Source organism: Hypomesus transpacificus, chromosome 2 (genome assembly GCF_021917145.1).
Source record: "Hypomesus transpacificus isolate Combined female chromosome 2, fHypTra1, whole genome shotgun sequence".
In the NCBI taxonomy this organism is placed as follows: domain Eukaryota; kingdom Metazoa; phylum Chordata; class Actinopteri; order Osmeriformes; family Osmeridae; genus Hypomesus; species Hypomesus transpacificus.
This window is the reverse complement of record NC_061061.1, coordinates 8,660,590-8,793,674: the sequence shown is the minus strand read 5'-3', so window position 1 is coordinate 8,793,674 and position 133,085 is coordinate 8,660,590. Positions and strand designations below refer to the sequence as shown.

General features: G+C 46.9%; 2 protein-coding genes and 1 long non-coding RNA gene across 10 annotated transcripts; 1 reads left to right on the top strand and 2 right to left on the bottom strand.

Moving 5' to 3' along the window:
* Positions 1-18,156: 18,156 nt before the first annotated feature.
* On the top strand, positions 18,157-93,400 carry ulk4 (unc-51 like kinase 4). Of its 5 annotated transcripts, none has more exons than XM_047028416.1 (37): positions 18,157-18,235; positions 18,645-18,787; positions 18,884-18,983; positions 19,180-19,319; positions 19,496-19,655; positions 19,852-19,953; positions 20,069-20,152; positions 20,292-20,367; positions 20,520-20,603; positions 21,023-21,180; positions 21,449-21,518; positions 22,161-22,233; positions 22,610-22,714; positions 22,821-22,881; positions 23,130-23,359; positions 24,603-24,649; positions 25,284-25,362; positions 29,049-29,156; positions 30,843-30,926; positions 36,927-37,088; positions 37,281-37,463; positions 39,180-39,307; positions 45,173-45,306; positions 45,742-45,863; positions 48,418-48,474; positions 48,616-48,667; positions 48,823-48,917; positions 50,404-50,455; positions 50,894-51,071; positions 51,842-51,934; positions 57,569-57,617; positions 63,959-64,064; positions 68,653-68,819; positions 70,790-70,888; positions 76,690-76,875; positions 91,279-91,367; positions 92,487-93,400. In XM_047028416.1, the coding sequence occupies exons 2-37, from the start codon at positions 18,650-18,652 to the stop codon at positions 92,548-92,550; spliced, it is 3,915 nt and encodes a 1,304-aa protein (XP_046884372.1). In that variant the 5' UTR covers positions 18,157-18,235; positions 18,645-18,649; the 3' UTR covers positions 92,551-93,400. The 5 variants fall into 5 exon arrangements, with proteins under 5 accessions (XP_046884372.1, XP_046884398.1, XP_046884409.1 ...); XM_047028434.1 differs by having other exon boundaries at positions 18,232-18,275; XM_047028425.1 differs by lacking the exon at positions 18,157-18,235 and adding an exon at positions 18,295-18,428.
* LOC124473182 lies at positions 40,609-45,657 on the bottom strand. The gene is made up of 3 exons (XR_006956696.1): positions 45,447-45,657; positions 45,246-45,302; positions 40,609-40,914 (listed from the first exon to the last, which is right to left on the bottom strand). It is a non-coding gene; the product is annotated as an uncharacterized LOC124473182 (long non-coding RNA).
* On the bottom strand, positions 92,901-101,553 carry ctnnb1 (catenin (cadherin-associated protein), beta 1). Of its 4 annotated transcripts, none has more exons than XM_047028465.1 (16): positions 101,400-101,552; positions 99,499-99,549; positions 98,809-99,033; positions 98,321-98,574; positions 97,825-98,063; positions 97,337-97,538; positions 96,939-97,083; positions 96,727-96,830; positions 95,760-96,098; positions 95,418-95,576; positions 95,169-95,294; positions 94,901-95,051; positions 94,677-94,798; positions 94,458-94,518; positions 93,869-94,101; positions 92,901-93,695 (listed from the first exon to the last, which is right to left on the bottom strand). In XM_047028465.1, exons 2-15 carry the CDS (start codon positions 99,509-99,511, stop codon positions 93,893-93,895), a joined length of 2,349 nt encoding a protein of 782 aa, XP_046884421.1. In that variant the 5' UTR covers positions 99,512-99,549; positions 101,400-101,552; the 3' UTR covers positions 92,901-93,695; positions 93,869-93,892. The 4 variants fall into 4 exon arrangements, with proteins under 4 accessions (XP_046884421.1, XP_046884438.1, XP_046884430.1 ...); XM_047028482.1 differs by having other exon boundaries at positions 95,169-95,288; positions 101,400-101,551; XM_047028474.1 differs by lacking the exon at positions 101,400-101,552 and adding an exon at positions 99,708-100,317.
* Between the last annotated feature and the right edge of the window lie 31,532 nt (positions 101,554-133,085).

The following is a 133,085-nucleotide window of genomic DNA, read 5'->3' as shown; positions in this document are numbered from 1 at the left end:
TGAGAGACAGCTGTGTGTCGCTATGGCAAGCAAAGCCAGTCTCTTCCCCTGCCCCCTTTAATACCTCTATGCTCCCCCCCTCTCCCCCAACACCCCCTACCCCACTGTCCTTCCTGTCCCCTCTACTCCACCTCACCCCCCCCCCACTCCTAAAACACATACACACAACCAACACCCCCAGACCAGGGATCAGATTCCCCCCCCTCCCCTCCTCCTGAAGCACAGAAGGGAATCAGGCTACCCAGGCCACAGATCAGTACCAGAGGGGCAGCTTTACCGCCTTTGATGTGAAACGGGGACCTTTGTCTGACAGACGCACTGGCTAGAAAACAGGTTTTGTTTAAGTATCTGTTAGTGAATGCAACGTCCACACAGTGGAATGAAGGACATCAGTGCAAAGAATAGCTCAATAACCGGGACCAAAGTTGAAAAAGCCTTCTTAAAAGCACTTACCACTTAATACACACAAACATTCACGGTAGAAGTTTACAAGGACTGGCCTACAGAAAGACGACACACATAAACACACAGCTAACAGGCCTTCAGATCAAACACAGGCTACTTTACCGCAGGTTCAAACAAGCCCATAGCTCACTGTGATCGACCTGCTACTGTACCATACTAGACAGTCCTGGACAGACAGCCTGGCAAGGACAGGCTCTACATCGCTTCTTAACCTGCTCAGCCATGTGTTTTAAAGGGACATTTCACCAGATGAGCTAGAACAGAATCAGTAATTAATTTGCAGAACAAAAGCTATTGGCATAAGGCTGTATGTATCTGCTAAGCTTATGTATATCCGTTGACCTCAAACCTTCTGTTGTTGTTATTTTCTTCAGTAAAAAGTACACAACGCTAGCATGTTTACTCTAAGGCAATTCTGTCGCTATCCATCCCAACAATCGTGTCACTCGCCATATCCCATTTACTTTTATTGTGAAATATCAATAAACCAGACACAAGGCACAGAGCCAAACATCGGATGTTCAAACTACGGAACCGAAATGAAAACTTGACACAAACTTTCAGGCTCTGTCAAAACCTAGTGAAAACCTCCCAGGCTTTGGAAACAAGGACAGTGCCAAATAGAGAAGAAAACATTTGAAAGAAAATAGTCCTGGCCTAGTCTCCGGCTCAAAGTCCCGGTGTCCTGTACTCACTCATGGTGCTGCAGCCCCTCGTCTCCTCGCTTACATTCTCCACTTCGCCAGGAAAGGGCAGGGCCAAGAGGAGCCAGAGGGAGGGAGGGAATGGGAGGGAAAGTGAGCAGAAAGAGGAGAGAGAAAAAGAATCAAGCGAGATTCGAGGAGCAGGAAGAGGGAGAAATAGTACAGAAGAGTAAGTGGGGAGGGAGGGAGAGAGAGAGAGAGAGAGAGAGAGAGAGAGAGAGAGAGAGAGAGAGAGAGAGCGAGAGAGAGAGAGAGCGAAAGCGAGAGAGCAAGAGAGAGAGAGAGAGAGAGAGAGAGGGGAACTGGAATGAAAGCAACACTGTCCACTCTGGACAGTCATGGTTAGCATGCCAGTGACGGTAGTCACAGTTGGGGCCTCCTCCCCCTTCTCCCCTCTGCCCTCCCCCTCCCTAATCTCTCCTACCCCCCCCCCCCCTTCCTAACCCTCTCCACCAGAACCCCCCCCCCCCCCCCCCCCCCCTCACATACACACACACATACTGTAGCCAGTGCTAGCCTTGGCTGTAGCCCCTCCCTCCCTGTCCTTCTATCCTGCCGCCAGAGTCTAAACATAGCCTGGCGGCCACAGAGAGAACATTTCTGCTGAACCAACCAAGCCTAGTCTAGTCTAACCTCACCTAACCTAGACATCACCCTCCTGACCTCCATACACAGCCAGGCAGGAGGGCTCAGGGACTGAATCACTTACCGTGGAACGCAGCAGACCCTGTACCTGCAGAAGTGCATCTGTGACAAGTACTGTACTACTGTACAATACTGTACTTTGAACTAGAGGAGAGGATTGACTGAGGGGAGGTTCCACAACACAACCAGGATGTTAGCTGTAGATGGTACACACAGCTTCCCCCTACTGCTCCAGGCTGTCACCTGTAAAGATGATTCCAGACTTGTGTGTGAGGATATTTTCCAACATGTCTTTGTAGCATTCTGCTAACTCTGTCCACCACTGACACTTAAAGCTGCCACAAAAGGAAAAATGTCAGAGACGCGCTGACGTGAAACAGGAGGAACAACCATTCTAAACCATCCACTACCCATTCCTCATACACGCACCGAGAGGCCTGTTCCATATCATCAGAGCAACAGCGTAGCTATGTCTATGAAGCAACTCTAAACTATCTATTTCATGTCTATCCCAGTATAGCAAAGTTACGATTCGTGTGAAACAGCCTGTGTGAATCACGCCTAAGGAGATGCCGGATGGTGTGTTGGCCACCGGCCACGAAAGATATGCAAACATGGCTATTCCACACGTCAACAGTGATGGGGCAGGCAGCCGCGTAATCTGATTCAGGGTGCGTTCCGCCTCGACTCATCGGCCGATGGTAGGATGTAGAAACAGAGCGACAGCTGTTGAGATGAAATGCGAGGCAGATTGTTTGCCCTTCCGCAAGGCTACCAAAAGGTTCCGTAGATTGATAGGACAAGCCTGATAGTAGAGAAAGATAGGCCAAATGACTGTGCGAGCCCTCAGCGTCTGCTCTACAATCACTTGTGCATATCTGGGAAAATGTACAGTTGAGCCACAAATGCACTTGGCCTAGAAGAGGGCATTCAGATTTATACTAGCCAATCACAAGGTACGGTGAGCTGTTGGTCTTCAGCAGGAGTTCCAGGCCTGGCACATGTCCACAGTCATACAGGCACTCTCCTAGACAGCCGCTCACTTGGCCCCACCCACAGCACCATGGCAACAGGGTCCTACAAACTGGGGGCTGGTATGTTGGTGTGATAGTCTGGTCTAAAGAAGAAACCTTAAAAGACAGGTATCTAGTGGTGCTTGTTACAGGACACACGGCAGCCAAAAGCAGTAGGACACTTCACAAACACTTGTATAAAAAACGTGAGAGTAAAGAATTTAAAGTAAACTACAGAAGGTTTCACACTGATATGACATCAGATATTTGTATGTTTCTTAACCTAACTAAGAAGGAAGATAGTCTTGCAGCTAGCCAGTGCTGTGAGTCACTCAGTCCTACAGTGGAGGCTTTAGCTTACTGGACTAAGGTGGAAACAAGATTCCTTATTTCTGTGTTGATCCACCAACAGACTGTTTCCATGGAAATATGGGATTGCGTATATGTGGGATTGCCTATGTGTGTGGTTAGTAAAACTGCCCATCCTGAGTAGACAGAATCATGTGGTCTGAGTGTCGTGCACACAAACACTATCTGGATCTCTCTCTGACATGTCTGGGTTTGTTCAACATTTGAAACGAATGGCTGACACAGACGCACGCACAAACATGCCATGGTAAACACAAACAAAAACATGCAAAAAGAGTATCTACACTCAGAACCTTGTTCGAACAAACAACCGTTAAAAGTCTTACCCAGGAGAGTCTAGAGAAGACAGAATCACATCCAGACACCTCTTATCCAGTCAGATTGTCAACAAGAAACCCCTCACAAGAACTTTGAGTTCATTGAACATGCCAAAAGTTAATATTTAGTCCTAGTAGGGGAGGTCTGCGTACACCAGATCACCCATCTAACAGCCTTGTATCACTTTAGCAAAGAAAACATGCAAAACCTGAGTGACTTTAATATGCTCCATGAATCTCAGTCTCAATATAATGGTGTGATCTTGCACACGGAACATGGATTTAAAAAAAACATGTCTTTAGTAGGTTGTTATTTTAGCTTACCTTCTAGCTTTATTTACACTGTGTACTTGCCCTTGTTTTTTTCCTAACTGATGTATATTCTGTGTGAATACATTGAGAGCACAGTGTAAACCGGATCCCTTGTATGTGTACGGCCAATAAAGCTTATTCTGATATCCATTCTCGGTGTGTTAAAAAAGATTTCCCCTCTGGAATGTAGTGGAGTACCTTAAAGCATCTAAACACAACAGGGAATCCAAATACAATCTTGTTTACTCAATATCAATTGTCCTTCCCTGCTGACCAATGAGCATGTCTTCATTGAATGACTAAGTTCTGTGACTAAACGTAATTTGTCATTTATACTTACCCTCAAATTAAAATGTACAAAGCAAAACCCCCATAAAATGGAGTGACATCATAACTGTGACAGGCCTATACTTCTCCTTGGGGAAATAAGAGTTCCAGCCAGTGTAGAGTTACATCACAAGCAGCCTTATGTTCTCGTTACCAAACATCCTCAAACTACCTCAACACTTTACATCACCACCAGGAACCATGGAGAATTACAGTCTCCTATGGCAACCGGCAAAGCATGAGCATGGCCCATTGGCAACCCCATTCAGTTCTTTGTGTCCATTCATGCTCTGGGTTTGGCCAATCAGAGGAGACCTCCAAAGGCTGAGGATGAGGCATACTCCGGCCCCAGAGTGACACTGTGGGTGAATCTTCCTCTGTGAGGGGGTTGGGGGGGGTGGAAGGCTCCCGATTATGTAAATTGGGATGCGAAGGGGGAAGAAAATCTACCTGTAGCATACTGAGAGACCTAGAAAATCCTATCCCCAAGATAATCAAGTGAATGACCTCCCCCATGCAGAAACGGTCAGTCTATGGTTGTTCTCTGACAGGTAGCGGTCGCCAGCAGGGGGCAGCACTGACCCGCAGCTACCCAGAGCAGCGTGTTCACACTGGCCGCACACATGGCAGGTCTTCCATGCCCTTCAGCTCACTCCTACACAACACACTACACTTAAACTAGACTCTTGATCCTTCCCATCGACTACCTAAACAGAGTGATTACAATCAACACCCCGGCACCCTGAATCTGGCCAAAATGAGGATGTTCAGAAGAGCCTCTCCCCTCAGTCGGAGGTTTGAGGAAGTGTCCACATCGACGCTGCCCCGTGGCCTCCTGGGAGTTCTCATGACAGGATGTGACATCAGCAGGTTACCCAGAGGCCAGTTTCTCACCACATCCACGCTGATGCCGTTACTCCCCTGCAGCTTGTGGCCTCGTTGCAGCCTAGACTCCAGATTCCTGCCTTGAACAACACACTCCCCCTCTGTTGCCACCTGCTGCTTTTTCAGCTAGCCTCCAACCGGCCTTTCAGAGCTGGGACACAGTGAACCAGCGGAGCACAGGCCATTAGGAGCAAACTGACAGGTACAGATCAAATGGGACTGTAGAAATGCCCTGGGCTAGGCTGGGCTGGGCAGCTTTCAGACAGACAGCTGTGTGTGGCTTGTTCATAACTCGACAAAGAGACAGCTGGGTAGCAAACTGTCCCTGCTGATCTGTGCTGTCACATGTTCACTGCCCAGACAGGCACAGGCATACAGTACACACGCAGTCATTCATTTGAACAGATTGACAGAATTGTGAGTTTTTCCCCACGAGCTCCGTCTCCTTGCTTGAAGCTTACAGTACCTAGTGAAGTTTCCTCGCAAGGATTACTAGACAGTAGATCCGACTGCTACAGTGTATCGGGCTGACTAATGCACTGCTGAGAGTACCGGAGTGACCGAGAAACTTCCGATGCCGACAGATCAATCTGTCTGTCTGTCTCAGGGGTGAGAAATAAAACATGAATGAGTGAAAGGAAGGCAGAGAGAGAAAAATGGTCAAATGGAATGTGTGTGTGTGTGTGTAAAGGCGAGGAAAACAGGGACGGTGAGAGAAGAAGACAGAGGGGTGCCACTGCCTAATGCTGAGTCGATATCTGCAAATCATTTCAGGAATCTCTGTGCGTCTGTCTGTGGCTTGATTATCTCGAGGATAGTGTACAAATTAGAAACATTGTTCAGTGTCTTGCTCAGAACCCAAGGACGTGCAGTGGCGCATGTGATGTTGTTTGGATGGATCAGTTTTAATCAGTATCATAAGGAGGAAGGTACACAAACAACTCACACTCCATCCATTTGTTTAGTAGCCTACGGTGTGGCACTATACTGGGATTGACAAATTGGCAATATGTTTTGTATTTTAGGGTGTACTGTCACTTAGAAGCTAACTTTTATACTGCTATAACAGTGCAGATACGGCCGGATGAGCAATGCCGATTGAGGCACAATAGTTTGAATCAGCTTATTTGAAAGGTTTTTCTTTATGGATGAACTGCTGGATAGCTAACTAACAGAAATATTATATGAAGTGGATACTTTATAGAGAACCCTGAATTTTGTTGTTGAAATTATGTCTTTACTGATAATCCATGTTGATGCACAGTTATATTTCTGCAGTTATATCTCTAACCAAACTGTAAAAAAGGTTTTACCTGTGCACACAAACTGCGATTCAGTTAACATCTAATCTACTACAGTACCCAGCATCTTAATCGCCAGCTGCACCACAGACTAGTTCTTAATAAATAACTAAACATTTGATTGTTGCCACATTGTTGTCTCTGAAAGACTTTGTTGTTTAGGCGATTGCATTGCTTAGGTGTTTGCGGTGTTGCAACGTACCTGTGATGGTCCCGGCATCTCGATAGAGAAAGGCGTCCAGGGTGATGTCCTGGGTGCTGGTTTGGCTCACATACTGCTCCTCATGGGAGGGTCCACAGGAGGCTCTGGGAAGACGAGCTTGGTGGTTGGAGCGTTTTCCGAGGGGCGGGGTGGAGGCAGAGGATGAGGTGTGGTGTTGTAGAACTGGGGCGTCCAGCTTGGCTGATGTTCATAGGGGGGCGCCAGGTGCCATGGGCGGGGCAGAAGGTGTCTCTGAGGGCAGCCCACCAAACACAAACCCCTGGACCACACAGCAACACACTGCAGCAGATTATATCAAACTCCACCAGACCAGATCCTGTGCAGAGAACCTAAAGACAAATCAGAAAACACAATTAGAACCAGGCTAAAGCCCTAACTGTTTATCACGATATGATGATGCAATTTTAATCAGTGACCTAATTAGGATCTGATTCATAAGCTCAGCACAAAAATAATTTTACTGGCATGACAAGTTGATACTTGAGGGCCATACAGACAGACAATATAAAGCGACATGCAAATATATAAATTCATATACATGTACATGAGTGGTGCATTCTAGGTAGGGGACATTACATGAGTACTGCTAAATCTATGAGACATTCATCTACAGATAAATGTGTGACGTGGAACCGTAGATATAAATTGTTGCTGCTACTTTGCAACATATAAACAGCCCCTCAGCACAACATCTTTAAAAATCTTCTTTCTTCTCTTCCTCACCCTTTCGCTCACTTCCTTTCCATGTCTACTATTTGGGGTCAGCTCTTTTCCTCCAGCACTCTGGGGAAAGCGCTAAATTGGGTCAGACATTTTCCATTGACTCTTACTATCGCAAAGACTCTCTTAAAGACATTCAACTAAAGGCTTCTTCTGAAGATGGGTCTCTACTTGAGTTCTGAACCAGGTGACCAGAGCTAGTAACTGGTACATGTGACCAGCTGCCAGCTGGTAGACTTAACAAAGATGTTAAAGTGCTTACGAGGTCACCCTTTAGGTGAAGTGTGTGTATTCCAGTACATGCAAACATACACACACACACATTCATACAGTATGTACTATATGCACAAATGAATGTGTGCAATCACACACAAACGCAAACACACAAAAATAACAAAACTAGACAGCAGGCAGTTGAGAGAGCCCCTAAGGGCTGTAGCCTTTGTAACGTGACCTCTAGAAAGCTTGTAATCTAAGGCTCCAACATTAGACATGTGACCGTTGCGCACAACATGTCGTCGCATCCCGAAACCAGGTGATTCCACATAAAAGCTTCAAAACATATGGACTTAGAAAAATGCACATAATTTAAATACATTGGTTATATAACTAAAACATAGTGTTCTACCCAAGCCAGGAACATGCCCGACAGATTTGATATCATCTTTCTAAATCATCATAATGACATGTATTCAATTTGAATGGCACATTTTTCAGGCTATAGAAGGAACATTCAATGCAATATTACATAATCTCTGTATTATTATTGCGTGTGTGTGTGTATATACAGTATATATATATATATATATATAAATAAAATTGTGTGTGCGTGTCCAGGCTATGATCACTGTGTCCTAAACTAACACCTAGGACTGTTCTATGATAAAACCCTCCGCTCTCTCCCCCCCCCCTCTAACCCACTGCCAGGGTGCAACTAGAGAAGCCCAAGGACTGCAGACCTCCAACCGACCAATAACAGCCAGATAGGAGAGTGAGAATGACTGAGAGAGACATACATAAAGTTACAAGGCTACAAAACAGCATCCAGATCCACAACACTGTGATGGTTATAGATGCAAGGTTCCCATTTGAATCAACTGGTCTATTCCGCCTTCCCAGGAAGCTGCTAGGAATGATCTGTTGGGCGGTTTGAGAGCATACAGCCACTAGTGCCGGCCTGTGCCCACCGTGCCCCTGCCCTGCGCTAGGTGGCACGGCCTCTCCACGTGGAGGAAGCCGAGCGCATGCTGATTACATCACCAACATGGCCTGTGGACACTGGGTTGGTAGCTACAGCTGCTGACACACACACACACACACACACACGTGAGGTTACTTGAGCTTGTCTCCCCCCAGCAATGCCCACAACAGCCGACTGCTCTCTAAAAGATGTGTCAACATCTGAACAAGGTGTTGGAAGTGGAGGATTTACTGAAGCAAGACGAGGCCGCTCTCTGGGGTTGTGTGTGTGTTCTCCTTTCCCTTGTCCTGTCAAAACCCCATTGTCACATTAGGTCAGTTACCCTTTATGACAGAGAGTAGAACATTAGTGGACTAGTGGGGGTTAAATACAAAAAAACATGCACACACACACACACAATCACAGGCACACTCACAGGCACATAGAGGACTGTGTAAAGCTGTCAACTATATGAACAGAGTCCAAGTGAAAAGCCCACGTTTTCATCGAGTGCGTAAGCGATTCTGAAACATTGGTGCCATCCTGTACCAATCCCTCTAAACTTTGGGTGTATACACAAGGCATAATTCTACCTTCACAGCAACCGTTTTGATGCAAGTCTTCTTATAAAGCTTTTAACAGGTTAAGAAATGCCAGTTTGGGATATTTCAGTGTCGCAAATAGGAAGTTACAAAACAATGCAGTTTACTCTAATTCTTCTTAGTAACAAAACATGGCTGTCGTACCCAAATCCGACTCACATCACATTGCTTAACCACAGTAGCACAGGTGAGAGAGCACCACTCTTATAATAAGGCGCTACCGTCTATAGCATCAACTAACGCGCTATGAATGGGACTCAACATCAAGAATTGTCAAAGCCTTGTGTCCTCAGTCTCCGTCGGACCATGAGGCTACCCTATTGATCTAGTGGCAGATGGGAGAGACAAACTCACGCACACCCACCCACCAGCTAGTCACTAAAGTGCTCCAAATGACCAGCCTGGGAAAGTTCCATTGGATTCCTTTAGCCAGAACAACCGGGCAGAGGTAAAAGCATCATGAAGCTGCAAGGCCGAACCGTATTGACATGTGCTCAAGGCAACAGTCTACTAACAGGTCCGGACACACTGGTTGTACCGTGTGTGGTTCCTACTGAAAGTGTGCCGGTGTGTGTGTGTCTGTTTGATGACTTCACTGTTTCACTGGTGAAGCCAATGCAGAAGAACTGGAAACAAGGCCAAAGACAGTCATCAGTACAGAAGCGGTAAATATAGACAGAGAGGGACCATAGACTGTCACTTGGGTACACAAGCACACACACCTCAGACACACACATACACATCTAAGAAGAACACAAAGAGACACCGAGCAGAAAGGAAGAGGGGATTTTCATCTACTCCACAGCGGTTTGCCATGTCATCCTGATGAAAGACCCCCAGAGCGCTCGACAGAGTCGTGACTCAGTCTCCTGTCTCTTGGTATCTAAATATACAACGCTTAAAATAGACACCCAGCTGGATAGGCCATACACATGCTTCTGTGTGTGTCTTGTATTCCATCACATTATAGTACTGGTATACCTTGTAGGTGAGTCACAGCGTACAACAGACCCTCTGGCTCACCAAAGGTCGGCCCACTAACAGAGGCTGGTGTATTGGCTGAGGCAGCTCATTAGAACTACAGTGAATGTCTATTGACAGGAGGGTAAGCAGTGAGCAAGGGTTAATGTTTGGGGTCATGAAGGCCATCAAAGCAGCGAAAAGGGCCTACAGGACCAAGGTGGAGTCCAGCTACCATGGCTCTGACCCCAGGCGCATGTGGAGTGGACTTAAAGCCATTACAGAATACAAAGGGAGAGGCTACAATGAGACCCAGTCTTCTGTCCTACTGCCAGACGAGCTGAACTCCTTCTACGCTCGCTTTGAGAGGGACAGTGAACCCCCTGCAGTGGAGCTACCTGAAGGCCAAGCCAGTGGTGTGCCTACACTAACTGTAGCTGAGGTGAGGCTATGCTTTAAGAAGATCAACCCTCGCAAGGCACCTGGCCCAGACGGCATATCAGGTAGGGCCCTTAGGGGCTGCGCTGACCAGCTGGCAGGGGTCTTCAGTGACATCTTCAACCTCTCCCTTAACCTGTCTGTACTCCCCACCTGCTTCAAGAGGACCACCATCATCCCTGTGCCCAAGAACACCAAGGTCACATGTCTGAATGACTATCGCCCAATAGCACTGACCTCTATCATCATGAAGTGCTTCGAGCGGCTAGTCAAATCATTCATCTGCTCCTCGCTGCCCCCCACACTGGACCCTATGCAGTTTGCATACCGGTCCAATAGGTCTACAGACGATGCCATCGCTCTGACCATGCACACCGCTCTCTCCCACCTGGACAAGGGGAATACATATGTGAGGATGCTGTTCATTGACTACAGCTCTGCATTCAACACCATCATCCCCTCCAGACTGGTCTCCAAGCTTGTGGACCTGGGACTAAGCACCTCCCTCTGCAAGTGGATCTTCCACTTCCTGACGGGGAGGCCACAGGTGGTGAGAATCGGTGACCGCACTTCATCTGTACTGATCACCAACACAGGCACCCCCCAGGGCTGTGTGCTCAGCCCTCTCCTGTTCTCCTTGTTCACCCACGACTGTGCGGCTACGCACAGTTCCAACCTCCTCGTTAAGTTTGCTGACGACACAACCATCGTGGGCCTCATCTCTGACAGTGACGAGTCAGCCTACAGAGAGGAGGTTGACACCCTGACATCATGGTGTCAGGACAACAACCTCTCTCTTAACATCAGCAAGACCAAGGAGATGATTGTGGACTTTAGGAGGCGGCAGGAGGAGGAGCATGCACCCCTATTCATCAATGGATCGGAAGTGGAGAAGGTCAGCTGCTTCAAGTTCCTCGGGGTGAACATCAGCAATGACCTCACCTGGTCTGTTCACACGGACAAGGTGGTCAAAACGGCCCGTAAGCGCCTCTTCTTCCTGAGGAGACTGAAGAAGTTTGGTATGGACTCAGTCATCCTTACTAACTTTTACAGATGCACTATAGAAAGCATTCTGACTGGTTGTATCACAGTGTGGTATGGGAGCTGCACAGACCGGGACCGCAAGGCCCTACGAAGTGTGGTCCGTTCTGCTGAGTTCATCATCGGCAGGAAGCTCCCAGCCCTACAGGACACCTACCACACACGTTGCCTTAGGAAAGCCAGCAGGATTCTAAGAGACTGTTCCCACCCATCCTTCAGTCTCTTTACCCCGTTGCCTTCTGGCAGGCGTTACCGCAGCATCCGGTCGCGCACACGCAGACTGGACAACAGTTTCTACCCTAGGGTCATCAGGCTTCTCAATGGACACTGATATGGACATTTTTACTGCACACTAGTCACTTATACACTGTCACTTTCAGCTACTGGTTGCTCTTTCAGTAACATTGCACTACTGTACCTCGCCACCAGGCTCCTGTTTGGTCATTGACAAAGTCACTGATCTGTAAATTTGCACTACTGCACTGTACTCCATTTAGGTTAGATAATTTTTTTTTTTTTCGGGTTGTAACAGGTTTTTTTTTTTTTTTTTTTTTTTTTGTGTATTAGGGTTAGTATAGCGTACTATTTATTGTTATCTGTAATTTAGGAAGTTTTAGTGTTAGGGTTAGTATAGTCGTTTATTTATTGCTATCTGTATATTTAGGAAGTTCACTTATCTAAGCTCAGCATAGATGTAAATTTGTTCTGTGTACTTATATGTTATGTTATGCCAAGTGCTTGCGTTGTCTTGTCTTAAGAATTTCAGTGCCCAGTCTAACCTTGTGTTGCTCTGTGCACCTGACAAATAAAAGACTTGAACTTGAACTTGGGTCATATTCTGCATTTGGCTCTCCTGACAGAATAATGACAACAACCAGGTCAAACACATTCAATGAAGTTATCAACTGAGAGGGACTGTGTCCTCTGCATTAACCTAGTTCTCTGTCTGACCTTATATTTGGCCACACATTTGAATGAATTGTGGATGGATGGATGTGCTTGCGTGGAGTGCATTTGAGCTTGGCATAGATACATGAGACGTTACTAAAAAGACGTGTCTGGCCATTGACCAACTGTTGAAGATGGGTAGCACATAAACAGAGGACCTCCTCCAGTAGAGTTTGGTGGGAACAACTGAAAGCTCATCAAATAAACAGCTACAGCTGCAGCTAGCTGAAATGGAGGCTGGGGTCGACCTGACCCATGATCCGACCCATATAAGGGCATGGAAAACCAAAAGTCATACCCGTGATTCTGCTGACATTTATAACGTAAGTACATTGTGTTCACACTTGGATTACCTCATAAACAAATGAACAGATTAGGATCCACTGGTTCCAGCTAGTCCCCAAACAGAGCCTTACCTGGGTGAAGCAGGCTATTGTAGCTAGACATGTAACGGTCCTAACAAGATAAGATTATGTTTATGGCTATCGTCAGCCATGCCAGAATCTGTTTGCAGTGATTGTGGTGTCTGATATTTGAAGCAGAAGACCTTTGGTGTGGACTATGCACCAGGCAGCCAACAGTTCAGTCCTTGCTTCTGGAAAGTGTCATGGCGACTGTGTGTGTTTTATCTAAACAAGGGTCGCGATTTACAGACTGTTCCAATACAGACAGGCGTTTGGACTGTGAGAGCTAATTTTATCACTGGCAGTGGGTAGAAAGATAACAGGCTCATACAACACAGATAGGGGTCAATGATTTGAGAACAAATAATTAAATCAACAACCATTTTGGATATAATTCCTGTTCTTAATGTTTAGTCACATCAATGTTCATAGTAGGTCTAACCTATGAAATACTATCTTCTGCTATGCCTCGTACTGTAGAGGTTGCTTTAACTGTCGAATACATTGTCATCTAAACCTTAGCTTTCGACTTTTCTGGCTTCTTTGTTTGAACTCACTGATATCCACTCAGTCCCCAAGGCCAACAAGGCCCACTGTCTTGCACATGTTTATCCAATTGATATACTTCCTCCTATTGACCTCCACATGCTCACTCGAGCACACACACACACACACACTCCTGGCCTATTACACCACAGAGACTTAGATTGTCAATGTCAATAATCAATACCCTGGCTATTCCACTAGCAAAGTACTATAAGGACAGGAAGCACAGTAGAGTGAATGAATTACCCCAAAGTCGCCTTTCTGTAGCTAGTTTCTAACCGGAACACATGTATTTTGCAAAGCGAGTTACAAACAACTGAAGTTCCTCTTAAGGAATTGTTCCACACTGTGCTCTCTCCCAGCTCTCAGGTAGAGGTCCTTCACCTCCCTCAGGAAGTCTCCCCACTCCCATTATCTCATAGAGCCAGTCTCCAACTGCATTTCTCTCTCTCACTCTCACGCTCTCTCTCAGACTCTTAACAAAACGAGTTGGAAAAGCTCTTAACTGACCTGGCCAAACAGAAGACCCTCGAGCCAGGTCTTATGGGGTGTTCTCCTTAGCTACTATTATTTAGTATTTATACCCTCTCAGCAAGTACCACTGCTTACAGTACAACACGCCCAGGCACAAAGAGAGATTTTCTGAGGAAGCGCGAGAGTCGGCTTCAAGGCAGAATTCTATTAAATGTCTTAACTACTTTAGATGCATGCTCTTACTTCACCATGTGCCTACATTTCCCAACTGCCATGGGGAACAGAAGAGAGGCTTTGACTGACACCACCCATGTGGTTTTCAATGGCAGTTCAGTAACGTTGGGGGCTGCCGTCTCTGCTGTGGTGATTGGATAGGAGGCCAAGAGGGGAAGGCTGACAGACAAAAGCTTTGCTTTACAAAGGAGAGGGCCAAAGCCCCGAAGAGAGACCAGCAGTAGATCCAAGCTATTGTCAGGCAGGCAGGCAGGCAAGAAAGCAGGAACTCAGACAGGCAGGAGAAAGAGTGCCAGGATGAGGCAGCATGGCAGGCAGACAGGCATGCAGGCATGCAGGTTGGTGGGCGGGCAGACAGACAGAAGTAGGCAGGCAATTAAGGAGTAGGAAAAACAGAGATGCCGGCTGGCAAACAGAGAGAGAAACAAGCTGATTATTCTTTTAAGTTGGTGGATGAAGATGTGTGCACGTCAAACTGTCCTGAAGGTTTAACACAAGAAACCTTACCATAACAGTGCTCTTCAAACTGGTCAGCAACATCAGCAAAACGTTACTGGTTGCTGACCAGTTTGGGCTCCCCATCTAGCACTTCATTTTAGAACTTCACTCCTCCAACTTAGGCAAATTCACATTCCTTACGATGTTATCTCCTTTTGGAAGCAAACATTTTACACAGATCTTAAATTATGACAAAAACTTACTTCTCAAAATGTTGCACATCTTCTAGATTAGAATTTTTTTTTAATAGAAAGCGGATGTTAAAAATCACACTACACTTATTTCTTGTCAGGCACAAAATGTTGCCATGTTAACACATAACCTCTGTCTAGTCTAACCTTAATGCACTTTCACATACCTATTAGAGAGTGGGGGATTGGGCCTCACTCACATTAATCCATTAACCCAGTCTGGACCACAGTAGGCCAGACCCAACTAATCTATCAGATTTGCATTTGCAGGATTGGATTGCACTTGCAGACACAACATCATGTAGTACTGAATTATAGAGACACTCACTCCCACTCATGAGGGAAAACAGAATGAAAAGGGGGAGTGGGCTGGGAGGGGGGCTTGAGAGGAAAAAAAACAGGTTGAAGGATAAGAAAGAGAGAGAGAGAAGAGAGAGATACATTATGAGTATGGGATCTGGAATCTGTCAAGACACAGGCGTCATCACACGTAACGTGCGGTTGAACAGCGGAAGAATTCATGCAGAAGAAAGAATGGATGGATGAGACAGAAAAGATGAGCATTATTGTCCCAGACATAAGCAAACTATGACCAAGATGTCCCTGAAACGCTTAAACCAGGGATGTCACATTCACCGTAATTCACAGTTTAGATCAACAGAGATCTTCAGGAACACAGTGTGAGCCCTTTGAGAAGCTGTGTGATATTACATAATAACCTTCCTTCCTTCCCTTCCGTTGGTAATGCAAAATCACGGTGCCTGGGTCTTTGGATCTGCAATCTGTTTAGAACCCAGGGATTATGAATCCTGCATGCAAGACCCCATCTGAACCTGCCTGGCGTGGCCGTCTCCTGGGTCTGCACACGCTCTGCTGCTTTCACTTTCACACACGAGGCCGATTCACACACACAACACGTTTCACATGTTCCCACTGTAACAGAGGTGGTTCAATGGGCCTAACCTGGGGTGAGTAACTTCATGCTTGACACCGGAAGCCGTGTTCTGGCTCTTTGGGGTTGGAGTAAAGCCCAGGGCTTTGGCTCCATGGGCTAATCCAGGGTGGAGTTTGCAACAGGGTTGCAACATCATTACCACAGATCAGTGCCAAGGAGTTTGGGTGTCCAGTGTGACAAAACCCATGTAAATCCTGATTGATATAGATAGAGAATGCCCACACTGTTCTGGTAAACCTAGCACACAACCCTATCATCACATACACACCACAGTGATCCAACACAAAGGAGGCAAATAAACACAACAGTCTGGCTTCAAAGCAAACATTAATATCACAGATACTAATATCACAACTTTATGCCTTTGACTGATCACCATGTGCCTGACTGAGGGCAGGTCAGGCCACACGGGCAGTATGACTCGTTATCACTGCCAGTTCCAGCTATAACGGTCCGGGTCTGGTGCTGGCCAAACATAGCCAGTCATGTGGACCTGACACCTTGTCTTGAGAAAGGAAAGGGGAATAGTGGGAGTACAGCCAATGCAATATGCTCTATTCTAAATCTCTAATACGCCGTCTGACGGCTGCTGCTTTCGGAGAAGTAAAGATTAATTTATTTCATCGGTATAAAAAATAAATTAAACAAATTAGGCATGCGATATTTTTTACAAGACCATCCATTACCATGGAATCCCAGCAAGGACCCCTTTCAAAATGAATATAACACACATTAAAACGCGTCTGTATCAATTATTGTAAACGTGTTTTGGCTAACACCATAGTAAAGAGAAGCAGATTTAATGTAATCTGATCTGCGTAATCGGCCTGGTTTCGAGATCCCCTATTAAACACTGCCCAGAACCCGGCATCGATTTAACTTTAAATTAAATGTAACTTAAATTAAAAGTGTATAGGGCCTGATGTATTTTACTTGCCATGTTGTTTAGAATTAAAATATAACTTCACATCACGAATACACCACCTGTGCGAACCTCCTCTCAAAAGATAATGAGAGATCAAGGTTTAAATGTTGAAATGTAACTGTGTTTGCTACAGAAGAGAGTACTCACCACTCCTAAGCAAAAGTGGATACCTATCGTTCAGTAGGTGTAAAATTTGACGAAGCTTTTTTCCGTATTTAAAACGAATCAGATCCATCCATGCCGAATGCCTAGCCCGGTAAAGTCCATGCGCTTTTGTTAACCATTCAAGTGTTTGATGTTTTGGAAAAAAATACACAAAAATAAAAATCGGCTTCGCAACGTCACTTGTAAGATCCCACGTTTGAAATAAAGCGGCCAAAACTTCTTAAACGACGTACAATAACGATTTAAGAAACTAACTCAGATGGCAGCGAGTTTTCGCTTTTTTTGGCTTTTAGCAGTGGTCAGTCAATCGCAGTCTACTTTGTGGCAGGCTTAAGAATATTGCACTCAAAAATAATGTAGTAAAGCCTCCTACTATATATTAAATTGAATCTCAGAGGATTAATACCTTTAGACTAGCCGGAATTATCCTCGGAGCAAAGAAAGCCGGGTGTGAATCCTAACAAGACTACTAAACGTTCGAATGCATTGGCAAATGACATCGCTCTACCCACAGCTGCCGGAGGGTGCTCGTGGGAAAGGGGTGCTAGGGTAATTTTCCACTATTCTGACAAGTGGTTGTCTCACGTTTAGTTGTCAAAATGGGCGTAAATATGTAATAATTACGGTCATTTGGGGCATTTAAAATACTCGATTTACTGTCTACTGTTTTAAGTTACAAACTTACACTCTGCTACACTGCATGCATTTTGCATTTGGCATCTCATCTCTGGCATGTCATGGCAGCTATTTTAGACGATGTGTAATACGCCTTTTTCGAGATCAGCGTCGAACACACACACAATTATATATTGTTACGGTCAGAGAAGAAAAGCCCATTTGACAACTCTAAATGAACATCTGCCCTCTATCTTGCCTGAAGCACTTTGCGTATGTCTCACACTACTGCCTATACAACCCTTCTTCCTCAGATTCGGTTGGCTGGCTGGCCATTAGAGTCAATCTAAGTTTATAAAAAAGAATTATAGATGTTCCGAGGTTATTTATTTAAAATCGTAAATGTTATATCAAGATTGGTGTCCACTGACAATATTTTAAGGCATGATTGATTAAATACGTTGACAAATCTGCAGGTACGCGTGTGTCTTGTATCCTAGCAACTGAAGAATAACCCATTAAGAGGTATTTTAAATGAAAAACTTGTTTAAAAAAAGTTTGGACTTTATAAACACGTGCCCAATTCAGACACATAAGTGTAAATATATTTCAGAATTGTAAACATAGTAATATTATTTATCGTGAAAATGTCGGAAATTTGAATACATTACGTCACGAGGTGTACTTGCTTCCCCTAAACATGGAATGGAACAACCCAAAATTGTTTCCGGTAACAGTTAGAGCGCGTTTATTGTTAAGAAGTTTGTGAATTTTCGAGGTACAGTTGAGCTAACCTGACGTTTATTGAAGCAATTTCAGTATGCCATAATTATACTGTTTGAATAACATTAGCGCTACATCACGTCTATTAATTGTTGCATGCTGCCAAACTGTTAGCTATATTGTTTCTTAGTTTTTCAAAAACGTATTTCATTCATTGCTTCCATTCGGGCACTACTAGACTGTGCCCAGTAAGTAGACAATGTTGTGCTAGCTAGTTGTGCTAACAAACCCAGCTACGTCGTAAGGCTTGCTTTCTAACAAGTTAAGCAGTTTTTCCATGTATTTTTTTTTACATCACTTTAAGAATAAGCTTTAATGCTAGAATAATCCAGTTACAGCACATTGTGTAAGTATGTTGTTGACAAAAATACCAGATATACCTTCATTCTTCCATTGCACTACAGATCAGATGGAGAATTTCGTGTTGTATGAGGAGATAGGAACAGGCAGCAAGTCAGTGGTGTATAAAGGACGGAGGAAAGGCAGCATCAAATTCGTAGCCATCATCTGCAGTGACAAGTCGAAAAGGCCTGAAATCACCAACCATGTAAGAATCAACAGCATGTTTTACAAAGTTGTCACGTTGGACTCAACTCAACTTAGCAATCAACTTTCAACTGAGCTCATCCTGGCTATTTCTTAGGTACGACTGACCCACGATATCAAACATGAGAATGTGGTGACCTTCTATGAGTGGTATGAAACCAGCAACCATCTGTGGCTGGTGGTGGAGTTGTGTACAGGTGAGATACAGAGGGGTCATCATGATTATGATACCTAAAATCAAACATCTTTAGGTCATGGTGCGCCCATAAACCACATATTGTTCCATGGGTATTGACAGTGTTTAGGCATGTGGAGTCTTAGACCAGGGTCTTTAACGATTCAGAAATACTTGATGAGAATGTTGCATTTGCTCCTGATTGCTTTGTGCTGTAGGGGGCTCTTTGGAGTCAGTCATCAGCCAGGATGAGTGTCTGTCAGAGGAGGTGGTCCGGGAGTTTGCCATTGACCTGGTCAAAGGCCTCAGACACCTCCATGATGCTGGCATTGTCTTCTCTGACCTCACCCCCTCCAAGGTGCACTATAGAGATTGTCCAGATCATTTCAGAGGCTCTTGGTACAGTACAGTCTATGATCTGTCTGCTCACCGTCATGTACTCATTCATGTATCACATACAGTCTTATCAAATCGACTAAAAACAGTATTCAGATAAAAATGTACTTTGGTTAAAAATCCAGTGATTCTCTCCAGATCTTGTTGGATGGACCAGGGACGTTGAAGCTGTCTAACCTCGTCCTGTCGAAAGCAGAAGGAGAGAACCTGGAGGAGTTCTTTGCCCTGGTTTCCTCTCAGGAGGCGGGAGGAGAAGGCCAGGAGAACACCAGCAGGAACATCAAGAATAGAACACAAGGCAAGGTCATCACTTCACTCTCCAGGTGTCTTTCAGCTGACACTTGTATCAGGCACTTGTACTTGTAGAATGTACATTAGGCTGAGCTCATTTACGCTCCATAATGCTGTGAGACTGGAAAGCAATGCTTATGTTAGAATTGACTGAGGACAGTAGGTATAAGGTATCGTCTCAGCTAAGAGCTGTGTCTCTGCAGGTTCTCCTCTGTTCAGTGCTCCAGAGGTAGTGAAGGGAGGAGAAACTACTGTCAGTAGTGACCTGTGGGCTTTGGGCTGTATCCTTTACAACATGTATTCAGGTACCAAACCACACACACACACACACACACACAACACAACCAGATCTGTTTATCTTCTCTGTGTTTGATATGTTCATATTCTTAGATATGTTTGACTATAATGTGTGCATCTCAGGAAAGCCGCCGTTCTACTCCGAGTCTTTCCCTGAGCTGATTGAGAAGATTCTACATGATGATACTCCATCTCCAAGACAACCGGGTAGAGTGATAATCCATATATATATATATATATATATATATATATATATATATTTCTATAGTATATATATATATATTTATATAGTATATTATTATAATATTCTTCATCACATGGCCAAAATGTGTTTTGTTCTCCAAAGGGTCTGCCTCAAGCACGCCTAGTAAGGAGTTCCAAAGCCTTCTCAAAGGTCTGCTCCAGAAAGATCCACAGAAGAGGTGAGCCTTTCACAATCAAGCTACCTGAGTCAATGAACAGAAACCATTTCATGAACATTAGACATCAAATCTTCCCTTTGCCTACAAAGTTTGGATTGGAAAAGCTCTAACTGCTCTGCGTTGTTTTTTCACTGGGATTGTGCTCCAACCAGAATGAGCTGGCCTCAGGTTGTGGCTCACCCCTTCTGGACAGGAGCTCTCACTGAGGAGGAGAGAGAGGCCTCCATCTGCTCCAGGTGGAGTTGGTGTTCAACAGTATCAGATTTGCATTGTGACAATCCTAATCAATTTCCTTTTGTCCACCACCAGACATGTATAATAATACTGTGAACCAGTGAGGCTTCCTAACAGGAGGCTAACTCCTTCCACCTCCTGCCGACATGCACCATTTCCACCTATTGTAGTTCCCAGAACAAGAACACAATGTTTTGCTGGGTCTTTTGTACTTGAAATATGCAAGGGGGGGCACTCACAGATACTGGACTGCGTATTAGGGTCACAGGGACCATTTCCATGCACTGAGTCGTACATGCTGATTAATTCAAAGCCATGAAAATCGTCAGGTCCCTGTCTTGGGACTTATCCACATGTGCTGATGTTCTGGGTAACTGAAGCCTGATCTGGTAACGGATCCTTGACCCATGTGTTTTGTCAGCATGGAGAGAGAGGAGGATGGGCTGCACCCCCCCAGCCAGCCGGCAGAAGCCAGACCAGCCTCAGGGACCCTCCCGAGACAGGGTTGGCCAGGGACCACAGTGGCAGCTGGTGTTGACGAACCAGTTGTCATGCACCCCAATAAGTCCTTTCGATTAGGTAATGCTTTCAGTGAGGGCTGGGGGCTGGATGGGGGCAGGGTGGGTCCGTGGAGACACGTTGTGTTGCACGTAACCCATAATACATACTACGGCTGTGCTGTACATTGGGTGCGTGTGCGTGTGTGTAATATGAGATGATTGTCAGTTGAACATGAGGCCAACGTGGTTCGGGTGGCCTCCTTCAGAAGGGAGCATATGCCTCGTCATCAGACACCACGCATTTCAGGTATCGGCATCATGGTGGTTTGTTGTTCTCTCCCGTCCAGACAATGTACCAGAGCTCAGACCTAAGAGTGCGCTGGATGGAGACGCCAGAGAATCCATCTTCCTGCTCAGGTGCTTTTTCTGTCCCATTTCTTTTTGTGCCCAGTTGCTAAAGCATCAGTCAAGCAGAATATCTTATATTAACATATTTTTGATATTCTATTGAATTCGAAAATGGAGCTGACCCCCCCAAAAACTATGTAAGGATCAATATCGGGAGATAACATACACATATTCATGTATTCTTATATTTTCATGAATCCATTCTACAGATACAAATGTGAAAGAGAAGTAAACATTCTTATCTTCAAGAGCCCACACTTACTACTATCTAATACTAAGGGCTACACCATTGTAGATATGATCAAACAGCATCAATCATTTCCACATTTCTGTTTAGAAGTATGGCCATAATATGACAGGTACTTGACTATATGGTAGGCAGTTATCTCTAAATCCATGTTGCCTTAGCTTTCAGTTTGAGTGCAACTTGAAAACGAAAGTGATCTGTAGTGACAAGACGATGAACTTTTAAACCATGCAATAAAAAATTAATGAATACAATCTGTAAACTGGTTAAACCATTAAAATAGAGGCCCTTATACTTTAGCTAGAAATCTATTCAAAATTCAGGTCAGGTCAAAATTCAGGTCAAAAAGTCTTTATGGTAATTGTCATGGTAAATCAGTATATCTATTTGTTGATATCCAACAGTTCCCGTCCAACTCCAAGAATGAGTTGTACTGCCAGAGACACAACTAGCAACGCACGAAGTTGCTTAACTCAGGTGAGTGCAACATAGATTAGATAAGAGATAAGATCTGTGTTTGATCTCTGAGGTCTCTAAGATGTATGTTTTACCGTGATATCTTAACAGTCAGAAATACACAGACTGACCCGATGTCAAGTTGTTACGGGAAATGTTACGCTCAGGCACGTCTGTTTTAGGATCATGTTCCGCCCTCTGTTGTTTTGATGGTGAAGTACAACCACCATTTATTTATCCAAAACCTTAATTGGGCATTCCGATACTTTGTGTCGCACACATCTCCCCTACAAGTTTCTGAGTCACCCAGTATCTGAAGTAAGTTCATATGAAAGTATAAAAGGACTATAACCACTTGTTCTACATCATTAAACCAGCCCTGTCCCTAACCCCCCAGGATAGCCTACTGCTTAGTGGCATGGGTGACATCACTTCCTGTATCAAGGAGCTGGTCCACACTGAGGCTGACCTTACCGTGACCCCTATTATGGACAACCCCAAGGTGTGTGTGTGTGAATAAGGCCTAAAAACACATATTTGGATGTGTTTGCGTGTACGCACTCTTTTCTGACACAGCGTGTAAAACACTGGAGAACTATTTTCCACAGATTCTGAAAAGTGCCCCAGTGCGATACGACCCCAAGACTCTGTGTGTCCCAGCACACTCAGGTAAGGCCTTCTAAATCGGCTCAGTGGTTGCAATCCTAATTTGTCCCTGTCCACTGGAGGCCTCCGATGGAACATCTGTTGCCATTCATAAAGGAGCCGATGTGAGATACACACACACACACACACACATCTTCCTCCCACAAGCAGGGGTCCGCCGCCTGCGGACACATCATTACATTTTCTCTTTCCTCCCTTATCCTCTCTCATCTCCCCTTATCTGTTCTCTTTTCTCCCTTGCCCCTCTGCAGTGGAGAAGCTGGTGTCCATGAGTCCCGACGACTGGTCAGCTTTCCTGCAGCAGCTGTGTGCCTGTCTGGAACCCTCCCAGCAGGCCCACCTCAAGCCCTGCCCGGCCCCTCCGCCTGTGCCGCCTCCAGCCCTGCCGGCCTCCACCCGCTCCAGACTCAACCTGCTGTGCTACCTCTGCTCCGTGGCTGCACACCGGGCCATCGCCACCCGCCTCATCAACTCCAAACTGGTGAGGGATTCAAGTGGAAGACTTTCAGCCTTCGATTCTCAAGGTTGAACACACACACACACTCTCACACACACACAGTGGGCACCACTGGTCAGACTAATCAGAGTGTGTTGAAATACTACTGTGTCCGATTGAATTCTTAGACGCCTTTGTCATTCTCTTGGCCGAAAGCCTTACTGTACAAAGGGATGGTGCAGGAAGTAGGAAGCACAATGACTGTCCTATTTCCTGTGGAAGTGAACAGACTGTCACTTCCTGTGCTTTAATCAGCAAGCCTTCACCGGTCATGTAACACAATACAATACAACAGCCACTCCCCACGTCTGCACAAACTATGTGGAGGTTGTTGTCAGGACCAAGTTGCCCCACAGCTGATGGATGGTTATATTTTTCAAACACGTTGTTTACTTCAAATACAAGTATAAATAATGTATTTCATCTGTATTATTGACCTAGGTCTGATGCTATTATTAAATACATTTATATGTTGGTAGATTTGTTTTGTTGGGAGATTCAACACTCTTATTACATTATTGACTCTAGAAAGTCAAGCTTTAGAGAGAAGTAGAAAACTGACTTAAACAGCTTTCAAAAATAAGATTAAGACTGGAAAATGTAAATATGTCTTCTGATCATTATAAATCAGTTCGATTTTAAAACAAGTCCCACAAAATATTCATATCCAACCACTAGATGGACCCCTAGATACATTTGAACAGATGTGAACAGAAATGCTAATACTTTTACGAATATGATTTCAACTTAGAGAAATAGACCTTACACTAAATAAATTGTTGTATTAACTAATTTACTGTAGAATGCTCTTTCTGCATAGCAGTTAAGGTCTTTTTAGACAGAATGTGATTGTGCAGAGTGTGCCCCACGCTCGCCGGCAGGTTCAGCTCACAACTGCCTAGGAGTTCACAACTGCCTAGGAGTTCACATCTGACTAGGAGTTCACAACTGTCTAGGAGTTCAGCTCACGACTGACTAGGAGTTCAGCTCACGACTGACTAGTGGCTTTCAGGGCGCGATGGTGCCGTTGTCGCGTTATGTCTGAAAGGGCCTTTACACTTGCTACCAAACTGTCAAACTATGCTGTGTGGTCTGTTTGGCTGCTCCACCTTAGTGAGCCAGTGGGGCTGTGGGACAGCTGGACTAGATGCCACAGCCGCACCACGGTGGTGTCCAGTGACCAGTGTTGACCAGGGTGTCCTTGTCCTTCTCTTCCCCTGTGCCCCAGTTCCCAGTGCTGACCCAACAGCTGAGACTGGCTCCTAACTGGGATGTGTGAGTATGCACTAACCTCTACCCGGCACCAGGACGCTATATAGGATAAGGTCCAAAAAGCTGAGATTGTCTTCTAACCAAGAAATATCCATTTCAATAGTTATTGAAAAAGGTAGAACCAAAAATATAATATGTTTTTTCAATGATCACAAGCCCCTCAACCGTGAAGGCAATTACAGGATTGATCTTAACACAGCATCGTTTCAATTTCATACACTTACGCAATTGACAAATTCTAACATGTAGGAACTGTTGAGACGACGCGAGTCGAAAGAAAATCCCCTCTCTCCGTGTCACCGTTGACAGTGCGCTGGACGGGGCTCACCCGGTGGCCGTCTGACTGCAAAGGCCTTGCGATTCCCTGTCGACATGCTGCATGGGGCAATCGGCCTGGCATTCTCACTCTTAGGATCCTCCCAAGGCTCATGTGTGGAAGGAATGTGTAGCATGCACTTCACTTCACCAGCCTACTGTGGCCCTGTGCTGTGAAATGCCGACGTCTGAGAGGACATGCCTCCGATCACGTAGTCACTCGGACAGACGACAGGATGTTGGAGGGGTTGAGCTTTATAACACGTTGGCAGCGTGGGCCATTGCATGATGTCATTATTGTGTGTGGGTGCGTGTGTTTCAGGAGAACCAAGGTGATGAGGGTTCTGGGTCTCCTGGCCCTACACTGCACCGACCTTTCAGAGGAGACCCCGGTCACTGAGGTTGGTTCATATCGCATAACCCAACACACACACACACACCGTTTTCCAGTCTACCAGGCTGCGATACCAGGAAGCTCCACCAGGTATCAGTAGAAGTCAGTGGTCGTGTCGCAGCCGGCTCCAATCACCATCCCCCCCCCCCCCCCCCGAACAGCCTCACCGAGCCCATCAAAGATACACACCAACACGCGCGCGCGCGCACATACAAAGACATCACGCTTAATCATTTCAAACCCAGGTTTCTATTTGATGTGAAATCTGGCTCCTCTCGCCCTTGATCCACGGCTTTGTGGTGGTTTTGTCGCGGCGTTCTTTTCACGGCTTCCGTTCTGGCGGAAAGCTAAACACCTCGCCAGCGATGGAGGGGGAAGAGGCTGGAAAGCGCCACAAAATGGCCGACAAAGGCTGAGTAGAGGTGTCTGGCATTGTGGTGGAGAGCGCGGCTTTCGATGTGTGTGCGCGAAACGTAGCGGCGAGTGTGTGTGTATGGCGCCGGTGGAGGGTACGTCGGTCGCGTTGTAGAACGCGTGGGTGTGTGCGCACGCGGTGCGAGCGGGTTTATGGCGCCGTGACTTCCCCCTCAGTCGGCGCTGGGTCCTCCCCTTGCCCCCCCGGGCAGAGCCAGCTTAGCTAGCTTGTGTTGGTGTGTGTGTGTGTGTTTCTATGTTCTGGGTGTTTTGGATGTTTTTCCGTGTGTTTCTGCGGTCTCCACAGGGGGGCTGTGTTTGAGGGTCGGCTGCAGTCATGGCGATTTGAGTTCCAGGGCGGGGGGCTTTGTTCCCCAGATAGGAGGGGGTGGTTGGGGGTGTGGGGGATTCAGAGACGCTCCACCTTTATGTGTCCCTGTCCATTGCACCGGTCCGCCATGATGGTCAAACTCTCCCTCTCTCCGTTCTCTTGTTCACTCTCCAGCGCGACTGCAGTGTCCGTTCTGTTTGACGCAGAACTAAAGGACCACTGCTTTAATGAATCGTAATCCCAATTGTAGGTATTGCCGCGCTGTTATAAATACAGGCACTCTTTTAGATCTATCCCTCTGTAGATATGCATCTCTCGCTCCCTCTCTCTGTCTCTCTCTCTCTCTCGCTCCCTCTCTCTCTCCTGGCAGGAGCAGGGCTTCCCAGTGCCACCAGCCCACATTTGCAGGTTCTCCTCACTTCGACTGCCCGGCGGCCACAACGCGCACGCCCTCCTCGAGCCGGGGTTAGACTTTCCGAATCCACGAGTTTTGGAGGGTCTGCGCGGGGGGTGCGGACACGAATGTGCTCACCAGAGGGTGTACGTGTGGATCCAAACGGCTCGGATAGCTGGCGCGCCCCTTCGCTCTGCGATCCACTGCGCGTGTTTGGAACGTGTCCTCCGAGCGGAGGTCCTCAGAGCTACTCATCGTCATCAGGGTCCGCGGCTGCTTACGGACGCGTCTCTTTGGAGTACGTCCTGCGAGGTTCTGCACGACCCTCCGCACCACACCCCCCTCGCTAACGAATCCGCGCCAACAAGCGTGCTACTTGTCAAGCGGACTGGGCGTCAATAGCATCAGCCCAGAGCCAGCGACCTTGTGTTCCATTGGTAATCCACGAGAGTGACCACAGGCTGCCGTGTGCAGCCAAGGCTCTGGGGTCAGCTGTGTCCTCTTGTCCCAAGTTCCTGCATCAAAGCCCGGCCCTTCTCCACACACGGCCGGCCCATTGATCTGAACTCTCCTCATCGCGGCAGGTCACGTCCAGTCAATGTCTAGCTGGTATTATTAGCCCTCCCCACACTCCCTCCCTCTATCCCCCTTTCCCTCCCTCTTTCCCGTTCTCTGTCCATCCCTCAATAAGACGTTGCTTCGTCCTATCGGGCGGCCGAGTCTCCATGGGCCGATGATGACGTCACCAAACTAGCATCCCTGTCAGCACCCAGTCATAAGTTCCGACTTGCTAGATACTCTGACGAGGACAACCAAAAATACCGATTTTTTTCCCTCCACGAATGCCGGGAATTTACTCCGGTGTTATTGTCTGGTTGGAGTTCAGCCTAATACACTCGCCTTGGTTGCTTCCAAAGGGATTTCACGTTGTCTTGACTAACTAGTCCTTGTCTGAATCGTGCAGATGAGCCGGGAAATGCTGGGTGGCCTTCGCCCGCCGCCTCTCCTTATGCGAGGCTGTGTGCGTGTGTGCTTGTTGTGTGTGCATCTGCGTGCGTGCGTGTGTATTGAGGGTACAGTGCGGGGAAAGATAATGATGCGTTTGGGGGAAATGGCCGTGTGGTGTGGCTCCAAGTTTGGTGCGTTTGTTGTCTTGAACGGCGGATCATCTCCACTCAGCAGCGCAGAGAGAGAGGGAGCCTCCTGCCAAGGCGGCGAGGCTCGCATCAAAACGCGCCCGCAAACATCTGTTTCCATCTGTTGCCCGCAGTCATCATTTATGCTGTTTAGCGGGTGCAGGCTCGTGCAGTCAGGCAGGCGGACAGACAGACGAGAGAGGCAGGCGGAGGACAGGCTAGCACGTACGCAAGAGGCAGGAGGAATGGCGAGTGGCAGAGGCAGAAAGACAGACACTTACCGAGGCAGAGGACAGGAAATGGGCCGAATGAGAAGCGGAGAGAAAGGCAGTTAGAAATGGTAAACAGGTAAAGAGGCTGGGTGGCAGACTTTGCAAGCAGGCAGCTCAGAGGCAGGGAGGCAGCTCAGAGGCAGGGAGGCAGCTCAGAGGCAGGGAGGCAGCTCAGAGGCAGGGAGGCAGCTCAGAGGCTGGGAGGCAGCTCAGAGGCAGGGAAACAGCAAGGCAGCTCAGAGGCAGGGAGGTAACACCGAGGCATGGAGGCAGCACAGAGATGGAAGGAGGCAGCTCAGAGGCAGGCAGGCAGGCAGGCAGGGGATTAACACAGGCACCCTGCTGGGAGAGGGAGCTGCTGCAGAAGCGACCGTCACATCCTCGCCACATCACACCCTCTGGAGGAGGAGAGATGGGGAAATGCTCATTTCAGAAGCAATCTGTGTATATGTGTGTGAGTGTGCCAGTGTGTGCGCCCTTGCATATAGGGGCATATGGGGGTGTGCGCGCACATAGATAACGTGTGAGTGTGTGCCCACGTACCGCAGGTGCGTGCGTGTGTGTGTGCCCACGGTGGGTGTGTGTAGAGGAGGCGTTCCGCAGCTGTCTTAGTGTGTGTTTGGGGGAGTGGTGTTTGGTGGCGTCTGAGAGCGAGCGGCTACAGTTTCGCAGGAGTCCGTGAGAGCGGGTGTGTCGATACGCGTCTGTTTGTCTCGGCCATGAGGTGATTACTTCCAGGATTCTTCGAGAGCTATAATGACGCATCGCGCGCTAATCCTCACGAGCCTCTCTCTCTTTTTGTTCAAACCTCAGCCAGCCAACATGCTCATTCCATACACTGAAAAACCAATGTAACCCATCCTTACGTTGTGTTGCTGGGTGTCAAATCAGGATGCAGTTAAACAACGTAGAGGCCTGTTTCACCTCACCTAGCATTGATGGTGCTGTTTCGCTCACACAATACCCATCCAGTCAACATCATATCCAAAACGAATGTTCATGTGAATAGTTCATAGTACATGCAGCCCATTAGACATGACTAGACATGCACAGTTCTAGCCATACAGTATTAAACAGTGCAAGACATACAGTGGTTATTTCCCTGCTTTTCAAATGGATTGTATGTGCCACTCTCCCCCTCTCCAGGCGGTAGCTATGTTCACCGAGCTGATCCGAGAGAACTTCCGGAACAGCAAGCTGAAGCAGTGTCTGCTCCCACCACTAGGGGAGCTGCTCTATCTCATCGCCAGCCAGGTAGGCACAGCCAACTGCCCCGTGCGTTACCTCAGCGCTCGCCAATAACGTCCACTTACTGCCGTGTCGAGATACAGAGGGCTTCTGTTGGCTATTTGGTTGTTTTTTCAATAAGGTTTGTCTGATCTCCCAGAGCTTCTGGAGTCTTCCAGAAGTTCTGGAAGACTCAGGAGAAGGGCATTTGGTTCTGGGTTGAGATATTTCCGGATGTTTCCGGAGAATTCTCATCCCACTTTGAGCTGTGCGTTTGGCCTGGGTTTACCGAGCAACACAAAAACACTGGCGCGCACGCATGTGTTGATGGTTTCTTTACACGCATGTACAGTCACACACGCATGCACTGTTTACACACGGACACACACATGCACAAAGTGAATTGATTTCAGCTCAATATCTAATTGGCAGGAGATTACAAAGTGCTCTTTCTCCACATGGCTTATTTCCACTGAAACAATTTTTAGATGCTTTTGCTATCTCTACCACAACATGCAAATACACACTTTTGTGGTACTCTTTATGTCATTGATGCACATAAATCAATGACCAACGATTACCAATACCGCTGTCTCAATACCCGTGGAATTACAGAGAATGTTTAGTTTTCACTCGGTCCTGTCTAATCCCTATTTGGAGGTTGGAGCACAGGAGCAGTGTTGAAACACACGTGATTGATTTTTCTTTGCGTTCGAGGCCAGCGTAGATCTGTGTAGCGTGAACAAAGCAGCAGTCTGAAACGCGTCGGAACGTTCTGCTACAGTGGTACACAATCACAGACCCAGACTTTGTTAACACATAAACAATTCACCAGTTGGCCTAGACCCCAGAGGCCTTGGTATGAACAGGTTGTGTGAATAAAACCTTGTCTTTCTTAAGTTTATCTTTGCTCCTTCAGATCAATGCTGCACAGTGCAAGATATGCAATAAAGAAAGTTCGACATTCATGTCCTGAAAAACAAATAACAATAAAAATACATGTATAAAAAATGTCGAGAAACGGGAATAGTGAGACAGTTAACCTGAATGATTTACTTCCAGAAGTATTATATGTGCAACTTTAGATCCATGCTGGTACAAGTGATATGGTCTGTTGTACTGCCTCCCATTCTCCAACCCCTATTTTACCGTATACATGTACCGTGATCCATATTCCCCAGCCGAGTCCTTCAATTGACGTTTGGGAGTACATTGTTGTGTTTATTTAGCCTAATTACGATCACTGTTGCTTTGTTTTGCTCTAATTGTTCCCCCAATGTGCTGTGCAGCTGTACAGAGCTCCGTATGACTAACAGCTTCCTCCCTCTCTCTCCTCCCTGTCCTCCCCTCCTCTGTGTTTTTACCCTCACCCCTCTCTCTTCCTCTCTCTGTTGCCCTCATTTGCTCTCTCTCTCTCTCTCTCTCTCTCTCTCTCTCTCTCTCTCTCTCTCTCTCTCTCTCTCCCCCCCTACTCTTCCTCTCCTCCCATCTTCTCTTCCTCCCTCCCCATCTCCCCCTTTTTTCCTCCCATTGCCCTTCCCTCTCCTCCTTCACGCCCTCTCTCGCCTCACTCACCTCCTCCTCCCTCAACATCCCTCACCCCTCTCCTCTTCACCTCGCCTCGCTTTCTTCTCGTCCCGTCGTCCTCCTCGCATCCCCCCGTTCCCCCATTTCCCTTCCCATTCCTCCCCCCCCCCCCCCCCCCCCTTGTAGGAGGAGAAGAAAGAGCACCCAGGAGGATTGTGGGTCGTTCCCGCTGCCTCCTACACTGTGTTAATGAGGTGCCTTCGGGAAGGGGTAAGTCTGCACACTGCAAGCTCCGTGCTCAGCGGGTAGTGTGTATGTGTGTGTGAGAGTGTGTCTGTGTGTTAGCGGGTTGGGGGGGGGGGGGGGGGTTCTCTCCGTGCAGTAATGATACCGCCGTTGCGGCGGCTGCTGGAAGGCCTACAGGCATTGTTTGCCAGCCTGCAAGTCAAGGGCATGCAGCACAGCGAACCTCTGTCACAAACACCTGCATCAAACACAGCCCCTCAGCACTTCCCCGGTCTGACCTCTGCGGCAATTAGGGCCCCGTAGACGCGCGCGCGCACACACACACACACACACATAAACACACACGTAGATACAGAGGCACCATTGTGCAAGTCACAGAGACAAGTGAGTCTGCCAGGCAGGACTGGTGTGTACAGCTCAACTGCCTCCGTGCCTCATGTCTTTATTTGGCTAATTGCTAAACTGAGTTTGTTTTTTTTTGTCTCGCCGAATCAGAGATGCTTTTCCTCCTCCAGGGGGGGTGTTGGGTCTGCACTGTATGTTGATAGTATTCATGAGCCAAAGTTCATTAGCCAGGCTTTAGACTGGGCTGCTCCTACCCGTGTGGAGCTAATTGATTATGGAGATTGGCACATGGGGGAATTATGGGTGGGTGGGGGGGTGTTGTCGTTGTGTGCCGGGACAAACAAGAAGAATCTGTGGAATGTAGGCTACTGTAGTCCAGCACAATTGGGGAAAATAGCGTTAGCATAAAAACTTGGGGGAGAGGGAGTTTCGTGTGTGTGTGTGTGTGCCGTGTGTGTTTGTGCCATGACTGACACAGTAGCTGAGATGAGCTGGACTGCTAATTATCAGTTACGAGTGATGAGAAAACTGACTGACAACACAGGGTATTCCCGGAGGAACAGCCGTACCCTGTGCATCTCTATGCACACACACAAACACACCCACAGCAAAACACGAACGTAAAACGTGGGAACGTGGGAGTTTCTCCTGCTTTTGATTGGCTAGCGCTAGATTCTGTGATTCCTTCGACACATTTATGTAAACAAGAACATATGGCAATTAGGATCAACACCATAGCAACCATATAGGGGGTGTTCATGTTATATTTATGGGGGGCTGTGAATTCTATTCCCTTCCATCTAATTACAACTTGGCTGTCATTCCATGTCCTATAAATATCTATATATAGATGGATATATATATGTATATCTTTTTTTCTTTTTTTTTCACGGCTGAATTGAGAGTGGATGTGTTGTTTCTTGGTGTGATCGGAGCTGTGATCGGAGCTGTGATGGTCGCCGGTGCGCGCCAGAGGGTCACAGCCGACGGTGGGGCTCAGACCCCCTGAGTGAGATGTCAGAGAGGAGCATGGGGTCCTGTTGAGGGCAGTCCCTCACACACACACACACACACACACACTGCCAGGAGGCACCAGGCATGGGGGTGGGGTGTGAAAACATGGGGGAGGCAGCTTTAAGGGGATGGGGCAGAGAGAGGGGGAGAGAGAGATGGAGATGTTCGAGGTGGAAAGAGAGGGACTGAGAGTAGGCGGGGGGGTTGGGGGGGTGGGAGAGAGACTGTGTTGTGAACAGTAGGTGCGTGAGAAAGAGGGAGGGAGGGGTGGAGGCAGAGAGACTGTGTGTGTGAACAGTAGGTGCGTGAGAAAGAGGGAGGGAGGGGTGGAGGCAGAGAGACTGTGTGTGTGAACAGTAGGTGCGTGAGAAAGAGGGAGGGAGGGAGGGGTGGAGGCAGAGAGCGACAGAGAGCTTTCCAGGCCAGACTCGAGCGGCTGGAAATTATTTATGAGTGTGAAGATGATGTTGGCACTGGCCGGGATGAAAGGTATGTGTGAGAACAGAGGCTGGGGTGTGTGTGCGCGCGTGTGTGTGTGTGTGTGTACCCGGCAGAGAAACAAACCAAGGGGACACCGCCCCCCTACCCCCTGGGCATCATGCCTTCACAGACAGACACACACACACTCTCACACACATTCGACAACCCCTCTGCGCTCTTGCTCGCTGATCCAGGCCTATTAAACATTTATCAGCGAGCTGACACACACACACACACACAATCACACGCGCTACAGGAACAGAGAGTGTTCCGCTCCTCTCCGGCAGGCTCAGCCTAATCCTCCTCAGTAGCTGTGTGACCTCGGGATATCCAGGATTAATAACCAGCTACTGGACATCACACCTCCACTGAATTATGCACAGCATACATACAGTATGGTCTGGAATCGAGATAACGCCCTGTGCAGTGCTACACACGGCATTCCAATAACCTACACGCACACACAGCACCTACTGCGTTAGGATTGTGTAATGCAGGACCTTATATTTCTCCTTGAATATAGCGGAAAATGCTGATTCGATGATAAACAGGGGTAACACGCGTATACATTGACACACACACACACACACACACACTCTGAAGCTCAGTGAGGAGAGGCCGGTGTGTGCGACTGCAGTGTTGTGTGCTGCGGAGCGTTCGTCTGTTCCAGGTGCTGCTCCTTCTGAAGGACCTTAATTACCGTCTGGCTCCTGTTGCTGCTGGAGGGGAACCACAACATCCTCACCGCCCGGCCCTGGACTGTTTGCAGAGCTCTCTCAAACACACACACACAGAGAACAGACACACAGAACCGAGACACAGCCACACGCATCCACACGCACGCAACAGAGACCCACGCACAGATCAGAGGTGCACACACACACACGAGTCAACACACTAATCTTGTTGAGGCGCCGCACAACCTCTGATGTACTGCTTTCTTCTCTGTACTGTGCTGTTGGTCCCTCAGGTGTGCAGACGAAGAGCATTACTGTGAAGACCGTGATTTAAAACAGGCAGTTTGGACTTTGTTTCATGTTGAATTATTGCTCTTGTTTGAACCTGTTTCTCTTCAAGCTGAACCAGTGAATTGGCCCACATGAATGGAGCTGGAGTTAGTCGTTGTGGCCTAGTCATGGCTCGGGCTGACGACTTTGTGGTACCTGAGCTAGCGCGGGTACAACTGATAGGCCAGTGTGCTAGAGGAAGATTGCGCCAGTCAGTGAAGCTGTGTTCTTGACTGAGAGTTTTCACTTAGTTTGTTTGGTTCTTGTTGTTGTGAGAGAGGTTCAAATGTATTCTTCTACACGCCTCTAGCTGTGAGGCAGGCCTTAGTGGTGAAGTACCTCAGAAAAATAAAAAAAAAGTGTGTTTTTAAACGCCTGGCTTTCCTTGTGCCGGGATTTAGGATCGTCGGCGTAGGAGAGGAACCTTAAGGCTGCTGTGTGGAATTTGATTTTGATTTTTTTCTCCTGGTTGGTACTCCCTGACTGGAATTTTCCGTCTGTGAAATGTTGGCTGCTACTGACTCGCCCTCCAGCACTGTGTCAATCACTGGCTGTGTCCTCCTACTCAGCTAGCCTCTCAACCAGTCTATAGACTGGTACTCTACACCGTAACGTTACACCACACTATACTACACTACACCACGCTATACCACACTGCACTTCAATACACCATGCTATACCACACTACACTGCAGTATACTACACTGCACAACTCCTCATAATACCGCACAACACTACCCTACTTATGTTCAAGGCAGAGGTGATTCATCATCATAATTGCAGGCTTTCCAGACTAGGTTTGTGCATTGCAGATCTCATGGTGGACTTTTACAAGTGTCCACCCCTCTCCACATGGGCTCCAATTCCCCCACTGACCGCTACTATAGCCAGTGTGTTAAAGCTGTTCAAGCTGGATGTTTTTGTTTGAGGACACATTTTTAATTGATATTACATTTAAATATATCTTCATAGCGCCGGCATGCCTAATTCAGAAGCGTACAACGCCTGCAGTCAAGTTGAGAAAGAGTGGTTCCATGATGTAACACAGAGAAATACAGATAATAAAGTGGCAAAATAACTTTTTACAGTGGAGGTTTTCATTCTATAAAAAACTCCACAGAAATACCTTATCATATCGAATGCCTTGACAACTCATTCTCACTTAATATTTCATGTTTTGTCCTCCTTTAAGTCAGGCAAGTCTTTGTAGCGGGGTGTGGCGATTAATAATAAAGGATCAGTTTAACGGGTTATTACCTTGATATTACTTGTGGCAAATCAGGTTCAAATGCTATTAACAAATGCTGTATTAAAGCAAAATGAACTCCAGTTCCAATTAGAAGAAATAAATAGTCTTAAAGAAAGGCAGAAAATAGGGGTTTGGATCAAGAACCGAGTTGAGTCTAGGATTGATCTAAATAAATTTTATCAGATGCAGTCAATAATCAATGTCCTTTCAAAATCATAAACATAGCTCACGTCAATGCTCGGGGAGAAGAGGGCGTTAAGACTCGTTTCATTTGATCAGAGTTGATCAATGTGAGGCCTCAGCCTCTTTTGATTGTGCGAGAGGCTAAAGAAGATCTTGAAGAAGGAGGAATAGCCAAAGTTTTGCGATGTAGGTGAGACCGAGTCTGCGTGATGCTTGTTGGAGTCTACAACCAGAATTCCAGTTTAGAATGCATTGGGAAACAGTCCTGAAAACCCATGTTATAGTCTATCCTTACAGTTTTTTGGGGGAAACTTAGGTTAGCAGTGTGCTTTGGTGAGATCCTTTTGTATTCAAATGCACTTACAGCACTATCGTCTCGGAATACTGTAGAATAGATGGACTCAAAGATGTGTTATCATCTCAGAGTCTTTCTAGAGTGCAGGAAGTGTCCTGTGCCTGAGGTCAGAAGATGAGCGGTCAAGAGCAAAGCGGGGCCATCGTGTCTCCCCCTCTCATTCACGGCTACTGTAGGTGTGATAGTCTCTCAGCTCTCTTCACTTCATTCAGTGGAGAAGTGTGTTGTTGTTTGGAAGGCCTGCCGAGGCAGCAGTGAGTGGGAGATCTGGTGACTGGAGTCAGGCCGTCTGGATGATCCTTTGAAGCTCCGTGGGAGAGATGAGCAAGCTGTATCACGCAGAGTGTGTGTGTGTGTGTGGGGGGGGGGGGTATTCCCCCTGTTCGTTCCTTTGTATAGCCAATTGGTGCGGTGTCAAGATTACACTGAATGTTCAAGAATGCTGATTGTGTACAGAAGATCAGACAATGGTCAGACAATAATTTTTTATTTTCACCAAGCAAACATTCCTCATTCACAAACAACAACTCATAGAGCTGAGTGTAGTGAATCCTGAGGAGCCTTTTGCTTTCAGACTTGACCTTCTGTGTTTTGTACTGAGCTCTGCTTCAGGTATAAAGCCTCTCATATAGTTATCAGTGTACAGAATCGAGCTATGGTTTAGTTATTTTTCTGTTCTGTTTTTATTTGATTCCGTGTGTGTGTGCACGTGTGTGTCGAAGAGTAGAAAGTGGGCTGGTTTAGTGTGAATCAGACCATTGCACACTGGTCAGAGTGTAAGTTTTATGGATTTATTTGAGTTCTGGCAGCACAGGCAACAATAAGGGTTCCAGATGATTGACAGTTGTAACTAGGAATTTCAGGGTGGGAATCGTTGTCCGTGGGTCTGTGTGGTGAAAGCTTTACATGTGGGGTTTTCCTCTATAGCACAAGAGGAACATATTACAACACACAAACTAACACAGGAAAAAGTGCCATAACTAACAGAATATTGGTAGGGTTAAATGGGAAATTAAATACATATTAAGGATATATAGGATTGAACTCAAACTTAGCAGTTTACAAACGTCATATTTTTACCTGGCGTTTCCTTATACAACAACTGAAAGAGTCCAACCCGTGTTCCCAACACCATGATACCACACACAGGGAAAGTGGATTCTTCCGAGGTGAGTGAGTGGGAGAGCAGGTGAACGGGGCCAGCTGGTGATCTAGTGTGAGGAAAGAGGTGAGGAAGGTGCAACCTGGGGTGGGAGAGGACGGAAGGGGGGCTTCACTTTGTAGTCAGTTTGTAGAACAGTGTGTATGCCTGTGTTTTGTTTGTGGATGGATGCTTGTGTGTGTGTGTGTGTGTGTGTGTTTGTAACTCCTGTGAGTGTGTGTTTCATTAGGAGGAACTGGTGGTGAACCACATGGCAGCTAAGATTGTGGAGAATGTGTGTACCACAGTGTCACAGTTGGCTCAGGGCTTCATCACCATGGAGATAGGTCCCATGCTCTGGTACCTGTTCACACACTCCACTGTGGATGCCCTCCGTGTCTGTGCCGTCTCTGTAAGTGTACACACACACACACACACAGACACACACTGATTGACTAAGTATCAGATGTGCAGTGCTTTATGCCGTCGCTATTTTGGGTATTGAACGGACCTTATCAAACCACATAAACTAAACAAACATACAGTCTCTTATGGCAGATTTCTCCAGGTTTCAATTCTCTCCCACCCCCTACCTGCCCCCCAGGCCTTGTGCAGAATCACCCGCCACTCTGTTGGAGTCTTCCAGAGCGTGATCGACAAGGTGGGGCTGCCGGCCGTGCTGGACAGCCTGGTGTTGGGGATTAGCCGAGTGCAGCAGCACCTGCTGACCATGTTGGCTGCCATGCTGTGCTCAGGCACCCACACACACAGGCTGGTGACTGAGAAGGTAAGATGACAACACCGGGTAAAACAAACCCAGGGTGCGCTTTTGCATCCGCTTTCTGGGTTGAATGAAGCCTTTTCGGAAAACTTGTTTACCCATCTTGGAAAGTTTCTGCTTGTCCCAGATTGGCCTTTGTTTGCATCTGATTACCGGGCAAGGTAAATGTTTTTCTGTTTGTTAATGGGGTCTTTGCCTCTTTTCTGCTCTCACCTTGACTTAACAAACATGCCTTTAGTAGTGACAAACAATGGTCCATAAATATTTATTCAATCCTTTAGGAAGCACATTGTTTCAGGGTAACTTTCTGCCAGTTGACAATCACTAGCCTATCTCAGTCAAGTGATTCTGCAAAGTAATGAAATGAAGAATACCCAATTTGTCAGGAAGGAGAGGCTACACTTTCACAACGTGGAGAATCTCTATCTGAAGTGGTAATCAATTGGAAAATTAACTGTGTAAATTGATTTAAGAAGCTACTGTACGCTCCCTTCAAGGTTCTGTGCAATTACCATTGGTAATTTAGTTTGACCTGAATTAATTTACATGTAAATTTCCAATTTAACTCAAGAAAACAAGTCTTTGAGCATACAAAACTTACTGCATCACCTCTGTACCAATTATAAAATGCTATACATTTTACTCTTAATTCCCTTGACAAATGGGAGTCCAGAAAACCCGCTGTTTATTCATGCATTGTCTGGCAGAGAATGTTAATTTCAATGAATCTCTGAGCAACTTTGCTAATTGGGGCAATGAGCTGCAACAATCTTGGAGTGCAGCTTGGAATACTGTTGATGTAATTACAGTTTATGCAGAGAGTCGATGCTTTGGAAATTAATTAACTCACAGACAAACACATGCACACACTTTTCTGTATTTAATCACAGTGTTTTGGTTTGGTCGTTTTTGCCGTCATTTTCTATTTTTACTGATAGTGAAGTTAATCAATTCTACCTAATTTGCTGCCCTGGAAATTCTGTTGAGTCAATTAGTCTATTAACCTTTGGTTTATGATGAGGGTGTGTTTGTGTGTGTGTGCTATTGAGACATTTCCCCTCCAGCACCTACTTGACAAGTGGGAGTGATAACAACAGATTTTGTCTGGACACTTGGATGCTCACTAACAAACTTATGTTAGAATTGTGTAAGCATAGTATAGTTTAACAAACTGTAAGCCTAGTCTCACGTAGTTTAGCATTGTGTAAACCTAGCCTAGCATCTTTTAGACTAATGTATGCCTAGTATAGTTTAGCATAATGTAAGTCTAGCCCAGTCTAATCTCAGCCTAAAGCAGTGTTGTTTATTTCTGGAATGTTGCTGTTGCTGTTAAAGTAAATAGCCAAATTGCTCAGAAATATCATTGTTGCTAATTCCATACATATAATAATATTCATAATTAATTGAAAGACCAACATGTGGGCCTTGTGTCTGACACATGTAGCATTAGCATAGCTTTAACCCAGACAAATTCAGGGATGTCACAGTGAGCATTAAGTAAGCATCACGTAGCAAGGCTGGAGTGCTCCTTGCAAGCATGTACATCTCACCTTAGCTCCCCATTCATCCCCGGTCCACCTGCCTGCTGTAAACCTGCAGTGAAGTGGACAGCATGTACTTCCACCCCCTCGTCCCAGTTGGAATGGAAGGCTGCAGCGAGGAGCATCAATAGTGCCTTAAACTTGTCTGTCAACTCAGTGGAATGTGTGTGTTGTGTTTTAGGAGTTTGTGTTGAAGGTGATGCGTTCCCTGGAGAGCCCTTCTCCAGCTATCAGGGCTAAGGCCTTCCTGGTGCTGCTTCTGGTCCTCCTCAACAACAGAGAGATGCTGCTGCTCTGCTGCAACTCCAGGTACTGTCACTCTCCAGACATGTACCCACTGCCTTGTGCTAGCACGCTGCTTATTACTGCAACTTCACTACAACATACATGTACACACTGCCGTGTGTTAGCTTAATACTTCAAAATACATGTGCACATTCTCATGTACAGTGCATAAAGTTGCTGGAACAATACAACAACATCAGTACAACATACATGTTGCCATTTCTGGGTACTCAGCAGTCAGCACAGTGTATACTGTCATTTTTACATATTCACAATGAAAGGTACACGGTTCACCATGACAGCCATCATGGTTGTATCTAGACTAAACAAATCCATATTTATATACACACTTGTAATTTCCTGATTCCTATATACAATTGGGTTCCACTTTTAGCAGATAGAATAATTGTCCCTATGTGTGGGTTTGATCTCAAATACTCCAGCTGTAAACCTTTGTCCAACTCTTGAAACTCCCGCATCAGCCAGCTTACCTAATCAGAACGCTAGCTGTTGGTTTGGCGGTGGTCTGTAGAGTGTTTCGAAAACACATGGAGCTCTATTACAGAAGTTGTCCACCATTGTGTACAGTAAGTCACGTTTGCCCAGACAGGCTTAACAATGAAAATGTACCGTCGTCAAACCGTGTCCACAGTGGCCCAGAACCAATGTTGGTTTTGTGTAAGAAATGAATAAAACGAGGTCTGTGTAACCACACAGCAAGCAGGTGAAATGGTTTCCTGTCATAAAAGCCTCATGTTTGCTCAGGGTGAAGACAGATCGAATCCAATTTTCATGTCGAGTGAGAGGACTCATCTGTGAGGCCATTGTCTGTGACGGCGATGATGAAAGAGAGGGAAGAGTTCCAGCTTTCCAGTCTCTGTGACTCTAAAGTTCCAGCTTTAATTCAGAGTCACAGAACAGAGGGAGAATTGATGGTTATTGGAGATGTTTTCAGTAGGCGGTAGTTGTCCTCTCTGTCTGCTGGCCAAGAAGTAGGACAGCTTTGTAGTGCAACACTGCTCAGCTCATCCCTCACATGACTTGGGAGCAACCTAATCCCAGCTCTGACTGACTTTTTATTTTGAACAGATGCTCTGTGAAATAATTCATTTTCAAATGTCCTGGATACAGTCGGATGCCCGTCCATCCTTGTAGCCTACATTCCCAGCTATGACTGGTGTGAGGAAGTGCTGCCTGCTGTTCACACACTATCCCCTTATGTCTGACTGTGATCCAATCATGCTAATAAAAATGGAACAGACTTGGCCTAGTTGCTGTTTAAACGGGACAGATGTGTGTGTGTGTTTGTGTTCGCCTGTCTGAATGTACAGTCTGGGTGTATTTGTTGTGAGTGCGTGTGTGTGTACTGTAGGTAGGCAATAGCCGTGTGTGTGTGTGTGTGCAATAACTGGGTCCTCCTCTCCTCAGCCAACTGACATTAGCTCTTGGACTCGTACAAGTGTTCCCACGATGCACCCTGTCAGCACTGACCTTCGCCTCCATCTCCCAGCGAGCACGCCGTCTGCCTCCCTCACCCAAACGCTCGCCTAATTAGCTCCGCTGTGGCGCGTGTTTGCCTCGGCCCCTCTGATAACCAGCACGTCCCCGCTGTAGAGACGTCAAGCCCGGCGCTTTGTGGGGAAGGGTTCAATGGTGGAGAAAGACACACAGAGACACTTGTAGCCCAGCCCAGGCAACACTCACTGACAGTTTATACAAGGAGCGAGAGAGAGCTGCACTGAAGAAAGGTTTGCTAGCTAGGTCTTTTTATAGACAAACAAGCCCTGGAAAATGTTATAAAGGGTCTTGGACGTAAAGAGGACAGTTTAGGCCCAGTTTGGGGAGAGGAGTTGAAGCAACCACCACCAGAAATCATGTTTATTGTCTTAACTACTGTAGTGTATGACCAGGCATGATAGTAAATCCTCTATAACAGTATTTAACATACATTATAGACAAAAGCCTAACAAGTTCACCTGTTTGGATCAGATAATCAAATATTAGCTGTCTTACATTAATGGCCCAGTTCCCCAGACATATAGTAGTCCTAAAGTAAGAGAAACTGGTAATGAAAACGTTTTTAGTCTAGGACTAGGCTACATCCATGTCTGATGTCTGTCTAATTATTGTTTATACAGTAGATCAGGTCAGTTTAATTACAAATAATATAAGGCTTGCTGCCACTCCCCTTAACATAAGACCACTCGAAATTTTTGGAAAATATGCAGGTTGATGTCTGTTCTGAATACATTTTAAATATAGTGTGATTGCTTCACCAAGTATACCTTTAGAGCTGCAGCTTTTCTTATAGCACACTTTCAGTCGATGTGCGGTTATATTAGTTGCTGTGGTTTTGCATCATACCATATTAATACTTCAATATATTTTGGACACTTCCTTGGGGTCATTTGGAAAGATCTGTATTCTACATGGTTAAACCTCACATTAACTATTTACTTGTTCATTTTTGGAAAATGTATTGGATGTTAAAATCCCATTCTGTCAAGTAAACATGTACTGTTATTTAAAAACTACAGTGTAGACCATAGACACAGGAACGTAGGAAGAGTCCAACGAGAGATTTTGCAGTCTTGCCAGTAACGTTAAGGAGCTGCATACCTTTCTCATCTGCTTCTATCCTGATTGTTAGATGTTTGTGCAGCATATAATGAGGGGGATTGCTATGCACTGATTCCGATAATATCTTAGACTGCAGAGAAAGCCCTGATTATGGAACGTAATCACACACACACACACACAGAGCCCTGATTGGGTTATTGCCGTGAATTGTGAGCAGGGCTGAAGAAAGAAGGGCTGTTAATTCCAGGCTCAGTGTTAATCTATCCGTGACTGCAGAGAGGGAGGCAGAGAGACACAGACCAGCAGTGTGCTTAACAGTAACGCTGATTGTGGAGAACGTCTGTCATCAGCAGAATATTTGATTCTCACACACTCGCGTCTAGTTTGTAGGCCAGACTTTCATTCCTCTATGTCTAGCAATCTATAGTTACCGTGGTGACTCTCTAGTCCCGTTCCACCCCTGCTCCCTTGCTGTTCCAATTACAGAGCGGATGCATGTAGGATGTTCGCACCTCCCAACCCTGACACCTAGGAGGAACAGTCATTCACTGGAGGGATCACACCTTTCTCCCTCCTCTTTCTCCATCTCTCTCAAACACATCTTTTTTTTCCCACTTTACCTCCCCTCTCTCTCTCTCTCTCTCTCTCTCTCTCCCCCTCCCTCCCTCCTTCCCTCTCTCCCTCCTCAGGTGATATATCAGTAATAATGCTCTGGCGTCTTGATCCTGACAAGCTGTAATGAAAGTACTTTAGTATCATCCATATGGTCCTGGATGTTTCATATCCTCCCCTTCCCTCCAGAGACCCAAGCTTGAAAAAACCCTCCTCTCACACATCACCATGATGTAGCACATTAGGTCCATAACACCAGATATATCCTCCAGCACAGCGGCTGTCACCTTGACTATCTGTAAAATCACGTTCAAGCACACTTCTTTACCTGCCTGCCTATTTCTGTACCTGCCTATGTGTTTGTATACCGGCCTATATGTTTGTATACCTGCCTATATGTTTTTTTACCTGCCTATATGTTTGTATACCTGACTATATGTTTGTATACCTGCCTATATGTTTGTATACCGGCCTATCTATTTATATTCCTGCCTATCAGTGACAATACCTTACTATCTATTTGTACACCTGCCTGCCTATATACAGTGCCCTCCAAAAGTATTGGAACAGTGAGGCCAATTCCTTTATTTTTGCTGTAGACTGAAAACATTTGGGCTTGACATCAAACGATGAATGTGAAACCAGAGATCAACGTTTCAGCTTTTATTTCCAGGTATTTACATCAGGATCTGATGCACAAATTAGAAAATATCACCTTTTTGTTCGAACCCACCCATTTGTCACGTGAGCAAAAGTATTGGAACATGTGACTGACAGGTGTGTTTTGTTGCCCAGGTGTGTCCTATTACATACATTATTCAATCAATAAATACCACAGAATGTCTACACTCAGGTTCAGATTGGGTAAGATAGGTTTTGTCTATGCAGACTGTATTCAGAGGTGAAAACAACATGAAAACCAGAGCGCTGTCTTTGGGTGAAAAACAAGCAATTGTGAGTCTTAGAGAAGATGGAAAATCAATCAGAGCCATTGCAGAAACATTGGCCATAGCCAGTACAACCATTTGGAATGTCCTGAAGAAGAAGAAAACTACTGGTGTACTAAGTAACAGACGTCGAACAGGTAGACCAAGGAAAACATCAGCAGTTGATGACAGAAACATTGTGAGAGCTGTAAAGAAAGACCCTAAAACAACTGTTAGTGAGATCAGCAACAACCTCCAGATGGCAGGAGTGAAGGTATCACTATCTACTGTTCGCAGAAGACTTCATGAACAAAAGTACAAGGGCTACACCAGAAGATGCAAACCACTCATTAGCAAGAAGAATAGGAAGGCCAGGCTGGAATTTGCCAAAAAGTACAGAGATGAACCTCAAAAATTCTGGGACAAAGTTTAATGGACTGATGAGACAAAGATTAACTTTTACCAAAGTGATGGAAAGGCTAAAGTTTGGAGAAAGAAAGGAACTGCTCATGATCCCAAACACACAAGCTCATCTGTGAAACACGGTGGAGGTAATGTCATGGCTTGGGCTTGCATGGCTTCTTCTAGGACGGGCTCATTAATCTTCATTGAGGATGTAACACATGATGGCAGCAGCAAAATGAACTCGGAAGTCTACAGAAACATTTTGTCTGCCAATTTAAGGAAAGATGCAACCAAACTGATTGGCAGAGCCTTCATCATGCAGCAAGATAACGACCCAAAACACACTGCCAAAACAACAAAGGAGTTCATCAGGGGCAAGAAATGGAAGGTATTAGACTGGCCAAGTCAATCTCCAGACTTAAACCCTATAGAGCATGCATTTTACCTGCTTAAGAGGAGACTGAAGGGAGGAACCCCACAAAACAAACAACAACTGAAAGAGGCTGCAGTGAAAGCCTGGGAAAGCATCAAAAAGGAAGAATGCAAAAGTTTGGTGACATCAATGGGTCACAGACTTGCTGCAGTTATTGAAAGCAAAGGATTTGCAACTAAATATTAAGTCTTATTCACTTAAATATGTTTTAAGTATATCTGTTCCAATACTTTTGATCACATGACAAATGGGTGGATTCAAACAAAATGTGATATTTTCTTAGTTGTGCATCAGATCCTGATGTAAATACCTGGAAATAAAAGCTGAAACGTTGATCTCTGGTCTCACGTTCATTATTTGATGTCAAGCCCAAATGTTTTCAGTCTACAGCAAAAATAAAGGAATTCGCCTCACTGTTCCAATACTTTTGGAGGGCACTGTATACACCTGCCTATCTGTTGCAACAACTGCATATCTGTTTCTATACCTGCCTATCTATTTGTATACCTGCATATCTGTTTGTATACCTGCCTATCTATATCTATACCTGCCTATTTATTTCTATACTTGCCTATCTGTTTGCATGACGTCTTCACTGCTTATCTGTTTGTATGCCTGCCAGACTGTTGACAGCACAGCCACCGTGTGCTCTGACCTGTACTCCTAATTATTCACGTATCAGTCAGGGCTCCAAATCAGGCCCTTAGCTAGCTCCATCACAGCCTCTGTGTCAGTCCCAACTTCTCAAAACCGGTCTGCATCGATTTGGGAATCCATGACCTCTTTCTCGGATCCAAATAAGTAGTTGTAAACAAATACAATTCATCGACAGTAATGTTTCGGACTCATTTGGCTGTGGATGGGCGATATGGATCGGAGTTGGATGGGTGCCGGGGTGATGAATGGTAATGTGTGGTCTGTGTGCTCTTGCAGGTTGGTGATGTACACAGAGAGAGACATCAGAAAGAGCACACCTTCACGGGAGCAACAAAGCAGCAATGAATACCTGTCAAAATGCCTGGATCTGCTCATCCATCACCTGCTGCAGGAGCTGCCCAGCATCCTGGGTAAATCAATCAACAAAACACACACACACACAGGCTCATAAGCCAGGCACGTATACACACACACAGACCAACACAGGTTTTTGTGTGCTTGCATGTGTACATGCATCAATGCCGATTTGATTGGCCCGGTCTTTAATTACCTTTCTGATTGGATCCCGGACTGATGGGCCAGGTATTGACCTGTTCTTGGCGTCTGGTTGGTACATCAGTGCTGCTACACGGCACACAGGGTGGGGGATTGAGGGCCTCCACCTGCCGTCAAGAGACACCCATACGGGCCTGGTTCTGATCTGGAAGGATCCAGTAGATTCTGTTTCCAGCTGTTATTTATTATTTTATTATTTTATATATTTTTTTCGTGAGACCTTACCCTTTTATTGTTTTCTCAAGTCTCTTTTCTTTCTTCTGTTGAACTCGTCCTCTTCTCTCCACCAGAGGACATCTTGGGAGCTCTGGGCAGCATTGTGGGAAGGAAACATCCCTCGGCCTCCCAAGCCAGACAGCTCAAACACACCCTGCCCATGATGACTGTGGTTCTGCACCTTCTCACATCCCAGGTTCGTGTGTGGCCCAGGGTGTGTGTCGGTCTAGATATGGGTGTACCCATATGTGCTTGAACTAGACTGAAGTGATCCCTTGTTGAGGTGGTATCTCAATCAGCCCAGATCGGTGAGCGAAACAGGTCAGGACAGTTCTGACTGTTCAGACACATACTCTGAACAGCCCTCAACTAGCTTTGAACATCAGTAGCACTGCCACACTCCTGCCGTTGTCATCAAGATGTCGTTCAGTCACGCTGTGAAGCTTCCCACAGATGCTGGTTGATAACCTGCAGTATTTTAAAACATCAGGCTATATTATTACGTTTCTAAGATAATATCCATGGTTTGAGGAAGTATATGATCTTTTCCCAGCTAGGGCTAATGGTATAGAGAAAGAGAGATTAGCATCAGCAGGTTAGCTTCAAGACAGAAACGCCCGCCTGTTCCTCACTCAGATCCTTATCAGAGAGTAGAGATCACTAATCAGCCAATCCGAGCAAAAGCAGAGGAAACTGCTAGACAGAACACCCAGAGCGAATTAGATTACAGGATCCTGGTGCTGTATACTTACCGTCACACACACAGCGTCAGTCTCACAAACACACCATGGCACACATTAGCTGTCACACTCATCAAGGAGGGAAATCATCACCAGGACAAATAAAGGAAGGGATGATTTCTGGGTAAATCAAGAGGAAAGGATCTTCACACCCCCTGAAATGTGTGGCTCAGAAATGGACGTTTTCCTTCACATGTAGTCATTTTGCAGAGACTTTTATCCAAAGCAATGGAGCAGCCCATGCAGCAGATAACCAGCTAGAATAGGAGTAACAGTTCCAACAGTGTTACACTGATTAGTGCCAAGGAAAAGTCAGTTTTTTTACAAGACACAGTGCAGTCATATTTCAAGTACAATATAACATTCTTTCACAGATACAGTCTGTACCAAAACAATATGATATCACAATTTCAACGTAAAAAACGATTTGCATAAACCAATTAGTCATGTACAGAGGTTGCCCTTACATCCAGTGATGACTCATTTTAGAGTCTGAAGAGGTGATACGTAATCTGTAACCTAAGCCCAGGTAAATTTACCAGGAGATAAGATATATATTAAATATATTTTTTTTTACTATTAATTTGCAACTATGAATGTGGCCTGGTTTTCCCTGACTCCCAGCGGGTTTACATCGCAAAATAAATAAGTAAAAAAAATAATATGAAAAGATGCCTATTCATATTTTTCTAGGCCTACCTAAAAATATGATTCTGGCTACGCCCCTGGTCTGAGGTGCAAAGACTTGTGACATTTTGTAAAAAATGACACCCAAGCATTCGTATCTTTCAATTCGTCTTATTTCTGATGATCTCAGCTCAACGGGGCTATGATTGACAGGAGATTTCAGCAGCCATGTCAGGTAAAACCAGAGCCTGAAAAAATTGATGTCTTCATTCCGGGTAAATCATTTCCTAATATGTCATCATCGCACTCTGAGCCAACAGATTGAAATGTGGATATTAGGTCGGGAGTCATTCAGTATCAGAATTTTCTGTTTGGCCTAAACTCTATCGTCCCTTCGTCAACAAGTCATGATAAGAAATGTGCAGAATAGTTGTCACGAGTGTCTGATAAATTGCATTTAGAAGTTATTTAGATTAGTCATTCCATAGTCAATCAACCACATTTTGGCCAGTCCTCAAATTATACGTAGTAGGATTGGCAGGATATGTAGGCATAGACAGACAAGTACACAGATGCAGACAGGCAGGCAAGCAGGCAGACAAGCAGGTAGGCATAGAAAAACAGCCAGGCATGGGCAGACAGACAGGCACGGGTGAAGAAATGTAGGCTGGCATACAGGCAAACCAGCAGACAGACAATCAGGTAGGCAGACAGACAGGTAGACAGGGAAGCAGAAGGACAGTTAGACCCACTGTGTGAGGGCTGAGATAATTAACCGTGTCGAACCCTAAGAGATGCCAGTAAACAGCAGGAGGTAGGAGAGCCACGAGGGTTAAACAGCTCTTCTCCCATTCGCTTGTCCATTTCTCACGGTGACGAAGTGCGCTCGTAAAATACACTGGCGAATTGAGCCATCTCATTTTTGAAAGTAATAACATGTCACTCTGATCTATCTCCTCCGCCTTGAGCTCATTTGATAAGGTTGCATTTAGCTGTCCATTACTGCGGGTGACAGATAGCTGGAGCTAGCTAGCCCGCTAACCGCTCTTGTCAGTAATGAGCTGCTATTACAGCCGGGAGCTGCAGATGCTGCTGCAGTAGGCCACAGTTAGCTCAGTTACACAGTCATCTGCCTTCCGGGCCATTCCGACGACTCATTTAGTGTGTGTGTTGGTGGATGTCTGTGTATGTGCAAACGTGTTTGTGCGTGGCAGTTGTCAACAGGAGATTTGGGTTTTTTTAAGGTCACAAACCGGTCAGGGGAAGTAATCATTTTCTTTTCCCTCTTTCTTCCACCTAACACTACCCAATCACACACACACACACACACACACACACACACACACACACACACACACACACACACACACACACTGCATTTAGATCTTCAGGCCCCAGGTGGTGAACAAGGAGTTCCTTTCGAAGTTGGGAGCCTTGCTGGTAAGCCATTCCCACAGACACAACAGGTCAACGTGTCAACGTGATCAGAGACATCCAGGTCTAGCAGGCCTCCAGAGCCTTGGGAAGTACTTCTCCAGTGCTCTCCAATGACCAGTCTCTCTCACTGTTATGTTCCTGCAGACTCATACCGCCTCCATAGACATCAGTGACACCAGTCTGGGCACCGCTGTAGGTCAGTCTTTCCTGGGTTTTGTCGGTCACTAGGAATATTATGAGCAAAACCTCATGGCTCCATGGATTTGTGTTGAAATGTCTGCCATGCATGCTGGTGTAGTGTACTGTGTGTGGGTGCAAAGTGTGTGTGATTGGGATTGAGTTGTTCTGCAGGTTCTGCTGCCTCCGAGGAGCTGGTCAGGACCAGCCTGGCAGCCGTGGAGGCCATCACCCAGCACCCTGCTCTCCTCGGCCCCCACCACAGCACCGTGAGTCTGCCTGCCTGCCTGCCTGTCTTTCTGCCTGCCTGCCTGTCTTTCTGCCTGCCTGCCTGTCTTTCTGCCTGTCTTTCTGCCTGCCTGTCTTTCTGCCTGCCTGTCTCTCTGCCTGCCTGTCTTTCTGCCTGTCTCTCTGCCTGCCTGTCTTTCTGCCTGCCTGTCTTTCTGCCTGTCTCTCTGCCTGCCTGTCTTTCTACCTGCCTGTCTTTCTTCCTGTCTCTCTGCCTGCCTGCCTATCTGTCTTTCTGCCTGCCAGTCTGTCAGCCTTTCTGTCTGCCCTCCACACAGGGTAACTTGTGTGTACGGGGGTGGGTTGAGAGATGTCAGGATGACCGGGCTCATGTCGGAGGTAGAAGTAATAATGTATTGAGCTGGGGAGGCTTGCTGCAGAGGTGAGTTGCTAATGAATATTGACAGGAGCCGAGCAGTGAGCGGGAGGGAGAGAGAGAGAGACAGAAGGAGAACCAGAAGGAAAAGGAGAGAGAGATGGAGGAGTGTGAGATGGCCCAGTCAGGAAGCACAGGAGCCATTCCTCCGGTAGACAGTAATACAGGAAGGCACTTTAATTACTGCCTGGCAACTGTGATTAGAGTCTGCTGAGGCTTCACACACACACACACACTCACACACTCTCTCACACACACACAAACACACCACGGAAGCGGAAAACCAGAACTCCCAGAACCATAATAGTGTAGATGACAGTCCTTAAACTGAATAATTACAAATCAGTTGACAATGTACTGTATAACTGTAGTTGCCATTGCAACTATTATCCTCTCTCACCCTGTCTTCAACCCCAGGGGGAGAGAATAAACACCGGAAACGACTATTATGCACCAGTAAATGAAATGTAAAACAGGTGACAACAACACCCATCGCTTCACAAAGCATCACAAAGCCGAGTCTAACCTGTCTCTTTTGACGGATATTCGAATCAAATAGAAAAGTAGTTCCCTCTTTCTTTCTCACTCTCTCCGTCCCTCCCCCACCTTCCCACTTCAGGCTTCATATTCAAATGACGTGCGTCCTGTTCCGCATCCCGCCTCATTGAGACGAGCGGGCGCCAGACAAGCCCTTTTTTCGTTGTTTCTATGGAAATAGCCATGCTAATTCAAATTCATTGTAATTAGAAAAAGCAACAGCATCAGGTCTTTTCTGTGTGTGTGTGTGTGTGTGTGTGCGTGTTGCTGTGTGTGTTTGCGATCAAAGGACCCACGCTAACAGCGTATTTACATAGAAATTGGACCTCTCACAAGCGCTGTGTTTCATGGCTCCCAGCTTTTTATGGATTAGCCTGTTCTGCTTTTTAAAGAAATGCATCCCTTATTAGGAATTTGCATGCCGCGCATAAATGGCCCTGGCACTCAAGGAAGCCAATGGGGAAGGATAAACCGACGGCGAAATGTGTGCAAGCGCACGTGCGCGAGCGGGACTTGATGTTTATGCATGTCTGCCTGTCTCCTTTCCCCTCGAGGTGGTCGACGTTATCCTCCCCCCCCTCACCTCCCTCGTCTTCAGTAAGAACGGTGAGTAGACCTCGTCCGCCGCACACCAGCGTCCATTCGTCTGGGAACGACTTAACGTGTCACCTATAGGAATGTCACCTCAAGGAATATTTACGCGTGCCGTATAATAACCCAGCCGTAGGAGGCCCTAGGACATGATGGGCCGGCTGTCTAGGCCTGCAGGCTACAGGTGCAGGGCTGGTAGGCTCCCCTGGGGGTGACGTCACCCGCGTGCCCTCTGCTGCCCCCTCTGGTGGAGCTGCAGGACGACATGCTGCTGCCCCCCCTGTGCCCTCCCCCTCAGCCGCTCTCTGTGTCAGCTTAGCAGCACAGGAGCCATGTGTGCGTTGAGGCTCTGTGTGTGTGTGTGTGTTTGTGCGTGTATGGATGTTGGGTGGGGGAATGCGTGTGACCTTATGTGTGTGTGTGTGTGTCTTATCCCTGTGCTGTGTGTTCCAGTGGAGTGGTGTATTGTCAGCTTGCGGGTGCTGTCAGAGATCACTCTGCTGCTACTGAGCCAGGAGGCCATTGGGGAAGGAGAGGAGGGGGAGGAGAGGAGAGATGGAGCAGGACAGGAAAAGAAAAGCTCTTCAGCCAGCAGACTATTGGCTGTCATCACTGATGCACTTTTTCCACGGCAAGTATCATTGTTTCCTTCTTTCCTCCCCTCCTCCCTTCTTTCATTCCTGCCTTCCTACCATCCTTCCTTCCTTCCCGGCTTCCTGCCTGCCTGCCTGCCTTCCTTAGACTTCTTCCTTCTCTCCCCTCGCCTCCAACTTCCTCTCATCTCTCTTTCCCTCCCTTCCTAACCCTCTCCTAACCCCAGGATCCCCTCCCTCCGCCTGCTCTCTCCATCCCCGTCCCTCTGCTCCTCACTAGTTTGCGCCGCTGCAGACTTTCTCATCCCCGTACTTCATAGGACGCCGCTAATGATGTGGATGCATTATAGAAGAGAACCCATCTGCATCAGACATCTGCAGCTTCGCGCGGGGAAAGCGTGTCTGTCTGTATTTCCATCTGTGTGTTTGTGTGTGTTTGGTCTATGCTGTTTCTGCAGGGATTGATGAGTGTTGTTTGTAGTTATGTAACCGTTCCACATATTAGTGGGTGTCGGGGCGTGATGGTACTGCACTCCTCTGCTGCTGCAGATCATCACAGAGGCTTGTTGAGGAGAGACCTGCGAGAGACCGGCAGACTGTGTCAGCCCAGACTGGGTTTTAGTTAGTCACTCTGATTACTTTGACTTTGTGACTCGCTCCAAAATACTCCATCCCTGGTTACTTTTATATAACCTGTCTGTGTCTGTGCGTGTGTCTTTGTGTGTGTGTGTGTCTGTGTCTGTGTGTGTGTCTTTGTGTGTGTGTGTGTCTGTGTGTGTGTGTGTGCATGCCCACCTCCACCCCCCAGGTATGACCTCATCCTTCTGGAGCCTGACCCAGTTCCAGTTTACGCTCTCAAACTTCTGGTGTCACTGAGCGAACATAGCACCCCTGTTACCAGGTAACACGCCCAGCACACGAACAAACAGGTACACACATACAGCACACCTTTTACCAGGGAACACAACCACCGCACGCGCACAAACAGGTACACACACACAGCACACCTGCTGCTATCTAAACACAGAACACCTGTGTTGTTTAAAGGTATCATGAGACTCAGGATGTACTGTCTGGATAAAGACAGAATGAACGATGGAATAAGTGAATAAAGTTGAAAAGTCCTCTACCAGAGAGTTCGGAGGCCTGCAGTTGGAGATGACCACCTTGTGTTTACCTCAGTGTCGAGCCTTCTATCACTGCCAAGCTACAGCCTTCTGGCTCCTAGTTAGTATTCACCACACACTCACGCACACACACATACATACCCCAGGGCAGCACCTGCATTTCGTTCAGACTCCTGGATCACAGTCAAGTGTTATGTGGTAACAAGCAGGAGTAATAGCCACTGTTGAGTACATTATCAGGCCCTGTGCCCCATTCTCTGGGAGTTCCCTGCTCTCCGACAGTCACTGCTCTGTGATGAGTCACCTTTGTGTGGGTGTGTGCGTGTGCGTGAGTGTGCGTGTGCAGATTCAGGGTCTGATGGATGGGATGGGGCAGGAACAGACATGAATCCTCCCCGCGGTCTGGAGGAGTGAGGATGGAGAGAGATAGGGGGGGTGGAAGTAGAGAGGGATCGAGGGGGGAAGCCTTGGCCTGGGAAAGCGACTGATTGAAGTGTTGAGAGAGAACAGGAACAGACATGTACCCCTCTGTCTGAGGAGTGGATGGGAGAGATGCAGTGGGAAAGGATGGCAAGGAGAGAGGGAGGAAGGAAGGAGGGATGTGTGTGTGAATATGGATGAGGGTGCGGGAAAACCATGTGTTTTGTATCTCGTGTGTGTGCAGGCATTTCTGTTTGGCCCACGTCTGACGGTTTTGGACTTCCTGTGCGACTGGCGTTAATGATCCGTGGTTTTTGGGGGGGGGCAGGAAGGTGGGAGTTAGTTAGCGAGTGAAGGTGCTGAAAGTGCCAAAACCATCACAGTCAGACATAGACTTGTTAACCCAAGGATCCCATTGACTTCACACACCAAGCTTGCAGCTCGGTCAGGACAGGAGCCTGCAGGACTTTAAGACCCGAGCACTGAACCAAGAAAAGAACGGTGACAACAGAAATATGGGAGTCGGGCTAGTAATCAGAAGGTTGCTGGATCGATTCCCTGCCCCGCCAAAGTGACGTTGTGTCCTTGGGCAAGGCACTTCACCCTACTTGCCTCGGGGGGGGAATTTCCCTGTACTTACTGTAAGTCGCTCTGGATAAGAGCGTCTGCTAAATGTAAATGTAAATATCGGTGTGTGCCTCAGAGAAGGATGCGGTCGTCATCGGATGTCATTAGAACTCATGCTTCTCTGTGCTTCCGGCGGGGAGCATGATAAGGAGGAGGAAGAGGGTGATGAGGAGAGGGCGAAGTGCTGTGGAAAGTCTTCTTTTATAGAATTATGAAGGGTAATAAAAAGTCCCTATGTCTCTTATCTCCTTTCTCTCTCTCTCTCTCTCTCTCTCTCTCTCTCTCTCTCTCTCTCTCTCTCTCTCTCTTTCTCCACCGTCTCCTTGGCAGTGAAGGAGTCAACCGAACTGAACTGTTAAATTGATGTCAGCAACCTGCCACCCCCTCCTGTTGCTTGTGTTTCCCTGTCTGACAGACGGCTATTACATTTACAATGAGAAATTAAATTGCATTTGGCCACGGCTTGATAAAGTCCTATAAAAAAAGTGCAGACCTCTCTCTTGATGGCTCCCAACCTAAATTAGATTGCAAATTGGGACATTAACGGGCGACGCACAAGTATGTCTTTTCCCCCTCATTATCAGCTGTGATACGAGTTCAAACTTTCCAATTATGGGAACCTCTGACCGTTGGTGCCTTTGTGTGGTCTCAGCCTGCCTGAGCAGACGCACACACACACACACGCGTAGATACACGTGTGCACACGCACATTGATGGCGAGAGACACACACACACAGAGAGAGACAGCACCAGGCAGCGCTATCAGCCTGAACAGTTCTCCGGTGATTAGCCGAGGCAGGGAGAGGCTTTCATCCCCTCTGCAGCAGTCAGCCGAGCCGAGCCAAGCAGCGCCGTCAGGCTAACCGCTCCTAGCGCAGATAAACCACGGCCGCGCTGGGAACAGGTTAACGAAGGTTACACACTGACTAGATCAAGGCGCATGCTTACACGTCCACCTATTACAGTCGATTTGATTGGAGTTGGATAACGCTGTGCCGGTCACTGAGTCGAGCTGGCCGGCAGTGCTAAGTGGACGATCGGTCACGGTTCACCACAGGACGCCTGGTCTACGCTCACTACCAAGTGCACTTGGAAAGATTTGTATGGATGGAATCCATTTAAAGGAATATTCCCTGGAGTCTGAGTTGCCGACACGTACCCTCACAATTCCTGTCCCAATCCTCTCCTATTTCAATCCTGTTTTCTTTGCTAATAAACCGTTTGATGAGATGAGCTGGCAGAACGAGGGGGAGGTGTGTGTGTGTGTGTGGGGGGGGGGGCACTCCAGGTGTTCCTTCTGTCACCTGTACGCTGCATGGCTCTGTTCTGCTCCTGTCTGCTCTGCTCCAAAATGATTGGACTGGACATCAGTGTGGGAGCACTGTCAGTATAAATTTGACCCCTGTCTGTGTGGCTTTGTGTGTGTGTGTGCGCACTGTGTGTGTGCGTGCTGTGTGTGTGTATGTGCACCGTTGTGGGTTTGCGTGTGGGTGTGTGTATGTGTGCCTGTGAGCACCGGTGTGTGTGATAGTAATCATTTCCGACAGATGGTGGGCCTGTGTACCTGGACTGACTACTTCAAATTCACAGTGTGAGTGATGCTTCATGCCGTCGCTGTTCAGCATGAAGCCAGTGTCTGGCTAGGTGTACACACTGTCCAACAAGCACTTCTAGGATTGATCGAGGCTTTTGGCTAATCTAATGAGCATTATGTGGATGTTGTTTTAAGGATGTATTTCTATGTCACTACTGATGATTTTAGAATATGCCGGTTGGTAACAGAGCTGTTCAGTTCCAGTCTATTAGTGCACTGGTGGTTATCGGCCTTGTGGGGATATGAGTGAAGAGTGTCTCAGTGTGTTGGCATTCTGCAGTCTGGAGAGCCTGTGCTAGCTGGCCTGAGTGTCGTGAAGGCGGGGCTAATCATCTGAATCTGCCACATTCTCTTGTCACGCACGTCCGATAGGGAACAAGACCAGAGGGGCCGTCTGGCGTCATGGTGATGGGGAGCGTGGCGTCCACCCGTTTATGAAGCGCTAGCGTCTCCAGGCTGACATTTACACTGTGCAAATGCCACGTCCTCACTCCGCCTCACTTCGCCACGGAAACGGCTGTTCATGTCCCCTTAATATGTTGAAGATCAGGTCACAGATTACTGTCTGGACCGACTGTCTGCTAGCCTGGAGAACGTGTGGTACAAACTGAACGACTGAGGTTTGAGTCGCAAACCTGTTGGGTAAAAGGGAGAGGATTACATGCCATTGACTTCATCACTCATGTTTGACACAAAAAAGATTCACTCTGTCTTACAAACTGAGGCATGTTGACTTAGTGTGACCCAGGCAGTCCTGATCTAGCTGTTCTATAAATCAGTGCCATGCTGTTACAGTGGTGTGAAATAATGTTAATTTAACTCGGGGTGCTGTAATGAGGGTCTAATGGAGCATCAACCGAGCCAAGAGCCAGCCAGTGTCATGGGGCCATGGCCTGGTGTTTAGCCTCCTCTGTAGGCCTGTCAAAGGGATACACAAGCTCATCCATCAGCCTGGGCGACTCCCTATCCATGTCTGGAGCCAGGATGATTACCGCCTGTAAGCCAGTCTTCTAGCTTGCGCGGTGAGCCAGATCAGTGTGCTCAAGCAGGTCTCCCTAGCCTGCTAGTCTGCCCAGCCAGATAGCTTTACCTTTTTGCCATTTTACCCAAATAGCTAGCGTCCCTAGGTAGTTACACTCCCAAGCCTGTTAGCCTACCTAGCCAGCAAGCCTCCCTAGCTAGCTACTCTCTGCAGCCTTCTAGCCTACCCAGCCAGCTTGCCTCCCTAGCCTTCCTGCCTACCCAGATAGCTAGCCTCCTTAGCTAGCTACTCCCCCAAGCATGCTACCCCAGGGCTGCCAACTCTCACGCATTGGCCGTGAGACACACACATTTAAACCAGTTCACACGCTCTCACGCCACACCTTGTATATCTCACACTGAAAAGAAAACGCCAACCAAGTAGCCCTGCAAACGTTGTAAACAGTAACAGATAAGGCGCAGGTACACGGAGTGTAGCAACATAGACGTGCGAACTGCAAGGAACATTTTGGTTGGCCCCACCAAATCTCACTCCAATGTTTTTGTAAAAGTTGGCAGCCCTGCTACCATACCCAGCCAGTTAGCCTCCCTAGCTAGCTACTGTCCCTAGCTTTGAAGCCTACCTAGCCAGCTAAGCCCCCTAGCTAGCTTCTCTCCCTGGAAAGCCCTTCTCCCTTGCTATATCAGACCCAGTTTAGCCTCAGTATTGCTCTGACCAACAGGAGGTCAGATCACTGACGCTGAGAAGGATGGGGGGGGGGGGGAACGGGTGGAGAGAGAGGGAAAAGAACGTTAAAAAAAGAGGAGGAGAGTGTAGGGTATTGTGAGGGGCGCTCCAGGTTAGCTTTCTATTTGACCTTCGTTTGTCGAGTTGTCCCACTGCAGCGAAGATTTGCTCTAATGCAGAGGTATTTAGCCTTATCTGGTACTCTCCACAATGGTTCGACTGCAACACAGAAACCATTTTTCGGAACTGTAGAAGGGAGCCTCCAAGGAGGCAGACGCCAGAGAGCTCTGGAGAATGTCTCCCCAGCCTCGCCATACATCATACTTATGTGGAGAGCTGCTGTAATTAATTTTTCTGAGGGTGACCTCTAGCTCATTTATATCTACCCAGACTGCCTCTGTGCTACGTTTGGTCCTCTGTGCACCTCCACACACACACACACACACACAGTCTCTCAACACACACATGTACCAGCAGTAATTGGTTGGGAATCAAAAGGCCTTAATCAATAAAGCAGGGCTCGTCGGGAGAGTGGCGTCATCTCTAATAAAGACGTCCATTACTCCTGGGCTCCGAGGTGTCAGACGTCTCTCGCTCTCCCCCGTCGCGCCATCTCCCTCTCCTTTCCTTCTTTACCTCCGTTCCCAGTCAATCAATCAGAGGAGGTTTCCTCACATGACTGATCAGAGCTCTCCTCTGTGCGGGGCTGGGACCCAGCACAGCTGTCTAATGAACTAGTAGCCCCCCTCCGTAGCCCCGCAGGGCCCCAAGACGGCATCCCGGGCTCCAAACTAATGAAGACAGAACAGGCCTCTGTGTTCTACGGCGGTAAACACGTCTGTGTTCTGACGGGAAGTAGCGCTCGGCTGGATTCTCAGACGTGGGCCTAATGCCAAAGCATGTCAAACATCTCTGGGAGAGAACATGGCCTGAATAACTATCGGGAGGCGGATTGATTAGTATTGTCTGCCCGTGTTACGTCGCTTCTCTTTAACCTCAACGCGCTTCTCAGGGCTCCGCAGTAATGTCTGTTGTGTTTCTCTCTCTCTCATTCTGCAGGCTCATCAGCCCGAGCCGCATCCTGCCTGTGGTGTTCCAGATCATTGCGGTAAGGATCCCCTCTTTCTATCTGTCTTCCCTCCACCCCTCTCGGTCTCTCTATCTCGGCCTATTTTTCTCTCTATTTGTCCGTCTCATCATTTCTGTTTCTCTCCGGGCTCGCTCTCCTCCAGTGTTTCCCCTGTCTGCCTCAGTCTGGATTTATTTATCACCTCCACTTTGTCTTTCTCTTGTGGTCGGGCAGGAAAGCGATCTTGGACCAATAAATGGTTTGTCAAATTCCCACTACAATACTGCGCTCCTTCTCCCCTTCTTACAAAAGGCCCGGGGTGTAAAATGCAGCCAAAGGAGCGATAGGATGAAAGGGCCCATTACAAACCCTGCTGGTTCAGTCCCCTCTCTTTCTTTCTTTTTTTCTCTTCTGTCATGAAAATATATGACTCACATTGGGCGGGGAGGACTTTGGGCTATTGGAACATAATTCAAAGTATTTTTTTTTGCGGGGGAATTCTGCTGGGCTAGACTTTGTAGCTCGTAAATGCCCCCCCCTTAGCCTGGCTGCGTCTCTCTTTCTCTCCCTTTCTCTCTTTCTCTCCCTTTCTGTCTTTCTCTCCCTTTCTCTCCCTTTCTCTCCCTTTCTCTCCCTTTCTCTCTTTCTTTCTCCATAATCATCTCAGCCTGTTTGCTGAAGCTTTATTGATTTATTATGCTAATGCGGCTCGCCACCGATGACCTATCAGGGTGCATGTTTAATTGAGTGACAGAGCTGAGGGTGGGGCGGGAGGGGGGCTTTGATTAATGGAGTGAAAATATGAAGTCCACCCACATTTAAAATGACACACATAGGTTACATATTCAGCCGACCAATTGATGTTGCAGTAAACATTCAGTCTCTCTTCCTGACCTCCCTGTCCCCTGCTGTAGTAAAACATAGTGTTTAATGAAGGCGACGCTTCACTGCCCTCGCCGACACCACACTGCAGCCTGTGAAATGCCTTGCTTGTAAAAGCAGCGCAACGCACTCTGAATTACCCAGGCGTGGATTGATTAGTGCTGTCTGCTCTCCATAGCCCTCTCGCCCTTAAGTTAGTTAGTTTGACTCTCCTTGAAGAGTGGGACATGGTATCTCAGACACACACACTCACCCTCCACATACGTGTGCCTTCCCTCATCTGTGTTCATAGGTTGTGCCTGTGCTGTTGTATTGGATAGTAATTGCGTTGGTCTGTTTATTTTGGATAGTTTGTTTTGATTGCTAGTTGTGTAGAACTGTTGTCAGGTAATCATTTCATTGTATATTGGTTGTGTTGGTCTGTAGTTATGTTGCACTGGTGGTTGTATTGGACGTTGTTTGTGTGTGAAAACACAAACAACATGTTGTCTTTGGTAGTACCGAACAGTGTTTGTGCTAAATAGGGGCCGTACTGTAGGGTAGTGGTTTTGTTGGGTTGTGTTTATCCAAACCACTAGCCTCTGCAGAAGTGAAATAGACCTCTTCTCTCTCACTCTAAAGTCCATTTCAGCAGTTTCCCAGTCAAAGTGACATTGATTTGGCCCCAGAGTGGTCAGGAGACGAGAGGAGAGGAAAACGATGGGAGGGGGAGAAAGCCTAATGGAGATCAGTAATGAGTGCAGCGAGGAGAAGCCGATGTGATTGGCAGGGCCATTGATTAAGGCTGGCCGCATCAGCACTCCTGATCCTTAAAGAAGAGCCATGGGACCGTCCCTGTTCTTACCTCCGGCCCCTCGCGCCCTGGCCAGCACAGCTAGCCCCCTTTGCCACTCAATACCCGCTCTGTCTCTCTCACTGCCTGTCTGTCTCTTTGGAAGGCCTGGCTTGCTTGTGTGTGTGTCTCTGCCTGTCTCACTCTCTGTACGCCTGTGTGTCAGCCTGTATGTCTCTCTGCGTGTTCACCTACCTGTGTGTGTGTCTGTCCGTCTATCTACGTGTATCTACGCAGTGTCTCTCTGTTTGGAGTAAGTGCAGTGAGGGAGAGGCGCCGAGCCTTTAACGACTATCGAAGAGAGGCTTGGACGGTTTACTGCCCTGACTGTCAGTTTGAGACACATCAACAGGCTTTGTTTAAAGGCTAAAGGCAGCGGTCGACAAGAAAAGCACAACAGCAGACCGCTCCACCTAATTGCTCCGATCCCCGCGTGGCGCGTGCTGAATGTTTAGTGGAGGTGGTTGGGAAAACAGTCAGCAGCACCGACGGAAGCTCTGTGCTGTCTTTCTGGGTTCGATATAAAAATAAATAGTTTGAGGAAAAGCCTATCAAAATGTCATGCTCCCTCCAAGAAGGATCGATGCCATTTTACAGTGTGAGACGCCACGTGGTCGGTTTTGCCTCTCTGATTCCCTCTGCTCTCATTAACAGCTGAAAAGAATCAACTGAAAGGAAGAAAAGGACTGCAGTGCGACAAATATCGATCTCAGGACCGAATTATCTCTAGAAGCAAGTAGCTAGGCCCGGAGCGGAGTTAAACACAATCTCTCCGTCTCACGGCAGCTGTTACATCTCACGGCAACTCAACACCTCTGCCAGTCATCCTTTGGTCCGCACAGTAGTTCAATAGCTGCATTGCAACGGGAGTTGGAGGCAATGACTGTTGCTTAGGGAACTGTACTGTACAGTAGCTATTAGTGAGGCAAGCTTAGCCAAGCCATTCAGGTGTGCAGGTAAGAGTGTGAGGGGTTGGAACTAGGCCAGACACATTCAGGTGTGCAGGTAAGAGTGTGAGGGGTTGGAACTAGGCCAGACACACTCAGGTGTGCAGGTAAGAGTGTGAAGGGTTGGAACTAGGCCAGACACTCAGGTGTGCAGGTAAGAGTGTGAGGGGTTGGAACTAAGCCAGACACACTCAGGTGTGCAGGTAAGAGTGTGAGGGGTTGGAACTAGGCCAGACACATTCAGGTGTGCAGGTAAGAGTGTGAGGGGTTGGAACTAGGCCAGACACACTCGGGTGTGCAGGTAAAAGTGCGTGCATCCTAAATTTGCTATACCTTTACACAGTGTAAATAAGACCATAAAATGCATCTAATATTGCTTTTTGAGGGTTTTTAATAGCAGTTATTGTATGACTGACATGCACTGCTGTAGGGCTGTATTGGCACAGACCTGAATCATCAAACCCCTTTGTCACTGGTCACTCAGACATTCGTCTGGGACAGTCGTCCATTTGCACCAGAAGGACTCACACCACTGTGAGCCTCGACCGCCCACGACCCTGTCGCCGGTTCGCCGCTTTTTCTTCCTCGGACCACTCTTGATCGAGTGCAGACCTGGAACACGCCACAAGAGCTGCGGTTTTGAGATGCTCTGACCCTGTAGACTAGCCATCACGATGTGGCCCTTGTCAAAGCTGCTCAAGTCCTTACGCTTACCCGTTTTTCCTGCTTCTAACTCGTCAACTTTGAGGACAAAAATGTTTTGCCTTTCATGCCTGATACATCACGCACACTGACAGCTACCATGATAACGAGATAATCAGTGATTCACTTCACCTGTCAGTGGTCTTAATCGGTGTAGTTCTAAAGAGCTTTTCATGTCATGTTTGATATGCTTTTGTTTCTTATTTTACGCATGGCGTGTTAATATTGGGTCCAGTCTTGTGCGATTGATACTTTAAAGGTTTTGCACAGTTAGTGCATGCAGCAGATCCAATTGTGTCTCCATATTCCTTCGTCTTCCAAAGGTGTCACGTTTTGGTCTGCTGCAGCCACTGAGCAAGACGGTGATGGTCCAATTACAATTTGTATTTGTCTTTCACATAGCGGGTGTCTCTATTTTAGAATGCAGATTAGATGTATATAAGGAGACGGTCAACCAGTCACTTTGAGTTTTGGATACCTTACGAATTCCAGTGCGTTAGGTGCCTAGTACAATTTCATTGCGACTGCCTTTGTTGATGGTTTCTCTGAAGATACGTTTTAGTATTGATTTTGTTTCATTATCAGTACGTATTGATTAGGTTATTATTTAAAAAATAGACGTATTATTTTGCATTTCAAGTCACTGGTTCTCCTCGTACGTATCTCACACACTAAGGCAGTGAATACACTGAGCTAGTTGGATTGATACGGCTATTAACTGTTCATAGACATATACGCTTTTGAACTAGGTCAACTTGAGGCCTCTGAGTCATTATTTCAGTTGGGCTTTCAATGCTCCCTAGTTTTACCGTAGCCTCTGGGGGTCCATTTGTGTACTGTGACGGTGGTTTATTCCATATCCATAAAATCAAATTAACAGCTGTTTAGTGTATAAGCTTGTCTTGAGATCGGTGCCCTGATCAAGCATAGGAATGATTCTTACCTACATCGGAGATATGTCGTTGACCCTTTAGCGCAGGACGTTACAGGTAACAATATCTGTACTTTTCAAAGTTGGAGTCAGATATTAATGAGTCAATCTCCCTGCCATCAAATCAAATCGTCTTTCAGTCGGGGATGAGCAAACTCTAACGTCTCCGTCCTACATAGCTAAGACTATGTAAGACTACTCCTAAGACTCCTCAAGTGGAGGGGTATCCTGCTTGAAGAACAGGCCATGATGCAACTCCCTGCGTATTGTAGAAACCGTAGCATACAGTGAACGCTCACTTCAGATCTGACACACGTGAGTTGGAGCTGACTGTATAGGGCCAGCGCTGGGTCCGTCACCGGCCAGAGAGAGCCTCATCTGAGCCCGCTGCCAGGCTGGGTGGTGGAGGTCTCACCTAGACCTCCAGCACAGCCACACTCTGGTCTGGTGGGGTTGGGTCCTGAGGAAGATCTGAGCATGACTTGGTAGACAGACAGATGGGCAGACAGATGGGCAGACAGACAGATAGGCAGGAAGACAGGTAGGCAGGCAAAGATCATGTCCCAGCTCTGGGCTCCACAATCCCACCACATATTACACTACTGATCAGATAGAGGGAAAAAAACCAGGGCATCGCAGAGAGGGAGGGAGGGTGGGCGAGGAGGAGAGTTGAAAAGTTGCTCATTTCCCGTTATCTTGTTTCCCGGAGACTTGAGAGTTGAATCTCAACCGTGCGCCGGAACGGCATACTTTTCTTTAGTCACATTTCTTAAAGGTTACACTCCACCTGCACCCAGGATGCTAACAAGCTGGGAGCGGGCCAGTCAATAAGAAGCGATGTTGCCATTTATGTATTCCTTAAGGACTTGTAATATATGCATGACCCTGCACCCTGCTCCTCTCAGATGGCCTAGCCCAGATAGCTGTTCCGGACCTGGGCCTTGAGACTCCTACACTCCCCCTGTTCCTCCGGGGGACTGTGGTGGACCTTGGGGGAACCTCTCTCTCTCCATCTCTACCTCTCTCCCTATCAAGTCTTTTTGGAGCACTATTACGCCTTATCCCGGACCTTAATTATGGCCTTCATTGATTTTGGTGTGTGTGTGTGTGTGTGTTTCCTTCTGTCTGTGTGTGTATATCCCTGCCCTGCTCACTAGATAATTATGCAGCCTTCAGACAGGAAGTCAAGGATCATCAGCTCCCCCCATGTCCCAAAGTAACCTTCCCCTCTTTCTCCTCCTCTTCCCACTCCCTTCCTTCCCTCCCAATCTCTCCCTCCCTCTCTCCCTCCCCTCCCGAGCCAGACCACACTCCCCTTGCTCACCTGAAACCTTGCGTCTTAGCTTAGCGTAAAGAAAAACTCAATTTCCCAGCAAGGAGCGCTGCACACATGCAGATGACTGTGTTTTCTTTTTTTTCTCATCACAGCTGGGTCCTCCTGCCAGCAGTCGTGGCAGTAATGTATGTGGCGCTCAGGGGAAGGCAGAAGCTAAACTCCTGTATGGGAGGGGGTAGGGGGGGGGGGGGGCAACAGCTATCTTCCCTCAGCTGCAGTCTTTCTGCTTGTGGAAGCACCGGTGGTGTGTTGATGGGAAAGCAGAAAACAGGGTAGGACTGGGTATGTTGAGCCTATAGAGAATCGCAGGCGTGTTGAGTGTGTGTGTGTGTGTGTGGGGAGGAGGTGGATGAGGGTGTGTTTGGATGAGCAGTCGTTATGTAAACAAGCCTTCTGCAGCGGTGTTGCCACGGTAGCTCTCGACTGAATCCTGCCCGCAGGCTCTCAATATTTGAGGATTCAGAGGAAAACCGAGAGAGAGAGATACTGCCCCGTGAACTTCTAACTCTGCTTCTCTACCTCCCTCTCCTCTTCATCCCTCTGTTTGTCCTCTATCCTAGTGGAAGTTTGTGTTCCCCATGCATTCGAAAGGCAGGGATGAGAAGAAAATATCAACACACACACGCAGGTCTCCTATAGCTGATGTGGTTGTGGGTGATAAACCTTGCCCACACATTCCTGGATGAAGACTACAGGATTGTTGACCTCATGTTGTTTTCCTTTTGTGTGCTTGTGTTTGTGTTTGTGCAGGAGCACCAGGAGAACCTCTTGGGTGGAACCATGCAGAACGCCATGGCTCTCCTCTCCAACCTGACGGCCCACTCAGACACAGACCTCCAGCCTCTCTACCAGCTAGGTAACGCTCTTCTCTCCCTTTCTCCTCTCTTACCCTTTTCTTCTCTTGTTCCCTTTTTTCTCCTCTGTTCTCTTTTCTTTTCCTCTCCACTGTAGTCTTCTCATATCCTTTCTTCTCCTGCCTCTCTTCTCGCTCCTCCTCTCCCCTCTTCTTCTCCTCTCTTCTCTCTCCTCCTCTCCTTTCTCTCTTCCTCTCCCCTCTTCTTCTCCTCTTTTCTCTCTCCTCTCTTCTCTCTCCTCCTCTCCTCCAGTCCTCTACCAGCTCTCTCATGTTTGAATCATGACTTCACAAACAGACCTGACATTCCACATGCTCCGCAAAGAAGGGGCAGTTTGCAGACAGCTCCTCTCCAGTCTGCCCACTGTTTTCTGGGCTGTGTGTGTGTGTGTTTTCTGTTGGCAAATAGTCTGAAAAATGCAAAAAAACATGAAGGCACTTCCATTGTGATCCATGACCCACAGCGGCTCCTAAGATGAGGGGGCTCCACTTGTACACACTGTGTTGGAACTGGCCTGACCTCTGGAAAGATAGGAAGGGGGGAGGAAAGCTATAGAGGGAGGAAAAGGAATAGGAAGGGGGGGGGGTGGGTGGGACACACAGCCTCAGTGGGTTCTTGGAGGTAGTAAACTCTGTTGATGTGAGTAACTGTATTCCGTCTCATGTTGCATCACGCCCCCGCATGCCCTCCATGAATTATGGGTGTTTGTGTCAGAGCGCTCCCAGCTCCAGTCATGTAATTGGTCCACGCTCTGCACAGCAGAAACAGGATATCCTGACTCTTAAACAATCAGGTCCCCCCCCCGTCCCCCCGGTTTTGCGGCGTCCTCTCCGGAACTAGCTCTGGACTTGAATGACTTCCTCCCCCCTCTGCTTCCCCCCCCTTCCTGCCTTCCTACTGTGTGTGCGTGTGTGTGTGTGGAGACAGGGGTGTGGGGGGGGGGGGAATCATCTCTACGAGGTACTTCATGAAGTCAGCATCATTATGCGCCAACGAGCTTGTCTTCTTTCTCAGGGAAATGTTGACCCAGCACTAAATATAACCCCTGCAATTAGGTCTCTCTCTTCTCTCTCCCTCCCTCTTTATCTTCCTCCTCTCCCTCCCTGTCCACAATGCTGGGTTAGAGCCCTCTCCATGCAAATGCAGTTGTGTGCGTGTATCTGTGTGTTTGGGGGGGGTTGCATGGGACAGGGTGGGACACAGGTAGGTAGGGATGGTGGTTGGGGGGGAGCAAGGGAGATGGGGGGGGGGGGTGAGTCAGGTGGGAGGCCACGGAGGACAGCAGGGGGGAGAGGGGGGTAAGTGGGTATAATTGGCTCTTTTAGGTGTGACTGCGAGAGAGCAAAGATGAGGATGCTGCGTGGCAGGGAGAGGGAGGAGGAAGGAGAGGAGAGGAAAAAGGATGAGATGAGGTTTATAATTGGCCAGATTTCCCTCAGCCCGAGATAAGAGCCCCTTGGGAGTGGAGCAAAAGGAGGAGAGGAGGAGGAGGAGGCGAGGCAGAGGCTGAGACGCTGCTAAGAGGAGGAGGCTGAGGACAGCCGTCTCTGGGATGCTAATAGCCTTTTGTGTTTCTCTATCTCTTCCTCACTCTCTCTCTCTCTCTTTCTAGCACTTTCTTTCTCTTCCCTCTGTCTTGCTCTTAATTCTTTTCTCGCTCCATTTTTCTCTCGCTCCCCTCATTTTTTTCCTTTCTCTCTATCCCTCTCTCTCCCTCTCTCTCTCTCTCTCTCTCTCTCTCTCTCCCTCTCTCTCTCTCGATCTCTCTCTCTCATATTACACTAGCCAGTATTCACTAGCCAGGGCCTGACTTATACACATTTAGTCATTTAGCAGACGCTCCTATCCAGAGAGATACACAGCATACACAGACACGAAGAGTCCCGGGTGATGCGTGAGCTGACACGATCATAGTTTGAATCAGGTTTTCCTAAACTAGGTCGCCATTGTTTGGCACAAACATACTCGTCTCCGCTGGCTCTATAACCGCCAGCACACCCCGGGCTGGCATGATGCAGGATATCGAACGGGCCTGGCAGGATCATCGTGGTTCTCATCACGTTTCTGGAGCCGAGACACCAAGCAGCCGTTGTCTGTCTGAAGATATCCAGCTGTAATTCGATTGTCTCCGCTCGCTCCTTCTCGCAGGGCTTAAGTTTTTCCTCAGTGGAAATCTGGCCCGTTTCCACCACTCTCCTGGTGCCAGAGTTTCTGGGTCTAGCTGTGTGGTCCATTCACCAGAGTCGTGTGTGTGTGTGTGTGTGTGGCTGCTTGGGTCTGCGTGTGCATGTTTTTCCCTGACTGTCTTTCTGTGTGCATGCGTGTTCCTGTTCAGTTATCTCTAGTAAAGCAGAGACAGAGGCACACGACTGAAAGGCTACTGTGTGACAGATCAACGACCAAACGACTGCGTCTCTGGTCAGCTACTCAAAGCTCCTGCAACTCTACGCAGCTGCTCTGAGGACATGTGTTCCTACTGAGTTGGTCTCTACTATTTCTCCTATGACATGACTGTCTTCGAGGGATTTCCGAGAACTGTGTGGCTTACCAAGTGAGGACAGCAATCAGCCATACGTTAGAATGCCGTGTTCGAACTAACCTGAGGGAGATGGTGTGTGTATGGTTTGACAGGGACTATTCTGTGTGTGTGTGTGTGTGTGTGTGTCAGTCATTGATTGTTGTGTTGCTCCTCACAGCCTCCCAGACAGTATGTGTTCCTCTGCAGGGTTTATTGATTCGACATTAGCAGTGTCCAAGTTAGTGCTCCTTTCATCAGCCTCTGCACATTTACACGCACACACATACACACACGCGCACTGAAGACCACCGATCGATGCTGTTTTTACAGGTGCACGTAATATATATACATGCGCAATACGGTGTCGCGTGTGTGTGTGTGTGTGTGTCTGCGTGTGACTTTTGTCAAATTTCCATGAAATGAGCCCTTAACCATGCATCACGCACCACGGTTCAACCGCCCAACAGTGTTATCCACACAAGATGGATCCTTCCGGCTAAGGAAGCAGCCTGTGCCTTCTACAGAAAGTGGCCACCGACTACACCTGTCTAATGAGAGAGAGAGAGAGATAGGTAGGTAGAGAGAGAGCAGGGGAGAGGTAGAGAGAGAGGTAGAGAGAGAGCAGGGGAGAGGTAGAGAGAGAGAGGTAGAGAGAGAGCAGGGGAGAGGTAGAGAGAGAGCAGGGGAGAGGTAGAGAGAGAGGTAGAGAGAGAGAGAGCAGGGGAGAGGTAGAGAGAGAGGTAGAGAGAGAGCAGGGGAGAGGTAGAGAGAGAGCAGGGGAGAGGTAGAGAGAGAGAGGTAGAGAGAGAGAGAGAGCAGGGGAGTGATAGAGAGAGAGAGGTAGACAGAAGGGTTCGCAGACAGCAGACCACAGTTCATCCCGCCGCCCTGATCCGAGGTGACGGGTGAGAGAGACGAGAGGCCGGCGAGCTCTGAAGGCTCAAAAGGCCTCCGCCGCGTGAGAGCGTCTGATTATTCATAACCATCTCAATATTTCAACAAGCGCAAGAAAAGGAAGGAGACGGGTGGAGGCAAAGGTTTCCCGTCTTCTGAAAGAGATCCTATCTCCGCACCTCTCAGTAATTGGAACGGAGGAACGACCCGATCTGTATCTCAATGATATTAAAGGAGAACAATGTCTGGAGGAGCCGTGTATGAAAAGACTCAGTCTTGCATTTTTTAAATGTTTTTTTATGGGGACATCATCATTTTTTATTCTTCTGTATTCTGCCCTCTGCATAGTCTACATTTCTATGGCCTGACTTGCAGATAGGACCCCCACTCCACCCCCCCCCCCCCCCCCCCCCCCCCCCCCCCCCCAAGAAAAAAGAAAGCTATGGCTGTATAAAGGTCGAAAGCACTTCCACTGAAGGTCTAACGTCAGTTCATGAATGTGGTACACGTAAGGAAGTGCAGTATCATGTTAGGCTGGAGAAGCAGTATTGATGCTTTGTAAAACACAAGTTTGTATTTAACTAGGCATGTCATTTGCTGTAGAGCCCTTTGTATTAAGGACAGCAAAGGACGTAGAACAGAGCCTGAATGGAACTTTTATGTATCTGCCAAAATTAACCTTTTTCCAGGACCTTGTTGTAACATATTTCAACCAGCACTTCGTTTACTTATATATTATCCAGTGTGCACTTTGTCTTATCTTACATGGTTAATGTCATGGCCATGTTTGGTGAACAGTCGTTTTGCAATTCTTGTACTGTAAGGTTTTTCAGCTATCGGTGTGTTTGTGGTGAGCATGTAGACCTTTAACCCTGCTGCTGGAGAGCCACCTTCCTGTAGGTTTATGCTCCAACACTAATCCAGCCCACCTAATTCTAATAATTAGCTGGTTGATGTGTTAAATCAGGTTAGTTACAACTGTGTGTAGAGCAAAAACCTACAGGCAGGTAGTTCACAAGGAACAGGGTGTCTATGTCTGTGCTCTGTTGGCCAGGTCTGGTGGAGGTGGTGGTGAGCCTGATGAGGATGGTGCTCAATCTATGCTCTGTTGGCCAGGTCTGGTGGAAGTGGTGGTGAGCCTGATGAGGATGGTGCTCAATCTATGCTCTGTTGGCCAGGTCTGGTGGAGGTGGTGGTGAGAGTGCTCTCTGATGCTGCTCTGCAGTACCTAGAGAGGGACGAACGCCCGGGGAGGAAGAACGTGCAGGCGATCCTGCTGTCTCTGCTGGAACTTCTCCATAACCTCCTGAGGAACATCTCCGCAGTGGTGCGTCTGGCCCTGCAGGTAAGACCTTCTAGAACTTACAGTACCACGCTTTACGTTACTGATATAGCTTGTCAGCTATTTGCTGAATGTTTTTTTTGTGGGCAAACCAGATCATGGCTCTGGACCAGCTCTGGTAGGATATAGCCTGGGACACTTGACTCAGGTGTGGGACCAAGACCTTGACCAGTCAACAATGAACTGTACCTATCTCTTTGTCCGTCCACTAGCCTGCTAACCGTCGCTAGCAGACGTGTGACTTACCTGACCCGATGGGTGGATCTGAAGGACGGAAGGTCCGTCCAAGCATCTTGTTGGCGTATAGCGTAGCGTATCTCTGGTTCACCTCACTGCACAGTAGGTCCCAGTCAAGGTCCTCCTCATCTTAGACCTCAGCCATGTCTGGGAAGCAGCCCAAGCTAGCACCCCTCCACCTACCGCAGGGGACGGCAGCTCGCGTAGAGCACCATCTATTTGTCCCCCCTTCATTTATTTGCGGCTGGGTTGACAGCGGCTGGGAGAGTGCGTGTCTCCTTGAAGTCAATCTTCTGAGCGAGTTTGGAGACCAGGAGCAGGTCCCCAGCCCCAGGGGCCCGCCGCCTCGTCCTCCCCCCGGCCCTCATTATCTGCCGAGGCCTCTTTTGTCCTCAACACACCACCGAGCTCCCAGGAACCCCCCGCTACCCCTCCACCATACATATTTATGACTGGACATGGGGAGAGAGAGAGGGGAGAAGGCAAATGCGCAGCGGAAATCAATTCGCTCAAAGAAGAAGAAAAAATGCAAAGCTCATTAAAAGACTTCGGCACTAAACTCAAATTCATTTGGGTAATAAACCGATAAGGGAGGAGAGTACGTGCGCCCCACTTACCCAAGTCTCTCTCTCTAGTCTCCATCTCTGTCTTTTTCTCATTCGAAGACTCTCTTTTCTACACTTTCTCTCACTCTTTTTCTTTCTGCAATCCCCTCTCGCTCTCTCTTTCACTCTCTCTCTCTCACTCATTTTCTTTTTCACACTAGCTGTTCCTCTCCCTTTCTGTGTCCCTCCCTCCCTCACAGCATCCTCAGTGCCTCTCTCTTTCTCTCTCCCTCTCTCTCTTTCTCTGTCACCCAGCATTAATATTTCAAATAGATGAGGCGGTTAATGGCAAAAGTCCTCCGCGTCTTCAATTAAAACAGTGTTGAGAAGAGGTAGACAGCCAGAGTCACCTCACAGCAGCCAGACAAGCTGGATAAAGTTTTGTGTAGACAAAAAAAGACTGAGTTCAAATAAGCCAGCAGTCTCAAAGTACGCATGTGCGTGAGCGAGTGTGGGAGAGGGACAGGGAGGGAACTCGACAACCCACCAGACAGAATGTCACTTTCAGTTTAGAACAATTCCACTGCCGTCTCGGAAAAACGAAAGTTTGGCGTGTTTAGTGGTGTGTTTTCTTCTAACATCTATTTTAATCAGCCGTGCTGACAGAATGACACATTTGGTCTGGAAAGCGTATCTCACTCGCCAAAGGTGCGGTGTTCATTAAGACTATTAATGCCCTGCTGTTAGTCTGAAGGTAGAATCTCCACAGCCTTCAAGGTCTGAGGAAAGAACACACAAACACACCCCCACACTCTCCCAGTCACACACACACCCAGTCTCTGTTGAGTCCTGTAGTCTCTACGCCCCACTACAACTGTCAGGCTCTGGTACAGCACTCGGGTCACACAATGACAGCCCATCTCGGAGCTCAGCCATTATTAAACACGTGTGATGAAACCCCTGCCTGTCTGTCTGTCTGTCTGTCTGTCTGTCTGTCTGTCTGTCTGTCTGTCTTCATCCTCTGTACTCTGAAATCCACGCACCCCTCTCTCTCCCCTGTCTCTGCTGTAATCCAGAGTGGCAGAGCCAAGAACATCACTCTACACACAGTATTATTGTCAATCAAGTGAGTAAATGATCTCAAGCCTTACTCTGCCTACATGTGTGTGTGTGTGTGTGTTCTCTCCTCAGGCCCAGCAGTCTAAAACAGGAGAAGAGACCCGGGCTGCAGAAGAGCTCCTGTTCATCAACAAGCCTCTGACAGACCTGACCAGTCTGCTCATCAACATGGTGAGATGGGTGTGTGTTTGTGTGCGCGCGCATGCGCCTGTGGTCACTGTGAGAGTACGAGCGTATATAATTAAATGTAGTTCTGTTTGGGTTGGCTTCAAGCCAGAGGCCCAATATTATTTCATTATAATCTGCAGTTTTCACGTCTGGCTGTCTGTATTTGTGAGTTGAAATGTCCAGGAGCCCCCAAACTATTACCTTGCAGTGAGTGGGGGAAAGGGAAAAAGAGAGAGCATTTGGGAGAGGAGAGAGAGAGACGGAATAAAATAATCATGTTTCAATCCGCGCTAGCGTCGGATCTCGCCACCCCAACCTCGCCTCAGGTACCTCGGAATGCATCCCGCGGAGAACCTTCTAGAGGAGGGGAAAAAACCCAGCCTAGACCGTCAGCAGGATAGGATCAATTCCAACCACCTGAAATATTCAGCAGCCCCTCGTCACTGCCAAGGTCTGTGCTGGACCTCTACCTAACCGCTCTTCTGATGCAACGTGATTAAAAAGATCGGTTTTAGATTCCTCGTCGATAACGCTCACCCGTCGGACTCGATAAGTCCTGCTGGCGTTGGTGTGGCCTGAGAGACCGTGAATGGAGATACGGATAGCCATGACTGAAGGTAGATGGGCTCCCAGGATGCTGGGTTGGAGTTAGGCTGTAGCTGTTATGAGCCCCGACTCCACCGTGAAACAGGCTTAAGCAAGATGAGAGCCTGCGTGTTCGGAGCCCGAGTGCTCGTTTATCTCTAAGTGATTTCTCGTCGTGTGTTAACATTGCCTTTCAGTTGAAACTCGATTTGAACACTCCCAGGCACCTGTGATTGAAGACGTGTAATAGGGTGTCGTGCGATTCGCTCAGAAGGCTCACTGTAATAATAAGGTGTGCACGTGCACACACACACTGTTGTTCATGTCCCTATAGAATGTCCCACTTTCTTTTTAGGGACACGTATGGCCATTTTGCTTTTTGTTGATTGGTGTTCTATACTTTAGGCTCTAGGTCAGGGGTGGGCAATTCATTTTTTCAAGGGGCCACATGAGAAACCTGACATGTGTTGGAGGGCCGCACCAACGATAACTTCAACTTAATTCGGCTCATTATTTAATTTTCTCCCATTGTAAAAAGCAGTAAATTATTTTATTTTGATTAGCTGCTACTGGTTATCAGAAGACTAAGCATATTCTGTAAATATTTATATAATTATATGAAATTGTGGTGTAAGTCAAATAGGAAAATACTCTGATAGAAGTAATAAACAGTCAAAACAATCATTACAAATGAAACAGTAATGATTACATTATTAATCATTAGTGTTTCATTTTATTTTAAACTAGTTAATCTTCACAAACACTGAAAAGGTGTTTTGCAGTATGTTACAGATATGCAATTGATCAACTTTATACAAAAAGCAATACATGCTTTTTTTCATTTTACTTATTCAGTGAGAGAAATCCAGTCTGGCTTCGGCTTGAAGTGCATTGAAGTGTGGTTGAATGTCTGAGGTAGATATGCGAAGGACAGCTGGGAGGCAACTAGTAAACCATCAGCGGCCCCAGCCCACTGAATCAGTCTAGTTCTTGTATTTTCCGCATGTTTAGTCGCGTAGTGCTGATTCAAATTGTAATCCTTTAACACAGCGACCTCGTCTCTACAAACTAAGCACACAGCTTTGCCTTTGACTCCAGTAAACAGATACTTAGAAGTCCATGCCTTGTTTAAAACTCTACATTACAAACACTACATTCTGTATCAACCTTCAGTTTTTTACTGTGCACGGACATTTTCGAGGGCTAACCAACAGCTAATTCAGTGTCTCCTGTCGATGAGGCTGTGTAAGCAAACATACGTAAATCGCCTGATCACTGTAGTCTTTCAGGACTACAGATTTACTACCGCTCAACACATTTATTTATTTTAAATTTGTGATTAATCCGGCCCGCGGGCCGTACAATTCCCAGGTCTGCTCTAGTGTGTGTGGGCCCATGCATGCATGAGTGTGTTTGAGTGCTGGTCTGTGTCTTTGTGTGTGCAAGTGTGGGTACAGGGTAGAGCGTGACCGATAAATCATTTTTAAGGTTGATATCGATACAAATATTTATATATTCCGATATATTGGCCGATATATATTTTTAAAAACTATGCAACGCCAACACTCATAACATGGTTGAAGGATTTTTCGTCCGTTTTTTTATTACATTTTTATATTCATTTATCGTCCATCGGCGATAACTTGGAAAATGCCTAATATCGGCCGATTAATATAGGCCCGCCGATAAATCGGTCAGGCTCTAGTACAGGGCTTGAAATTGCGACCATTTGGTCGCATATGCTCCCTAAATTGTGTCTGTGCGACCTCAAAATATATTTGGGAGCATTTGTGCGAGTGCAAATTATCGTAATGGTGCGACCTGTTTTAATTTCTTGTCAAAACGCTTGCTAATCGCGAATGTAGCTGGTAGCTAGTTATCCCATACTACTCAGCGTGAGAAAAACAAGGTGTTGAAAAATGGTTGAAATGTGAGACTTGAGAGCCCTGAAGTTAACGAAATCTGTTCGTTCTAATCTTTAATGCAGAGTTTAAAATAGATGGTTAATATTAGCTGTCAGTCATTCCTTTTCTCTGCGCTCCGTTGTCACGTGACAAGGAGCTAACTATCGTGCAAAATACATCTATACCATAAAGATTTTAGTTGTGGTACTCCTTAATATTTGGTGAACAGACAGACAGACCAGGCTAGAAGACAGACGGACAGACCAGGCAGGAAGACAGACACACACAGACCAGGCAGGAAGACAGACACACACAGACCAGGCAGGCAGGAAGATAGACAGCCTGGTGAACAGCAGCAATCTGGGCTTTGGTTTCTGAAACTCTTGAGCTGTCTCTGTTAGCAGAGCACCACAGTGATCCTGCCCAGCTGACCTGGCCAAGCCAACACAGCCCAGGGCCCCATAGCACTGTGTCTGTGCATCTCACCAGCACGCTCTGATCCTAGTGTCCAAATGGCTCAATGTCCAAACTGGACTCCCCCAGCCCAGAGTCCTTAACCAAGCCCTAGCAGCACGGCCAAGTTCTGAATCCCTCTGAACCACAAGACTGGGTACTCGTTACATTTCCTCCTGGTGCCTCTTCGTCCTGCTGCTATCCTCTGTGTCCTGTGTCTGCCCCACCACACACACACACACACACACTGACTGCCAGCCTGGTCCGACAAAAACCCAGCAAGAAGAGCCATGCCACGGAGACAAATAGCCGCCCCAAAGGTCGGAGCCTTCTTTTAGAGTGTAGAAACAGGTCTAAGCCTCAGCCCCAGCCTCAGCCCCAGTCTAAACCTCAGCCCCAGCCTCAGCCCCAGCCTAAACCTCAGCCCCAGCCTCAGCCCCAGTCTAAACCCCAGCCCCATCTTAAACCTCAGCCCCAGCCTCAGCCCCAGCCTAAACCTCAGCCCCAGCCTCAGCCCCAGTCTAAACCCCAGCCCCAGCTTAAACCTCAGCCCCAGTCTCAGCCTTCTTCAAGCCCCAGAGTCAGTAGCCTCAGTCTTACTTTCAGCCCCAGCCTCAGCTCATCTCTGAAACAGCCTTCTGTTTCCCCCTGTCCTTGTTTACCTTTCTATTACATCTATTAAGAGCCAGATAGAATGCAGTGGAATTACATAAACCTCCGTTTCGAACAGCTATGACAGCCAACACACACATTTATGCAAATACGATTATCATCTTTTTCTAGAGCTCTCAAACTGACAGTGTGCATTTTCGCTGGAGCTGTGTGGTATATTAACTAACATTTACACAACCTAATGATGAAGACTGGTGCTTGCAGTATTTGTGTTACATTATGTAGCCCTGCGCCAAGACAGCGAAGCACCACCACACGCCCGTTTTGGCAGAGCTCGCTCCTCTCTGGGAACCTTAACCGACGATGACAACTCAATAGGCGGGGAAAGGCTCTGTGCTGTGTATTTGCTCCCAACGTCCACTGTTCAGCCTGGCACAGGAATGTTTTGAGCGTGTGTATGTCAGTTGGTCGGGGGGGGGGTCATAAGAGGGCAGCACTGCCACACGTCGTCTTTTCGCTCGCGCTCTCTCTCTCTTTCGCTCCCCCTCTCTCTAATCCTCCCAACCTCCCCCTGTCAGATTCATGGCATCTCATCTCTTTCTCCCCTCAAGCACCCAGCACCACTGTTGAGTAAACATGGGGGTCTTAGAAATCCGGCTAAGCAGGTGTTAACTCGTGCCTGTTTTGACCAGCTATTGGCACGTGAACAATACCCCCGGCCAAAACAGCACCACCACCACACTATAGGCCCATTCAGCAGTGGGCGGGGCCGGGTAGAACCCGCGGGTGGGGGGGCGGGGTCTCTGGGGAGATGGTTGAGGTCGGAGTCACTGGGGAGGGGGGTTTGGAGTGGTGGGCGGGGATGACAAAGAGGGAGGCTGGATTAGGCGTCTCCGCGCCCCGCCCCCTTTGCCCCCCCTGGGATTAGGCCAAGCAGAGGAGGGATGGAAGAGGGGAGGGGAGAGTAGGATCAGGGTTAGAGGTGGGGGAGGGGGGCGGGGGGGCAAACTGAGCCAGGCTGTACCTATTCCAATGCTTTTAGTCAAATCGATGGGAGTAAGGGAAAGAAATGGAGGGATTCAAGGAAGAGTAGGTCCGGGCTAGGGAAAGAGAGGGAGGGAGAGGGAGGGTTGGAGTGTGTATCATTATTGTAGTGCTCTGGTGGGTCTATATTGAAGGGCTTTGCCTCTAACCAAGAGTGTCTCTCCACCTGATTATCTTCAAAGACCCCAGCCTCGACACAGGATCCACTCAGCCCAACCCCGATACACACACACACTCTCTCGCTCATCAAAACCTATTTACACACATACACACACACATGCTTGCACACAAACATACGATTGTCCCACTAGATTGTCAACGTGACATACACACAAAGAGTCCGGCATCCATCTCTCACTCAGACACACGTACACATTCAAACACAAACATACACAACCACCAAATCCTCACTCCTGCTCTTTTCCCTCCAGAACAGTTCGTACAGACCAAACCACACCTATTTGAATTTGCCATTCCTTTATTTGTTCAATCGTTGGGACAGTTGTCGGGTACTGTATATGATCCTCACTCAGAACAAAAGCTTGACACACCTGGTACCCAGAAGGATTTACAACTACAACCAGCTCCTTCCACTGTACAGCCTTTAAACAGCTTGGAAATCTATACCAAATCAAATACGAAATAACATGACGGATATTTTTGTCGTATGGAAATACGATGAAGTCACATTTTTGAAAACGCCTAAGGGCAAGGGATCTGTTTTAATCTGATATGGTTCCAGGAGCATGTTTGTCTTAAGGAAAGAGAGGAGATACTGGCAAGCAACCAGACAGGCAGATAGACAGGTAGACAGACCAACAGATATATAGACAGGCAGAAAGACATGCAGACAAGTCAGTCAGGTAGATTTACTGACGACAGCCGAGGTGATGAATACGCTCGCCACCGATGAAGCCGTCAATCAGACTTCCGTGTCCCTGCCCTCTGTCCCTCTCTCCGTCTCTCTCCATCTCTGCGTCGCTCTGGAGACGAGGGCAGAGATGAACAGGGGACATCAGTGAAGTGATGGAGGGGTCCCGTTTTCAGGAGAAAATAATCTCTAGAGAGTCGGAGGGGAGGGGGGGGGGGGGGGGGGGGTAGGGAGTGTGTGTGTTGTTTTCCACACGTTGGTTTACGTGTGCCTTACTGCCGTGTTACTGACGTGTGTTTGTGTGTGTGTGTGTGTGCGCCTCCCCCTCCCCCCAGATACCCGGTGAGGAGCAGGAGGTGTACGAGGAGGCCAGTCATTGTGCGTCCCTGCTGGTGCAGCTGTACGGTGGGGACGACCCGGCCGGCCTCCCCCCCGCCACCCTGCGGAGCCTGGCCCTCAGCCTGCAGCGCCGCACCCAGCCCCGACAGCTCCGCCTTCTGCTACGGCTCCTCAAACGCCTGGTGGGTGAGCGCTCGGGGCCAGGACAGGACGGGGGAGGCCCCTTCTTCGCCTTGTTCTGCCTGATTTCCTTCTCCCATTCTCTTTCTCTCCGTCTCTGCTGTTCGCTCCTCCGGTATATTGTGTGTGTGTGTGTGCGTGAGTGAGTGAGTGAGTGAAAGATTGTGTGTGTTGTTAATTGAGGGCACTCCGTAAGGCTGGAGAGCTGGTGTGGCCAGGGGTTATGAACTGCGTTGTAGTGTGTGTGTGTGGTGGGGGGGGGGGGGGCTGTGTGAGTGATTCACTTTTGCCCTGAAGGAAAAACAGGACAGGTGACCTCCTGTCTGACCTCTTGTCTGCCTCTCCCTCCTTCTCTCTCTCTCTCTTCACGCCTCGCCCTCCCTCTCTCCTTCCCCTCCCTCCCTCCCTTCTGTCTGGGGAAACAGGAGAGTCAGTCTACACCAGTCCTGTATAAATGATTGATAGACACAAGGACCATTTAAGAGGCACTAACACAGTGTGGTCCTGTACCATATAGGAAGCACTGTTGTGTTTACTATACAAGGATCCAGGAAGATTGGACGTCCTCTTAAAGTGGCTTAGTCAGATCGAGGAAGCATGCATCACTGTTGACAGGCAGTATAGAAGACATATTATTTAACATATGATCAAGTCATATCCTAGGATTAAGCCTCAGATTATATGTTTGAATGGTTGTAGAATCCACAAGGGACTAAATCGCATAGATATTTATGTAGCTTCAAATTGTGTTGGGTTGCCATGATCATATCTGGCCTGGGTCTAAGTTTACAGCGCTGGTTTAGGTGAATATATAGACGTGCCTCCGAATCTGGGAGCTGATCAAATGCACTGGATGACAGAGGCAGGAGAATATGGGTTTTGATAGCAGTATGAAAGCAATTAGTTGGAAAATATGAGATTTTCAAAGGAGCCTCTGGCTCCGGAGTGCTTTTATGATATTAGACTGTTTCCATGGCAACTCCTAACCATTGTTGGAAGTGGCTGTGAGACCAGAGGAACGAAAGAGATCAGACCCATACCCGACTGGTCTCTCTGAGCTGGAGAGAAGAAAGGTGTTTGTGTGATGTGCACAAATCCATCTGTGTGCGTGTGTGTGTGCACGTGTGTGTGTGTGTGGTGACTCATTGTTCATGGAATGGACGTATGGTGCGTGTGAGATATGCACATCTTAGTGTTTGGTGTGCAGGTCTGTGTTGGCGTGCGCGTGTGGCAGTGTGCGTGTGTGTGCACTTTTGTGGAGTGGAGTGCCTCTTCTGAGAGCCTAACTGTCAGCTAGCAGGTAGTGGACAGGCAGGCGAGGATGAGGAGTGAGGAAGCTCTCCGACTGTCCGAGCACAGGAGTCCCTCAGACCTTTCACCTCATTACTGTGGCAAACTACACACACACAAACACACAGAGAGACTTATACTCTTCGTTGGCTCTTTCCCCTCATTCCCTCTCCCAACACTCAATTCTTCTCTCTCCTTCACCCAGCTCTCTGTCTGTGCCATTCTCACTTTCTTTCACTCCATCTCCCACATCCCTCTATCTCTCCCCCACTGGCAGCACCAGGCTAATTCATGACTGTGTCTGTTTGTGTGTGTGTGTCCTGGTCAGGTGTGTGTGACATGGTCAGGTGTGTGTGTCCTGGTCAGGTGTGTGTGTGTCCTGGTCAGGTGTGTGTGTCCTGGTCAGGTGTGTGTGTCCTGGTCAGGTGTGTGTGTGTGTCCTGGTCAGGTGTGTGTGTGTGTGTCCTGGTCAGGTCTGTGTGTGTCCTGGTCAGGTGTGTGTGTCCTGGTCAAGTGTGTGTGTGTGTCCTGGTCAGGTGTGTGTGTCCTGGTCAGGTGTGTGTGTGTGTCCTGGTCAGGTGTGTGTGTGTCCTGGTCAGGTGTGTGTGTGTGTCCTGGTCAGGTGTGTGTGTGTCCTGGTCAGGTGTGTGTGTGTGTGTCCTGGTCAGGTGTGTGTGTCCTGGTCAGGTGTGTGTGTGTCCTGGTCAAGTGTGTGTGTGTGTCCTGGTCAGGTGTGTGTGTCCTGGTCAGGTGTGTGTGTGTCCTGGTCAAGTGTGTGTCCTGGTCAGGTGTATGTGTCCTGGTCATACAGCAGCAGTCACCTTTTGGCTCCATATCAACGACCTAACCACACCAGACTTATTATTTTAAGCCTACTAACCAACTTTAACCAAACGTACCAACACAACCGCACCAAACTATATTGACCCGACCTACCAGTATTTAGCACACCAACCAAAACAGACACCACAGCCTATATGAATTACACCAACCAAAGCTTATCACAACAACCAGTATTATCCACTAACCTTAACCCAACCAGTATTAACTACACCAACGAATACTGACCTTAACCCAACCAGCATCAACCACACCAACAATTGCTAACCTTATCCCAACCAATCTTAACCAATATTAACCGTGTCAACTAATATGTACCACTTAAACCAGTACTAACCACAGTACCGAAAGCTAACCACACTAGCTCGTTGGTAAGCAGTACTTGGCACATTAGACTGAGCCTCCAGACAGCGCCCCAGGCACACAGCTATCCTGAGAGACAGGCTGGTCTGCAATGTCAGGTCCCATGAAATATTCCTATTCAATGTCCGGCAAAAAGAAGAAATTGGATTCTAGTGATTTCTCAATTGATTGGGAATATATATATTTTTAAAACAAGCTTTTCATTTCAAAAGTTTTTTCCCTCCAACTCATGGATTGGAATTTCAAATGAATGGCAGCAGAATTGACCTCAACCCCTCCGACCAATCCCCTTCTCCACTCTCTCTGATGTATTGTTGGTTTCCAGAAGATTCCCCAGGGTTCTTTCTTTCTCTCTGGCTCCTCTCTCTCAATCAGTCAGCAAGTCTCGCTCTCGCTTTCTGTCTCCACACAGTGGAGTTCAATTCACACAAACCAAACAGGTAAACTGGATCTTAAATGGACTGTAGGGAGGCAGCCCAAGGGTTCCCATTGGACCTGGCCATAGTTTTACCACAGCAAACAACACAAACAGTAAACCGTCAGCACCAAATACACAAACACAACCAGTTGCATCCAGTATTATTGTTTCAAGTCCCTCTAAAGGACGTTTTTCTGCTATGTATTGCTTAAACACGTTAGAAAGACTGTGAACTATGCAGTACTGGATTGTGGAGTTAAACTGTTAAATGGTTTTTCAAAATTGTTGTGTTCAGGATTGGTTGAGCGGGGCAGAAATCAAACTTTGAATGGAAGCACTGAGCATGGCCCCTCCTCAACACTGAGCGCATTAGCATCAGTGATTCGCCAACTCAATCCTGAGTTGCTGTCTTTTCAGCCTACAGATTTCTAGTTAGCTATGCCTTAGCGCAAATGCATATTCCCTGGATGCGAGAATTTAGGGTAAGGGAGATCAAAAATGACCATTCTGGTCAATGTCTTCTGAATTGGGTTCTGGCTCTGAGCTCAAATGTATATGGCTGGGTAAATCAAATCCTGCTAAAGGGAGAATCCATTTTTGTTGTAGCCGTATTGGACAGTTGAGAGAGGCCCAGCTTTCCCGTGAGTGGGCGTGGTTTCAGCCCCTCTGTGGACACGCCCCCCAGCGTCTGAGAACTGATACAATTACTTATTTTTTCTATATTTTGATAACTTATTATACTTGGTGATTTTTTCAATCATTCAAATTTGGCTGGGTGGTAGTAAGACATTTTTCTGTGTTGTGACAAACTCAGAACACACTTTACATCACTTTACAGGGACTTTAATTATGTAATACCCACTCACATTAAGTAGTCTAATTGAGACCATTTGACCTACATTACGTAATTCAAGAGTTATTTTATGTAACTGTAGTATTATTTTTGATGTATGATTGACTACAATGTAATTACACTGCCATGTTGAGAAACAACATTGTAGTTACAAAGGAGCTGTGTGGGTGCAGTTCAGTGAGCTTATACAATATTTGGCCCCTCTGTGACAAAACGTGTAAAATGGGCTCTACAAATAAGATTTAGTTGGATGAAGTTGATGGAGTTACCTCATGCTTTGCTGGGAATTTCACAAAATGGGTAGAAGCACCAAGAACAACTGCATGGTGGGAAGCTTTGTAATTTATGACTTCATTCATTATGTATAAAGCACTATTCATAAATACTGGGGGGGGGGGGGGGGGGGGGACTGAGCTGTATGAACAGTTCTGTATTCATTTCCAGTCACACATTTTTGTTCTTTATGAATAGTTGTTCAACAAGTCAAAATGTGAGCCACTAGCATGAGATGCAGACCACCAATCAGTCTCTGGTCTCTCCCTGTTGCATCACACTGTTGTCATCTCAACAACCCCCCCCCCCAACCCCCCACCCTCTTCAAACCCAGCTCTGTGTGTGTTAAGTGGATGTTTTGGGATCCAGGCTGCAAGCATCGATTGTTTCTCCCAGGTGTGATTGGTTTGACAAAGTGAGTAATCACCTGTATTAACGGGCTGCAACTCGAAATAGAGAGAGAGAGAGCCTTTAGGCTTAACACGCAGAGCGCTCCAATCTCTGTCTTCACCTGCTGTCTATCCCAGAGGCAGCTCACGTACTTTGGCCACGCTAGCTAGCGAGCTAACGCAGGATGAAATGCCAGTGTGCAGGCTAGAGGGGGCTTCGGCAGCCACATCGATCGGTGTAGATTGTAGCTGGACCGGGTCGCTAACACCCTTAAGCATGACGGGAAGGGATCATTGTCCTTGAAGCTGGAGTGCCGTTATGAAGACCTCATTTCACACACACGATCTGAAAGGAAGATGTGCAAATAGATGATCCTTTGTGCCATCGATTGAGTCGTGCTGTGCGGCGTAGAAAAACAAATCCAAAACAAGATAAAAAATGGGGCATTGTGATAATGAAAAAAACTTTATTAAAAAAAATATATATTAAACACGAGCAATATCCAAAGCTCATGCAGTATTTGAGCTGGCCAGTGTTTGACTGAGTGTGTGCGGTCGTGTGTGTGTGGGCATGTGTGTGTGTGTGGGGGGGGGGGGCATCCGTGAGTGTGTGTGTGTGTGTTTTCTCTCTGTAGACGATAAATCCAGTTAAGAGTATTTGCTTCAGCTCCTGGCCTTCCCTCCCTGCCTGACTCCTGGAAGCTGGCTGCCTGGTGTTAATATTGGAGAGGAGGCCCAAGGCTAATTCCTCATCAGACACGTTATTGTATCTTCGCTGCTCACCTCACTCACTGAAAGGTTATTAAGTATTAACCGGCCACGCTCTCTGGACACTAGGTGGACTGGGGTAGACAGATCTAGTACTCCCTCACTCCTCCTCTCCTTGGCTCAGCTAATGAGTGCAGTGGTTCTACCTTGGTGAATAAAATATACCGCCTCACCTTCCCAAATTTTGGTTACCGTTACTGCTGTTTGCAAATAATATCAGATTATTTTGGGTGTGCTTCACTCGAATGGCACTCGAACTATTCAGTGGCAGCTGTGGTTCAAATCAAGTGCACCTCTAGTACTCTCCAATATATTACAGTAACTGATATGTTATTGTCTGTTATTGTCTAGATCTGGTGTGTACTTACTTATGAGTCTGCGTGTGTCTGTGCGTGTGTGTGTGTGCTTGTTAATCCTGACCAAACCCCGTGGTCTTGGGAGCTGCTGCCGTCGTCCGCGGTCTTCCTTCCCCTCCTCTGCTCCTCCATCCGCTAGCTTCTCTTCACTCTCTCCAAGGCTCGTCAGTTAGCATGTATAAATCTGAGCTCCGGCTCTCCTTCACAGTTACCGCGAAATCCCTCCATCTTTCTCTTGAATACTCTCATGATCAGACCGCGCGTCTGTGTCAGTGTGAACACTACTGCCAATTAGGTGGATCGTTAGTGAGATGCAATATTAGCCCGTGACTGACAACAGAGAGGCAGGCACCAGTTGCTGTTGTTGTTGACAACCCCCCCCCACCCCCATCCCTCCGTCTAGTGTGTACCTGTTCTGTCTGGTTCTGGAGACACCACCCAGGTGATCTCTGTCGCGTGGGGATTTTCACATTCAGAGCAGCCGGATCCCATTTGCAAGGAGGATAGAGGGGCTGCGGGGTGTGTGTGTGTGTGTGTGTGTGTGCGCGTGCATCTATTAAAGCGTCTCCCATGCTGAGGGGTTCCTATTGATTCATCGCTGGCCATCCCTCTTCTAATTAGCCCACAGCCTCTTCCACCTGAGTGCTAATAGAATTAACTGACCTGTCCTTATTCAGCAGGCCGTCGCTTCTCAGCCCCGCACACACACACACACACACACAGCTGTCTCCAGGACAACAGCCTTCTCTGAATGCACTGTGCGGAATTTAATTACCCCCCCCCCTCCTTTCCTCACCTCTCCCCTACCCCCTTTCACACTTACTCTCTCATCCCTCTCTCCCTCTCTCTCTCCCACACACAAACACACACCTCCGAGAGAGTTGTTCCTTCTCCAGCACTCACAGCCAGGTGCGTAGCCCCCTTCCCCCGTCTCTCTACACCCCCTCCCCACCCTCCACCCCCATCCCACCGCCTGTGTCTCTCCATCCCCCCACCACCCCCATCCCATCTCCCTCCAACCCCTCCTCCCTCCCCTCTCCGTCCCGGCGCAATGACTCACAGACAACACCGCAGTGCTGAGAGCCAAACGAGCCTCCGTGTATGACATCACCGGGCCCTAGCACCGGGATGTTTGTGTTCCCGCGGCAGGGCGGGGTAAACGCCGGGACAGAGCAAAGTGTTCGGTGGTTTACGACCCCCGACACATTATGCGACCCTTTATGTGCGCGCACACACACACACAGTTCTCTCCCTCGTTAACTTCTCAGAGAGAGAGAGAGAATTGCCTACAGCTGGTGTGTGTTGAAGCCAAACAGAGACATAAACATCCACAGGCGTGCTATTATCACAGATATTGAGTCTACTCGCTTTCTAATCACCAGCCGTGTATACGTCTGCAGCAGGCAGCGCACACACACACACACACACCCGGGGCGTGGCTGAGCCTCTCTCTCGGACAGCCCCAGTGCCTACAGGGGAAAGCGCAGCCTGGGCCGGCCTGCTGTATTGACAGGCAGGCTTTGTCCGTTCTAATCCCAACGAACATATCAATCCCCTCCCTCGCTGGAGGTGGATCCTTCTCCTCCTGCTAGTTACCATCACACGCATCCACTCCTGCGACCTGCGCTGCTCTGCCTTCCTTCCGTCCTGTTCGGAGTGTGTGGGCGTGGATGTGTGTGTGTGCGCGTGTGTCTATCCCAGTATTGAACAGATGAATTATTCAGAGCGGGGACAGTGGGAACAGAGCAGCGGTGTAGGCAGACAGGGAGCCAAAGTATAACCCCTGTCTCTGGAGACGGATGGTATTGGTGCTCATTAAGTCCTGTGGACTGTGTGTGTGTGTGTGTGTGTCTATCAATCCGGTTGTGTGTCTGTCCGTGAGTCTGTCTAGGTGTGTGTGTGTGTATGTGTCTTATCAGTCCCGTTGTGTGTCTATCCGTGTGTCTGTCTAGGTGTGTGTGTGTCTATCTACCAGTCCAGTTGTGTGTCTATCTAGGTGTGTGTGTGTCTATCTACCAGTCCAGTTGTGTGTCTATCCGTGTGTCTATCTAGGTGTGTGTGTGACAGGCTGGACTACAGAGGGGGTATTGACCAAGGTATAGCCCACCGCCTCAGGCCACTGGTCAGACCTCGCTGCTGGGAAGCTGTCTCGCTCACACCTGGAGAGCTCATTAAATATGACTGCACTGACGGAGGATGGAAGACAGATACTGGAGACAGGAAATCTCCTCAAACACCTTTGTTCAAGATGCACTGACAGCTTCCAGTTCTTCATTACTTGTATTCAATAAGTTTTTGTTGTTGTCGTTGCCTTTGCGCTCTGTCGCAGGAGCTTTTAGTGAGCGTTGCCTTTCGTGTTCATTTCAGCGACTACTAAATGACTTCAACGTTAACATTCTCAGTCATAGCAGTCGTTATGACAGAATGTTGTCTGTCAGTGTCCCGCCAGCCTGCATGTTACTGCCTCTCTTAGAGCAGTCAACCAGCTATAGACTGAGGTCTAACAGGAAGTGTTTAGGAAGTGACTGAACCACCATGTTGCCCTCCAGGGTCAGGACCCTCGCAGCGTGTTCGTCCAGAGTGTGTGTTCATCGACGGGGGCTTGGAACAAGCGGGCTCTCTCTCTCTCCAGCCCCACCTGACATCCCCCTGACACAACTGTTGAACTAGAGAGGGCCATATGGTGGAGCGCTTCCTTCGCTCTCAGAGCCGCTGTGCGTGTGTGTGTGTGGTGATGGAGCCAGGCTCTGGCTGCTGCCTGGGGGTAGTTGGGTTAGTCTCCAGGCATGGCTGGGCAGAGAGACACCAGTAGACCAGATGGAGCTTGTGTGTGTCCCTGACTGCATTCATCTCGTCCGCCATGGGACTCGATGGTGACCATTCAGAGCTAGGAGCCCACCAGCAGTGGGGGGCAGGAGGGTGAGGGGGCTGAGGGGGGAGATGGGGTCAGGGGGGGGGGGGGGGGGGGGGGGGTGGAGGCTGGAGGGAGAGTAAATAACAAGATGCCAGCTGAATTGTGGTTGGAGGCAATAGTTGTGGCCATACATGAGTGGAGTGGCCGGAGACTTAACACTGGCCCTCACTCCGGACACAGACACACACACACACACAAAAACACAAACACTTGCACAGACACACTCCACCACTGTGTCTCTCATTGGCTAATCTCCAGTTCCTCCTTCTGTCTATCAATGTAGTACCCCCCCCCCCCCCCCACTCCCATCTGAGAGAGATGAAGCCATCAAAGACCATCCATCTAGAACCCCCCTCCTATACACGCACCTCCACAAAGCCTCTTTAATTAGCTTACATTCATTTCAGCTTTCTGGAGATCTACCCAGGCACTCTCACTGTATCAAGCCCTCATCAAAGACAACCCTAACAGGCTGCTGATGTCAGAGAGGGGGTCAGCGCGTGGCTCCGGCACCAGGTCAGAGTAGGAACAGAAGGAAGGAGGCGGGGGGGGAAGAGATACATTTACATGTATGCATTTAGCAGACGCTTTTATCCAAAGTGACTTCCAAGAGAGAGCTTTAAAAAAGAGCATAGGTCACTGATCATGACAACGAGGTAGTCCCAAACATTGCAAGCAGCCAAAACATGAAGCATACATTGTGAAAAAATGAAACAAGTGCCAAAGGGAAGACCCATAAGAGCATGCATTTATACAAGTTACAAATTAAAACAACCTGAACCACAAACAAGTGCAAGACTGTACCTGTAGAAGAACAATCAACAGTATAATATTTCACAGTGAGTACAAGAGTTAACTTCGTTGTAACTAACCGACAAGAGCAACAAGTCACTCAATAAGAGTCATTGTGATCCTGGAGGAAACTAACATCAGGTCCAGCCAAGCATTCCTAAGTGCCGTTGTACAGATACAGATAGAAAGATGGAGAAACAACCAAGAAACAGAGAGAGAGAGAGAGAGAGAGAGAGAGAGAGATGGGGGAGAGAGAGAGAGAGAGAGAGAGAGATGGGGGAGAGAGAGAGAGAGAGAGAGAGAGAGATGGGGGAGAGAGAGAGAGAGAGATGAGGGAGAGAGAGAGAGAGAGGCGAGGTACAAAAAGAGAGGAATGCCGTAGGAGACGGAGGGAGAGAGGGCGGAGGAGAGAGAGACACCAGTACCCACTGTATGCAACGCATGTCCAGCCAATTAGCACACAAAGAGACACGCGCCCAAGCCCTCCGGGGTTCCGAGTCCCTGCCCCGGGTTTCGGCCGGGCGGACAGGACGCGGCAAGTTGCTGCCTCATCCCTGGTCGTGGGCCTCATCCCCCACCCCCCCCCCCCACAGTCCAGGCGCAGACAGCGGGGGCAACAAAAAAAACACGTTGATTAGCATGGCTAACAATGTACCCCTTCCCTGGCTGCCCGCCGCTCCTCGTTCAGTACCCACGCCGCTCCAGGATTCATCTCGGGAGCAACTCTGGCTAATTGAATTGAGGTTACAAAGGCCTCCGCCAGCGACGAAACTTCCTGTAATTGGATGTTCTGCCGCGCGGAGTTCTCTGTCTCTCTCTATCTTGCGAGAGAGAGTGTGTGTGTGTGCGCGTGTATGAAAAGTTCACCAAAGGATAGGATAATCTGTTGCATTTATACATCAATCTCATTTCGACGGATTATAAGAGTACAGCGGCGCCGCTGTGCGCGCGCGTGCGTGCGTGCACCCTGTGCCCTCTGTGTTCTTCTGGGCGTGTGTTGCGCTGGGCGCCGTGCTCGGTGAGCAGCGGGAGTCGGAACGTACCCGTTCGAGGACGTGTGGGATTGATTGGGTTCAGGTCCAAATCCTCTCATCTCTGCCCTCTTGTCCTGGCGTGAGCACGCGACTTTAGACTTACAGCGTGGTTGTGTGGGTGTGTGTGTGTGGGGGGGGGGGGGTGTGTGTGTGTGGGGGGGGGGGTTTGGGAGAGTGAGAAAGAAAAGACATAAAGGAGATGCGTGTGTGTGTGCGTGTGTCCTGCTAATATCCACAGTCATGTTAATACGCTGGGTAATTACAAGCCCAGGGTTTACCAGGCCCATGTCAGGCTTTGATGTAGCGAGGCCCAGTGTGCATGCTAAACATCCTGGAGAACACACTTGTTGGCGGAGGGGAGGGGAAGGGGGGAGGGAGGGAACGAGAGGTGCAGAGGAGAGAGGTGAGAGGTGGAGGAGAGGAGGGGGGAGAGGTGCAGAGAGGAGAAGAGTGGGGGAGGGGTAGTGGGAGAGGTAGAGAGGAGAGAGGGAGGGTGTGAAAGTTGCAGACGAGAGGATGAGCTGCGAGCGTGTTGCCAGTCAGCATCCGCCTCTGTGTGTGGGCTTGGGTATTACGTGTGTGTGTCTGTGTGTGTGTGTGTCTGTGTGTGTGTCTGTGTGTGGGTGTGTGTGTGTGTGAGGCAGCATAGAGTGATCCAAGCCTAACAGGAAGCAGAGACCTAAAGCAGCTTAACTCAGATCGACATGTGATCCAGACACACACAGTCACCACGAAGGGAGAGAACAGTCTGGACAAAGCAGTCTCCCACATCAACAACTCTCTCACTGCCTTTTTCACTTCTAGTCTAGCTGCTACCATTTCTCCTGGTATCTGGCCTAGTTCCTATCCAGTCTGTGTCTCTCTCCTCTCGCTCACCCAAATTTCACCGCCTGGAGATTAATAAAGTGCTATCTTATCTCTCAGTCAGTGACTCCTCCAATCTCCGTCTCAGAGAGGGACCAGGTACAGAGGGTGGCTGGTTGGAGTTTGTGGACATGCTGTGTAAAACGCTAGACCCAGAAGAAGTTTGTGGAGAGAAGCTACATTCAGCCTTCCGTCTCTCTCTCACTCTCTCTCTCTCTCTCTCACACTCTCTCTCTCTCTGTCTCTCTCTCTGTCTCTCTCTCTCTGTCTCTCTCTCTGTCTCTCTGTCTCTCTCTCTCTCTCTTGTTCTCTCTGCTCTCTGTCTCTCCTCGCTTCCTCTATCCCCCTCTCTCTCTCTCTCTCACTCTCTCTTTCTCTCTCTCTCTCTCTCTCTCTCTCTCTCTCTCTCTCTCTCTCTCTCTCTCTCTCCCCTCCTGTGGTTGCTTTTACACACGCAACACACACACACACACTCTCGCACACACACAATCCCGCTGACTCATATAGACTCTCTCTCTGTCAAACACACACATGCTCACATGAACACACACACACACACACCATCTCTCCTGGAATGCCCCAGTGTGATAAACAAGCCAGTGCTTGATGAGGACCATATTGCTCATCAGGTGCAAAAACCCGCTCCCTGCTGTGACAGCTGGCTATTTTAAGCCTCCATTTCTCCAATGTGCCGCCCGCACGCAACCAGCCAACCCACTTTCCTTACTTTCCTCTCCTATCCTGTACTATCCTCTCCTATCCTGTACTATCCTCTCCTATCCTGTACTATCCTCTCCTATCCAGTCCTGTACTATCCTGTCCTCTCCTACCCTCTCCTATCATATATTGACTTATCCTATCGTCTCCTTTCCTGCCCTATCCTCTTGTATCATATCCCATCTTGTACTTTCCAATCACCTATCCTCTCCTCTTCTTTCCTATCCTATCCTGTACTCTCCTTTCCAGCCCTATCCTCTCCTATCTGCTCCTCTCCTCTTCCTTCCTATCCTCTTCTATCCTATCCCCTCCTTTTCAATCCTGCACTGCCCTCTCCACTCCTTTCCTATCCTGTACTCTCCCATCCTATCCTCTCTTATCATCATCTCTCAATCTTCCTTCCATCTTCTAGATCTTTTCATCTCCTCTCTCCTCTCCTAATCATGTCTTCTTCTCCATTACTCTGGTTGAGAGAGAGAGAGAGAGAACTGCTGAAGCACAGCTCCTCCCACTCACTCTCTATCCGTCTCTCCCTCCCTCTCTCTTTCTGTTCATACTGCTCTATTGGGGTTACACAGCAGAAGGAGAGCTACCCACAGCTCTCTCTCTCTCGGGGTGGTGGGGGGGGGATTAAGTATCATGAATCATGATGAGTCAAGAAAAAAATTATTTTCTATTGACAAGAGTCCCCGCAAAGAGAACCCAGTACCGCGCCGCGGTAGTGTCGGGGAGGTGGAGGCAGAGAATTAGGGAAAGTCTCCCTCGGAGGTAAGGCAACCTTGTTGCCAGGCAACGGGCCTGCCTGCGGTGGCGAGCCGGCGGGAGCGGGAGGCGGCGGGCTGGCGGAGGGTGGCGATGTGGCAGGAGATTACACAGGAAATCCATTAGGCTGCTAGGAGAACCGTTATCACCGTGTCACTGCGCCGGAGTAGACAGCTTGTTCAACAGGCAGCTGAGGAGTTACTTAGTCAGTCGCTTAGTTTGGTGTGGTTGGTTTGTTCGTTCTGTGTATATTTAACAAGCTTATCTTCCTCCTGTTCTCCCGGGTTGGAACCCCTTTTTTCTTGTGTTGCTTCTCTTTCTCTTACACACACGCTCACGCAGTGATGGAGACCCACCCTTTGGGAAGCTGGCCCCTAGAGCTGTGTGACCCTGCGTACGTGTGTGTGTGTGTGCGTGTGTGTGTATGTATATATATGTGTGCGTGTGTGTGTGTGTGTGTGGCCACAAGAACCTACTGGCTGAATATGCTGCAGGCCCTGTCTCTGTGACACAGACACCACTGTGACCTGCCCCAAACACCGTACTGGGTTACACTGTCCCCATCTCCCTCTGTGTACTGTGTGTAGGTATGCATATGTGTGGGTGGGTGTGTATATGTGTGGGTGGGTGTGTATATGTGTGGGTGGGTGTGTATGTGTGGGTGGGTGTGTATATGTGTGGGCGGGTGTGTATGTGTGGGTGGGTGTGTATATGTGTGGGCGGGTGTGTATGTGTGGGTGGGTGTGTATATGTGTGGGCGGGTGTGTATGTGTGGGTGGGTGTGTATATGTGTGGGCGGGTGTGTGTGGGGGGTCAGCTTCACGCTAAGCCCGAGATCACACACAGCCGCTGAAACACGACACCCTCTATAGTGTGAATCAGCTCTCCTCCGGCCTCTTTCCCCTCCATCCCCCCCCCCTCCCTTATTCGACCCTTCCCTCCCGTCGGCGTGCCGTCGCAGATGAAGGCTCTTGCCCCCCCCCAACCCCCGAGGAAGGGGCCTGGCAGGGCGTGTCCGTCACTTCTCTGCTGTGGGGGGGGCGGAGGAAGGGGGGTCAGGGCCAGCACTCACATGACGGCTCCTCCTGACTCACTCACTCCTGATTCACCCTGCCTGCCTGTCTGCAACAGTATGCACATCTCTATCTCTCTCTGTCTCTCTCTCACAGTCTTTCTCTACCTTGGTCTCTCTTTCTCTCCCTCCCTCAGTCTCGCTCTACCTTGGTCTCTCTTTCTCTCCCTCCCTCAGTCTCTCTCTACCTTGGTCTCTCTTTCTCTCCCTCCCTCAGTCTCGCTCTACCTTGGTCTCTTTTTCTCTCCCTCCCTCAGTCTCGCTCTGTCTCCCTCTCTCTCTCTCTGATATACAGCCGGTCTGTAGAGTGAAGAGGCTGGTAGGGTGGAGCTGCCACTGGTACAGTGGAGGAGGGAGGGAGGGAGGAAACACAGGGCACCTGTTTCCCATTAGGGCACACACATTCCAATTTTGTCTGACTCCATTTTGTGCCCCTGTGGAGTTTTGGAAAGCTCCCGTGAACTGTGTGTGTGTGTGAGCTCTACATAGTATTCTACTCTACATGTGTACTAAATGAAGCTCAATATAACTAGCTCTTCTGAGAGTAAAAACCCCAAAATCAGTCAGATCTGTAAAGAACTTCCCAGACTCATCCACCAATCAGTGTAGCACATTTGAAGCATAAGTGTATGTTTTTCACGATATACGTGTTGTTAACCGCCGTGGGGATTGATGTGCATGTGCCTCCTCTCTCCCGCAGGTCTCTGCGTGCGACGGGGGGGTTTGGAGAGACACCCAGGAAGGTTGTGAGCTTCTGCAGGCTCTACAGAATCTGAGTCACTCCTCCAGGTGTGTTCCCCTCCCCCGTCTCCCACACACACACACACACACAGCCCCTTAGTAGAGCCCCTTGTCTCTGTGACAGAGCCAGGGCTTTGATCCATTCTCGTCGAGGTCCAAGACCCTGGTCGTGTGATGAAAGATGCCTCCAGCCGCCCGCCTCTCCCACAACACGGGGATAGTGGCCCATTGTTGCCCTCCCCTCCCTCCCTCCTCCCCTCTCTCTCTCTACCTTTTTTACCCCTCCCTCCTCTTTTCTTTCTTCCTTCCTTTCAGCCACCCTTTCTCTCTCGTCCTCCCTCCCCACCCTCCCCATTTTACCTCTCCATATCCCTCCGTCTCTGCCCCTCCTCCGTTAGAAATGAAAAAGAAAACCCACATCTCTTTGAAGTTGCCTAGCCAGGCTTGTGAGGCAGGGAGCCTTTGACAATATTGGGTTTGGGCTGAGTGGCTGGCGCTCTGATTCCAAACTCCAGACGACGTCATCGTTCTTCTCCATGGTAACCAGGGGGCGGGAGGGGGGTGGTTCTTTTAGATCCTGCCGAACAGAATACTGAATGTGTCTGAAGTGTCTTACAGCAATGAAAGAGTGAGAGTCAGTGTGTGTGTGTGGGGGGGGGTAGTCTTGAAGTGTGGGCAAGTGAATACAAATAAAAATAGACAAAAAGGGGGGAAAATGAAGACAAGTGAATAGTTGCATACTAAACATATGCGCCATGGAAGTTAGAAGCTGAGCTAATTTAATGACCAATCTTAGAAGTCAGATGTTGGCCAGTAGAGGACACACAATCAGCCACACTAGAGTGGGTTTCAGTGTGATGTTTCAAACCCTCTTTCATTCCAGTCAGTAATTATTGAGAGAAAACCACAATCAAATCATCCAGGCTCCCGGGTTGCAGCAGCCCTGCTCACAAGTGATTGCTCCGCTGATCAAATTAATTAGCTAGCAGTGTTTGAATGTCTGTAAGAGCCCCTTTTGTCAGACCAGTCTTCAGTTCCAACTCCATCAGAAAGCTCTGGAAAGTTTTAAGTGTGTGTGAGGGGCAATGTGGGGGCAGTTGTGTTTCGAACGAGATAAAAATAGCTTTTTGAGGAATGTGGCTGGTGTGCTCATGCTTCTCCCCCCAGGTGTCAAGCTGATGTTGCCGTGGCATCGCTGGCTGCTGAAATCCTCAGAGGGTGTGGCCTGTAACACCCACAGCACCCCGCCATTTTCTACTGTATAGCTGTCAGTGTATTTAATTTATAATAAAACTGATTGATCTTGCATTTGTAAAGCTTTTTGGAAGTATAGCCATAGGTCATATCTGCACTGTCCTACAATTCCCAAGTTGTATTTTTCCAACAGAAAATAAACATTAGAACTGTAGGATTTGTCAAACCAGTACCAAAAAATACCATGTCCCCAAATCATCCCAATTCCAAATTGTTTACCTTGTTGATTTCTTACTGACCCAATGCATCCAATCCTTCAATGCATTTTGTATTTAGGTAGATGTACCGCAAGTCATTGCTTTCAGTTCATGAAATGAACCAGACAGATGAAATTAAAGTCCATTTTATTGTTTAGCCATGTCATAACCATGTCTCCAATAAGCACAGCAGGCTACAATAATAAGGGAAATCTTTTCACAACCCTCGACAGCTACCATCAAAAAAGACAGACCATAATAATCACCTCTGCCCCCCACCAAGAACATACCCTTTGGAACTGTTGTGTCACTAGTACAGTGCACCCTTGTTAAAGCAAGAAAATAGTTGATATTTGGACCGTTTTCCAATTCTTGGTTTTTTTGTTTTTTATACAAAAGCTACACAATGTTACACTTGATCAGAATACAATTCAACTGATTAATTAGTGTTCTACACCATAACTTGATAAAATCTTAATTGATGGAGCATCACCACTATAACTTAACACTACGAGAGACTAAAAAGGTACAAATTACTGCAAAAAAAAAAAAAGGAGATGAGTATAATAAAGCAGGCTAAGTCAGTCACCATTACAGACTGAAGAATCAGAATAAAAAATAAAAATAAAATGTAAAAAAATACAGACAAAGGGGTTTTTTAAAATTCCATCTCCGAGATCCACTTCGTGAGCCTTCTTCCATCTTCTGAGTGGAGCCACTCTGGGAACTCCTTTTAGCGGGTTTCAACTCCGACAGAGACCAGAAACAACGTTTTGTCCTCCTCCGGTTCCCATGGGAACCTCAGCTTGTAGTAGTGTGTGTGTGTCAGGCACTTTCTGAGATCCACGCCCACCTCCCCACCCTTCCTCTCAGCAACTCTTCAGGCCAAATCACAATGCAGGTTCATTCAGATCAGACGATACAGCTGGGAGGAACAAAAAAAAACAACTAATGGTTAACGTGGGACCACACACGCTGTGAGACAGCGCACACGCGCACACACACACTATTAGTATCTGCATGCGACAGCGCGTTATAAATCCCGAGCAACACCCCCTCCCCAGCCAGGGCATCTGTGGCGGTCATCTTGCCTCTTACCTAGAAAGGTAGGGGGGGGGTTATTTACAAGTCCGTATCAAACCACGCCAGCTGGTTGCTGTCTCCGGGGGGCAGGCCGTCAATCAGGTCCTGGGCGTGGCCCAGGTCAGGCAAGCCGTCCACAGGGTAGTCAGGCCCGGGGTGGTGCTGCCCCATGTCATGCTCCATCATGGGGTCCATGCCCAGCGAGTCCTGGCCGTAGCCTCCAGAGTGGAAGGAGCGGTAGCTGGGGTCTGAGTGGGGGGAGGGGGGCGGGGGTGGAGCACACACACACACTTTTGTTAGAGAGCAGGTTAACAACACAAGCAGCCACACGCGCTAGTAAGGGTCATCCAAACCGACGCGGTCGTAACCTCCAGAGGCCTACGGTGGACCGACACTGCACCACCCCCCCGGAGGCACAAGGCACGGTTGCAGGGTTTGAGTGTTGCACACATGCACTGGACCCAGGGGTCACATCTGTTCACTCGTCTCCAGGAGAGTTAAGACCTCTGGACAGGAGTGATTCAGATGGGGAGTATGCCCAAACCTCTGAGTGGTCACACTAAGGGAGGAGCAGAGAGAGAAGGGGGGGGGGGGGGGTCCTTACCTTCCTGGCGGTAGCCCAGCGGCTCTCCCTGAGCACCGATGTCCAGACCCAGGTCTCCAGTCTAGAGAGACACAACCACAGGAGATCAGAAGGGTGCCGCGTCAGACCCAGCACACACAGGTGGCACTACGCAGTCATGCTGGCTGTGTACTACCCATCTACCAGTATGAATTAAAACTGTTCTAGCAGACAGCAGTGTGTGTGTGTGTGTGTGTGTACCTCGTTCCAGGTCATGGGCTCTGTTCTGAAGAGGGAGCTGGTGAGCTCCACAGAGAGGCGTTTCTTGTAGTCCTGGGGCTTGTCCTCGGACATGCGGAACAGCACGGCAGCAGCGTAGGTGGCTGGAGGAAGCGGTCACACACAGTCAGCCTTACACCCCAGCACTCGCATATCCTCCTACGTCGCACTGGGTTGAGGTAACGCAGCGTTTTCCTCATACTCACCCACGCCCTCGTTCCTGGAGTGCAGCAGCTCTGTGAGGGGGGCGGTGGCTCCCTCGGCCTCGATGGCCTCGGCTGCCTCCTTGTCCTGGGCCAGCTCACACAGCACGCCGGCCGCCACGCGCTGGATGTTCTCTATGGGCGAGTACAGCAGCTGCGCACACACACGCGGGTTAACTCTGCCCTCGCCATACTCTCCCATTGGAAATGGATAAGACGGGCCATTTGCTTGGACGAAAAGAGGCATGTTGAATGTAGTGCGGGTCTATACCTGTACAAAGAGTGGAATGGTGTTGAGTCCTCGGATGACAATTCTATTGTGGACGTCTCTGGCCAGGATGTGCAGCGCTCCAGTGCAGCCCTCCACTATCTCCTCCATACGAACTCCCTCCTGCATCTCACACACACACACACACACATACAGTCAGAACTGGACTGTCTTGACACACAGACTTCCAAGTCTCCCCACTGAACCTGGTGGGTGTAGAAGTATCTATACGCGTGTGTGTGTTTGTCTTACCACAAACTGCTGTTGCGTGCCTCCCATGGAGGTGCGTCTCTGTGTGTCCTGGTGGGCTCGGACCAGCAGCTGGACCAGCCGGGGGATGGCCCCCTGCTCCCTCAGAGGGGCGTGGTTGGCCGGGCACAGCGCCAAGTTGCGGATCAGACCTACGGTGGCCTGGAGGGAAGGAGGGGGAGAATATGTCAATGAATGCACCGACCGCTCTGCTTCTGTTGACAGAAGGGGCTCGTGAGGAAGGTCATGTGTTTGGACATGGGACACAGTCACGAGGATAGGTAGAGGTGTGTGTGTGGCTGATCCTCCAGCGCGGGGGGGGGGTGCGCTCATTTCGCCACTCACCTTGATAAGGGGCCAGTGCGAGGGCGGGTGCAGCAGCTTCACCACCACGGGCAGGCCGTAGTGCAGCCGCACGGCGTTCTGGGCCATCTCGGCGTCCTGGTGGCGCGAGGTGAGGTGGCGCAGGGCGCAGATGGCGGGCTCCGTGATGTCCTCGCGGTCGCCGGCCCGCAGCACGGTGCGCACCAGCGCCTCGATGCCGCCCACCTGGCACACCATCATCTTGTTCTTGTAGTTGTTGCACGTGAGGTTGGACAGGATGCCGGCCGCGCACGTCACCACGTTGATGTCGTCGCTGCCCAGGAGTTGCACCAGCGTGCCCAGCAGCCCCTCCATGCCCTCCTGGAGAGAGGAGGAGAGAGCGCGAGGGGTTAGGGGGCTCCGGGAACAGGACAGGGGGCGACCCCCGCACAAAGAACAAACGGCTGAGGGCGGGGAGGATGGGGGGGCAGGAGGAGACGAGGCAGGCAGGAGAACAGAAAGGGGAGGGGGGGGGGGGGGAGACGTATTCGCTCTTTTCCCTGTGTACATTCACAGACGACACACACACACACACACACGGCAACACGACCCCTCCCCATCAAGCGGCACCCCTCTTCCTCTCCCCAGACAGGCTTCTAAACTCCCTTCCTCCCCAGGTGTGACAACCCACTAGTCAGTTGCTGAATCTCTCCGAGCAGGACCCACCCTGTGACCCCACCCCAGCCCCAACCCCCCTCCACCCCGGCCCCAGGACACAGACGAAGGCAGGAATGGCTACTGTTTACCTGCATCACATCTACTTCAGCTAAGGCCAAGCTCTGCTCCACGGAGGAGAAGGGAGGAAGGAGGGAGGGGAGACAGACAGAGAGAGAGAGAGCTCTTATGTAGGAGGAGGGCAGGGAACCAGTCAAGATGGAGAGTAAAGCCGAGGGGGAGGGGAGGGGGGGAGGTTAGAGGACAGAGTAGTAAAGAGGAGGCGGGACGCTACCTGTTTGGTGGCAGCGTCTGATAGGTTCCTGAGGGTCCACAGGCAGTTCTGGACCAGTCTCTGGCTTGGGTCGTTCAGGTGGAGTCCGAGGGCCTGCATGCCACCTGGGACAAACACAAACACACTTTAGGAGGTGGCACATGTAGGCCAAGGTTTGAATACAGCAGGCTGTTTTGGTCAAGGCAGCAGGTGCGCTTAAGGGGGAACCTCACCAGCCTCGACGATAGCAGGCTTGTTGCTGGAGCACACCGACAGGACCTTGAGCACTCTGCTGGTGGTCCACAGCAGCTTCTCGTATGTGTAGGTCCTCATGATGTTGACCAGAGCCTGGGGCCCTCCGCTGGCCAGGATGATCAGCTGGGGGAGGAGGGGAGAGAGAGAGACAATTCAGAACCTAGGTTTACAAACCCTGTGTAAAAACAATCCCTTCCTTTATCCATGTATAGCTAAATCTCAGATTCAAAACTACTTTATTGATCCTAAAAAGACCATACAAAACCAAGTCCAAGAGCCTAACTGAGCTTATGTTTTATTACTACTGTATACGGTACTGGAGTTGCATTTTGAGCGGACTGGCCCTTTAAGCCGGGGAGAACAGACGAGCTCTCACCTTGCTCTCCTGGTTGCCGTAGGCCAGGATCTGCAGGCAGTCTGTGGTGATGGCCAGGAACTTGACGTTGGTCTTGTTCAGCAGGGCCACCATCTTCTGCAGGCCCCCGGCCAGGCGCACCGCCATCTTGGCCCCCTCCTGGTGCAGGAGGAGGTTGTGGAGGGTGGTGATGGCGTAGAACAGCACAGAGTCCACTGGAGACCTGGAGAGGCACGCACAGACACATGGCAGGGTTAGGACCTGGATACGCTCCACTGCACAGGACCACTAGTGGAGACCTGGCAGAGCAGAAACCCACATCGCCTAGATAGGACCATCAATAGGAGGACCATCAATAGGAGGTAGATTCTGATCCAGATGAACCAGTCAGTACCAAACAGCTAAGAACACTGCCAACAGCCCAACTCATTACACCTATGACCCATCCACCCACACTTGCCTCCACCCTCCACACACTGCCCGCCCCTCCTCCCTCCCTCCCTCCTCACCCCAGCATCTTGACCAGGGCGGGGATGCCCCCGGACTTGAAGATGGCGAGCAGGCCCTCTCTGTGGTGGGACAAGTTGTGCAGGGTGCCGGCCGTGCAGCGGGCCGTCTCCACGTCGTTGGTGTTCTGCATGGTGCGCACGATGGCCGACACCATCTGCGGCGAGCGCATGATGGCGTGGCGTGACGCCTCCTTCTTCGACAGCTGGTGCACCATCACCGCTGCCTTGTTCACCACCACCTACGGGGGAGGGGGAGGAGGAGAGGGGGGCCCGGGGTCAGACGAGCTGCAGACCTCCACACACAACCACGTCTACGCCTGATCACTCATCAATAGTATACTTTTTATTTTCAAAAAGATATGTGAATATCATGGACATATCATTCAAATGACCACTTAAGAGTTCTGTTGGTGGAGTGGGGTCTTGTTCCCAAATCTCCCCCGTCTCTGGTTGGTTTGGGGGATGGGAGAGGGGGGAGGGACGAAGGCGGCCTCACCTGGTCCTCGTCGTTGAGCAGCTTGGTGAGCTCTGGGATGGCGCGCGTGGCCAGCTCGGCGTCGTCCTGGTAGTTGATCAGGTTCACCACGGCGTGCTTCAGCATCTGGGACGGCTCGGCCAGGCGCTGCACGTTGGTGGGGTGGGCGCCGTCGAACTGCGTGGTCGGGATCTGCATGCCCTCGTCCAGGGTCTCGGGGAACATGGCCGCCCGCACGCGCTGGGCACGCGTCATGGCGTACTGCCCGTCGATGTCTGGGGGGGCAGAGAGGGGAGGGGACGGGTTAGCTGGCCGAACTCCGTTAAAGGCTAAATGGGCCAAATCCAATTCTAGCCCCTAACTGCATCCTACCGCACGCCACGGCTGTGGTATTATTAACTCAAACCTCAATTCAGTGATACAAAAACCAGCCCGTCCCAATAGTTTGGTTTTGGAAGCTTCGTCCACGGTGCGTGTGGGACTGGGCGGTGATGAGGGTGAGTGCTTACCTGCCACCTGGTCTTGAGAGAAGGACTGGGAGAAGCCCTGCTCCCACTCGTACAGCACCTGGTTGTCCACATCCTCCTCCTCTGGGTTGCCCTTGCCGCTGAGAGAGGGGGCGGTGGTGGTGGCCCCAGAGTGGATGCCTGAGTCCAGGTAGGATTGCTGCTGCCAGTGGCTCACTGCTGCCTTACGGTCGGGCTCCATGGCCATGTCCAGCTCCATCAGGTCAGCTGGCACAAGCAACGTTGACATTAAATTAGCATCGTTATCGCTCAATATTCGCATTTTGTTGTGTCGCACTGATTCAACATTCACACAAAAAAAGGCATCCCATTTGACACGACGGCACGAAGCAATTATTTGGAGTGGTACTGGAACCCCATTGAAATCCAAAGTACTAGGTATAGTTTACATAGCAATGTATTATATATAGTTGAGAGATTAATTTTCTTAGCGACATTCAAATGTATTCAAAGTGTTGGATGTCCTTGAAATTTGATTAAAATTGAGGTAAGGCTTTTGTGTCTGCAAGCAGGATGCTCTGGCAACTTCACTATGGCAAAGTAATTTCTCTCGTGCACAAATAAATACAGAAATTCAGATGATGGGTGAGACATTCAAGAATTCTTGAGGTTGAGCACTTCAAAGGCAGGTATTAAAAATCCTTGGAATTGGGCAGGGTTATGAGAACTCACCCTGGGAAGCCATGATCCTTTCTCAAACCGCAGCCTGCACAGCTTCCTGATCTGAAACACACAGAACAGCGGGTCTCTTTCATACAGCTATTCCTGCATCAGCCAGGGCCAAAAACACACCGCACAAAGCAACCTTTTCACTAGGTTGAAGAGAAGCCAGGGGGAAACGATTTAAGGACGCTCAAGGAATCCTCTGTAAGTCAACTTAACTGTCACCCCGAAACTGACGAGACATCAGGAGTCGGTTCGAATTTCAAACCAATCCACTTGAACGGTCTACGGTGCATTTGTGGCGTTTCCGATTCATAGCCTATTCCGAGACGTGTGCAGTGGTTATTGTATTGAAATATCAACATCCTTCAACTGTAAAGTCCCCGACCGAAACCTCAAAACTGCGGGCAGGAAACAGCAAATATTGCAATTTGACTCATTCGCCTACATTAGTCACATAGTCTCACTGCAGTATCTCATTTGTTAAGTAAACACGTCCTGGAATGTTGCAAGTCACAAACCATTTATAGAGACAAGCAACTTTTGATGATGTGATGACGTCGCGGTACCCAAACATCCACATGCATCCACAGTCCGGCTCCCTAAACTGTTCAGCGTTCATGCCATCCCAACTTAATGTCCACCGAGAAAAGGTATTCGCCCCGGAGTAACAACTCACCGTCGGCGAGTATTAAAACCGAGAAAAATCTGTTGCAACAATATGGGGTATTTCCGGAGCGGTCCTGCAGTTTTCCTCGAGATTTTCCACCAGTGCGATTGGTTCAGTTCCCCACCCCCACAACCGTGTCAACTTCAGTCTGCCTGACTTTCCTACAGCAACACACTAGCGACTCAAGTTTCACTCAAGCTCCTCCTCAACATCCTCTCAAATCACAACGGTTGAGGAATTTGTGTCGGTCTTTGTTTAAAAGACGACTAAACGCCTTGCCAAAGAGCCTTACAAAAACAAAAACAGATGAAAACTGTTCAATAGGTCGAATCTAGCTACAGTAGCGTTATCCATTTGGTTTCGGGGGAAAAACGTTTAACATTTTGTTGACTTTGCAAGCTTTGATAACGTTAAAACTAGCTGGCAGGTCGACCTCATGCCATGAGCATAAGTGAGGTCAAACATGTTATCAATCTATTGAGTCAAATAAGTCAACCAACTAAAATGTAGCACCCTAAACAACACCAGATGGAACTGGGGAAACGTACAAAAATACTACTTTCAAAACAGTCCAAAAATGTTCATTCTAGTTAATAAACTAGAATTTTTTTTTTTTTTTTACACCATTAATAATATAAAGTAATTAAGGCTTACAGCCAACATCACCACTCTAATTGAAATCAGTTTGCTAGACTACAGTACATAATCTACAACAAGTATTATGAAACCAAACGCAACGCGAGTCAGAGCGATGGAATGCAAAGTGGTCCGCAAGCTAGACTGACTAGCACTAACCAAGTTCTGGTTAAATTATTATCAGCTAGCTTACTAGCTGTACACGCTATTCACGCATATAGCTAGAGCTAGCTGGATAAGCGAGGACAAGACACTATGGACTACAGTACTTAACCTTACTATGGCAATGAATATGGAGGATAACACTGAAATAACGCGTTACCAAACAATTTAAATGATTATCGGTACTGTAAACCGTATTTTCGAAATCCAATCCCGCATGACTTGCGTTGTGATAGTTAGCCTTGCTAGCTGGATACCTGAAAATACTCCGATACTAGGCGGTGGCTGCGGAAGCCGAGAAACCAGCTGGCTAGGTAGTAGCAGCTAGTAGCTAGCAGGCTAGATACCACACCAGTCCACACAACGCAGTCCGTTCGATGAGAAGGAAAAAGAGTGAAAGAAACTTATACAAAAATTTGAATTATTTGAAGAAAAGGCATACCCTTGCAAAAGCCGTAAGTCAGTCCCCTCAGTTAAAAAGAAAATAACCAATATCGCGTTGAAAAAGACGGAGAAAATGTAAGTACAGACAAACACCAGCGGGTTGTCCAACCACCCCCTCCGCAGTCAAGGAACAACTTGGCTCTAGCGGCTGAATCAGTGATTTAAGATGGCGTCGCATGAAATGGACCGAAGCACCGTTCTTGTGGCAACAATATCCTGCCGCACGTAGGAATAAAATAGACACACGTTGTCCGTGTTTTTTGTGCTTCGCATCATTTTAAATACAAAAGCAACTTCTGTTACGATGCCACAAGGTCAGCATAAAACTCATCAAGCAAAAATGAATAAAATCGTACCAGCACATACTATTTACTAAGGTCTGCGTATGAATACCAGGGAGATAAAATAGGGGGCCGGCAGAATACCTTTTCCGTACATTGGAAAACAGGCAGAAATGCATTTGGGGAGAATGGCTTGCAGACTGCGGAGTAGTTTAAATTAATTGCAGGAGACCATTCTCACATGAACAGATTTAGAAGCTGCTTGAAAAAATAGAAAATAAAAATAGAACATAAATAAAAATCAACAGATCTTGTTTTTTCTTTCTTTTTATTGTAAACGGTTAAAAAGTGACTAACACAGTAGTAGGACTTCATAAACCCTATATGTTTACTATCTGTGTTTAAAGTGCACTGGCTCGAAACCACTTGGTCATACCACTTCTACCTCACCCTAAAGAGTCTATGTATAGACCTTGAAACTGTAGTGTGAAACTTTAACGTTTGTTTTGTTTGCTTGCAAGTAAAATAAAAACCCATCTTGACTTAATGTAATAAAAACTGAACGTTACTCAATTGATTGTAGGTAAATTAAATAACTGTCCACTTTCAGTATGAACCAACCAAATAAAAGAGATCCTTCAAATTGTGTGACTTAAGTTATAGCTCTGTAGCATAGGTAGGCTACACAACAAAGATAACCAGCGAGAGTGCAAGGATAAAATATGAAACACACTTTGCCAGTGCCCTTAGCATTCATGGATGAACAGTTGCCATGACAAGATAGCAAATTCAGCAGTAGGGTGTGGCAGTCATTGATGAGCTACTGAATATAAGTTACTTGGGTTTTGAGAATTCCGTTTTGGTTGTCAGCATAGTTGTGATCACATAACCATGTCACAGAATGGATCAGTTAAAGCTATAGTATTGTGACTTTATTTACCTTGATCATGCAATAACTGTTATTGCATAATAGGCATCGACATAGGTTCCAAAAAGTAAATCATATAGGCTGTTGTTAGCCTGTTTCCAGGATACAGATTCAGTCTAGAACTGGACTAAAAAAGGACTGATATCTGAAATCATAAATAACAGCAGTTATAGAGCGATTGACCCAAAGGAAGAAACATTTGTGGACCTGATTCTTGGACTCAGATACAAACCTAGAATCCAAATAAAAAGAAGTGTGGTCTGATACCATCTGTACATTTTTCAATTGTTTCATAACTTTTATTTATTCATTCAATACACTACAGTAAGTGATACTTGTGGCATGTGTTCCCAATGTGTTTCAAAGTATAACAAATGGAGAGAGAAGACTTTTACCAAAACTTCTACAGAAAGGTGTTTCTATGAGCACTCCTTGGCTGGAATTCTGTCTTGAAGAATGATTTGTCATTTAAACAATTTAATCGAATCTACATGTAATGACAGGTATGGACAAGGCATGGACAGTGTGTTTATTGAAAATAAACATAATAATAACAATATGTTACACAACGATATAAAAGAGAATAGGTTACATTATTTTTTTAACAGAAGAGTTTACATCTAACATTTAGCGAAGGTAGATTTATATTACAGTTATATCTTGCAAGTTGTATCTTACTTAAGTCAATTATTTACAAGTACTGTTGAACTATCATCACAGATTTTTGTTTGTTTGTTTTTTGGTTTTCATTGTTAAATGGTTAATCAAGAAACACATGAGCACATTAAATATAATCCTTAAAGTGTTGTCAAATCTCCTGTCAATATTTATTTCAATGCTGGAATATGAGACTAAGGTATGATAAAAGAAAATAGATTTTGTCGGCCAATTTAGGGAGTAAGGAATTTATACATTTAGTGATTATTTTATATATATATATATATATGTGATGTCTTGTTTTGTGTTTTATTGTTTTGTACTGTTCTATTCCTTTATTTCAAAATGGTTTATTGATAAGTGATCATGCAATCCATCATCATCCTTTTGTTAAATAAATAGAAAGAAAATACAACTTCAAATGTCTTCTGCATTCATGGTTTCAAAGAAATCCAAATTGTCCTCCATTTTGTGAAAAATGAAATATTTAAAAAAAAATATTTGTTTACATTGAATGTGTACTGTACAGTCCTTGCAATCAAGGCCAGTTCAAAAATGTGTTTATTGACCCTCATCATGACAACTGTGGATAATATATGTTCATGTGATTAATATAACTGGTTTTGCAGTTAATTAGTAAAACACTTGTGCTTTTCTGCATTAAAAACATACACACACATTCAATAACACACACTCACACACTTACTTAGTACACACAGGCCTGCTGATAATACAGCAGAAGTGTCGTCAGGCCTTTTTTTCGTGGTCGGGAGTCATGTAAGAAGAGGAGACATTCCCATAAGCCCACATTCTCCTGGCAAGAAGAACAAGTCAATGCATCCAGAATAAACATAGAAAGGAAGATTACATATGCATTGACTGGTTCACTCCCAATAGGCTCCCATGTAGAGTGGAAGTCACAGGTCTTTCTCATCGCCAGCAGGGTTTACCAGCCTTGGGGTCACAAAGCTAGCTCGATCAAGCTCTGTTGTGATTGGCTACATAGAGCCATGTGTGCATGCGTGTATGAGTATGTATGTGTGTGTGCGCTCAAGTGGTTTTATTAGATTTGTGTGTGTGTGCGTTCATATGAATGTATGTCTGTATGTATGCATTTATGTGTGTAATTATGTGTGTGTATGTATATATGTATGTGCTGCGTGCCTGTATGTTTGTATGTGTGTGTGTGTTATGTATACCAGGATGCTGGAGAAAGCCCTCACTCCCTGGGGAAGCTGTTGGAATGGATGCTGTATGCTGAGGGGAGGGGCTCCTTTCTTTCTCTGTGAAAAGAGGGGGCAGGCTAAACCCACTTGTGTGCTCAGAGGATTGTGTCCCCCTGACCTCCCCTCAACCAAGGGTCCTGAACCCACATCCTTATGAAGACAATAGTGATAGGTGGAAGCCACCAGGGCCCTGGGCTCCACAATTCATGTTGGCAACAAGTAGAGAAAGAGAGAGACAGAGAGAGAGAGAGAGAGAGAGAGAGAGAGAGAGAGAGAGAGAGAGAGAGAGAAAGAGAGAGAGAGAGAGAGAGAGAGAAAGAGATAAAAAGAGAGGGAGGGAGAGAGAGAGAGTGTTTGTGTCAGTGTGTTTTTGTATGTATACACATGGAAAAATCAGTCTCTACCTGTAATGGTGCGCTTATTTGTGGCAAAACGTACAATTCAGTTTCATTCCAAAACTGAAATGTACATCTAAAGGTTGTACAAATTGTCTATTATTTTACGGGGAATTTGATACTTTATATTTTTTATGAGGGAGAAATTGCATTTATGAAGATGGAGATTACCACTGTGGTTGAAGATATTGCAGGAAAATGGAGGATGCAGTTGATAGGATATCAACAGTCTATTAGATCCTTCCATAATAGCATGCAAATGCTAGGAGGTACAGTTCACGCAAATAACATGAATGTGAGTCCATTTCCACCTGGTTTGTACAACCATTTCCATTTTTATCATCCCTTAATAGAGTTATCTTTCGGAAAAGGAATGATCCTAGTTCACCACAAATATGATATGACATCAAATATTGGGCTTAAATGTTTTGGGGAAAAAACACCCTTTAATTAATCAGTCATTTCAAACCTGACTCAGATGTTCCATGAGATAAAATTGTATTCACAATCTATAATCAATAACAACAAATGTTTTCCTTTATAAACAGATATCATAAAATACTCAATCCCATGAAATTGCATATTAACCCTTGGTATGACTATAGTGATTTATTATATAAAATACTAATGGTTTCATGGTTGCTGTGAAATTATTTTAGCTGGATACGCTATAACGAGCGCTATTAGGGTAAACTATTTTCTTTGTCGCACGGAATTTACTGACATAATATAGCATCAGATTAATAATGTTATGACTCTCCTGAACCATGCAACTATTTGCAGAGGTTTGCCTTGTAGCATGGTATCACATTGACAACTCTGACCGGAAAGTCTCAGCAAATATCCTTTCTTTGTAAAGCTGCTTAGAGAACAATGTCAGGCAGGGAGACAGACGCTTTGTGCATTGAACCTCATTGTTAGTTTGAGAAATACAGCTAAAAATGTTGGTTTACTATCCTCTGCACATCAAACCACTTTGTTGTTATTCCACACTTTACTCACAACGCTGCAAAAATGAACAGCTAATAGATTGACCAGAACAGGAATTACAGTAGCCAACCTGTGTATGTAATGTTTCATCATTTCATCAGGATAAGAAAATAATCTTAAAGGCCATTATATCTTTAGACCAGAATATGACAGGATTTTTAACTGAATATACATTACATACAGTGTGCCACCTAAGTACAAGGTTCTATAAATCTGTTCTGTAATGATGTCTTTACATCAAGGTATGTTAGATGTGGAAATACTGTCTCATAAAGAAGAAAACTATCTGTCATAATGAAACATATCTAATGTTCTCATCTTTTAGGTAATTATAGTCATTTTCAAATGAACAAAGATTAAACAATAATATTGTGTGAGTGACAAAGATAGAAAAAAATATGTGTACAATTCTACTGTCGTCAGTTCACATTTTTACATAAAATGCTGGTTGAAAAAGCACTTTAACCAATACTTTTGCTTTAGCTGTATAAAAGATGGGTTAAGCGGTATAAGGATACACAATCCTTCATTATAGTTGATTACATCTGTAAGGGGGAGATAAATTAATAATGTCAAATGTATTAAACAGGACAATTTAGTGAAAAACATGCATGGTCAAAAAAAGAAAGAACAAAAAGGAAATAAATAATATCACCGTTTATGAAAAAAGAAATCCCAATATGCCAATTCATTTAGCATCCAATCATTTTTCATAGAACGTAGTATTGTTGGGAGCTGAAAACTCTATTTTCAGATATGATTCTACAATCATTACGGTTGTGGTCTTGATAATATTTTCTTTCATAGTTTACAAAAAACGATGTACTTGTTTGTCTTTTTCAAATACTGTCTATTTTAAATGTCCTATCAAATATCTCCAGAATTGGGTGCAAATAGATACAAGTAAATGCAAAACATTTGACATTAAGTCATCTTCACCATGCTTTTCATGAAAACTGTACAGTTTACGATTCAGTATACTGCAGGATTTTGTTCGCGGTGACAGATTGAAATTTAAAACCTCTCACAACAAGGATGAAAGTGCTGAAGAGGATGCCTCTTTATGATCCCTTGTTAAGTCTCCATTAAGTTAGTATACTTTTGACTACAGCTCATACAGCTGCCTTGTGTCACAGCACCCTGGTTTAAACAATAGCTGCATTTAGGAGCGGTGTTGTACTGACCATCTCCTTAATCCATTTAGAGGACAAAGGACTCGACACCATTACCCATGTAAATTCCTCCTCTGCAGTATTTTACTCCCACATACTTCATTATCGCAAAGAGAGAAAAACTAGGGTATGGGAATGAATCGTTTCCTTCCCACAAACGCCATCGACGATGAATTATGAATTTTCAAGTAACTGCTTGGACGAGGGGAAAGTCCACGGGAAATCATAAGGAATCGGAATTGTTCGATTCAACTCCATTGAATGGTGTCCTCATCTATTGACGATTACCTTAACAAAAGGTTCTTGAGAGTGAAGCTCTCTGTATAAAGAGGACGCACAAAATGGCTGAATGGTGCAGAACATCTACTGTTTGTTCCCTTTATTCGGAAGCTAATCCCCGCACAACACAATTTGTACATGCACAAACACACACACACACGCATACACACATGCTTATATGACTGATGAAAAAGCTGATTTTTAATTCAATAACGTTGCCTTAAAATGTGTTGTGTAAAAGACAGAACTATGTAATTTGAAATATTCCATATTTTCTTCCAAACTCTGCTTACAAGTTAAGAGAAAGGTTCTTCACCACTATGGAGGTAATTCCACCACCTATAGGATCATGTTGTGAAGGGCTGCACTCAGGGACTGCAGCAGTAACATTTCACATCTTCTTGACACATCTCTTGATTGGCATCCAACTCACTAGGCACAAACAAGATCCAATTAATTCAACTTGGACGGTTTCACCAATTAATTGCAATTTTTTTTTCTTGACGTTATAATTTGCAAATCTCCCTCCGCCCCCAACCATCCCTTAAACAAGACACATTTGGACTTTTTTGAATATTTTCCTGGTATGATCACAGTGCCTGCCACATATTTTTGCTGACAATAAACATTGCAGGGTATTCTGCTTGCCTTGGTTGCTATATCCTACCAGAGAGAAGCAGGAAGACAATGGTGTTGTGCTTTGGGGAATGGACCCTGCCTGCCTGCCTGGGCCACCAGGCACCCAGTCTCTTGTCTAAAGCATGACGGGGGGTGGCGAAAGCTGCAAAGGCGCTTTTTGAGAGACAGAAAATGCCAGGTTTTTTATGTTGGGAGAGAGAGAATAAGACAAAGAGAGCGAGAGAGAGAGAGAAGGAGAGAAAGAGGGAGAGAGAGAGAGAGAGAGAGAGAGAAAGAGAGAAAATGGGAGAGAGATAGGAAAGAGGAGGCTGGGAGAGTTTAATCTCATCATGCAAGGTCTGTGGTGTCTATTTACCCCAAATGCAAAGAGGGCAGGTTCTTTAGGACATCCCTGCTGTGCCTCCTGAAAGACAGAACCAAATCAAAGACAAGGCGCATCTGTGTTTCTACTTACGACACAATAGAAACCCCAACCCTCTCCAGGCCTTTATTCTGCTTTATTGTTATAGATAAGAAGCGTTTCCAATCAACTGCTTTCACCTCTCTTTGTCAATGCTGATGATAATTAATATGTTTTGCTGTACGCTTACATTTGTTTGTTTGTATTGTACATGTTTTTCTGGGACTTGTCGTGGACATGGGAGTTTCTGTGTGGGTTCTATGTTGAGGTGTCCCCCCTGTAGAACGACAACTGTCAAGCTGGTTTCTGGTTGTGCTCTATGGCACACATTTGCTTGGTACAAATTGCCTCGGCTGTGTGTGCGAGTATATGTGTGGGAGCAAGACAGAGAGAGAGAGTTCTGTGAACTGGGCATTGTCAACACATAGGTATGAATGAGTCCAGCAATCTGTTTTTACATTGTTCTTGTCGACATACAGTAAGAATTTGAGATTTGGCAGTGTGTGTGTGTCTGAGTGTGTGTGTGTGTGTGTGTGTGTGTGTGTGTGTGTGTGTGTGTGTGTGTGTGTGTGTGTGTGTGTGTGCATGGGTACCACGAATATGTTTCAGAGTGGGGGTAGAAGGTTATAGCTGTGTCTCAGCCGGCTACAATAATCAAAATTCTCGGCATCTCTCTCTTCAAACCCCCCCGCCTCGACACTCACATCCCAACCTGCCCATCCCCACAAGATAAACCAGAATACACTGCAAGACACCCAGTTACGTAGTCTTGGACTGAAAAATGCCTTGTGCTCGAATTTTAATGACTGTTTTCTTTTTTTGCTGCATAGTTAGACACAGTGACTGCTTTGAAAAAAGACAGGCAGCCATCGGCGGGATGTGGGTGAGAAGAATACACTGACACTAAATTGATGAGCCTCAGCATCTCCTCGAATAAACCCCTCAGAATACAGGCTCCCTCAGACCTCCTGTCACTGATTCTCCATGAAGCAAATTGGTATAATAACGTAATGAAATACTGTGTGCAATGTAAGCATTATTTGAATTGGAATTCAAGGTGTTGTGTCCTATTGACTACATTGCTTCTACATCACACAGTACGTAGCTCTGATTATATGTCAATGAGAGTCAATGCAGTAAACGAGTCAACCGCTACGGTAGAAGAGCATTGTGAAACTGCTAGCTGCTAATTGCTACGACTGGAAACAAAGGCAATACTCACCTTCTTCATGGCGTCGCTAACCAGTCAGAGAGGCTTCAAGAGGCCTGCAAAAGCCGGCCATAGTTTTTCCAGAATGCCCTGACGAAAACATAGCTCTAAAGATGGAGCCAAAACAAAAGGTGTAAATAGTTTTTTTTAAGAGGAAGGCAGCCTTGTCAGCGTGAGAACTGTCTTTTCCAGTGCAGAAGCTGATGCTCTCTTTTTCTTGTTCATGTTCTCTGCAACTTTCATGTCCAACATGACAACAGCAACAGATGCCGTGGTGGTTTGAAACAGCAATTTTTTGGGGGCGGCTGCACCTCAATATTTCAAGCCCCCCCCCCATTCCCAAATTCTATGGCTGTTATTTTAGCGTTGGCCCATGATGCTCTGGGTGCAAGGCGTCTGAGGGAGCAGGTTGGACACAGCAGGGGCCATTAGACATGGTGGGGTGGGCCGCATAAAAGACTCCCCAAAACCAGGGTCGAATGGTAGTGGTGGTGGGGGGGGGGGGGGGCGTGCCACTGCACCCCACTGAGAGGGGGCCACTGAGAGGGGGCCACAAGGCCCGAAACCAATTCTATCTTTAAGTCCTTAAAGTTCCACAAATACCTAGTTACTGGTTCAACAGATTGTTCTCTTTGACCATCTCATTCCATGTGAAATTCCATCCAGCTTGACCGTCTCATTCCTTCCTGCAGTTCTTTTCAGGACAGAAACTGAAGTGAACTAAAGTTACAGCAACGTAAACATCATTGATACATCTTTCTACATCTTTCTACATCTTTTTACATCTCATAGCACATAAACACATACTAAAATCCATCCAACCACAGCACTCCCCAGCTGGGACTGGTGTTATTGTCTTTATTGTCTTCATCACAGTCGTTTGCCATTTTTTTTTTTCATCTTTCTGTGTGAAACAAAAAAATGAGAACGGAAAACCAAGACTTGTGTAAAACCTTGAATCAAGCGTGCATCCATTCAAGGATACACGGAACGAATGAAGAATTCAATAAGTAGTTTGATTTTGTGATTTCTCCCCTCGCAGCAAACATAGATTTGAACCACCTCTGTGTGACCAACATTATTGGCAGTTGGGGGGGGCGACCAGGGAGTTATTGAGTAGCTATTGAGTGCAACTTAATTAAATTGAGACAAATGGGAATGCTACAGTTCTCGGACAAAAAAAAAACTTGCTTTCAACATTGCGAACATGACAGATTGTTGGGGAAATGCCTTGTAAGGACTGTGAAAGAAAGAGGAGGAGAGCTAGTTAATTACAAGATGAAAAGATATAGTGGCTCAGCCTGACCATAGCAGCTTTTGTGTCAGCTCTGTAAAGACATCCTAATTCACAGACACACACACACACACACACTGTACATACATACACATGCATAGACATAAGCTCAGGGTGAAGAGATGACTATTGTCTTGCCTTATAAAAGATTTACCTCCAATATGTCTGCTTATCATATATAACAAGTATATAGTCTAAACAAAAGATGTGACCCTCAATTTCACTTCCACACTTTACAATTCAAACTGAGCTTCATAATTACATAAACTCATTGTGCCAATCATATTAGAGAAGACAGACAAATACTGTAATAAAGACATAAATATAGCATAGAGAATCATTGTACAAAGTCCAACAGCAAGTTTTATTTTTTGACAGCAGCTTAAACAAACCTTGTTTTAGGGGAGTTAAGTAGAAATGGAACACAGGATAATATTTAGGCAGGCACCATGAAACATTCAGGCCTCACTGCTTTGTTGTGACAGCCTGCTAATAATTTTGTAGCTTGACTTTCAGAGTTCTCACTTAACCGCCCTGAAACTTTCTGCATTTCTCCCGCTGGCTGGATCTTTCTGGAGTCCATGTGTTCAGCTTTCCTCCCCCTTGGAGCCAACAGCTGACTGTTTGTTTCCAAGCTTTGTGAGTGTGTCATGTTCCCTGTCTGAAGACCAATATGGCGGCCTCATCCGTGCACTGCAGTTGGCCTGCATGAGTTTGTGTGTGTTTGTGTGTGTGTGTGTGTGGCTTTGTGCCTGGCCCTGCCTGCAGCTCCCAGCCCAGCGGGGGGGACCCAATTACACCACTGATTAAAACACTATGGTGAGGAGAGTTCTAATTGGCTGCCAGACACAGGAGACCAGCTATAGCTGGGATTTTCAGCCAGCCACATGAAAGATCATCGTTAAATCAAAACTCAACGCTTGCACTCTTTCTTTTCTTCCCCCATCCTCTCTCTTCCACTCACTCTTCTTTCTCTTTCTCAGTCTCTCTTTCTCTCCGCAATCTCTTTTCTCTCTGCTTCTCTCTCTATTTCTAAATTGTTTGACCCTGGCTGTTGCCACTCTCTCGTGTGCCAGATTCGACCATGTAGTGGAAGTGGATGCACAGTGAAACTCATCGGTTGTCTGAAAAATGTGTCCTCAAACCAAATAGGTGAAATGTTGCAGTTAACAGCTTTGAAGAGATACACACATGAATCCCTGAATTATGTTTGTTTTTGTTTTTTCCTTAGCCTCTCTATCTCTTTCTATCTTACTCCATGTCTTTCTATATCTCACTCTTTTATTTCTCCTGTAGTTGGAAGAGAAGGGGTACCAGAAAGAGAAAGGGTAAGTCAGAGATGGAGCACTGCATTTGGGGGGAGGTTGGTGGAAGCTTCTGGAGGCTGGGGGGAAGGGAGGAAGACTTCAGTGCTGATGACATTTGTCCATGGCTTGTGTGGAGGGCTCCCTGCTGCGTTCACACCAACCTCAAAGTCGGTTTGTTCTCTCAGTGCAGGCCTCTGGCGGCTCAGAGACCCAGTCCACCCAGCCCCCACAATCTCCACTCACATACGCAGTATGAATAGAAACTATGCTACACACAGGCACATGCAACTGTGCATGCGCACATACACACACACACACAGACTTGTACATGCACTCGCACAAACAAGTCTATTTATCTGGAGGTGGTTTAGAACCAAAAAGTGTCCCTGTCCAAAAATGTTGCTTGGATCAAACAGATAGAATCTGAACTCCTTTTGGACTGATGGTACGTATCTGGGATATGGCAGACGAGATTGTGACATAGCGGTTTAGTCCTAATCTGGTACACAAACATCCATATTCAAAAGATAATTGCTAAATCTAAATTCTAAGAAGACATTTTCACTCTGCGTTGAAAGCAACAAGAAGACATCGCTGGAACAATTGAGAAACATCGAACAGCTGTTTTTAAGAAGCTACAAATGGTATTTGTACACCAGGACATGGTTCATTAAAATGATTTCACATTGAAACATGTCCATCTCAGTAAACATTACTGAAAGTCTGCAAATTTAGTACCAAACACTACTAATTCATTGTAGATGGGTGTGCTAGCCATGTGCTGGCAGGGTACTCATAATTTCAAGTTTATTTCTGTCTCACAGATGCCTCAAGCCAATTCTGCGAGCTGTGTTCACAGCCGTCCAGCTACCAGTAATTCTGGGAGCAACTTTACTCTGCTTCGGCAGCCAAATGAGATGTGATCTGCAGCTTGTCTTTGTAGTGGCAGGTGAGCAGCTATCTGCAGAGCTCACAGCCCTGGCCCCCTGCTGGGTTTAATCAATAACATTAGAATGCCAGGGATTGGTCACTCACTCTGCAATCTCCTCTCATTCTGCATACTACCAAGGGATTACTGTATGCGAGCACACACACACACACACACACTCACACACAAACACACTCACGCAGGCAGGCACGCTCACACATACGCGCACACACACACATTCACTTCCAACCACCTCTACAAACACAAAGTAAACACGCATACACACACAGATGTCGAAGCACACACACACACGCACACACACAAAAACGCACACAAACAGATGACCAAACACAACCCTTACATGTTTACTACACACTTTGCTGTTACATGTTCGATATGGTTTTTTATAACTTGGCAGTTGTGGAGGGAGATGTGTACTAATTAAAGCTATCCTCTGGGGGTTTTGTAGCAGGACCCAGAGACAGAGAGTTGGGAGTATATCGATTCACCACTGTTGCTCATACCTCTCCAGAAGAGAGGTTGAGCAGAGGAAAGACAGCAGGAGGAGGGGAATGGAGAAGTGAGAGAGAGGGAGAGGGAGAGCCAGAAGGAGAGTTGGACCAGGAAAGAAAGGGAGACATGAGGATGAGACAGGCTTTTAATGCCTCTTCTCTACTCCAATCTTTTTCTCTAGTAAAATTCTCTAGCTTCTACTGCAACTAAAAACTTAAATGTAATAATAAACATTTGTAAAGGCAGCCAGTTTGTGTGTTTAATAGTATTTCAATTGGTTTTTAACCACTGTTACAATGAAATTCCATCTTAAGTTTACTGGGAGTAAACCCTTATCAATATTAGTGTGTCTTTGTAGAAGAGAGTTATTAATTCATGGACAAATGTTTCATGGACACATGATGACAATTTAGTACAGTTATACATCTAACTCTCAGAAAACCACTGCTCTATGGAGTTTAGAGCGAACACGATTTCACTTGTAATTTTATGTAATCCTCTTAAATATGTCATTGCGCGCATGTCAGTTTTATATGACGCAAGTTATGAGGCTCCACCAATAATATCATCTCATTTAGAATTTCTTTACTTTTGACCCTTTTGACAGTTTGTTTACCTTTTCTCCTGCTCGGGGAAAAGAAATACCTGTCTGAAATGATCACGAGGATTTATGAATTATGTATAGGAAAGCAATGTGCTTCTGTGTGCTTGAACATATGATATGAAATCCTTTATACCTGGCCCACTCACTCATGCAATGGACTTTCCGATCAAATATTTTTTACATTCTTATTTAGGTTGAGCAAAAGTAATGTTTTTGAAATTGAAAAAAATCATATACCTTATGTAATAATTTGATATACTGGTGTTATATCAGTGGACCTGTAATTGAAGGATTTTTGTACTGTATTTCACGGGGTAAGAGATTAGGATTAAAGCATTCAACCTCCTCAGGTTGTGTTACATTTTTCCACGAATTGCTGAGACTGAATAATGCCTGGCTGGTGAATTGCTTTACATTATGAGGCCTCTATCCTCTAGGCTGCAAATTCTGGGCATATAGTCCTTACTGTAACTATATAATATCCTGTGGTTCATTAAATCAAGTGTTGAAAATGCCATTGCCGGTCTATCTGTTTGTTCTGAAGGACAGTCACATCTTCAGTCATCTTTAGCCAACTGTGAAAATATAAGAGACTTTAGAAAAACATAAGTAAATGTATTTATCAGTACAAAGTATTCCGTTATGTTGTGCTTTACTACAACATTATTGTTTTCAACAAATTGTCCTAATTTGTGGGTCTCAATATTTGTATTTGGCCATGCTATTAAACAGCATGGAACCAAAATATTTTAACTTTCTAACCTAATATTTCAATAGATTCAATTATATGACATATTGTAATATTCTAACATGGTGCAAAGTTACAAAATATTTTTGTTACTGCATATGAGGCTCAAACATAATTCAGCGATTAGTGGTGCTAATAATACTGATAAACAACAATATTTGTTTTAATTTAGACAATTTTAGGAGATTAAATACACAATGTTTTAAATTGACGTTATATTATGCTAGAGTTTGTATTATGAGAACCTTTTGCTGTATACAGTTTATTTGAAAAGTGTTATACACTCAAAGCATACACTGCATTTATTACCAAAATTGCTGTAATTGGACGAAGGTATCATAATATCTTCAAATATAGAGAACAAATATACATGGTTTCAATTAATCATAGTATTTTTGTTATCATCATAAGTGTGAAAACAGGCAAAGACCATACGATGAAACATACTTTCTTGACATGTTGCAACTAAAACTGAATACATTCAACTGAAATAAATGTGTTTTTGTTGGTCACGCAGATTTTCATTTACAATAACATGATATACATAAACACATTACATACATTAAAATTCATCCACTACGATGAATGTTTCCATGACTATTCTGAATTCTGTTTTGGAACCACGTAAATGTGTCAGCTGAGTTGTTCAAATATAGCAAAAAACACTGTTGTTCAGTTTTAGCACCATGATGAGATTAAAGCAAATAATAATTTGTGAGGTTCTAACCTTTGAATAATTTCAAAATGTTTCTTTATATCAACGAATATACCCATTTGATACATACCCTGATATAAATCCTTTGGATTGTCATTACTCTTTCATTAGTTTTATTTTCTCATCCGCAAGTGAATCCATGCTTGTAAGTGTATCAATACCCATTCTGTTTTGAGACCCTACAGTACAGTATGAAGGTCCTGTTGACTTTTCTTGCAGAGGGAGCTCAGGGTGTTAATTCACCTATGTCTAACCAGAGCAGACAGAGGGTCACAGACCAGGTGATTAGAATGCAGCTGGTTAGAAGAGAGAGGTAGGGAGGGAGGGAGAGAGAGGGAGAGAGATAGCAGGGTAATGAGCCACCATTAGCACTAGCCTGCATGTCACCTTAGCAGGTATAATTGTCATGACGTCGGGTATAATTGCCTAGTGCATCGTCCCAGTGTGTTAGAGCCGTCGCTGCACGGCGGACACATTCTGCATTATTTAGGAAGAGAAAGGGGAGACACAGTCAGGTAGCAATCCCCTTTCACACTGCATCACACACCACTGATCCAAAGCTGGCACCACTGCGGTAAGATCCTCCACCAGCACACTAATTATACCTCATCAGTCACACTTCCTTGCCCTCTCTTCGCGGCTAGGCGAGGCGACTAGTGCAATGCAATTACAGACGTTGTGCCAGAGATCTCCAGCTAATTCATGCAGCCATGTCCCAAATGAACCTTCTACCCCACTACTAAAGTGTGCATTATTGACGGAGAGAGAGAAAGAAAGAGAGTGAGAAAGAGAGAGAGAGAGAGAGAGAGAGAGAGAGAGAGAGAGAGAGAGAGAGAGAGAGAGAGAGAGAGAGAGAGAGAGAGAGAGAGAGAAAGAGAGAGACTCAAGCTCTTCTAATCTGGTCTCAATGGCATTAGGTCAGGGGCTTCTCCATGAAAAGTAATTAAATAAAGACTTGCACAAACTTTTCCAAGCCACACACAGTCTATTCAGACTTTTACTGAATCAAGTGGTAGCAAACCATTATTATTTGTATTTTCTCTCACTTTTATCACACCGGTATTTGCCTGTGTGTAAAACCTCCCCATGTAGTCTCATTTCACAACAGAACAGAACACAAGTAAGCCAAATAAGGTCAAGCGAACGCTGTACATTGCTTAGTCCAGACTTTGCATGTATTCCCTTCAGAAATAATAGGGAACATTAGATCAGTTCCAGAAATATGAAACAAAGCAGATATTCTACCTACCTCGCTGTGGAACTCACTACAGGTACAGGAACCTCAAGGCTGAGTCAGCTCTGGTACCAAATCCAAAATGTCCGCCCATTGACAGTCAGGGAGGACATTGTCTCTCTTTACTCAGCAGAAACGGTTCTAACTCGGATAGGATACCCCAAAAAGTAACATCAGACACAAGCAGAGGAGTGCTGGGTGTGTGGTAGCTTGCCCCTGTGATATTTGTGAGCCAAAGCCTTGAAGATGCAGCTTTTCTTTCCTAATTCTGTCGACTTGGAGCTTTGATGCCCCCCAACTGTGCACAGTATGGTCTTTGAACCAGGAAAGAAACTCAAGATAGGAACTGTGGATTGAAAGCATGAGAGAGAGGAAACTTATAACAAGGCACACTGAATATTGTTCCAGCTTTTAGTTTTGTTATGGAATGAACCAGAAGAATGATTCTCTCTGCAAAATCTTCAACGAATCAGCAAGCTGGCTGAAATCTCATTCAGACACATAGTGATGATTACCTGAATTTTGGGCAGTTACTTTGTAATATCGATCAATAGGGACATTTGAAAATGTATCTAAATTGGTACATTTACTGTGTCTTCTAATTTAGTTTTGACCATTGGCAATAAAATCACTATGAGCCCCTATCTCATAACTATCACAAAAGATTAGGAAAAAATTGCATTCAATACATCATTTAATCTTTTAAAATAAAAATTACTTTATTTTATGTTAGGTTTATTTCTATTCAAACTACTTTAGACATTGAATCATCCATCTTAGGCTGGCAGTTGTTTAAATGTAAAGGGCCTAAAATGTGGTTTACCCCTCAACATTATTCGTGTTGTGATAATATTTAACCTTGAAAGTATCTTCATGGACAAAGATATGAATAAAAAAACTGGAACTTTTTTTACATTTCTGAAAGAATGTGAAGAGAGCTGCTTTCTAGAAGAATATTCAGCAGTAATTTATTAACATTCCTTGTCAGTAATTAGTGAAAAAATAATGAATCAAACTAATACAAATACAGACTATCAAACTCTCCCCCCTACTCTCTTTTAGACATTTAATGACTTGAACTCATCTACACACAGTATCACAGCATCTCCTCTACTACTGAGCAAGCCGTCTAGTCCCGAGACTCACTTCAATGGCTCCTATAGAGTCCGGCCATCTTAAAAAACACAAAAACCTACAACACTGCTACGTTTAGGCTCTTTCTTCTGTGGGCCGGACCAAAGCCACGCCGGGCCTGGTGAGAGCCTAAACCAATAAGAGAATAATGCACTTTGTTGGAAAGGCCTAATGTTATGCAAATGGCTGTGGGCTGAGTTGGTTGTCTAGTTTTTTTCTGGCTGGGCCGTCTATAACCTCCATTAATAGAGGATTAGGCAAATGTTGATGTTCTAGCGGCTTTTGGGAGGACACCAGCCCACAGCCGCGAACGCTAATCCTCTGATCAAGTCTCCCCCGCTCAAATGTTCTTCAACTAAAGGTCCACTAGCTCACTCTTGTCTCCTCGCTGCAAACGACTAGCCATTTGCTAGAAATCCTCCAGACCTTTCCTCCTCTGTCTTGTTCTCTTTCTCTTTGTTCTGTTCACAATCAGCTATTGCTCAATCTTGCTTTAGAGTTCCTTGTGTTTCTGCTGATAGATGTGGATGTTTCATATACCCAAATATATTTTTTTCTTCATTTTATTTTGACTATTGATGTATGTGTCAGGAAAGTATGTTTGTCATGTCATTTTTTGTGACTTTGTTTTAGTAGTGAAGCAAAGGGTTGGTTTCAGTAAGTGACTATGTTACAGGCCTGTGCTGGCATGGTTAAAATAAACTCTTAAAAAAGGGACATTTTGCTCCTATGAAAAAAGGTTCCACAAACACTTAATAGGCAAGACCATTACTGGTCTGATTTAAAACTTACATATTAAACCCTGTTCAATGTCATGCTAACCCATCATTGTGCAGCATCAACTTTAGTTTCATAAAAAAAAAAATGGATACAGAAAATAATCTTTCAAAATACTCGTTCAGTTTTTTACTCAAACAACCCCTACCATTTTGATGTTATCAAAGTTATATTTCTGCCATAGCTAAGAAACAAATAAATCACAATTTCATAGATCGGGGAGCTTAAATTATTGTGATATTATGCGCTTAGTCTTCTGCTGTGGTGCTTGATAAACTAGACAGTTGCAGTGCAAATACTCTCAGTGTGGGTGCCCTAAATTTATAAATAATTTGTTGCATGGCTACACTATATTTGGATCAATGCCTTGCAAACCTTGGCATCAAAAAACATGGACATTTTAAATGTTGTGAATTAGGCTGTATATATTGTCGTGCAAAATATGCCAAATTACAACCTATTTTATCACAGAGTAATTTGCACACAACATGTGTCATTCAATTCACACATCATATGATTTTGTTTCAATTACAAGAGTTGTTATATCTGTCTGACAATAAAACATAAAGAATTGCTCATTTCATTTGAAATGAGCATAAACTCAAATGTTATAATATTAGGACAAGTTTTAACTAGGTGAGTCTGTAGAATGAAAAGAAAAGTCACACACTACCATGAACAACGCCTGGGGACATCTAAAGTAGAAACAGGTCTGTAGTGGTAGCTAAATATGCTTGTTGGTTCTATGTTTCATTTGGCCTTACTATGTCAGGTTTTCCTATCTGTAAATCAGCTTCTGTTCTCTTGTCCACCTGATGTGATAATGCGATCATTGATATTCCCAGATTCTCAGGGACATTGACAGCAGTGTAGCCCTCACCACCACGTCCACCCCCACCACACCTCTCCCCACCAGCCCTCAAGCCCCCATGCCGGGGTGCACACACACACACACACACACACACACACACACACACACACACACACACTGCAGGAGGGGGCTTAGAAAGGAGTGAAGGTCTGGACAAACGACATTGAGAACATGAAACCAAGGACACGGTAAGCCTGAAACGCGTGAGAACATAAACAGACCGGCAGATTGAATGAACTAATTTACTGCTATGTGAAATAACATTGCAGACATGAAACTGGCATTGGACTCATGTTTAATGACTGATCCAAGGCTGCGAGAGGGCCTGCTGTAGTTGTAGCTGAATTGCATAAGCAAACATGTTTCATCAAACTGCATTTTATATGATTATTATTAAAATAATAATTTTGACATCATAAATGTACACGGTAGAGTGTACCAGACTTGACTTTGCTGTAGCCCTTGACCATCTTGGACCAGAGCCAGATAGAGAGAGCCAGTTGCATGTTGTGTCATCATGGCAGACACTCGACTCTCAATTTACGCTATTAGTCTGTCTAGACAGTCCAGTACCTTGGCCTGGACAACCTTATGCCGCCAGCACCTCAGTTCAAGACACAGCTCCATAATGTTGCTATTCATCTCAAGGGCAAAGACAGACAACGGAGCCCACAGGTGCTTTTTGTAAACAGTCTGATGCAATTGTCTTATCTAGACGGTGCTAGACTTACTCTTTTAGGCACTTATACTATAATATATAAAACATTGAGCTTTGAATTTTGGATGGTGTTTGTTTTTAATGTCAATGTATGTTTGGGTGATTTAGGAAGGAATATACAGATTTACTACACTTGTAATACTGTAATTATTAACTATCAGTTCTCTATCTTACTGAACGACAATCTCATCAGCTGCTGCCATTACTGTGATAGTCATCTATTGGACAGAATCTTTGTAACATCATGTGAATAAAGTAATGGAAGTCTGTCCAGTGTCAGAACGGAGCATTCCTCTCTTGATGTCTCTCAGCCTGGCGGGCTACTCGACTCTACTCTACACCTCCTACACTCTGGCTCTACTCTGCTTCTCTACTCGTCCTCTTATCACGCCGTTCTTCCTCTCCTCTCTTGCATCGCCTCGTCCAGGGCTGCACTGATAGGCAGTCTCTCACAGCGGCATGCCATTGGAGTCACAGCATTCCAACACCTCAGACATGGGTACAACTGACTGCACTTAGACAGGGCCCTCCTATCACTCACACACACACACACACACACACACACACACACATACAGAGGCAGAGACACACACATGCAAGTACGCGCTCAAATCAAACACACACGAGCACACAGGATTCGCACATTCATCTCAACGTGCTAACCCAAACTGTGCCGAGGTACATAAGAAATCCTAAACGAAGGAATCACAAGAGATGCTCAGCCCCGGCATATTGACACAGACTGTGACAAACACTCCTGCTCTCCCCAGTGACTTGAAATAGTCACTCCCTCCAAGCACATCTGCTAGTGCTACAGAATGACTGTAATGATGGTAAGTGACTGGGACTGTGGTCTATGACGCCTGTGGCTGTGGTCACACCACACACAGAGAAACCCGCTCCACGGTCCCAATATGATGCAACCCAATATGACACGGCATGACCAATGCCATATTAATTTGATACAATAAAATGTTATGATATGATACCAGCAAGAAGAGACTGTCAATGTAGGACCTGTGCAAGCTTGGGACTTGGAAATATGATTGATTCTCCTACCTTTCCTTATTCCTTATTCATTTCTCCTTCTCTGTACAACGACACCCCGTTTAAGCCAGGGGTCAGTTGTTCCGAGATATTTGGATTGATATTTAAAAAGTATGAAATAAGAGAGAGAGACTGAGAGTGAGAGTGAGAGAGAATGAGAATGAGAGAAAGAGAGGATGAGAGAGCGATAGAGAGAGAGCAAGAGAGAGAATGAGAGAGAGAAGCAAAAGAGGGCAGAGAGCGACATCGAGCTGGGGGAAGTGAAGGAAGTATCGTGAACTTGTATCTGAGGGAATTCTTGGAAGGACATTTTCTTGTTCTACAACACAGAACCTTTCCCTTGCCATATTCGTTGGCATTCTACACCTGTGACAGTGTTACTCCCTCTGGAACCTTCAACTAAATACAACCCCCTGTATTGATCTCTTGTACCTGATGACTCTGCACCTGTGCCGGGTAGAAAAGAGATGGAAGGTGGCCTCCTTGAGGATAGATGTTTGGATTACAGCAACGCAATCTGCTGAGGGGACATTTCTTGATATCACAGGACCTTTAAATGAGGAGTTCTCTACAGGCAATATCTTGTATCTAGTATCTTGTATGGAAAATAGAAATGAAGTTTGTGACACATTATGGTTTCTTTATCAAGTGTGATGACAGCATTTCCCTAAAATCATTTGAGTATTAATAAGTTAAATTGAGGCCCGAACACACACACACAGCGGCGCTTTATAAGCGGCACTCCTCCCAGCAACCGGTCCAGATGAGGGTGATGAATGACTCCTCATTACATGTTGTTATTCCCCGGGCCACACAGGGGCCACACCTCCCAGCCTCTCACCGGAGTTTATTAAATACGGAGCACCGGCGATGACAACCCCTACTACTCATCCCATTATTCTCCAATAAAGCCAGTCATCCAGAGAAGATGGGGTGCGGCTATGTACAGAACATGACCCGATGTGCAGTGATCTGTGGGTGGGGGTGGGAAAGTGGACTGGGAGCGGGGGGCGCGGTGGTCAATCATAACTTGTGTTGTAGCTTGCCCCTGAACAGCCCCCACCCAACCCCATCAGTTCTTCCGAGGCTGGTGCATCCCCAGCCTGTACCTCACGAGCACAGGATGCAGGCCTCTCCGACTGCTGGGGACAGCTCCAGGATGATGTGAACAAGGAAATCAATACTAATATGCGTGAAACGCTCCTCTCATATCTCTGAGATTGACTGTTAATTGCGATGGGGGTGTTTTGTTGACTCATCCTCCCCCCTGTGTCTCTTTGAATCTCCTCAGAGTGTGTGTGGTGGGGGGCAGGGGGTAACTACAAACATTTACTTGAAGAGTCATGTTTAGTTTGAATAGAATGATTAATCGGATCTGCCTGGATTCGGGCTATCTAATTGGATAGCTGGTCAACCCAGCGGAACATGAAGGTTCTCAGAAGTAGATATGGATGGTGGTGAAGAGAAAGGAGACCAAAGAGACAGGGAGGATGATGGGATCGAGGGAGGAGCAGATTTGATCTCTTTCTAGTGAATTTACAATACGTAGTTTAGGATAGAAAGGTAGGTAGATAAATACATGGTCAGATTGATGAGATATCCTGTTTAAAAATGTTGGTGAATTTAAGATGTGTCCATATCATTACCAGGGTTGAAAACCTTTCCCACCAAAGACTTTTATTTCAAACTTTCCTTACATAAAGGCCAGTCAGATGTGGGCTATCCATGCCATTACAATGAAGAGATAATGCATTCCCCCTTCAGCTGAACTTCAAATAGATCGAACCCACTGAACTCTTTCACTCTTAAGCACCAGTCGTTAGCATTTCTAAGCTACAACCATCTGGCCCCTCATTTCCCAGAACTTGGGGCCTAGCCCTGCAGCTTGAGTCTGGGCCTGTAATTATCTCAAAGCCTGGATAGCCACAGCTCCTCCATCCCTCCATCTCTCCACCAGCCCACCCCCACCACAGCCCAGCTCTGTGGCTCTCTGGACCAGTATTTACTGGCACTCCTCTTGCACACAGGCCTCAGCACCACAGCAGCAGCAGCAGATGTCAGGGATGCAGAGGAGGGTTCCCCATACAGTCGAGAGTGGACTGGGATAGTTGGATAAAGTAGACAGTAGGATAGGGGTAGACAGTAGGATTGGGGGTAAACAGTAGGATAGGGGGTATATAGGATAGGGTTAGACAGTATAAGAGGGTTTGACAGTAGGAAGGATAGGGTTAGACAATAGGATAGGGGTAGGCATAGGGTTAGACAGTAGGATAGGGGTAGACATAGGGTTAGACAGTAGGATAGGGGTAGACAGAGGGTTAGACAGTAGGATAGGGGTAAACAGTAGGATAGGGGGTAAACAGTAGGATAGGGGGTAAACAGTAGGATAGGGTTAGACAGTATAATAGGGTTAGACAGTAGGATAGGGGTAGACAGTAGGATAGGGGTAGACAATAGGATCCGATCGACACCCCGAGATGACTCGATCCGAGTCGGTTGATAATTCGGACATCGCATGATTGTAAATGGTGAACGGACCATGAACTGGACTCTGCGTCTTTGCGCATGCTTGAGTTCCCGCCGCCCTCCCTCCCAGGTCGTGACCTGGAAGTCGAAAAAGACGATAAGTTGTCGCTGCCGGGAACCGGCCCGACAGAAACAAACAAACAACGTGAGCCAACAGCCACAGTAGTGCTGTTTGCATTCACAGTACTCCTAGTGTCATTATGCACGAAATGTAGAGGGACGTAGCTTCACCTTGCTCTCCGTTCGCCGTCTTTCTCGAAATGTTGTTGTTGTTGTTGGTAGTGGTGAAAAGGTCAAGCGGAAAGGGCTGTATCACCACTAGTTGTAATGAAAACAGCGCCACGTATCATACTGGGATATGACATGCTTTCGGCTAATGATTCGGTTTATTCACTGCCATATATATTCGGATAATAGCAGTTGCCCCAAGTATGTATCCCATCATGTAAACGCAGTGACAGTAGGATCGTGTTAGACATTAGGAAAGGGTTAGACAATAGGATAGGGGTAGACAGTAGGATAGGGGTAAACAGGGACAGTCTCTGCAATTTAGCCCTTAACTAATCCTCCACGCTGACATTAAACTATTTCTGCTTCAACAAATTAAACCCCGCCCAGGGGTATAAAAAAAGTGAAAGTACCTTTTTTGCTCAAAAAGACAACACAGCGCATACTCATACAATTTCAAGAACTGGATTGACTAGATTTAGTCTGCATGGACAAACTGGCCTCTCCATTTGACACTGCCCAGACGAAAGTCTCCTTTTCTGTCCACAGAAGGCTTAGCTTCGGTAGAGGTAAAAGGGGTCCAAACTGAATGTTTTTACTTTCCACACGACACACATGCAGGCACGGGCGCACACACAGCACACACACGCACACAGACTCATAAACTGGATACCCTGCCAGCTAGGCTGATTCATCTGCTCCATCCAGGATCCAAACACAACACTCCAGCCTGCCAGCTATCCACAGCTACTAGGGAGGGGAACCACGTCCAGCCTGGGAACCGTGGGAAATCAGTGAGTCAACCAGAAACCGATAAACAGTGGGATCAATTATTCAGTTCTTCTTCATCAGGAGTACACGCCGGCATTCTTGAGATCATGAAGAACATGAAGGCAAATTGTGTTGTCTTAACGCGTCTTAAGCTCCTTTTGGAGGAACTTTCAGATGTGTTGAGTCCGAGGTGTAAAGAAACGTCACAGACTACAAGTTTATCTCAGGCATCATTTGAACTACCTTCGTTTGTTCATTCCATGGTGTTTCAATGTTTAATCTATCTAGATTTTTGGAGATCGTCTTTCTGGTAGACCTACGGTAGTCTGCCTTTGGCCCCTAGGGGACTGACCGACAACAGACACACACGTCTGCACACAAACACACACACACACACACAGACAGACCATCTGTTGACCTGAGCATAGCTGGCCACTAAGCTACACACAGACAGACACTCCAACAACAACAGTCCTAAGGAGTGAAGAGAAACGTCTCCCGTGCACAGAGAAACCAGGTGGGCTGCTGGCTGGAGCAACCCGACCTATCCCAGCTACCCTGGGAGGTGACCTCTACTCCGACCAGATGGGTCACAACCAACATACATACACACACACACACTACACCAATCCCCCAACCCTGCCTCTACCCAAACAACAAACCCCCCAACAAACTCTCCACCTCACCTCCAGTCATGACGTCAATGAAGCCCCCCCCCCCCTCCCCCACCCCCCACATCCTCTATCCACCCCTCTCAACCTTCTGGCATCACCCAGTCACTAGGACAGAACACCGAGAGCTTCTCTAATCCCCCCAAACCCGGATCCCCATCTGATCCTGTGGGGCGAGGGCAGGGAGGGGTTGGGGGGGGCAGGGCTTCTGGTGCTCCTCTTCCCAGGCTGGCCCACTCTGTGTGGGCGTGGGCGCAGCAGGCCACCTGGGTCAAGGGGCGAGAGGGGCAAAGCAGTCGAGCGTGGCTAACAGCTTTGCCGCTTGGCACGTTCGGGGGAGGATGGAGAGGGACGGTAGGAAGGGGAGTCAGGTGTGACGAGGCCAGGGCCAAGCCCATCCCCATGCTGAGCTCAGCTGAGGACCTCTTAGACTCAGGAGGGGGAGTGGGGAGTGGGGGGGGTTGACTGAGTTGGAGGAGAGAGAGGGATTGTTTCCATTAATTGTTTGATTTTGAGTGACATCTCACCTTGAAAGTTTAGTTTGACTCTTAGTTTGACTCTCTCATCGTGGAGGAAAACAATTAAACTTTGAACGCATGGAAGTAAGTCTGTGAGGAGTGAGGAAATACATTTGAATATTGGCCACATCTTCTTGTACAGTCTATGCCAGCTATGTCCGTTTTTAACTGTGAAAGAGCTTCAAGGATAACTGTTAGATTTTGGATCCCTGACCTCATTTCTATGAGCTGAGAGTGTTTACTCCTTCAGACCGCCTCATTCAGAGCTGGAACACAGTCCTCTTAGCCTACAGGATAACCATCTTCTAAAACGCACACAGACACATACACCACACACACACACACACACACACACACACACACACACACACACATACACATACACACATGCTGTCTGCATGCAAAGCTGAAGTTCTCACATGCACACACACCCACATCACACGTGCACACAGACACAGATTCACAAACACACACGCACCATGCACAAAGAACATGCACACACAGCGCTAGATAGGTGCATACGCAGCTCGCTGTTCCAGATGAAAAGATCTGATAAGAGCCTAACATTTGATCAGATCTGCTGGGCTCAGTGCAGAGGTAATGCTGTGTGGGCAAACAGATGCACGCAAACAGCAACACCAATAAGCTCATCTGACCACAAGCTCAACCGCACCACCATTTCCTGTAGCATTTCCATGGTACCAGAGAGGAAGTCGCATCAAATACTTTCCAACACAACCCTGTCACTCTAGGTCAGGCCGTCATTGGCTAATTGCGTTTCCCTGACGAAAAAGGTCGTAAGCTGCCGGAATCTCATACCTGCGGCAGCTTTACAGGAACTGATTAAAAGCTGATGTCAACGGATGTCAACGTGCAGCTTGTGAGGAGTGTGTGCCGCTGTCGTTTGCAAGGTGTGTGTCATGAGTGCTCACATGTGATGTGCATGGCCTGGTGGAGTGTGTGAGGTCTGGGTAAGGAGTGGGCTGTGCATGGCAGTGCGTTCTCATGGCACATTGAGGTCAGGTTAAACAAAATCCCCGACCCCTAATCTGATTGAGCTTCGTCCGCAGGATGACAACGCTGAATGTCATCGTTTCTGTGAAGGCGAATGTAAGATGAATAAAAACTAATCTATTAATGACAAACAAATCCATTTCACGTGGGTCAGGCCAACAGACTGTTTTTTTTCCTTATTTTTCTCAGCATCTTACAGTAAAGGTCATTGACGGGTGAGAACAATAGATTGGAATCACACCACCGTCAAATTACGTAAAAACTAAGTCCAGCATTTAGGGCATGGAGTGTTGTGAAGGATGGTGTGTCAGTAAACATGAGGTCCCTGACACTTCCTGTCCTCATTTCACACCCGGTAAATTGCACCTGCATTCATTTCTACTTCCTCCCATGACTTGCCAATCAGTGTCCTTCTCGCCGTTTTTCATTTTGGTTCAATTTGTTGTTTTAGGGTGTGTGCATGTGTGTTTGTGTCCGTATCTATGTATGTGCATGTGTGTTTGTATCTGAGTGTGTGTGCATGTGTGTTTGTGCATGCGTGTTTGCCCGTGGGTCTCCACATGCGTGTTGTCCTTGTCACAGGTGTGTGGTGGGGCCCAGTGTGGCCGAGCGGGGCTCCAGCTCTGGGAGAGAGCACAGGTGGCAGGGAGCCGTGGCACGGCCCCGGGCAGAGCCGCAGCATGTGGCAGCCAGCCAGCCACTCACACGGCATATGCCAGGGCCTGGGAGAGGGGAGAGACACATAGGGCCTGGCACAAAGAGAGACCAGAGAGGGGAAGTGAGAGAGAGAGAGAGAGAGAGATAGAGAGAGAGAGAGAGAGAGAGAGAGAGAGAGAGAGAGAGAGAGAGAGAGAGAGAGAGAGAGAGAGAGAGAGAAAGAGAGAGAGAGAGGTGGGGGAGAGAGAGAGAGAGAGAGAGAGAGAGAGAGGGAGAGGGAGAGGGAGAGAGAGAGAGAGAGAGAGAGAGAGAGAGAGAGAGAGAGAGAGAGAGAGAGAGAGAGAGAGAGAGAGAGAGAGAGGAGCGAGTTCCTCATACACAGGCCCTTTACCTTGCTAGGACCTTAAGTCACCATGGACTCCACTGTGTTTTGTCTTATCTTAAATGGAAGATTTGGTCCTACAGAAGTAGATTGATTTTAAGATCAACACTGTACTGCCCCATCACATGAGAGAGGAGAACATTTGTTTTAACCACACATTTTTCCCAAGAGAGAGATTGAGGGAAAGCTTTGGAATAGCAATAGACAAAATCTGTATTTGATTTAGGATTGTTGTCATTTGAATCCTTATTTGTATTTAATTGAGGTACACAAAAGTCAGGGACTAGAATTCAAAGCTGGGTTCCCATGGAACATCCATTTGTGAGGCAAGGAGTCAGGTGGCTGAGCAGTTAGGGAATCAGGCTAGTAATCTGAAGGTTGCCAGTTCGATTCCCGGCCGTGCAAAATGACGTTGTGTCCTTAGGCAAGGCGCTTCACCCGACTTGCTTCGGTTATGTTGGTGCTTTCTGTACTTACTGTAAGTCGCTCTGGATAAGAGCGTCTGCTAAATGTAAAATGTAAATATAATGGTGGTGAACCACCTCAGCCCCAGTGCTGTTATCGTACCCCCCCGGCCTCTCAGCAGCTAGTACCACCAGCCTCCCACGTGCAGGGGCTGGATAGCTGCTATACAGCCCAGCTCCCTTGATACGCAGCCATACTCCAGATCCACCATCACCAGCTTGTCTTATTATCATATTTCATCAATTATGTAAACGACGGCGTGCTGCGGAGAGGCAGCGACCGGGCTGCGTTCAGGTTCCACCCTCAGAACGAATGTTAATGAGGCTGCCGTGGGGGTGGGGGGTGACCTCCGCCTCGCCTCGCCAATCCTACCCACCCCCCTCCTGCTGACCCCCCCCCCCCCCCCCCCCGCCCGCCCCCGCCTGGCAATGGAGGAGTGAAGGAGGGGGGATTCACTCCCACATGCCCACCGTCTTTTCTCCAAAACGCTGCTCTTTAAAGCTAGCGCACAAGCACACACACATGTTCACGAGGGCATGCGCTAAAATATACGCACACATAGATGGCCATGGGGAAGGCAGCGGATCAGGACAAGCTGTTACATGTGCGAACATGTTTTTAATTCATCTTCATGAACTTGATCTTGGTTACTGCACCCAACTTTAGTCTGTTCTCCAAATCTATACACTTTCTGATCCCTTTCTTGTGTATGTGTGTGTGTTTGTTAGTGTTATGTGTTTGTGTTTACATGGCTGTGATACAAAAGGCTCAAAGTCAAACTGAAAATGTTTATTCAGTGAGTGGAGGCTCATGAATACTAGTCAATAAACTGCTGAAGAAGCATCTTTGATTGGCACGGTTTTGAGTGGGCGGGGCTGTCAAGAGTTCCTTGTGTTTCTACACCTCTTTTTACACATAATTCTTTCTCTCTCTTTCTCTCCCACTCTCTTTCTCTGTCTGTCTCTCTCTTTCTCATTCTGTCTTTTGGCTCGGAGGTTGTGATGATTGGACTGACAAGTCCTCTCTGTGGACACACACAAACACACACAAACACAAGAGTTCCCTGCCAGGTGAGTGGGAGTGAGACACAGTCAAAAGTGATTGAATCATCATGAGTAGGGAATTGTAATGTTTAGCATTTCAAATGGGCCCCTGGTCAAGTGGCACATCTCTCTAATCTGAGTCGTCAGATAGAGACTCTGTCATTTATGTTAATGGTTTGTTGTTTTAGGGCTTACTGTTTTGTCCTGATACTGTACGCTAGGTGTACAGCACCCTTATGCTCTTTACAAGCACTATAGTTATGATATCTTATCATATGATTGAGCCTCAAAATGCCTCGAAATGAAACATACTCTAACTGTACCATTCACAAAACAAAGAACACACACATCACATGTGACACGCTGGAATTAACCGGCTCACTCAAAACTCCCTCAAAATTGTTGATGGAGCGTGTGTGTAGAGGCTTCCAGGAAGCATGTTTGTGAGTCAGAGACTCCATTTTGTTTAATCAAACATGTCCTTCGTGGCACAGAAGAGGAAACGGTCTCCTTGTTGAGAACGGAGAAACGTCAAAAAAGGCTTTACAGTCTGGGTTGTTCCACGTTTGTGTCTGTGTGTCCCCCCCCCCCGCTCTCTCTCCCTCATCTCGCTGCCTCACTGGATATAGACTATGGTGTCGCTCTGGACCCCTGAATGGAAGAGAGGAGTCAGGACTTTTACTGTTTAATCTCCCATCACCCCCCTCCACACACACACACACACACCACACACACAAAAACCCCCTCCAGTGCCTGTCTGATATTCATCGAGGGCCCTGAGATAAGATTACAAGCAGCGCCAAGAGACAATCCAGAACCACAATAGGAACCAGACCGGTCACAATGAAGGCAAGAAGGTAAATGGCAGAAAAAAAATAAAAAAGGCCTTTGTTTCGCCGATCGGAGAGAAGCAGAAAACTTCTCGTCGCATCAGCAGCTGTCTGGGAGTGAAATTAAATGTTTCGTGAGGAGAGTTTGGTGTGAAAAAGTCAGTTGGCAAAAGCCGGACTAAACAAGGTTGCTGAAACCGTTTCCTTGTTTGAACTCTGAAAATGTCAGCAAAATAACGTTGACTTCAGTTAGTGGACGGCTGATCACCGCGACTTGTGGAACGGTGTAAAATGCCTGAAACAAAACAGTGTGTTAATGTGACAGACAAGATGGCTGCCCCCCTGAAGGCTTGGTTACTGTAAACTAGCCAGGCTGTGTTAGATTGGTTGGGATGTAGCCTACTCTGGCAGGTGTTGACAGCTTTAACAGATAAAGCGTTAATATGAAAGTGGGGGCCAAGAGAGAGAGAGAGAATAAGACAGACAGACAGAGAAAGAGAAAGGGGGGGAGGGAGAAAGGGAGAGAGAGGCATACAGAAAGTCCTTTAGACAGAGGAAAAAGGGAGAGAGAGAATGAGCACAGCAGTGCAAAGCCTTCGGCTCCAGGAAGGTGAGGTTGCACCTCAGTTATTGATCTCATATCCATTCAACATTAACAAGCCAGAGGTAAAGTCCAGATTCCATATTTCAATTACAAGTGGTTAAAAATTACAAAACTAATGACATAATCAATTGCTGTATAGTTGTTGTTGTTCTTACAAAACAGCCCAAACACAATGGATCTGTTCAAGACCAATATTGATATATAAATGTATAAAATTATACATATTGCAATAAATTCACAAATTTTATCTTGCAGTATAGGGAATCCATTTTTAATTGTATTTTGAATGAGAATTTGTGTTTGTTTGTCTCCTCACAGAAGCAAACTAGCCTTAATCTATTATGACAATCCATCTCCCTCTTGTATACCCTGGCTCCTTGCTCCCCCCTCAACCCCCTGCCCCCTACGCAACAGTCTGTCTCTGGTGGCTCATAGAAATGCAGAAATTCTGCAAAGACACACTCACACACACACCTACACACTCACACACACATCCCAGCTCTGCCTCCAGCTACAGAGAGCAGGGGAGTGTTGCCAGTGTTGGCACAAATACGTACTCAGCAAGCCCAGGGGAATAGAGGCTGAATTACTTGGCAGGAAGACTGGAGGTCCCACCTGTGTGGAGCTAGCTCTCTCCCTCTCTCCCTCTCTCCCTTACTCCCTCTTTCCCTCTCACTATCGCTTCCTTCTCCCTTCCTCTCTCTCTCCCCTCTCTCTCCCTCCCCCTCCCCCCTCTCTCTGTCCTGATGGAGGAGGCATCAGCTGTGATGAGTGCAGGGCCCACACAGACACTCTTTCACCCCTCACCCCGGACTCTCTCTTCCCAGACCCACCCTTCTCTTCTTGTCTCCTCGTCTCCTCTCCTCTTCTCTCAAATCTTCTCCCATCCTCTCCACACCTTTCCTAACCTCAAATTCCTCTTTTTCTTCCCCTCTGACCCTAGCTATACTTCTCTCTTTTTCTCTCCTTCCCCTCCATCACCCATTTAGATGGAGGGGAAGCGCCATCACCCATTTTTCACCATCTAATTTTGTGAACATTGTTGTCTGTGGGTTCTTAGAACTTTTAAACTCTGATTACCTAAGATGGTTACCATGTCATTTCAATCAGGAGAGACCTGGGACGAGTGAAGGATGTTTATTACAGAATGTTAAATTAGAATGTGTTTGGAGCTTAGACCCCACGGGGAATTATAGATCAACGGGCGCCTGCCCCAACATGCGAAGAAGAATCCCCCATGGAGTCCAGACACTGGTGGCAGTGGCGGCAGCCGACAACCAACGAATCGAAGAGCGGAGACAAGGAACCGGGTGGCGACGGGTCGCGCACTTGATAGCATGGACAAACTACACAGGGAGAGAATCATATTTAAAGGCACGGGATCATGTGCCAGCGTTAATTGACAGACGGGAGCGCTAATCGAACTGAACCCCGATGACAGCCGACATGGAACAGAGGACAGTAGAGCGTTCTTAGCGGGGGGAGTGAGAAGTGTACATCACTGAGTATGCCCAAGTGCAGGGATCGGTGTTGCCTGACTGAACTTGTGCTATGCTTTATGACACACAGAGTAAGGCTGAAATGATGGAACTACAAAGGCTTCAAGGTATCATCAAATCACTATGGTTACATGGGCCTACTAAATGTTCTGGGCAAAATGGAAATAATTTGGAATCTTGGTCTTGCAATTAACTGTAATGACAATTTACAATTTATTGTATGACTGAGTCATTTGGGTATACAGTATGATCTATAACCAATCAGATGTTCAACGTACAAACAAGAGTTGTGTGAAAAGAAGTGAGTACTTTTGAGGTTCATGTTGTTTACTGTAACTTGTTTAACTACATGCTCATATGGTTCTTCCCTTTGGGACTCATTTGGTTTTCCACAATGTATGCTTCATGT

Bases quoted from the DNA above. Each gene is read 5' to 3' on its own strand.
- ulk4 (XM_047028416.1), top strand. From the start codon at position 18,650: ATGGAGAATTTCGTGTTGTATGAGGAGATAGGAACAGGCAGCAAGTCA. The intron at 22,234-22,609 runs GTGAGTGCAACA...CTAACCCCCCAG, and splicing joins CACGAAGTTGCTTAACTCAG to GATAGCCTACTGCTTAGTGG. The intron at 76,876-91,278 runs GTGGGTGAGCGC...TCTCTCCCGCAG, and splicing joins TACGGCTCCTCAAACGCCTG to GTCTCTGCGTGCGACGGGGG.
- ctnnb1 (XM_047028465.1), bottom strand. The intron at 97,084-97,336 runs GTGAGAGCTCGT...CTCCTCCCCCAG, and splicing joins ACGGCAACCAGGAGAGCAAG to CTGATCATCCTGGCCAGCGG. The intron at 95,577-95,759 runs GTGAGTGGCGAA...CCTTCCCTCCAG, and splicing joins CGCACTGGCCCCTTATCAAG to GCCACCGTAGGTCTGATCCG.